At 41.5% G+C, this 143706-nt stretch overlaps 9 protein-coding genes and 1 non-coding gene across 16 annotated transcripts in view; 3 read left to right on the forward strand and 7 right to left on the reverse strand.

The window, feature by feature from the left end:
* Nucleotides 1–844: 844 nt before the first annotated feature.
* Nucleotides 845–29338, forward strand: LOC112571989 (nuclear protein MDM1-like). 5 transcript variants are annotated; one of them, XM_025251454.1, is made up of 19 exons: nt 845–1649; nt 5711–5825; nt 6502–6592; nt 8502–8776; nt 9799–10062; nt 10371–10502; nt 11708–11860; nt 12469–12493; nt 13742–13859; nt 16142–16247; nt 16953–17075; nt 19354–19499; nt 20084–20148; nt 21330–21489; nt 21803–21996; nt 23850–23893; nt 26612–26759; nt 27223–27321; nt 27417–29338. In XM_025251454.1, the coding sequence occupies exons 3-19, from the start codon at nt 6517–6519 to the stop codon at nt 27575–27577; spliced, it is 2289 nt and encodes a 762-aa protein (XP_025107239.1). In that variant the 5' UTR covers nt 845–1649; nt 5711–5825; nt 6502–6516; the 3' UTR covers nt 27578–29338. The 5 variants fall into 5 exon arrangements, with proteins under 5 accessions (XP_025107239.1, XP_025107238.1, XP_025107236.1 ...); XM_025251453.1 differs by lacking the exons at nt 845–1649; nt 5711–5825 and adding an exon at nt 2863–3007; XM_025251451.1 differs by lacking the exons at nt 845–1649; nt 6502–6592 and adding an exon at nt 2869–3007.
* Nucleotides 920–1020, forward strand: LOC112573024. The gene has a single exon (XR_003101133.1). It is a non-coding gene; the product is annotated as a U6 spliceosomal RNA (small nuclear RNA).
* A 1123-nt stretch (nt 29339–30461) lies between the features above and the next one.
* On the reverse strand, nt 30462–38382 carry LOC112572766 (mitochondrial tRNA-specific 2-thiouridylase 1-like). The gene is given in 11 exon segments (XM_025252636.1): nt 30462–30736; nt 31599–31762; nt 32131–32231; nt 33491–33557; nt 33851–33904; nt 34451–34541; nt 34543–34621; nt 36331–36515; nt 36870–37035; nt 37486–37609; nt 37831–38382. Coding segments are annotated over 10 exon segments (1170 nt in total). The 5' UTR covers nt 37568–37609; nt 37831–38382; the 3' UTR covers nt 30462–30555.
* A 1171-nt stretch (nt 38383–39553) lies between these two features.
* On the reverse strand, nt 39554–42774 carry LOC112572648 (galaxin-like). Its single transcript, XM_025252413.1, has 2 exons — nt 42619–42774; nt 39554–40543 (listed from the first exon to the last, which is right to left on the reverse strand). The coding sequence occupies exons 1-2, from the start codon at nt 42695–42697 to the stop codon at nt 39978–39980; spliced, it is 645 nt and encodes a 214-aa protein (XP_025108198.1). The 5' UTR covers nt 42698–42774; the 3' UTR covers nt 39554–39977.
* Nucleotides 42775–46282: 3508 nt separating this feature from the next.
* Nucleotides 46283–53620, reverse strand: LOC112572016 (adhesion G-protein coupled receptor G6-like). Its single transcript, XM_025251503.1, has 12 exons — nt 53516–53620; nt 52761–52971; nt 52164–52310; nt 51445–51539; nt 50915–51195; nt 50451–50638; nt 49779–49931; nt 49127–49254; nt 48551–48813; nt 47847–47916; nt 47250–47449; nt 46283–46859 (listed from the first exon to the last, which is right to left on the reverse strand). The coding sequence occupies exons 5-12, from the start codon at nt 51159–51161 to the stop codon at nt 46546–46548; spliced, it is 1563 nt and encodes a 520-aa protein (XP_025107288.1). The 5' UTR covers nt 51162–51195; nt 51445–51539; nt 52164–52310; nt 52761–52971; nt 53516–53620; the 3' UTR covers nt 46283–46545.
* LOC112572207 lies at nt 51411–56381 on the reverse strand. Its single transcript, XM_025251779.1, has 9 exons — nt 56241–56381; nt 55516–55722; nt 54873–55037; nt 54539–54740; nt 53775–53969; nt 53516–53646; nt 52871–52971; nt 52164–52310; nt 51411–51539 (listed from the first exon to the last, which is right to left on the reverse strand). The coding sequence occupies exons 2-9, from the start codon at nt 55715–55717 to the stop codon at nt 51411–51413; spliced, it is 1272 nt and encodes a 423-aa protein (XP_025107564.1). The 5' UTR covers nt 55718–55722; nt 56241–56381.
* Nucleotides 56382–57818: 1437 nt separating this feature from the next.
* LOC112572208 (cell wall protein RBR3-like) lies at nt 57819–63556 on the reverse strand. The gene is made up of 7 exons (XM_025251780.1): nt 63483–63556; nt 62645–62720; nt 61849–61955; nt 60790–60982; nt 60180–60270; nt 58139–59938; nt 57819–57822 (listed from the first exon to the last, which is right to left on the reverse strand). The coding sequence occupies exons 2-7, from the start codon at nt 62679–62681 to the stop codon at nt 57819–57821; spliced, it is 2232 nt and encodes a 743-aa protein (XP_025107565.1). The 5' UTR covers nt 62682–62720; nt 63483–63556.
* A 740-nt stretch (nt 63557–64296) lies between these two features.
* Nucleotides 64297–68236, reverse strand: LOC112572774 (EF-hand calcium-binding domain-containing protein 10-like). The gene is made up of 4 exons (XM_025252643.1): nt 68100–68236; nt 66628–66792; nt 65492–65582; nt 64297–65176 (listed from the first exon to the last, which is right to left on the reverse strand). The coding sequence occupies exons 1-4, from the start codon at nt 68221–68223 to the stop codon at nt 65122–65124; spliced, it is 435 nt and encodes a 144-aa protein (XP_025108428.1). The 5' UTR covers nt 68224–68236; the 3' UTR covers nt 64297–65121.
* A 7960-nt stretch (nt 68237–76196) lies between these two features.
* The window catches only part of LOC112571575 (neuromedin-U receptor 1-like), a 71153-nt gene continuing 3643 nt past the window's right edge, over nt 76197–143706 (reverse strand). The window contains exons 1-5 of one of the 3 annotated variants that reach the window (XM_025250653.1): nt 137651–138159; nt 107665–108007; nt 79604–80088; nt 79100–79422; nt 76197–78979 (exon numbers count right to left, since the gene is read on the reverse strand). In XM_025250653.1, coding sequence (XP_025106438.1) covers nt 78466–78979; nt 79100–79422; nt 79604–79915 — 1149 coding nt within the window. In that variant the 5' untranslated portion in view covers nt 79916–80088; nt 107665–108007; nt 137651–138159 and the 3' untranslated portion in view covers nt 76197–78465. Of the gene's footprint in view, nt 78980–79099; nt 79423–79603; nt 80089–107664; nt 108008–137650; nt 138160–143706 lie in introns of those variants that run through there. The other 2 variants (XM_025250654.1, XM_025250655.1) reach the window with 2 other exon arrangements.
* LOC112571574 (aminoacylase-1-like) lies at nt 126230–135529 on the forward strand. The gene is made up of 16 exons (XM_025250652.1): nt 126230–126827; nt 128608–128672; nt 129054–129158; nt 129507–129578; nt 129778–129800; nt 130068–130144; nt 130522–130611; nt 131293–131349; nt 131830–131903; nt 132121–132170; nt 132645–132708; nt 133113–133155; nt 133402–133508; nt 133847–133926; nt 134645–134705; nt 135323–135529. The coding sequence occupies exons 1-16, from the start codon at nt 126668–126670 to the stop codon at nt 135479–135481; spliced, it is 1287 nt and encodes a 428-aa protein (XP_025106437.1). The 5' UTR covers nt 126230–126667; the 3' UTR covers nt 135482–135529.

A 143706-nucleotide genomic window follows, 5' to 3' on the forward strand; every position in this document is an offset into this window, starting at 1 on the left:
GACAGCAGTTGGGCCTACAGGACCAGAAAGACACGAGGAGGCACACTGAAGTTCCAGACCGAACAATGCTTCATCATCAGCAGCTGTCTGGTCGCAGACAGTAGAGATCGAGGCTGGTAGATGAGCGTTGGTCCTTGTTAGGCACTGTTAAGCTCTAGACAGCAGTCGGGCCTGCAGGACCAGAAAGACATGAGGAGGCATGCTGTAGTAGTGCCAGACCGCATAATGCTTCATCATCAGCAGCTGTCTGGTCCCAGACAGCAGAGCTCGAGGCTGGTAGATGAGCGTTGGTCCTTGTTAGGCGCTGTTAAGCTCTAGACAGCAGTTGGGCCTACAGGACCAGAAAGACACGAGGAGGCACACTGAAGTTCCAGACCGAACAATGCTTCATCATCAGCAGCTGTCTGGTCGCAGACAGCAGAGCTCGAGGCTGGTAGATGAGTGTTGGTCCTTGTTAGGCGCTGTTAAGCTCTAGACAGCAGTCGGGCCTGCAGGACCAGAAAGACATGAGGAGGCACGCGGTAGTGCCAGACCGTATAATGCTTCATCATCAGCAGCTGTCTGGTCCCAGACAGCAGAGCTCGAGGCTGGTAGATGAGCGTTGGTCCTTGTTAGGCGCTGTTAAGCTCTAGACAGCAGTCGGGTCTACAGGACCAGAAAGACATGAGGAGGCACGCGGTTGTGCCAGACCGTATAATGCTTCATCATCAGCAGCTGTCTGGTCGCAGACAGCAGAGCTCGAGGCTGGTAGATGAGAGTTGTTCCTTGTTAGGGGCTGTTAAACTCTAGACAGCAGTCGGGCCTACAGGACCAGAAAGACACGAGGAGGCACACTGCAGTGCCAGACCGCATAATGTTTCATCAGCAGCAGCTGTCTGGTCGCAGTTTGTTAGGTGCTCTTAAACTTGAGACGTATACTGTTCATGTGGAACATATACTTAAATTGGAACGTTACAGATCAGATTAACATGGTTTCTCCACAAGGATGACATGCAAATTGGTGAAGCTTTCCTTATTTTTCTTAACTCCGCCTGGAAAACACCTTGGTAACCTGCTGGTCCCAAGCCCAGATGAAGGAGGAGGGTTTGGGGTGGGGCTAGTAACTCCACCCTGTGAAGAAACAAAAAGCTACAGAAACCGCAAACACAACTTTAGCCAGGACGGGAAGAGCCCTCTTCAGAAGGGCCTATGACTCATCCTGGCGAAAGCCCTCAGGAAACTAGCTCCCCGACCCATCTTCTCACGGCCAAGGCAAAAACCAGGATAGGGACCTGGAACATCAGAACCCTGTACGAGAGAGGTAAATCAGCTCAGGTAGAACTATAACATCAAGCTCCTCGGCATGTGGGAGACCAGGTGTAATGGCAACGGTCAGGGAAGACACAAAGAGACTATACAAAATAACAAGAATTCTGTCAGGAAGAAAAAACACCAATGTGTGCAGGCCAATAAAGAATAAGAATGGCAGCGTCATCACTGGGATGCAGAACAAAGATCTTGCTGAGTGGAACATTCTGAAGAAATACTTAACTGACCACCACCAACAACCACTTTGGACATTGCCCCAGCTGCCGAACAACTCCAAGTAAACATCAACCCACCAACCAAGTCAGAAATCATCAAAGCCGTCAAGTCCTTGAAAGGGAAAGGTAGGCAAAATCCAAGAATTGTCATCACAGCATGAAAGCAAATGTAAGTGTAATACATCTTTTCTTAAAGGCAAACACTCAACTTCAGGCTGTTTGCTAATTTGCTGGAAGATCAGGGCACCAACGTTTATATGGCCCAGCTTTCAGATATCAATTGTAGGATCAGTAGCAGCTAGTGTTCAATTTTGTGTTTCCATTGTTATACTAGTGATTTTGCTTTGTTATATATAAATCTGTATGACAGTGCCTCCAGCCACTGATTTTACATACTTGTACTTCACCTGCCAATAAAAAACTTAGACTTCCTTGTAATGTTATGTGAATCATGAGATGAAGGGGAAAGGTTTTGAAACTGCAAACAAATGAATTTCAGTTGCAAAATGTGGGGGTCATTAAGATTATGAAAACTCTAGGCTGAAGTGTAACCGTCAGTCATTAAACTGTTTCGATCATGCAGATTTTCCCCATGCTGCTGCTACTGCTTCTTGATCCTTGTCCCCAGCCCCCAGTTGAGCATAGGGCCGCAACTACACCCCGGTTCTGGGACCATGTTATGCCAGCTGAATTAGTCTGAGCAAGTAAAGCATGGTCTTTTGTAGACTCCAAGGTCGGCCGAGTGCGGGTGCGTAGTGGATAGGAATAAAAAAAAAAAACAACACAACGCGTGGTAAAGATTAGACGACGCACCCGACGAACGAGAGCTATTCTCCTTGGGAACTTCCGTCCTCTTCCCTGGAACATCAAAGAGGAACGGACTGATTTGGCGCGGTGTTGGCCTTTAGGGAGAGTCAGTCCGGCTAAAATATGTTACTGAATGAAATGTTGATATTGACAATAGAATTGTAAGCATATATTATTATATACTGGGAAATAATTTACGATTACATTAAGGGGCCCGTAGAGATCGTCTCGGTGGCCCTTAAAGTGGCGCACACATACACGCGCTCGCCAAGTAGACTACAACATTAAGACTAAATAATTATATTTTGCGGTAGAATCAACGCACGGAATCGACTTGTGCGGTGGTTGAATCGGCAAAAAGCCATGCAGAAACATGTATACAAATCCATGATCGACCCGATACACAGAAAGTTCGTCTTTGCGTTTTTTTTCTACGAAATTTTTCATTAACTTTATTAACAACCATCAATGCACCTATCCGGAAGAGCAAGGATAAGGTTTGGGCCTACTCAGGATGTAGTTCTTGCCGCCACTCTCTGCGCATGCTCGTTGCGGGAGACGCCAATTCATATACATCCGGAAAGCACCAGCTGTCACCACGAACTTGTTTAAACCGCGCATTTAAACTTTTCATTAAGTGTGCGTGAAGCACTTTCACAATGCCTGTCCAATTTAAGGTTGGTATTTAGAGATAAACGTAAATAAATAGTTTTTAGATTAAGAATAAGTTGTTTTTCTGTTGGTTAGTTCTGTACTTTATAACGGCAGTGGATTCTCATTTGACAAGTTTGTACATGTTATATACTGTACAAAATAAATTGTTCCATTGTTTCATGCTGTATAGAATTTTTAATAATAATGAATTTGTTATAATTTATTAACTTTACCCTTTCTGCTTTATTGTGATACTGTTACTTGCCTCTATATGGACAAATTATTTGCTGTTCACCAACTGTGACCTGCTCTTGGATGACAGCCTACACTCATGCATGTAGCCTGGTCCCAGTAGGTTTTAATTCATGAAAAACAAGATCCGCTTTTTAAGAAACATCATTTATAAGGAGGCAGAATCTTCTGTTCACTTTTTCAGTTTCTCTTCTTCATTTGATCTTTGTTCAAGTTTGCTATGTTGTCATGCATTTATTGAGGCTTGTGTGTTTGTTTTGTTTTGTTTTTACTGTTGTAAAGTTGACTGTGAATTCTTTTGTAAATAGCACATTAAACTTGTTTTCGCACAGTTACATCATGGTTTTACCCCTGGACGTGTATTAATATATGATATTCATGGATATTAGTTCTTGGTTTTACCATTGATGCACCAGTGTCACTAGAGAACCACAATATATGATACAAATCAGAATGTAAAAATTTAATACTCTTTTTAGAGCTTTTTCCAGAATTCACCATATAAATCTTTTATTAGCAGTTTTTTTCCACCAAAACACTTATGTCTGCATTTGTGCTGTCCTGGCTGGGCTATTCCAACTCCTCTTTTTTTTTTTGAGCTTCCCAACAGCCTGAAAAAGCTTCAAAGAGTCCAAAACTCTGCTGCCTGCAGGTGTCGGACATAAGTGAAAATCCAGTCATGTAACCTCACTCCTCTGTGAGCTGCCCTGTCTCACTCTGCTACTGTTTTCTTAATGGCCTTGCTTCAGGATATTGGAGTTATTAACACCTTTTCAGCCTGCAATCAGTTTCTTCAATCTGCTGATGCCAACCTGCATGTGCCACACATCAGATAGGTTGACTGTGGCAGCTGCTATTTCTCTTTCTCTGGCCCCAGTATCTGAAAAGCTTTGCACAAGTACCACCTTTGAAACTTTCAAGGCTGGGCTCAAGACCTACCTTTTCCAGGATCTCTATTGAAGGTCTCTCCTCTTTTCTCTTTTTTTAACATACTTTCCACTCCCATATGCTTGTGTGTGTTTTTTTAAAAATTATTTATTCATTTATAGACACCCTTTTAATTGTGTGTGCATGTATGTGTGAAACAGATATTATTAAGCCACTTGTTTATATTTATGTCATAGAGCATTGAGTATGTTGCTGGTAGTAAATGTGCTATAGAAATGCATCATCATCATTATTATTATCATCATCATCTACACATTTAATTATTATTATTTTAATACGCATAGGCTCATCTTTTACTTTTTTTGTAAATCCTAGAATAATCGGTTCACAATCATGCAACATTTGATTTGCTGTTATAAAACCATTGAAAAACATTTAACCTACAAATCAACAGCAGCATAAGGAACAAAAGGTAGCTGTGCCTGTTGTAGGTTCCCATACAGTCAACTGTCTGCTTTGATCACTCTTACCATGGGTAGACATATGTAGGTTTTAGATTTTGGAGAGTATAGAGGTGTGTGGGGTTAGGTTAAATCCCATAGATAAGCAAACACACTAAAAGTGTAGTGATGGCTATCATGGCAATAAGTCTGTGAACATGGTATCCTCTTAAAAACATGGTAGCAGTTTGGCCATATTTGGTGAATATTTTAATCAAAACACTGGGAAAATAGCTAACAGGTACTCTGTACATCATTAAACAGCACATCACTACTCCAGGTTTAAGACTTTGGACTTGTTTAAGTGATGAGTTTTGTTGACTGTTTTTAAAAAGAAGAGAGTATCAACATATAAAACAAGAAATAAATAGCTGTACAAAAGTGAACACTTTGTTTATTAGAAAACACATACAGCATTGCACTACATCAATAATGCATCAGTATGTCATTTAACAAATCATACACTGAAAAATAGCCACTGATGTTGGGTTTTAGGGGAGAATTATAGAGGCTTTTGACTGTAGTTTTAAAAAAGAATGGGAAGAAAATTATTTTCAAATGCTTTTATACAGCTACTCCTCATGTCACATTCTACATGATGCAAAAGGACAGACTATGGGCTGAATTGTGTTTGGCCAACATGTGCAAATAAGTAAGCTATAAAAGAGAAAAAACCCCCAAAACTTACACCTACACAAAAACATGATTTCATTAAGACATACTTCCCATACCATGAGTAGGTTGCTACAAACACACTAATCTGCACTAGCATTTTGGTTTTTTGTAATAGATTTTTAACCTCTTTTTTGAGTGACAGTAAAAATGTCCTTTTCGTTGGCATGCTTATAAAAAGAATCAAATTGTTCAGTTGGATTTAGAATTTTGGATTTCATGTAGCGAACAAAACTCAGCCACCAAAAAATATTTTGCATTGAAAAAGTAGTCTGACAATATAGAAGTTCATGTTTGTCATGCTTTATGAAGTTTTATTATTGTTGGTTTGTCGTATCTATAAAAAAGAAACCAGTAATAACTGTTCACTTTCATTTGAGATGATACAGGTACTTTGCATCTCATATCTTTCAGGGAAGATCAGACTACAAGATAAACTATAAATGGGTAGACTCTTTTCGCAGTAGACATTTCAGACCTTCACCTGAGCAGCGTGCGGCATCTGCAGGAAAAAATTCTTTATCACTGGGTACAAAACTTGCTGTTATGATTGTATAGTTTGGGCACTGCAAAGTATCAAAGACAATAGTGCTTTTTGTGTGCATTTTAGCTTTTGTCATTTTCTTAGCTTTATTAATCACCACCTGTATGAGCAACATTGATGCAGTATCCTTCCAGTCAGCCATTACTTTATTGTTAATGTAATGATGTAACTGCTAGGTGTTTGCTGATTATTTGTTACTTCTGGAAAGTTTGCTGATTTTAGCCTTAATAATAGATGTCATGCAAAATACTAAGTAAAGTTGCTGAATGCTTTACCCTAAAGAGCATGGAATTCTCCAGGCCCTCAATTATTGTGTTATTTTTGTTTCCTCTTTGATGTGTGCTTGCTACACTGGCATGACCGATAATCTCAGATTAGTTGTACAAATGCTAATTTAATTGTCTTTTGCCTATGGGCTAATGTGTAGTTTTAAACTGTTATAACTTTTTTTGGAATGAATTATAAGAAAAAGGTGACTCATAGTCATAGAAGCAGCTAGTTGTTGGCTAATCATTATAAAAAAGTTATAGTTCACAACTAAAACTTTAAAATGTCTCAGAAGTTTCACTATTGAGATATGAGCTACAAGGAGAAACATAACCCTTCATTCACCTGGAAGAATATACCAAAATTTATAAGTCTCTGTCATCATACATTGCAGAATGAGTCGGAGTCCATGGTTCCCACCAAAAGCTCTACTGGCAAATGGTATCAGCCTGCCCAGTGGGCTGGAAACCACTCCAGTGAGCTAGGTACTCTGCATGTTGAACAGATTAATTTACAAGACAAAGAAAACAGAAAGAACACGGATATGTTCTTAACTCGCACGATTAGTTGTGTCTCCTTGTACTTTATATGAATGAATTTCTCTCGTGAGACAATAAAGTTGTATTTATTTCATTTTTAGCTTATTTCAAACAATAGAGACACACAAATGTAGGCACATCTAACTACAGATGATTGTAGATGAATTTTCATTAAACAAAAGATGAAGGAACATGTTATGGAAAGTTCAAGTAAGTACTGAATTAGAAAGAAGCCAAGATTTTCTTATCAGAAAGCTACATCCAGTCAATGTGCTGATAGCACTTGGGTTGGTTCCAGAGCTATTCAATAAATCGAAACAAAGTCTTTAGTTGTTGTCTATGCATTCCTCATAAATGAGAGCAAACAGCAAGATGGGTTAAACTTAACAAGTTCCCTGTGCTTGCTAGCTACATAAAAATGTGTGTACTGCATATGCTTGTGTGGGCATAAGTGCACTTAAATGTATACCATATATGACATAAATTATTTGTTTTTTTTTTTTGCTTGAGCTACTCATATCGTTTGACGATTTTAAGTCAGTGTACCCAGATTCATGGCTAATTGGAAGAAGATGTAAAGAATTTTATTGTGCTAAATATCAAATCTCAAAGTATTACAGGCTTTTTAAAAATTACTTCCAATAAATGCATATTCAATTGCTCATTTTTGTAGAAATTTGTTTTGCATATAAAAAGGGAGACTGTAACAATAGTCACATTATATGTTGTTGATATTGAGTATTAATGAATTAGCCATTAAGTTACCAAAAGTAATTTTACTAAATTATTTTTTAATGGCTAGAACTATCTTGTACTATAAATTACAAAAAAATGCCATTTCTGAGGTATTGTTATAAGTTAAGAACAAATCATTGTTATATTTAATGTATGTTATCGATTCAGACTTATTCTTTCTACAAATCGAAAGATGTCAGACATCCAGACTTGTTTGCAGATTTAGATTTTTGTTAAATGTTAAGATTTTAATAATGTAACACAACTTTTGAAACTGGACAAATCCTTTTGTTGTTTGAATAATTTGCTTGAATTAGTTTGAATAATTATATAATTTTTTTTCAAATTTAAAGATATGTAATATTTGATATTGGCAATATTTTGGGTTCAATATAACATTAAACATTTAACAACCAACAGTAATGCAAAACATTCGGATCTTATTGCATTTGCATAAATCTTGCAACAACACAAATATCAAAAGAAAGCTTTGCCTTAAGACATAAAAAGCATACCTTAGAAATATCTTTGTCCAAGAAACTCTTACTTAAAATGAGACAAATTTCAATAAGAATAATATGTACTTCTACATTTTTAATGATTTGGTACATTAAGGAGAAACTTTTCAGCATGTTGTTACTTGCAATACAGTTTAGAATGTACAGTTAGTAGTATTTTCTTTTAATAATTGTAATGTACTGATAATTTAGTTCAGTTGTAATTATTGATATGGCATAAATTACAATTGTTTCCTTAGTTATATTTCTTTCTTAACAAGCTGAATACCAAACACTCCATGTAAAAAATTGCTTACAAGGGAAATTTTGTATTTGATGCTTTTTCATGGCTATAACCATTTTTAAATGGCATATGCCTTTAATTTCCTTTAATGTGAGTTTATTAACTGGTATTTGCTATTTACCCAATAGACATAATACATTGCATGTATAATAAATACTATACTTTGTCATATTGAATACATCATACATGCATATACAAGGAGAGAGGGAGAGAGACTAGTTTTGAGTACATCTGGGTTCATTTACATTATAAATCTTTAAAATGTTAGTAGAATTACTTGTACAGCTAAAAGATATGTTTGCTGTCTACTGTGCTGTAGGAATCAGCTGTGAACCAGCCTTGCAGCACAAAAAACGTGTTGAGGGGCCTCCTACTTCCTTGTCTGCTAACTTGCATGAAACATCTGGGGTTAAGAGAAGAGAATATGCTTTGCTTGGCCAGCAAGAAAAGTTTGCACAGAATGTGCAGTATCTTCTTAAAGGACCATCATCTTCAGACCTATCCATCAACTTGAAGGAGAATCAAAATACTAATAAAAGAGTAGATGATAAAGATGTATCTCCATCCAAACAGATGAAGATTGATGCAGAAAAGGTGTGTGTGTGTGTGAGTGGTATATGCTGGCTATTAACATTGTTTCCAGCAGTAGAGGGTAGACATTGTTTATTGCCATAGAACATAAGTGTACGGTGAACTAAAGTTAACTGATGTTTGTCCTTTGTCTTCATCAACATTTACATTTACAGACTTACCATCCATTTAAGCATCCTGTCATCTTAATACCAGATGTTTACATTAAATGTCATTGACTTGGCTGCCTACTCAAATAAGTATCGACAGTTGCATCATTCTATCTGGTCTCATCTAGTTCTTTACATCTTGTTGTAATATAGTAACCTACCACACAGCACACACTTACTCATACTTTGTGAAGATAACACAGTGCATAGCTGAAGGTTGTAGATACTTTTATTATGGCGACCAATGGCTAGCTGCCTGCATCTACCTGTGTGAATACCACCAAACTTGACACAAAATTTCTGCCTTAGAGGCTGTCATCAACTTTGTCGCTAGGAGATGGCGATAACTTCTGCTGACAGTACTGTGACCTGTCTTGCTCTCTCCAAGCTTCTCTTTTGCCAGCTTCCCACACAGCACTTCTCCCTCCCTTTTAAATCCAATGGGATTGCTATTGTATTATGGGTGCCCAGCCATATTAGAATATTTCACTGACTTTGCTGTAGGGGTCTGCCTAGCATTTGGTTGGCCCCTTCATCTCCTCTAGACCAATACAAACTTGCACACCAATCAGCGCTGTTGACAGGGGACAACCTTGAAGCCAGCGTCTACCATCTCGTTAAACACTTTTCTATATATATATACATGTGTGTGTCTAAGAGAGAGTGAACATTTTGAAATACACGTACATTTGAATGTGCAGTGAAACATAGTCTCATATATAATAATTGTATCTTTATCTCAGATTTGAAAGCTTATTTTAAATAACATTAGTACTTTTAACAGATTTGAAAGCTTATTCGATATATCAGCTATTAGAATATCTGCATTATATTTATATTGGAAATATTGACTAATAAGAGCAGGATGAATTAAAGGGTTTCAGTAAACTAAAGGCAACTCCAGCAGCAACTGAGAACAAGATGGAAACCCCTGCGAGTCCTCCACCCACTGATCATAAGCCATCAAATATTTCTGATGCCTTGAAATCAAATATGCCAAACAAAAATTTGAGTGATATTCTACAAAAGGAAACAGCAGGAAAGAATAAGGCACAGGTGGAGCGTAATAAGCAGGAGCATGAGACCAGAGATGAGAGTGTTTTACTGAAAAACAAAGCCACGTATGGTCAAGAAAATCAGGTTAGTACCAAGAAAAGTTTGAAAATTATTTATAAATCTGAGGTTGTAAATGTATGTGAATGCTACTTTTGTGGCATGTTCTTTATTCACATTGTAGATTTTGGAAGAATCTTAGTTTTAGCAAACTTTAAGACACATCGGAGTGCACTATTTGTTTAAATGGGGAAATCTTCTCTTTGGACATCTAAAATATTTTCTTTTATGTCAGCTTCTTGGTATTCCCATTAGCATTCATAGTAAATATGTACTATTGCATACAGTGTATATTTTCTGTATCACTAATTCTATTTTAAATTTATATCATGCAGGCCAATCATGCATTAAAGTACAAAGCTGGGATAGCTCCTCAACGTAAAAGCAAAATTAAGCTTTCAGAGTACCAAAAAGAATTTAACTGGAAACAAGGCAAACCAGCATCACCACTTTTAACAGCAGAACAGGTTAGTAGAAATTATAGTGGGCTCTGGGTGCATAAATTGAAGGTCTGCATGAGCACACTGGTATTAAGAGCAAAAAGGAAAAGGTTGGTAGGACATCTGTAAATGATAAATTTAAATGGTAGAAGTCCCTTAGCATAGTTAAGTTTATGAGATTTGCACTAGGTCCCATGAAGACGGTTCAAGGTGCCAGAGAGTGTTTAAAAGACATTTTAATGAGGTGAGCTTTAAGTTTTTGCTTAAAACCACTTAAAGAGGCACCCTGGTAGGGCTAGAAGGGAACAAGCAGAAGGAGTAGTTATGTAAAAGCCTGCTGACCAGCAGAGCAGAGTATAGAATAGGTGATGTGGAGTGCATCATCTGCTAGATGAAGTGGGCAGGATGAAGTTTTAAGAGAGAGGCAGAGTATAGAGCAGAGAATGTGATGAAGTGGGTAGGATGGACTAATAAGGGGAGGCATTCCTAGAGGAAAGGTAATCAAGAGCAAATATTTGTTTCATGTTTAGTCCTTGAAACTCCTCGAGGAGCTTAGGACTTAAATTTCTTTCATGTAAATACTGTAAATATTTTAAAGCACTCTGCCATATGTAGTATTTGACTATATGAGCACTGCATAAAGGTGTAAGTATTGTAAAGACCAGCTAATAACTGAAGACAGTGAGTGAAGTTTGTTTTTTTATTATTGCTCTCTCAAGTAAACATATTATGTTGCCTATGCCTGTGTGCATCATTCTGTATAAAACACCATGAGCTTGCTCATTGGGCCTGAATATGGCGCTAAAGCTAACTTTATTTATAAATAGTGTATTGTTCTGAGAACAATAATGTCTTGAGATTGTGATGGTATGTTGTATTCTGCTGTATGTTTGTGTTAATGTAGGTAGGTAGATGAGACTGCAAAGTAAAATGAAAAATTTAACACCAGCTGTAATCTATCCCGAAGAACCAAAATAATTGGTTGAATAAATAACAATAGCCTAATGTATGCAGCGCCTGTATATCACAGCAAACATTTTTGAAAGTATTGCACTTGGCCGAAAAAATTTGGCTTGTATCAATATTTTATCAGATGGTAACTATCAGCATTATATGCATGTTGACTTTTAGGTTTTAACTTTTTTATTTTTATACAGTTGAATCATTTGATAAATTGAATAATGCTGTACCAAAAAACTTACACAGGGTTACAATGCTCTTTTTAATTACAGATGTTGTACAGCGAAAAATTAAAACCTGTTCCATTCAAAGTAAGTGCAGCAACTCAATCTGAATATCAGAGACAGTTCAAAGACTGGTGTCTGCTAGGTCCTATTTCACCCGAGCCAAAAGTCTTCCAAGATGCTCCGGAGTTTCAGAGAAAGGTGGGGTGTCTTGCATTACATTACTTTTATCAATTTGTAGATAAAAAAATGGTTTGTTTGAGATGATGGCGATGTATTTCTGCAAAAACAGACTTGACTGGTGACAACTGTGTCGGTGACAGTGCTATGGGCTAACGAAGTTGAGATGAACTTGGGGGCAGCGGCAATGCAGGTCTTCAAAAAGTTGATAAGAAAGGAGAGGAGTAGTGATTAGGGTAGAAAAGGCCACAGTTAGCATGTAAGGATCACCTTGAACCTCAATTGCCAACCGAAGAATGTAGGCCACCATACAAATGGAACTATAAGAAAACAATATGGGAAGAATTCTCCCTGTTGACATATCAGTTGACATATCAGTATACTGCACACATGAAAATATGCAGGAAAGACACCAACAGGATGATAAAACATTTCATCCATATGCATGGGGCAATTCCTAGAGGAGTAATCAAACATTTATTTTAATTTATTTAAAACATCCTTTTTTTTTAAGTGTCGACTATTGCAACATTTGGATTTGGATTATTAGTTGTCCTGCTGTCATGCAATCTTTTTATTGGTATGTGTTGCTATAGCATCTTAAAGCATTGCAACTGCTTTGGTTTCAGGTCAAGAGAAGCAAGAGTGTTGGTGGTGAGTAACTGTGTGTCTCTACAATACTCCACATGCTTGTGCACCACTTGTGAAGATAATCCTAAATGCATAGCCATATGGTTTTAAAACTTTACTGTGATGACTTTTTGCATATCACCTGTTTGATCACCCAGAAAATCAGACTTTCACAATAAACTTTAACTTAGCATCTTACAGACCATGCCAGTGCACATGAAACGGAGACGAGCTTTGACAAGAGCAAAGTCATGGTTAACACCAGCGACTGTGTCAAAGCAGAAATTTACACAAATAGAGTACAGGTACAAATAGAGTATCCATAGTATGAAGCTGGGATGGAATTTCGATGGTGAGGCAAGAAGAAAGGTAATCAGGAGCTCAATGATAAATACATTTACAGCAAAGGCAGTGCATGTTTAATTGATACAGCTGTTGATAAGCAGCCAGTGAGATTATATATAAAACTTAAAGGGTGTTGATCCCATGGAAACAATTTAAGAAAGTAAGTGAAGCAGAAGAATGACATGATTGGTCTCATGCACACGGATCTCCATACAGGTGGCATTCTCAGCATGTTAAAGGGTAGTGGAGTATGGCAATAAGGAGGCCAGCAGAGAGGTTGTTGCAGTAGTACAGGCATGAGAGAAGAAGGTAGACAACTAGCTTGACAGCAACATCAGTAATCAGCCTTGGATGATGCAGAGGCATAAAAACAAGTAGCTGGAGTTGTTGACAAATGGAACATCCTTGACTGTGATATAATAATAGTACAGTATTGACAAAGTCTTCATCAGTCTGATGGTGATTGTTACTTGAGCCAGGACTTGACTGAAAGGAAAAAAAGTTGAAATTACATGACTGAATAAGCTGTAAAAAATCTGCTGTTGCATAATGTAACATAATGCCAATTGAATATCTGTAGTAATACAAATGCAGCAAACCTAATAGACTTAGCCATTTCTACAGACATGCTTGCATGTGCACACGCTACCATACACATGCGTCCATACATATACGAGACAAATCAACCACTCAGGAATACTGGGATATATTTTTATGGATAAAGTTAATAACAAGAATGATGCAGGCTTCATAAGCTTCCCAGGATAGATAATTCCAAAATAATGGGCCATTGTGAGTGAAGCAAACAAAAATAGCAAACTCTAAATGAAAATTAATGGATTTGAGAATACGGTGTCAAGGTATTAGAGCATTGCAGTCTTTTCTTTTTTTTTTTTTTAAAGAAACTGATTTTTTTTTTTAATTCAGATAATTTGCAAACTGCTGGATCCAGTTTGGCGACATCACCTAAAGATCTCAGCCAACTCAGAGAAACTGAAGATAATGTCAAGAAAAGTAAACCACCCATTGACTATGGAAAGCTTAGGTAGGTTCTCATATTTCCACGAGTGATTATTGTAAATCATGAATTTCATTGTCATGCCACACGGTAAGATGTGTTTATAATTTAGCCTTCATGTGTTTCTTTTGTTTAAATTAATACAAAAACTATCGTGTTTTACCATACAATCTGGTGAGCACACAAAATTGGTATCAATATTAAATGAATTAGCTCATTTGCTACTGATACATGTAGAGGATTTAGAAATATCTCAGGGTTTTTTTGTCCACAAAGCATCTCTCAACTGGACAGTTTCTGGTCTAATACAGAACACAGAAGTCTCTGAAGTCTTGCACAGATGTAATGGTAAGGTAGACAGACCCTTAAGTTACCATGTATTGATCCTCCTTCTCCTTGAGAGGAGTTATTGATTGCTCTGACTTTACTGGGGTGTCCCAGGCAGACATCAGGTCAGAGTTAGCACCTCAGGGTGCCATGACATTTCAGAGTGAAGCTGCGGGGTGTACTCCATGCTCTGGAATACTTGCATGGCATAGCAAAGGTGTCATACATAGGATTGTGAAGGCTAGTCATGTTTTAATATCAGCTAGCGGACAGGTGTGTCTCACTGGCCTCCACAACTCTCTCTCCACAGTCGTAGGAGGCCAGCGCTTGTGAACAGTCTATGACTACCCCAGCATGCTGATGGTTGCCTTCAACATTTCAGTCCAGAAATTCTTGAACAGAATCTGGCTATTTCTCAGTGATTGTGACACTAACACGATGATCTTACTACTAGAATTCGGCTATTTTTCAGTGATTGCTTTTGAGACCAGCATCCCTTATTATTATATTTGTGTGTTTTTCTTTGTAGTAAAGCTCTTTGAGCCCACATTTAATGGTGGGGAAAAGCACTATATAAATAAACATATTAATAATATTATTAACGGTGGTAGGATTTTCCCAATAAACCCTCTTTTCTTTCTTCCTGAAATACCTGAATCTGTCACTGTTGCACAAGTAGCCATGCTGCAGAGGATTGTGCCTCAAATACTCACTGTACAAACTGCTCACACGCATGTTTGTTAAAAGACTGCCCAAAGTGAAAGAAGAAGCAGCCACATGTGAAATCTCATGTTGCATCATGATTGTCAGTGTCACTGCAACCCCAGACCACACATCTGGTCTTGCTATGGTTTCTTCAGCATCTGTATGAACTTTCAATCCTTTTGTCTCCCATGGCAAGCAGGAGATATACCTGAATGAGTGAAGTTTCTTTTTGACTTTTCCATCCTGTCATCACATACCTTCTCTTAGTCTTAATCTTCTAACAGGTAATCGTGTCAGGTGTCCTTCGGTGAACTTATCAAGGAATCTTAGGAAACTTCAAATAACCCCACTGTCTCAGTGCATTTCTTTCCTGCTCTCCTCGCTTTGTGGGAAACTCTTCTTCTACCTTCGACCTCTTTTTCCTTGAAAGGCTTTCAGATTTTATGTTAGGATTCTCAGATGGATTTTCACCAGGTCAGTTTACTCTTGGTCTTTGCTTCCACTCTGGGCAGGACTATCACTATCTGCTGTGTCTATGCTCCACCTTCTGCTTGGATCTCCCAACAAGATCTGGAGGGTCTTCTGACCTAGCTTTCTCCTCTCATCATTTTTGGGGACTTCAGTGTGCATCTGTGGAATTGTGAGTAGTACCAGGGAGAGTTGCTGGGATTTTTGCCTATTGATGGCTCATACATTTTGCTTGCCATATGGCAGCACTGTTCAGCCATCAACTTGTTGGTCATCAGTCTCACAGCATTGCTTGATTTTTATTTGGACTGTTCATGATTATTTCTGTGGCAGTGATAATTTTCTAATAATTACCTTGGAGTTTGGCAATATTTTAGTGGAGGGTGGGGGAACACTGTGTCAGAGTGGCCAGCCTTTCAGACCCTCCTGAACCTGTCCTCAGGCTTTAATTACTGATGCTGATATTATTATCCTCTGGAGGATCTTTCTGTGTGAATTCTTTCATCCCTTTTAACTTATATTGGTTTAGCAGCCTCTCTAGACAAGGGATACTAAATCACAAGACATTTCATGGTTTACCGAAGAGTGCTACACACACACTCATACACCACCTACAAACAGTGCTTCTGTTGGGCTTACAGACACCATACACATTAGGACCAAGGATATTCATCAGAAGAGTGCTTAGCCAGTCAGAGCATACTTCAAGCCTCATGAGGTTTGCTTTATTTCCTTGATGCTGGCATTCTTATACTATACATTATTGTGCTGTTGATTCCATGGTATTAATGTGTGTCTGTTTCATGCAGACAAATCATTACAGAATACAGGGCAAACTACAAAGCGCCAACAAGTTACAGTTATGATCAGGGAGCTTGGAAAGGAGCACATCCTCCTCATTTCTTCCAGCAAAAGGTTTGACAAGAGAACTGCTTTCTTCTTATTTGTAATACATATCAACTGCATCCTGATGTTCTCTTGCAGCATACAGATCTTGCACAAACCTCAAATGATCTCAGCTCATGCATACTTAAAATTACTTGCATGCTTACTAGATAAATGGTGATGAAAATAAAAACAGTCCCTCTATGAGATGTCTTTTGAGCTTAGTGATGTCTTTTAATATTGGAACAGTCTGCTTAGATTATCAATTCATGATATAAGGCAAACATAGCATGCTTCAGCTGAAGTCTTGAACAGCTGTACTTTGACTCTAACAGAATAAAGATGAAACAGTTAATTTCACTTAATGAACTTGGTTTTCACAAATATTCTTCTTGAAAATGTAAATAAGCTGATCACACTGACGATACTACCATGCAGAAAACACTCTTACCTACAACACGTTTAATCCCTTTATGATGCAGTATATCATTTACATCCCTGTACTTGTTGACACCATTTGAATTTTGGCATTTCATAATGTGAGCTCGCCATTTTTCACCTATGCACCTAAGGGGTGGTCATATGATATAAAACATACGAGAGTAAACAGGCAGACATGGTCTGTAGCAGTGTGTTTCCAAAGTCTTGCTAATATAGTGAATCAGAGAAGCTGTAGTGCCAGAAACAGGCATGGGCTAAGGTTGATCCTGTACAAGAATTAAAATTTGTATCCAGACCCAAGTAAACCAGGTCGCAGAACAGAAAGCAGAAGAGGAAGGGAAAGTTCCAGTGTCCACCTGGTTTGCTGAGGTACTGGAGTTGAGACAACGTGCCCAGGAATACAAACGCCGAGCACAGGTAAGCTTGTAGTCTGCTTAACGAAAGATCATAGTATGTATGATTTTAACAAATGAGAAAATGATTGTATGTTGATATATGTGTGTTGTGCTTGTTTGTACTTGATTGTGACGCCTACATCACAAGACCTCTTTCTCCACTGCCCATGGTTTCTTCTGGAGCATATCAAGCTTGTCTCTGTGTGGGGAAATTCGCTATACAAATCCTATTATTTTTCTTTAAAAACTACCACATGAGCTTAGAATGTTAGCTTATTCTGAAAGCAGTGCATGGAGGTGTACATTTTATTTTCCTTTTGCAGTCCATATGTTACTAGTTGATATGATTTTCATTATTGTTTGAATAGACTGTGTTGGAAAGAAGACAGATGATAAGAAAAAGTTTTTAGGTCTGCTACAGCACTTTGACAGTCCAGATAATGGAATGACTTACCCTTCAGAAGAAGCAACTGTATCACAGTAATGAAACACTTCCAATTGAATGAATGCATTGACAAATCATGAAAGTTCCCAAAAGAAGACATTGGAAGGGACCACAAAATATTGAAGATGACCTTCACCTCCATTTAAGTAAGATGAGAAGCCAAAACACAGCTCACAATCAGCCTCAAGTGATTAAAGAATCACAAAATAGTGGAAGACTTACAGGTAACAATAACACTAAAAAAGAATATCAACCAGTGAAAAGCTTCATAAACAAGGGCGAGTGCCTACCACTTAGACAAATAAGGCAACTATCTCCTGGAAGAACATGACATCTTGAACTGTTGGACTGAATAATAGTGGTCATTGTTGTACAATCAGGAAACCACAGGAGACCCAGAAGTTTCAGAACATTTCCTTCCTTCATAAAAGAAGTAGAAGCAGTAATTAAATCACAAAAATCAAGAAAGCGAGGGAAATAACCAGGAAATAACATCTCAGCACAAGAAATCTAGGATGGTAGAGAGGCAGTGTTCATGCTGCACCATGGACAGAGTCTTATCATCATCTTCAGGAAGTCACAGTATACCTAATTAACATATGCTCACCTCTTCTATTGGCTGAGGTCTTCAGTGTAAACACATGCCCTTTCATGTCTGTGGTGTTGACCTTTTTCTGTTCATGGTCATGTTTCTTGGTGTGAAGGGGAGAAAGTACCTTGAATGAGCTTTATTGTGAACTTTATAGCCAAATCATTAGAAATAAATTTTGCTCGGCCTACTCCTTGAAACTGACCTTCATGTTGCTAATTAATGGTCAAGGGAAGGGAGAGTACTTTAGTAGAACTATAAATAAATTGATGGTAAATGTAGTTTTTCCCTTCATAAGCTTCTTGTATAAACTATCAGAATAGAGTCAGTGTAGTCACTGCATGTCAGGGAAAACACACTATGGAGTGGCAAAAGACAGGCAAAAAATTAACTTCATTGTGTTTCATTTCTTTGCACAACAAATCTTTTGGGATGGCTTGAATGAATTTTATGGCGAATATTTATTCTAAATTGCAAAATTAAATTGAAAGTTATGATTTAGGCAATTTGTAGAGCACTCCGATCTCATAAAATAGGTCAAGGTAATTGGAAGGTTGAAAGTCATTTAATGGAAGTGAGTCTTCAGTTGCCTTTTGTAAAGAGACATCCTGGTGGAGCTGCGTGGGAAGAGTGTTGTAAGCAAATAAAGGCTTTCTGGCCAGCAAAGCAGAGTATGATGCAGGGAAGTCAGATGCTGAACAATGTGCAGGAGGGAGTCTAGATGGTGAGGCAGAAGGACAGTGAAGACATTTCTATCAAAGTTTGTCAGTGATATGGTCAATAATTCATAGCCAGTAAAGTAAGCAAAGCATGAGGGTCTTATGCACCCTGAGAACTAGAGGGACAGCAGCGTTTTGAACAATTTCTGTTAGTGGAAAGCTGAAGAAATTATAAAAAGAGAAATCAGGCAATGAAGTATATTTAAAAATAAAAAAAGTCTTTCATACATTCATGCTATCAATTCATTTAGTAGGAGTTGTATGAAGAAAGCCGAGATGGTATTCAGAAAGCAGAGATGGCATAAAGAAAGCACCTGGCCCTGGTCGTTCAAATAAGAGCACTCATTAAATGGTCTCCAATTCAGATATTAAATTAGTAGTGGGCCAAAGAAAAGGACACACAATAAGTGGAATGGAAGTTAAAAGAAAAATTTGTTAACTGCAGAAAACCTATTTATTAAAAAAAGGGGGACATATGAATGTTAGGACATAAAATGGGAAGGAAGGGACCATTCACAAAGCATTTTATGCTGGATATTTCTTCTAGGGCACTCATTTCTCACGGGAGCATTTGGCCCAGCTACTTGCCCAACAAACAGGCTCTAGGAAAACACTCAATAATGACTCTGTTGTATCACTGGATGCGCTTGCCCTTGAGCCAGGGCCTGCTGCACTCAAATTGTTACCAAACAAGTAAGTCATCTGATGCATGTTTATATTTGTTGAATAAGATATGGATTTGAATGAAGCAAGCAGCAGGTTAATTCATTTTCTTGCATACAGACATTTCCTTCCTTTTTTTAACCAAAATGCAGATGTTCATACACTTGAGCAATTTTCATTTCAATATGTGCATGTATTGATGTAGGGTTTTCCAGAACAAGGGTTACCTGGAATTATTTTGTATATTATGATGTTAATGTTGAAGATTTTTGAAGAACATGACTAAAGCATAATGTGAAGTATATTAAATAAGTCAGTGAATGTGTGGGTCATTAACTACAGTTTGGGTCTTCTCATTTCTTTTGTCTTATCTCCTCTTTTGTGTCTCTCCTGTCTTGCATCTTGGCACTTTGCCTCTCTTACTGCCTGGCTCTCTTCTCTTGGCTCTCATCTCTTTCATGTCTCTTCACCTATTTCTCCTAGCTCCCATTTTGCTCTGGCTCTACATTCTTATCTCCTGGCTGTCCTCTTTCTTGTCTCTTCTCCTTTCTTTTGGTTCCTGGATTCCTTTATTGTGTATCAAGAGCTGTTGTTGCTGATTCTCTATCTACCAGTGTCATAAAAAGCAAATCCAAGCTGCCACTTGAGGAGGAAGGAAGAAACAAACAGACACAGAAAGGTGATAATTTCATACAACTCCTTGCAGACACGATCAAATATTTCTTCTCTGTCTTAATTTTTTTTTTACAGTTCCGAGTTCATTGCTTATCCACAGAGAAAATGTGTTTCTCAGCTATCTGTGTTCAGCTGAACTGGAAAGCTGTATAATCTGATCATTGCTGATCTCAGTTTTATCTCTGACTTGAGAGAAGCCTTCTTCAGACTCCAATTCAAACATAGGTCACAAATTAAGACCAAGGTGCAAAAAAGTTCTCCAGATGTGCTCTGCAGCTGATTGGCTGAGTTTCTTTGCTGAGAGATGAAGGAAGTATTTTAAATAAATAATAGTAACAGCAGTACTGGAGCCACAGTGGGACTTTCCAGGTGTTAAAAGGGTGACAGAATAGTTGTTTAGTGAGAGCAGTAGTTGTTTAGTAAGTACAGAATAGTTGTTTATCAGTACAGAACACTTATGTTAAAGGATATCAGTGTAAAGTAACAAGCAAATATTACATGTGTAAATAGTAATATGAAGTAGGAGAAGCAGCTAAAAAAGAAAAAAACCCTATGTAATGAAAGCACCTGAATGAGTTTGTGGAAAGCCCCATTCATGCTTCTGCTTTTCACTGCTGTTCTATTTTCTCACAAGAGTAAGAAGAAAGGTAGCTAGTACCAAGTCATATGCACATGGAAGCTGCATCCATTGTCAATGTCACCAATCAATATCATGCCTGTGTTTGACCTGTTCTTAATAATAATGAGCCTTTGGCTTCCTGCAGCATGTTCAGACTGGGAAGGACCAGTTAATGAAAACACTGCTTAAAGAGTTTAACATAATCTCAGGCTGTTACAGATCATTTGGAGTATGTGAGTGGGTGTCCTATATAGATATGATTTACCACATAATGACACATTTACCCTTTTCATGTTTTAGCATAGATGGTGTGCTGACACACACTTCTTTTAACAAAAAAAATAATTATCTGAATCAAATCTTCTAGATGCCATTTGAAATTGCATCATAAATCTGCTACACAGACATGCATGCAGCCCTACTTTACTGAGCATGGAATTTATTTCTTGAATTTTCATGCAGTAGTAGACTAGTAGCTAATGGCTCATCTAGAAAGCTAAGGTATTTTATTTTACAAATGCACTGTAGATTAGATAAGAGAAAAATAATTTACAGTTTGTATTTAGCAGTTGATGGTAAAGTTTCAAAGGCTGCATGGGAGGAAAATGTGGCAAAGGATGTCGAAAACATGGAGACAGCAGCTGACATGGTTCCTGATGGCATGCTGGGTGAGGAAGATCAACAGAAAAAGCATAAGACAGGACCTCAAAATGATCTTCAACTTAGGTATGGTCTTTGCATTGATCAAACTTTAATTGCTACTGTGTGGATTAAAATGATGCAGTCTTTTAAGACAAAGTCCCATTGTTATTTCAGTAATGTATTGGCAGTGTTGAATAATCAGCAGCTTTTAATATTCTGATTAAGAGTGTGCAGTCAGTTGTACTGATAGTAATGAACTGATTTGCCATTTTTAGTAAATCATAATCTATGCTTGGGCAATTTGTGATGGTTTTTATTATCAGGAAGTCAGTATGATCTTAATGGATAAATCAAGTATCACTATTTACAGAATACTAGATTCTGTTTTTCTTTGTAGGATGAATGAAGTAACAAGAAAAGCTGAAGATGATATTGAGGTGGAGGGTCGCATACCTACACCTGTTCTTAGAAACCTAACTACAGGTGAAGTCCTGCCAAGAGCATCTCGACACCATCTTGACCTTACAACACCGTGTATTGGAGGTGTCTTGCTGTCATCCTCCGATAACCAAGTTTTTACCCCCAAATCAAGCAAGTAGTCAGTTTCTTTCTAAAGGGTAGGTTTTCTAGTCTATTTAATAAGAAACTCCGGAGATCAGTTCACAGAGAGGTGGAGACAGGTGGCATGACATGATCCCAACTGGAAAGGGACGCCCAGGACCGGGTCCGATGGTGGGTGTGGTTGCAGTCCCTATGCTCCACTGGGGGCAAATAGGACCAAGAAGATTTAATAAGAAACAGGGCATTCTGGCTTCTGTTTTGTGCTTTATGTTAGAAAAAATTCTGTTTTTGGGGTATAAGGTGATGTGTAGTTGTAGTTAACTTCATTGCAGTGTCACCAGATCTGCCTACTTTCTGGTTCCACACAGTAGTCTGTTCAACAGGTTAGACCAATAAATATTGTTCAATAAAATGTTCAAATTTTTATTTTGTTTTTTTCTAAACAGTTGTTTTACTAAAGAAGTCATATCTGTTGCCAAAATAATTTATTGAGAAACAGAATGCTAAGAAAGAATGCAGAGAAAGTAGCCTTTTATTTCTATTTTGAGCATTTGTTTAATTTGACCTATTTGATTGCTGAGAAAATGATCTAGAGACTGAGGTCATTTTTAGGGTATTAATTGTTGATGTAACTGTAACGTGTTTTAAGAAAATTCTCATTCTTCAAGACATGACAATAAGGAGTTACCATGCTTGAAGTGCTTTTCAAGGCTTTTACTCCCTTTTGCATTGTAAGAGCCTGGCCTCTAGGAAAATTTTATTGACTTTTATATAGTCAGGCACAGCATCCTCAGATGAATGGGATCCTGTAATGGCTGGAGATTAAGCGATAATAATAATTAGAATTCTTCTCAAAGTTCAACAGCTATTTGTAAAGCAGAAGGGGGCACTGATCTGCGCTGCTAGAGCTGATGATGCTGATGAAAGAGGCAGGCTGTCCAGATAGACTGAGATGGATCTTTACTGGCATTTGTTACTCCTAGGCTAAATTTACCAGCTGTTCATGCCCATTGTTTGTAAGCATCAGAGCAATTTTTTTGCTTTCCAATCACCAAGCACTTCTACGATGTCTGGAAGGAGGCAAGGCATCCTAAAATCCACCTCTAGTATGGGATACTCACTATGGGGTGCCTGCCATGTTGGAAATGAGAGGTTTGCATGAAGCAGTTCTCCACTTAACATCTGATGACTGGAGATGCTTTACCTGTCACTAGGAGCAGACTTGAGAGGAAGAAGACAAAGCAGGGGCCTATGGATAATCAGAAGAAGTGTCTCAGAATAGCTTTCTGAGGGGTGGAATCTTTCTTGATTGTGAAAGAAATATTTGACTTCTGGAGGAAGATCCTGTGACAGTAGCCCCATTGCAGCCCTATTACAGTTTGTTTCTCTAAACCTGTGTCCTTTGAACCTTCCTGCCATTTCACCTGGCCTTGATGACAATTAGTGCATTAAATACATAATAAACATTAATTTTCCTGTGATTTGGCTTGACCCAAAGCTTATCACAAATCCAGAGGCTTGCATATGTAAAGCAGAACAAAGAGAAGAGGCCTTGTAAAAGCCAGTCCATGCAGAACAGGTGAGCAATGTGAGTAGCAGTGTGAAATGCCAAGTGCTTTGTGTGAAATGCCTAGTTTCTCTATCATCCATATAAAAAGACTTGCAGCTATATGGTGGCTGGGGTCTTAATTCCTACGGTTAGAAAGCACAGCCAGTGGTCATGGGTGGCAACACTCTTAACAGGGGAGATAATTCACATGACAGAAGAGCAGTTATGGCATACTAACTCCTAAGAGTCATGTCATTTGATATTGGAGAAAACTTGTTTATATATAGATATATAGATTTATAAATAGATTCTAACCATCATAGTTTTCTTACAGATGACAGCTGTCCATCCAAATCTAAGGAGCATTTTTACTCTAAAGTAAGTTTTGTTATGCAAACAGCAATTAATCCTCATAAAAAATAGTGATTCTTTCAGCTTTTTTGTTTCTCTGTAATATTTCAACTGTACAATATTTTGCAGCAGGGCTAGGGCTAACAGGAAAACTGCTTTTTCTGTGATTGTGTCAGTGACAGAAACTCATAGGTCTCGGAGTGTTTAAGAATGTCAGATCCCTGTGCAAAAGAGGGAACAAATGGCAGGCCGTTCTTGAGAGAGATTAGCCAGCAAGTCTGAAATGTCACATTGCAAACTGACATCCCAAAGGTCCAGTTGTTGGAAAATAGATGACAGCATTCCTTTGAAGCCTTTTATGATGATGTGAAAAAGTTTCTTTTCATGGAACTGCCACAGAAAGAAGTCTTGCAGAATAGGAGTAGTTATATCTTCCTAGGACAGACGATAGGCATGTCTCTAGCTGGAGAAAACTTACCATTTGCCCTCAAGCACACTTATGAAGGGCTTGCAAGTGGTTGAGATACTTTCAACATCTCACTAGAAAATTTCTTTCTGGCAGTGTCTGCTTTGACAATAACTAGATGTGAAGGTTCAGCTTATCTAGTGCTTAGTGAAAAAATGGAAGAATGTGTTGCTTGAGCAACCAAGGAAGGGTAGGAAGAGTTTAAGGCACTATGAGGGCCAAGTCTGCCAAGGAAGGGGAGGAAGAATCTAACGTACTATGAAGGCCAAGATCTGATATCCTGGCGTTTTCCTACTTCACAGGAGCGATGAGAAGCAGCTTGACCGTCGTGTCCTGGAACTTAGTCAGAATTGAGGCAGAAGGATCTTTGGAGGGAAGGCATGTGCCAACATCCTATCCTAGGGAGGGGAGAGGATATCAACTGCCCACGCTTGAGGATCTATCACTGGAGATACAAAATTGGGCAACTTTGCATTTCACCAAGTTGCAAACAGGTCGATGTTGTCAGAAAAAAGGTCAGACAGGTCTGCTGAAAAACTGAGGGAACCCAAGACTATCCCATTGGAGAGCCCTTTGCATTGGCCAGGACCTTCAAGCAGCCAGGAATGTGGCAGACTTTGAATTGAATTCTATGCTCCCTGGAGAAGAAATTTCCACACTCAAAGACAGAGAGATGGGCTCAGTTGTCTGACAGGTAAGACACTACCATGGAGTTGTCTGACAAAAGAACTTGGTGTTGAAGAAGCAGGTGGGCCTATCGAAGGCAAGGCTTGATTTCATGGCTCCTAGAAGCCCATCTGCATCCAGGTCAGATCAGTCCAGCATTGCAACTGGTGTGTGGCCTGTTGAGTGACCAGGACTAGATCCTCTTGACGACCACTTGTCTGTTTACAAAATTTTAGCAGACACATTTAGGGGAGAAGAATCACTACTTCGTTCAGATGTCCCTAAAGACACAACCACTTACAGGCCATTTTGTATGTGGGTAAAAAGTGGCCCTCCATCTGGATTGTCATTGCTCAGGCCAGGGGCAGACAGACCCTGCTGCTGAGGGTAAGAAAATGTATCTTCGGTGGAAGAAATCCTGCGATCGGCAGAAATCGGACTTCTGAACATTGATCAACCAGCCTAAAATTGCAAGGATGCAGAGACAAGTATCTCTCTTGATGCAGAGAAAGGCTTGGCTTTGTCTATGTAATACCAAGTAGTCCAAGTAGTATGATGCTTAGGCAGTCATGACTGGCTTTATTGTAGCATTCATCATTTGAGTGAAAGCCCACAGAGTAATGGGTATGCCCGCAAACTGAAAGACCCTCCCTGCATGGGCAAACCAAAAGTATGGTTGAAATGCTCACTTCATTGGGATGTCACACTGACCTGGCTGAATTGTGAAGCAGAAAGGTGCTTGGTTAGGGTTCTGAAATCAAGAATGGGGCACTATTTCTGCCTGGGTTGGGGACCAGGAATAGATGTGAGTAGAACCCCAGTGACACTGACCATGTCACCTCCTGAAAAACACCTTGGGACAGCAGTGCTTCTATAACATCCCACAGAGCAAGAACTTCTGTATTACACACTGGAGTTGTCCAGTAGGAGGTCCCACCAGAGGAAGCTTGTTGATAATGTTGAGAACCCATGAGAGACTCCAAATCAGAAGGTGAAGCTGTCCGGGATCCCCTAATAGGAGAGGAACTGGCCTGGTGGAGGCGCTTAGAGAGTTGTGGCATCACCCATTCTCTGATGACACCCTTTGGGGAGAGGGACATCCAGTTTGGAGATAGTGAAGTATTGTTTTCTATTGTAGTGTAATGACAGATGACAATAATAAATACCTTTGTTGTCTTGAAGGTCGTCTGCCTACAACTGCTCCCTAGGATCTGGTCCAGCAAAAATTATGGACTTTTTCAAGAAACAGTTCATTTTGGTTTCCCTTATTTAACAACCCATGAGCATGCACTATTTGCATGTGCTGTATGTCAATTTTATGTGTTGATGTGTGAATTTGCAAACAAGTAATTTTGTCTTAAAACTGAATTTTTATTGTTTCAAATTGAGTGAGAAAGTGATGCGTTCAGATTCTCAAGTCTTGTAGTCTTCATTCTTCTATGAAGTTTTACATATTTTGAATTGCTAGTTTAGTGAAAGACTTTTAAAGCATGTTATAAAAATTAAAATCATGCAGACAACCTATTGAATTTTGAGAATCTGGATGTGTTTTTATTTGCTGGTCTGAATGTTATATTGAGATTCTCTTCAAAAAGATTATGTTACCATTGCAGCAATTTACTGCAGAAAAGACCTCACCATTATATGGTAAGCCAACTCTAGATACCCATGCCTTAAGGGATGATGACTCTTTAAGTGACAGAGCATTAGAACTGCAGTATGTGTCCAACCCCTCTTCAGCAGACATTTCCCCTCTTAAAGGTAAGGATTGGTTTTCCAAGTATGGACAAAATTTTTTAAATTGGCTGTGTAATCTTGATTATGAGCCTGGGAATGTGACATGACTGTGATGTTTTCATGCATTTTGCACACAAAAGCAAACAGGCATTCTTCTTCAAAAGCTTAGAAATAATTCTTTCTCTTTTTGGGAATTTACTCAAGTTTCACATTATTTTTCTTTATACTATTTCAGAATTCATGGTTAGACCATTGCTGAAATTTTTGTAGTAAAATGAAACAAATGTTAGCAAACCATTTGATCTTCCCATGTAGATTTATCATTCTGAGTTTGCCAGCCATAAGTCTCTTGAAGTGTTAATGTTCACTAATCTCACAAAATTAATTTATTATTTCCCTGATGATATATGATGATAAAGTTACTTTTCAACAGTTTTTTGATTTGATTATTTTTGTGATCAACTATCTTTAAAATCTTTTCCTCCAGTGAAAAGGTCCAACTTCCAGAAATCACTTCATATACCCAAGACAATTGACGAGAAAATGGGGGAAACTTATAAAGTTCCACAACCAGATTTTAAGATGGGTATGTGAAATATTACTTTCATCTTCAGTTTCTTGGCATAGTGTGTGCTCAAGGTGCGCTTATGACTTATTTATACAAATGGTTTCATTGTGCAGGTGACAAAGATAAAACAAACAACGAAGATGATGACATTTTGTCTGTGTCTGCAATGTCCATTGCATCTAGCAGTTCTCTTGCTTGTGAAGTCTATGAACGGGCTAAAAAGCGGCGTGATCATTTCTGGAGTCACCAGAAACATGGACGTGCAACAAACTGAAGAAAGTTTTCTTGTTTTGTTATTGGGATTTTTACCCAGAACTAGGAATTGTGGATTTTTAAAATGTTTTTAGAATTTTAGAACTGCTGCAATGATATCATTACAGTAGCGGTGATTGTTTGAAATGATGTGCCTGTACAAATGTGAAATTGTGACTTTTATTCAGGAATCCTGGAAGACTATTTAAAAGATACTTCCTAATGAGGAAAATAATGGCACGAAAAATAAGTCATTTTATGCAGCATTTCTTACATGCATGTAAATCGAGAAGATAACTGCAACAACACTGGCTAAAGAAAACATAATGGGGTACAAATGATTTTGTATGATTAATCAGTTTGACTTGACACATCCATTATGAATAGTTTGACTACAGTTTATTTATTTCTGTTATTGGCATTGCCCATGAGTACTGTGTCACAATTTACCAAGTTCTTGTGTTTTAGAGTTTTTGTTTTAGTGATTTAGCATTTAAGATAATCATTATTTATGTGTAGGATATCCTTGTTTATTCCACACTTTAATAAGATTTATAGAAACCTAGGTCTGAGTCACATGTTTTTAAGAGTATCATCATCATTTCATCCACTCTTGTTTCTTGTCTATTCTGTTGGGATAAGACAACATAAAAGCATTAGGAAATGTAAAATAATATTTCACACATGTGGACAACTTTTATTCACCAAATTTACACTGCTGTGTTGTCTGTTGGAAATTGATGAAGACCACTCTCTTCAGGAGTTAGTTTGTGGGGCTGTGGATTAAGGAAGTGGCTGATGTTAACAATGTCAGTCCAAATGGCCCTTCCACAGGGAATTGTATGAGGATGGGTGCTCAGGCTGTGCACGTTGCATGTTACACTCAGCTGTCATAATGTATCTGACCTCAACTACCCTGGCTGCTTTGATGAGATTTCTGTGCCATGAAGAGCATCTCAGGGCAAGGGCCTCCCAGTTTGCTGATGCCCAGGATTTGAAGGGTTGCCTTTACAATGTTGTTGCATTGAATGCCTTTCCTGGTACACTTTTGTGTTAGCAACTGTTTTGGCAGGAGACTCATGCATGCAGGCTTCATAAAGGAGGAAGTGGGGACTGGCAATGGCAGTATGCAAGTGAACCAGCTCACTCAGACTGTCGATTTCATGGTCAGCAACTGTCACTGGTGTAAGCTGATTGAAAGTCTACGATTATGTCTCACATTCAGTCTCAGTACCAGTGGGGCATTCTTGGCAAAAATAAGTTTAATCCCATTCCCCCTGCCTTTCTGACTGCCCCCTTCTTTGCTGTCCTGCATGGCGGGGATTTGGTCACACCTGTGCCATGCATTCTATGCCTTTTTAGAGGCTAACCCCTTCAGTTTGTCTTTGTGCCAGGGGAAGTTTACTGTTACATATCACATTCCCCAGTAGTTTTTTTCTGTTAGCTTTTTTTTCATTAACATAGATTTACTGGCAGTTATTTTCCCATTCCTGGCTCTACCACAAGGTGGATTAGGCTGTTGCTTAGGACACAAGCACTGAGGAAGGCAGAGAGAATGTGTATGTGTAGATATTTAGCTGGGGAAAAGAGAATTTTGTATTATCAGGGATGGTGTTTATGCTTGCTAGTACTATCGAGAGATATTTTGGCATTATAAATGATAATCCTGGACAATTTATTGTTTTTATTTTGAGGATAGAGGGTAGAAGACAAGAAGATACTTTGTGAAATAAATGTAAGTTGTTTATTTGAAAATAAAAATATTTTGCTGTTTGAAAGGTGAGCTACATGTTTGTTTTGCACAGGATGTCTGACACTACCTTTGGACAGTAAGTTTGACTAGGCATTACAAGGTTGAGGTGCAATTGAAGGTCAGCTTGGACAAATCTGAACAGCATAAAAGAAACAATGTTTGTGGTCACAGGCACAGAACTCTGTAGGAAATAATAATAATCCCAAGATTTGTATAGTGCATATTCCCACTTTTAAAGAACATGCTTGTAGTGCTTAAGAACAAAATGAGACCTGGACAACATACGAGGGACAGAAGAACAACATATGAACGATGGAAAGATAAATAACAGTTCTGATTATGAATAAAAGACAAATACAGAAAAGGCAAAGAGGAACCAAGTAACAAGGACTGAGAGTATCATGATTTTAAAAAAGGAAGTTGAGTAGGGAAGTAGCAATAAGCGGAAAAGGGTGTGAAAAAGGACTAGCACTCTGTGGACTGTTGTTAAGAGTAATGCTTAAGGAATAGATGCATTTTCAGTGCACATTTAAAAGATGGGTAACAGATATGGAAAGAGAGATAGTTCCACTGTTTTGCTGCACAGTAACTAAAAAGCCTACGACCATATATTTTTGTTCTAGTGACAGGAATAGTTAGCAGGGCAGGAGCCAGCAAATAAATTAAAACAAAGCACGGCAAATTTGTATTAGATGCGAGAGCTGATGGGCAACCAATGCAGTTAAGATTAAGATTTGTCAAAAGTCAGAATTTTTTTCTTTCTTTGTTATTTATGCATTGGTCTCTTCAGCCACACTTGCAGCTGTCACAGCTAACTAGCCAAACAGTTATGCTAAGATGCACCATACGTGGTCAACCTCTGATCAAAGGCGGCCATAATATCATGTCATCATCAGAGGAAGGTCAGACCAACAATAAGAACTACACATACAGCCCGTAAAAAATTATCTTTCCAAGTTTGCAAGTTTGTAAGTTTGTATAAAACATCTTGTATCTGCCAAAGCTTTCTTTAGATCTGATTTTGAAGGTACTGCGAGTTGGATTTTGCACATAAAACTGATGCACAACAACTGTTCGTTCATCAATCCCACGCCATTCAATTGGTACTTACTATATAATCATTCACAAGTAAAACAGATATCAACAGCTGAAACCAATTTTTCTTTGTTTATTATTTCACATGCCTCACATCATTCCATGCAAACCGATAGTTGTTTGAAGAAAAAATATGCAATACAATAATACAATTAATGGAACGCTGCTGGAATATTTACTCTCCCTATATGCTTTAAGGCATGAAGGGAAGGTCCTGTCCAAATGATTCTACTGCTACCCAAGCACTCATCACCTTGATAGAAGACTGCATACTGTCCTGGGGTTATTGAACGTAATGGAGAAGGCAAAGTCACTTCCAAGCCATTCCCCTCACTGCAGAAACAAACACATTATTCTTTTAGGTTGAATATTATAAAGGGAGTATAATGCATCAAAAAATCTACAGTATTTCTTAGAGTAATGCACAATGATAATAACAAATAGGATATTTAAACACTGCTTAAAAGTCAATAGTTTATACCATGACATTATAATTTCTGTATGATGCTGTTCATCGTTAATCTCAACTATCTACAGTCAACACTAGAATATCTAAGAAGAATACATTTCTGATTTTGATTTTAGATGTGTATAAATCTACTGTACAAGCTTACTTGGTTACTCACAGTCCTAAAGATCATGAACTGTTCTTCTCACGAACTGTGACAGTCTCCCTCATATTGTGCATCACTTAATGCTTATGATGTTTGTTCTTGGACTAACAGCTATGTAACAGTGGGTCAATTTGTGTGTATGAATCCTGTCATTATGGAGAACACACATACACAATAGTAATAATGGGTATACCATATTTCTAATGCACAGCAGCACGACCAAGATAGATCGCACTCGCTGTGCAGACTAGTAATGATAAATGAACAGCTAGTGGACGGTGATGTGTACAAGGTAATTACACACGAAAAGTAAGGAGAGTTTGGCTGAAAAGTAATGCCTTAAATACACCAATTTTTAAGCTTTCCATACAATTTCAGTGATGTTATTTTTTTTTTATTAAGTTGTTGCTACGGTCAACATCTGCCTATCTCTTCTATGCTTACCTGTAACTCTTATCTAGCTCCACCATTATACTACTCAAATGCTAACTCCTAACCTCAACCTCTATTTAGCTCCTTGTTTCCCTCTATTCATAGGCGTGAATGCACACACACAAACACACACCTGTAGCAATTCTTACCTCTTGCAAACAGTGCATGGCAATAAAGGATGTTTATGCTGAAAGCGGAAGTCAACCTGAACACTTTGTCCCTGCATTAGATGAGGTGGTGGACCATGTATCCAATATGGAGATTCTGTGACAAACATCTGGACAAAGAGTGCTGGATGGTCTGTTCCTTGAGCCTGAAAAATGATACACATATCTGTTATGTATAACATACAAACACCATAATTACATCATAATAATAAATACAAAATTTGTAAACAAAGAATAAAACCAAATACATAAAACACAATGAAGAACCAAATAACAAGAACAAGAGCTGAGAGTAACATGATATTGCAAAATGAAGTGTGTGAAAAAGGACTAGCATAATGGGAAAGGTTGTTAGGAGTAATGTTTACGGAAGAGGTGCGTTTTCAGTGCACGTTTAAAGGATTCAATAGTGGGTAGGTGGCGGATATGGAAAGGGAAAGAATTCCGCTGTTTCAAAATCGTAATTAAATCAGGTCCCCTTTAAGGTATTACATAGACATGGAAAAGAACTCACCACCAGAATGTCTCTGGTTGACGCATCCTTGTTGACAATGAAATAGGCATCTTTTTGTCCTGGAATTAAAGCCCTTTGACCAAGTGTCCAATAGTGAACCCCTATGAGCAAATAATGTTGAAAACATTTATCTAAAACTGAACACAAATTAGTGGTAGATGGACAGTGTATTGAAAGCAAAAAGCATGACCAAAATTATGAGCATCACAGATTTACTGACAGATATACATCGGGAATTTAGAACCCAGGAGAAGCTGCCTGCATGACCACCTCTCAATTTGTCTCATGCAGGTTTTTTATGGCAAATTTAAAAAGCATAAACCTGATTCTCTCTGTAAATGGATAATTAGACTTTGTGGCTGGATGACTGGTTAGATGTGGCTGCTAAAAGCCCTAGTGCCAATAAGTCTGTTCCTCTTTATTGTTCCAAGGATGAGCATGGAAGTTTCCAAGGAATTTTCCACTAAAATTCTCGCTTTTACTTGTCAAGTGTGGTGTCTAGTCTGATACCTTCCACCTCCTACACACCCATACCTGTAATCCTCAAAAGACCTGGATTTTTCCAAAATACAAGTTGTCTTTGATGCGTTGTTCAGCTCTGGATCAGATGGCTTTTTGCTCTCATTATGCGTGCTTCATGTTCCATAACTGCTTTCATTTGTGATTTTATCACGCATGAAATGACACAAGTTTCTTTTGCTCTACAAATATTTATTTCATCTATCCTATTCTAAGTATACCTAACATCTGCCTCTTCTAATGCCTAATGCTACCTAAGTTACAAAGTTACTGATGACTGAGGAGAGAGAAAAGGGACTTCAATATATGTGAGCCACTTGACAGCAGACCAGAACACCTATTGTGCTTTTCTCATACTTGAAATAAGGAAAACCAGATAGGTGAGATTTTGAGATATGTGAGCTGCTTTACAGCAAACCAGAAAACTTAAAGCAATGGTACTTCTCCCATGCTCAAAATAAGGGAAATTAAGGGGAAAGAATGACCCCTCATACTGCAGTGAACTGCAGGGTGCAGGCAATGCATTCTACCCACTGTTTATACATGAAACTCAGGTGCTACATCATCTCTATGGTTACTCCCCTAGCTCTGGTGGTGACTGTGGGGCTGGCCAAGGGAAGGGAGAAGGGGTGCACTGTGCATGGTATCACTACCAATGATGGTCACATGCTCTACACTGATTAATGATAATAAAATGATATGAAAACACTGGATAATAAATAAATACATACTGACACCAAACACATTTATGCATTGAGTCACATGTGGAAGAATACACATGTATTTAAAAAAAACATAGTACTTTTAAAAAACATAGTAACAACTACCTTTTATACATTACCTTTGTGTGTTCCTACAATTTTCTGTGTGTCAATATCAATAAAGTTTCCAGGTCTTGGTTCTACATACTGTGAAAAAAAGAACACATTTCTTATATAAAGTACAAAACTGGAGCTATTTCACCCTGATGTTTTTATAAATTTCAAGGTGACTTATGTAAGATAAGTCTTTAATAATTGCCATTTGCCTATTTTCAGGTTCCACAAGTTTTTGTTAAAACTTTATTCTTCCTTTGAAATAAAGTATCATTGCATAATACTAACACATACTGTATTCAAATTATTTCATGGACCTATTAGAAAACTTATTCAAATCATTTTATAGAAAATCAGAGAATGCTTTTAAGAGTGTGAATGGTTACCTCTTCTATAAATTTGTGAAAACGTCTGGATCCTATGAAACAGATACCCATACTCTGAAAACAAAGTTTGCAAAATTTAAAAACAAGTGCTCTCTAACAAAACAAGTAAGATTTGTCTCTTGTTATTTATGTACATGCATAAAACACTTAAGTGTATAAAATACAACCAGAGCAGGCTGGTTGGAAGACTTCTCTGTTAGCTGGTTAGAATTTCACAGGCCTCATTAAAACATGTCATGCATCTATATACAATATGAATTATTTTGACCAAAGCAGACTTGGAAAAGAACAGTAGAGAGCAAGGCAAAGGACATCCGAACCACATGGGCCCAACTGAGGGGAGCTGCCCAAAACCGGGTCCCCTGGTGAGGTGTTGTTGTGGGCACATGTTCCCCGAGGAGTAACAAGGAACAAACTAACAAAACTAACATGAATTATTTAAAGGATCTAGAGATCAACGCCTGAACGAAAACACAACAAATTTATTTCACTCCTAACAGTTAGCAGCTCCTGTGCAAGAACAGGTAACAGAACAAGGAAAAAAAAAATTATGAACTAAGAAAGTTCGTTAGTGTACACAGAAATACTGACAATTCTAACCTCCTTCTTCATCACAATCTTCTCAAGCCCTGCCTCCATAGCAAGTTGTTTTACCACAGTTTTTGTCAAATCTCCTAGTGGAAAGAGGGTGTTGCAATGCCCTCTGAGGAATCTGGGATAGGAAAAATGTCTGGTCTTTTACAGCATCTTTGGCCTTCAACAGTTTAATACCTACACAAAACAATCAGAAAATAATTAAAAACATTTACTTAATTTCAATAGGTTGTAAAATCCAGCTCACAACTACTTCTTAATAATCCAGGCAATACAAATATTTGCTTTTACTTCTATTCTTTACTACAACTGACAACAGATAAGAGATTCCAAGGCACATTTCTAAAAGTATCTACAGTTATGTATGAATAAAAGACATGCAAGTAAGAAAAAAAAGGATATTTTATTCATGAGTATCTCCCCCCCCAAAAAAAAAATGTATCATTTAATATCAAAGTGCTAAGAATAGGCCTATAGGTGTACCAGAATGCAATTCTCTTTCAAATAACTATGAGTCGAGTATAAGATATTAATTTTAAGTGCTGAGTGAATAATCTCCAACCATTCTACATAAACAAGCCTATAAACATCATGATGTGCAGAAAGAGGTAAAAGCATGATGTCATAAAATGAATTTTGGTCTCAGCTCTTCTGCTGGCTCTAACCTTGATGATGTAAGCACATTCCTGTGAATTTATGAAAAGGGTTATCCATCCATAAAATGCAACAAATTTTCACATCCCTATTTCAACTGTTAGGGGTTTTTTTCCAGACCTTTAGTTAAAATTGTTTGGGTTTCTAGCTCCCTCCCTCAAGAAAAATATTGGAGGTATAATCAAAACAAGTACACAATAATGTCCATTTCTCCATAAAAGTATGTCACTGATTTCTGATGAAAACAAGCACAAATTATTACCTTTCATGTCTAGTTTATGTAAAAATCTCTACATGATAAGACCTAAAACCTGCACTTTTTTAAAAACTGAACTTATCTCTTCCACCACCACCCAACTTGCTGCAAACGTTTCCACTCCCATCAAGATCTCCTCTCTACCACTGCAAGGCTCCTTCCCTTTGTGTTTCTACACAGCACACTTCTCTTTTAAACTCCCACCAGCAATTATAATACTAAATGTGGATTAAGAGGATACCTTGACACCTGGAAGCACTCACCCACAGCATACTCAATGACCAGTCAACATATCTTTAGCCCATGAGCACATATAAAAACGATGAAGGCAACAAAGATTGGCATGTGCAGGTCAACCAATGTCAATAAAGAAAACAAAGTCCAAATTCATTTCATGGTTGAATCATGGCGATGACGTCAGGTGTTGCTACTGTCAGGGAAAAAAGGCCTTGATCTTTCCCCGTGAACAGGGTAAAAATGGCCTGAAATATGACGTTAAATGTCGTCTGCTGTAAGCTGTCTTTCTATTACCAGTGCATCTCAAGTGCTGAGAGAAACCCAGGTACAGAAAAATGTCTGACATGTGACACAGTGGTCAAATTGACTTTGTAGTGCAGCTGAATGGACTATGGACTGCAGTCGAATCAATTGTGCATTGGTTGAACCAGCAAATGGTTGAACTGACCAGCCACCCCTACTCCTTAATGCATGATCAACTATTTTTTATCACTACTTTGCATTGCAGAAATTTGTTATAGTATTTAGGCTATTATCTGTTGAAATCTCTATTTTAGCATCACCTGTTCTGATTATCACCTGTTCTGGAAAATCATATATACAAGATAGTAGGGATCATTTTCTGATTACAGTGGTATGGTTATCATAAATATAAAAGTGTGGGGACATTTTGCAGGTTACAGTGAATGCAATGTCTGCTATGAATGTAGCAGTCAAAACATCACAGCCTGGCACTTACTTTCAGTAGGTTTAGTCATGTGCCCAGAAAACTTCATGGTGGAGCGAGCATAATGACCAGTTGCTATTAAATGGCCCTCTAGTTGTTCCAGAGCATGTTTCATGAAAGCATCAAATTTAATGTACTTGTTGCAGAGAATATCAGGATTTGGGGTGATTCCCTGTTGGTAGTCTTTCAACATCTCACTAACAACAAAGAAAGCAAAATCAGCCAATCATTAAAAGCATAAAAATATCAAATAAAAGATCAGAGATAGGAAGGTAGTTACATTTTAAAATGATTTATATCCAACGCTGGGTAGAGACTATGCCGTCTCAGTGTCAAGGTGACAGTCCCCAAACCAGCATGTCTTTATGTGGCAAATAGGATGCTGGCCATCAGACACTGGAAGTTAACTGTGAAATAAATTGAGCTTGCCTGGACAAAGAAGCAGCCACAGGTCAACTGGCAGTATTCCTAACAAGATGGGGTGAAGTTCAATTGTATATGCTTTTAAACCTAAGTTCCAGACTTTTAGTAATAATGGTATGTGCATATACCTGAAGACATGATTCCAATATTCTTTGACAAAGCTGACTTCATGCAGTGGAATGTTAAGATGTTCACAGACATGGACAGCATCCTCAAAATCTCCATCTGCACAGCACTGGCCGGTTTCATCAGGAATGTCCCAGTTTCTCATAAACAAGCCCACAACATCATAACCTAGACACAAAACATTGATTTCCTGATAATATATCAATATAGCGTACATGCATATCTTTCATGATAAGTATTTTGCATTTCAAGTTTTTCTGACAAAACAATCCAAATCACAGCATATGGAGAGAATACTTCTGTGATCCTGCCAGTCATACAGAAGCCAAGATGTGCACTGCCCCCGATGGAGCATAGAGCCACAACTACACAACGCCATCGGATCTGGTTCTGGGCGTCCCTTTCCAGTCGGGACCATGTCATGCCAGCTGCCTCCACCTCGCTGTGGACCGATCTCCTCCATGTCTGAGAGAGGGACTATTTTCTCTAAATTTTCCTTCCTTCTAGGTAAAGTTGCAAACCTTTCATCGACATCCCCAACGACTCTCGCTTACTAATAATAATAATAATAATAATAATAAAATTACAATAATGAAAATATAGAAAATGTATTTTAACCTTTCCTCTTCAGCAGCAAAGCAGCAACGGCGCTGTCGACTCCTCCTGATATTCCACATACCACTCTTAAAAGTTTGCTCATGATGCTACAATTATAACAAGGTCTTATTTCCACTCATATGATCTGAAAAGAAAAACATTCAGTGAAGGAATTATCTTAATACACACTCTGTTTGGTGCACTCAGTTCTGAAATGTTTTCTTAAGCATCATAACAAAGTCTAACTATAGGTTACATGTCAATGCGTTAGATCACTGTGTTAAATGCCCGAACCTGTCAGCCCGGCAGGTATATTACAAGCAACACATAAATAAAATTATAATTATCACTGATTTTCTTATTTACCTTATTCTGTAAAATGAGTAGAGATGCAAGATTGAATCCTCTCTAATGTATTGACTAGCACTGTTCTGTTGCACAACTTACTTACATCACACTTTTTCATGTTTACATGCTTACAACCCCAGTGAAACCATGATAAAGTATAGTTAGCATGTGGAGTGTCAGTGAATTATTCAAGGTAAATACTGACAACAGTTTTCAAAAGCTAAAATGTCAGTGGATGACACTGTGTCTGCAGTCTAGTCACATGCGCTTTGACTTGTGTGTGCACGTACAGTAAATATGAAGGTAAGGTGGAGGGGAAGGCCAACCTATATGTGGCTTTAATGTGTAAACTTTAGAACACAGCAAACTATCTTTACGACCGGAGCGGCAGAGATCACGAGCTTGTGTTAGATCGTCGAACACCTTTCATTTAAAGAACGAAGTTAAGTGACGTGTTATGGGGTAACGGAAAGAGCGGCTGTCGGGCGCACGTTTTGATGACGTCACACCTTAACACAGTGTAACCATGGTCGTGTATTTATGGACTGATGTCTTTACGCAAAGACTCACTCTTGGCCTCTTGCAAAGGATCCGCTTTTAGTCTCGGCGAGCCGTAACAAAGAATGTGAATAAACCGGAAGCTTACTGGTATGGAGCCTCGTTCTAGCAGTTAAGTGAACAAAATCGTCTGCCAGCTGTAACCACGAAATAATAATCCTTTTGGTTTTTATTTTATATCTTTAGATGGTTAATTTAAGTAAGATGTACTGTACTACAGCTACGGTGAGCGCACTTTGTGTGTGTGATGCCATTAAGCTTTTATTATTATCATTATTAAATACTTGTAGCCTGGCTCACATCGTGCTTGCTTAGTTTGGGCACACTGTGGAACTAGATGATTTCTCTCCGAAAGAAGTGCTCAGGACAGACCGCAAGCTTCCTCAATCTGCAGAGGATGCATGCGTTGTGTGTGCTTTAGCTACACTAGCAACAAGGACTGTTCATAAATCAGAAGTAACTTACATATTATATTGCTTTTTCGGTTATCTTTCACGCACCTAATAAAAAAAAAAAAAAAAAAAAAAACAAACAAAAAAAAACAAACAAACAAAAAAAAAAAACAACGGCCTATACAGGTATATATATATTGCAACTAAATGGGATGCGGCCCACCGAAAAAAGGCAAACACGATAATCAGCATTGTCAACAGGAAATGTCACACCTTTAATAGTAACACCAAAGTGCACTGTGTAAGAAGCACCATACACAGATTAAGTTCAAGTCTTGCCTCATCCACTATAGCTTCATTTTCTTTCGCTTCACTGACAAATGCTTTCCAGAAGTTTTAGAGACTGACGTTTTAAACAAATGGAATAAATACACTTATTGGCAAGACCGGTATTTATTCTGATTAAATTGTTTAATCTGTGGATAGACAATTTAAGTGCTTTCAATGTACGTGGAGATTAAAAACCATGTAAAAGTTCACGATGACTAAGTAATATTCGGATATGAAAGCGAAATAACCAATTAAAGCACCTTGAATAAATGTGTATATCTTCCTCCTTAGACGCACGCGGGTGTGCACATACACTCTCTCTCTCTCATACACACATATATATAAAATTTTCATATCACTCAGCTAAAGTGCGTTCCCATGTTATCCAACCGTACCATTCCATTTCTTCATTTATGAATGCTGTTATCTAAACAACGAATAAAGAATGAAAGCATCCTGAATTGTAGTTTAGACAATTTATTGATATCCTTTCTCCTGTTACAGAATCAATAATACTATAAACGATAAACAGTGAAAGAATTTTTGTATTACTTATAAGTTCATCTGTACACCAAGACTTGTGGTATTAACATTTGAGCTGTTCAGCACCAATGAAGACTGAAATTACGAAATGAATATTTGGGCTAAATATATCAATGTCAAACAAAGATTTTAAGCAAAATTAATTTTTAAACAGTTTGTTTTATCTTTATCTTTGTCCGTCACTATTGCTGAACTTGAGTAACTATTAGCATAAGTAAAAGCTGGAATATAAATCTTGTTAGATAATTAGATATTCTTAATGGGACAGATGGTTTTGGACGATGGCATCAGCATATAGATGAACCAGTGATGCGAATTCAGGCGTAAAGCGCACATCAGCGACTAAGGGTGAGGACGATGAGCAGGATCATATCTGCCCCCGGGTGGTGGCGGACCGGGATTCATTCCTTGAGCCTCCTGACCCCTCTGTGAGTTGTCTGGGGGTGTTTGCTGGTTTGCTGAAGGACACATCAGATTGTATTTGGCGAGTTCTCTCGGCATGATGTCCTTTTGACAACACTCATGCGTTTCGGCATTATAAGCATGTTTTTCGCAGCATTGAGTAAATTGAGGATGAATTTTGGGCAAAATCTCGCCATCACAGCAAACTTGGTCCGCCATGCTGTACGGTCGCTTGTCGCAGCACTTGAAGCCCGGCATTTTGGGGAAAACGTCGTTGCTGCAGCAGAGACTGGTCTGCCTGCTGGCTGGGTGCTTCCCACAGCATGTGTCCATCTGAGGGGATATCGGGAACAGGTTGCCTCTGCAGCAAAGCATTTTAGTAGATGGGTCAAATGTGCTTATTCCGAAGCATGCTCCAGCAGCTGCACCAAAGTAGCCCCCGTAACCAGCACCTGGCGGAGCACCAGGCGCTCCTCCATATCCGCCTCCTGCACCCATTCCTTGCCCTGTACATGCAAACAAATCATTAATATCTTTTGTGTATGAGCGATACAGCAGGCTTCTTAAGTCATCAATGATTTCTGGCTAATTTATTTAAAACCCGAAGACCTTTTGAGACCATGCTGTAGAAAGAACTCTTGGATGAATATGACGAAGTGTACTGCTGGAAATCAGTGTAACAGACAGGAAATACTTGTCTTTATCATTCCTAAATTACTACTACAGGGCATATGAGGTATTTGAGTATGTACACCTCTCCAGAATAACTCCTTGTAATAATCATATGATGTACAAGGCCTAAATGGTTTTGTACTTATGTGAAAACACCAAATTCATCTGAATGGATAGGTGGTGGCTATATATTTTTATCTATTTTCAACTAACTTCATCTTTATCTCATTAAAGGTACTAACCACTAGTAAATGCATTTCGGATACAAGTAAATGAAAACTAAGTACTAGTATTTAGTATCTTTGATTGGACGCGGCAGGGCAAGGAGACAACGATCTATTTACAACACCTAAGTTATAGGCGGCAACGAAAAATATCCCCATTTCTGCAATAACAGTAAAAGAAAACTTCAACAGCAACAAGAACAAAGGTAAAAAGCTTAGGGAAAGAAAGGAATGGGGAAATAAAGAGTGAATTAGTTCAAATCACAAAATTCAGTATATTTCAATAGTACGTCTGAAAACTATGAAATAACGATATGCAACAGCAGAATTAAGGAATGGAGCCTTTTAGTCCTTGGAAGTTAGATAACTCTGTAATCAGTAACAACCGAAAGTTTACACAGTGATCTCCCCTCCCGATGAGGCCAGGGTGGTGTGTGTCATGGTCACAAGCGAAGCGCAAAGGATTTGTTCGTAAGCCGTGTTTATCATGTCCGCAAAGAGGTGAACAAAATCGACTAGTCATAGAACCAACTCCAGCAAAATGACGGGTATATCAACGGAAATTTTCATAGAAGACGTTAAATAGTCGAAGAGCTTGTCTGTAAAGATGTTTGAAGGAAAAAAAAACAAACACGTTATTAAGAAAAGTGTGTACACTCTATGAGTATGATGATTACAACTTCCACAAGCTTGTAATAAACGAATTGATTCAATACCCTGAGACATTATGAGAGGAATATCACAGAAGGACTGGCAGCACCGTTATGGTTGCTATTTATCTACACCATGAGAGGATAAAGTAACTAAGAAAGAGATTTCATTGGAATTCGCCGCTGCTGTAGGAGATGTCACCTTTTGCCTACTAATCACAAATTTTGGCCAGGTTTCGCATGTCCCACCGAGAGTGTAAAAGCAATGTCCTGTCAAGCATCTTAAGATATAAGAGAGCACATAAAATCCGTACAACCAGAAATTGCTAATACAAATGCTAAAAAAGGAATCTAACCCATGTGAAGTATTCTTGGACACTGAGAAGGCTGACAATGTTTTATGGTATGGTGGTCTGATCTTTACCAGACAGGTATTTCAATTAAAATCTTTCATTTATAATTTGCTTTTTATCCTGTATGAAAAATACAGGAAAACAGGTAAATATATGTATAAGTCAAGGTTGCTTTGGACAACGGAATTTTCATCCCCTTAATGTTTAACACAAAGTTGGCAGAACTCGTGTCAAAAGTATCAAATGTGTTAAACTTAAAAATATTTTGCAGATTCTATTGCTTTGCTTAGAAACGTAGATGCGAAGCTCTATAATCTATAGCTATATATTTGACTATAATTGACTATAATAACTATTGATGTGAGACAAGTGATCTCCAAAATGACCTATCACTTTGTAGACACGGTATAAATATTGACATTATTAATATTTTCTTCTGCAGATAACAATTAAAACGTCATCAACAACAACAACAACAACAACAACAACAACAACAACAACAACAACAACAACAACAACAACAACAATTATTTCGGAAGGTGTTTCCGTTTGTATGCATGCGCCTTTTTGCATGAAAGATTATTTGTCGTTATAGATATAAATAAACGGAACGAGACAGACATATATAGCTTGTGAAATAAAACTGATATAAATTATATATATTTAAAAAGTCAGTACTTACATGCCTGAGACAAGACAGTGAAGGGAAGTGTGGAGCACACACAGATGGCCAGCAAGAGATTCATACTTGATGTTGACATGATGCGCCCTCTGTGCGCTCCTGTTCCCCTGTTGGAGGTGACAGGATCGTTCTTTGCTGCAACTCAAGTTTTATACGCTACACCCCCTACATCACGGCCGTGACAGCCTCACCTGCGGGGTAGTTATACTGGGCTAGAGAAGAAGTGTACACGCACGAGGCAGTACTGAAACAACTGCTTATGCTGCTGGAAACAGTTCTATCATACTTACCTTGCAAATGAATGATATAGACAAAACTTTGATTATGAAAAATTCTTCAGGTTTCATAATAAGAAAAAAGCGATTATGAATCTAAAAACTGTTGATGTAGTGAAGTACCAGCCAGACGATGATGCATTTATTTTTCTGCTCAGTATAATAATTCTACCATGTCTGTTACTACATTGAGTTTCTGCTATTTCTCGAGGCGGTTTTCATAAAAAAATATCTACAAAGAGACTTTACTTCAGTCAGATCCTGAGCCATTCATCTACCATGTTCCATAAACATGTCGCGATATTCAGAAAGCAGTCGATCATAGGATGAACAAGACGGAGTTGGCAGGACCATCGAGCCTTCGTCACCACAACACAACGATTCCTCCAGAAGGCTGATCAGATGTAAAAGTTTATATTGTACCCAGTGTACAGGAGGTTAAGGTAAAAGATCCTAAGCAAGGAGCAAATATTAAAGCCTCAGACTAATGGTTATCAAAAGTAAAACAACTTGCGAGAAATGTCATAAAACCTTGGCCAACCTGTTTAGGAGACGCCGAGGTAGAAGCAGACATCAGCCTGGTGTGCTTCCAGTCACCTGCACCACGATGTCGCATGGTGAACCAAAGGGTGTCTGACAAAAGAGCGCCAGATGCACGAGCCTGGGGAACATTGCGGTCCTATCGCTTGATGCAAATGACTTTATTATTATTTTCAGTTGTTTTCATAAACTAATGTGTACGTCTCTCATATCAGAAGAATCATCGGAAAAACTGTTTTTTAACGATTTAAAAAAGCTACAATTTATTCTAAATTTATATTACTTTTATTACTTTATTACGTTTATTACTTTTTAGTGACAACACATTAATTACTGAAGTGTCACATTTCACTTTTTTAAATTCACATGTAATTTTGTAAACTGAGTTGGTTACAAAAACGACAAATCGGGACTTCATGTATACAATCAGTTTTTTTCTCATGTAGTTTTAAATGTATTGACAAAGTCCATCTCCTTGTCAATTGTCATGAATGACATTTTTGGGACTTGGTGTACGATTCCAACAGAAATTAAATCCCTTTGGTCTTGCATTAAGTTCTCAGAAATGTTCATCGCACCAAGCAATAAATTCCAAGGCTACACCATGGGTATCTAACGGCCCCTAAGAAGAGATTGCAGTGCAGTGCAGTGCAGTGAAGTGCTATCAAAGAATTCGACGAGATGTCGACCATCGAGGTTATACTGTGACAGCTGTCGGTATACAGAATAAACAAAAGCGGGGATAAAACACAACCTTGGGATAAGTCGGAGCACGTTATGATGAAGTCAGAAAAAAATCGCCATTGATGGGTACGTGTTTTTTTGTAATATATACAACTGCTAAAGACAACTTTCTTGTGCTTTTTAACGAGATATTTTTGTTTACTTAATCCCATTCCAAGATATCGTTGCGAAGATCATGGCTGGCTGGTTGATTTATTTATATAGGAAAGTGCCTTCACCAGGCGCTGTGGGAAGGACTTATGAAGGATGAATGTGTGAGGTTGTTAAGATACTTATGGTGCTAGATGGTTCTTGCGATCTCTCTTTCTCTCTCTATATATATAGGAATAGTAGGAATATTACACTTCGAGTGTCTCTTAAATATGTCGCACTACATATTTCCTTTGTCTCTATTCTTTACAGAAAACACATTTATCAGTGACACGATAAAAACGTGCCTTTAAATGTGACTTTCAAACGTGAGCAGTTTTTAATGTGACACATGCACACACTAGGGAGGAAGGAAGATAAAAGCACTTTGTGAAGCCTTGACAAGGAAGCATTGCCCGCCTGTCACGCCGCCATACAAATAACGTCCTCCTGGACGTCCTACAAAAAAGAACTCACATCCCTCGGTCACGAACAGTTTTATAGGCTCCTACTGCAATCAAATGGACAACATCAGAGACCAGTTCCCCTGTTCTGTATACAGCTGCACTGTTACGATTGCTGGAGTTGCTCATTGGACACCTCTTTATTCTTGCTACTTCTAACTCCTGCTTTTTCTCTCCCAATTTAGTCCGGTGGATCTGGAAAGAAGCACTAACACCCGAAACTCATTGAAATATAATCTAATTTTTTCTTAAATCCTCAAACAGCTTCTTTTGTACACTAGAAAAAAAAATAGAAGTCATGGGTCATTTGAAATACTGAATAATTTTGATTTGAATACGACCCATCGTGAGCTGACATTAGACGAACTTGAATTTTTACCTGAATACATCGTGAGTGTTTGTAGCCACAACCAAATTATTATAACAACAAGAAAAGGACTGTTCAGTTAGTGGAAAGTCTATTGTTTCACACACTACATGTCTGCATTAAAGGTGACAGAGATGGAGAGAAAGGCAGACACCAAACAGTGGAGAAACTCGTGTTGTCCATTTATTTCGCTGTTCTTCAGCTTGAGGTAAGCAGTCAGGTGGTCTCGCTTGAATGCAGACAGAATGAAGGGAGCAGGAAACAGTCCATCGTTTGTCGGGCTGACAACTGACAGTGTTAACGGATGACGTTTCGTTTCATGGAGAAATATAAATGTCATGCAAGTTTTTTTCAGAAATCTTTTATTAGCTCAGGAATGTCACAGAGTGCTTACCAAGTTCTCAAAAATAAAAAAAGTTCACGCAGCAAGGTTAATTATAGACGATGATGTTGAAATTCAAGACCTTCATTCTCCGGAGTTCACGACAGGATGATGTAGAAATGAAGAACCCACCGATGAATACCATGAGAATTAATTTATGGAAGCGATTATCCTCTAAATTTGCACGTGGTGCCTGGTGCGAGCAGCGCCCCCGTGTGGGTGGTCCACGTGGCGACAAATGTTTGGACTGAAGATGGCTGGGCTTTCCTCTATGTGTAGCCTCTTGGACAGGGCTAGGTACGCTATGTGATGCTGTACCGCATTTTGCTAGTGGACATCACAAAAGGACAAGAAGATGGTGCGCGTGTGTGGCATGTCAGTGCAAGTAAAGAGGTTGTGACCACGTGCACTGAAGTGCTAGTAATAAGCTACAGCCCCGCAGTCAACTACTAGTATTTCATAACAATTGTAGCTACTTCATGTTCAAATCCAGCTGGTGCTCCAAGAAACATTTGGATGTTTGAAGTCTGAACCTGTCTGTGTCTAGAGATTTCAGTTATGCTTTCGATCTATATGTGTATTTAATGGAACTGAACAGATGGTCTGTTGCTGTGGACCCTGGAACTACTTTAATCACTGTCTACTAGTTTGGTCGTGTGCGTGACTGGAAATGTTTATTCAGAGTCTAATGGATTTGTTGTAGAATTAAAATGAGGATGCGTTGTTAAAAAATACCATGCCAGTGATTATATACACGCCTGTGTCTAGGATATCACTTTATTAAAAAGATAACTGACAAAATATGGGTATAAAGCCACGACTGTTTGTAGCTGCAGTACATCTGGTAGTACATTTGAAAAGTCAACAACACAGATCTCGGATATGTCTGATAATTTACACCATACACTGACTTTCTGGAGCAATAAAGATGCACATAGTATGTAATACACTAAAATAAATGTATGAACGACACAGATGTCTATCCTGGCTTTATTATTATTCACGAAGAAGCAGATGGATGGCGCACTAAGATGGTGGACTGGACTTGTCGGCTGTCGAGTAGCTGCGGATGCTGAAGGTCTTCCTGTTAGTTGCGAGGGAGCTTCCAGAGAAGCTGGAAGACAAAGAGCTCGAACGAGTTGCAGAAACCTTTTCCTTTCGGTTTATTGGACTCATCAAGCGACAACACAGCAGCTTCCAGTGCTCTCGGACTTGGCGCCGGCGAGCGATGAGTAGCACAAAAATAAACACACCCTGAAGTGAATTCAAGGTGGTAAACAAGTACTGGAATGGCAGGCGGGCGTCCTCGATAGCCAGGTAGCCAAAGATCCAGGTCAAACCTGCAGAAATGTACCAGGTAAATACGAGGAAATGTACAGATAAATGTTCGCGATGATGTATGTCATACATTTATTTTTTCTTGACGATAATACCTAAATATTAAATTTAATGCAAAATTTTGCACCCCAGGTCTCTTCCAGAATATTAAACCAGTGTAACTCGTGTAACTCAGTTGGAGAACACAAAATTTTATTTCAGAAAGAACGGTGCTTGTTTGGATAGACCGATATTAACACTAAAGGGTACTTTGTCAGTTTTTCAGTGTTTCTTTACTTAAATGCTGTTTTCCTGTACTTTCTTCCCTGACAAGCACAAACACTAGATTACAATAGAAACTGTACAAATAATAGGTCGCTCAAACGGGTGACAACGAGTTCTAAAAGTCTCACCGAGAAGAACGAAAATGGTGAAGGCTGCCTTAATGTTGGTCTCTGCCACTGAATGTTTGTTCTTTGTGTTCCGTAAACCCGCCATGGGACGGCGCATGAGGCTGGACATGATGACAGTGAACAGGGCAAAGTTGAACACCATGATCACACCCACGGGCAGGGCAAAGGCGTAGTAGAAGGCCTCGAGTTCCATCCAACAACTGAAACGAGATGGTGAGGAATTATCGTTAAACTAAGATATGAACATTCCATTCCTGAATAATAACAATAACAACAACAATGCGAATTTATATAGCGCTTTAGCCCATCATCACAGGTTAGCTCAAAGTGTTTTACAAAAAATATAAACAGACATAATAATAATGGTCTTATAATGGTCTCAAAGCAGAGTTCATTGTGTTCCCAATATAAATGCTACAAGGGATGCAGGCCTGCATAAATGTATCTTGCAGCCAGAAATGATCAGCTCCTGATGATGCAAGTATTTTGCCAGCCCCTTGTTTCTATCGTTGTGACTGAAATAATTATGTCTCGGTATGTCAGTACATACATAACGAGTGTTATGGACATTTCTAAAGTGTAATACCAAACACCTACTAGTCTCGTCGCCCGCGATACTGCCTGTAGTCAATGCAAAGAACTGTCACCACAGGAATGACGGGTACACCTGCACGAATGAAAACAATCCACAATTTCCTCACGAGCTCAACAATATTTTTCTAACCATATCGCACATGAAAAATGTCCTTATCTCCTAAGCAATATTTTTGCAACAATATTGATATATTTCCAGCTTGAAACTTTAAGGAACCTCTTTGTCATCTCAAGCATAGTGCAAAGTGTTACACCATGCAACAGTCCTTCTACTTTTTAGGGACTTATTCTAACCTGGGGTTAGTTAAGGGCTCCAGCTTGCTCTTCTGCTTTAACATTATTTTATTTTTCATCTTTCTTACTAGGCGACTTTGATTACTGTTGTCCTCTATCTTTTTCTAGGCTACATCGGCGCGTGGAAACTTCGCCTGGAAACCCCGGTCAAAAGCCCGGATGAAGGAGGAGGGTTGAGCGTGGGGCTAGCAACCCCACCCTGTAAAACAACCCCTGCTACAGAAATACAAATACAACACATTGGTGCGTGGACATTTCTAGGTGTGTTATGCATACCTTTGATAGAGACTATTTATTTATTTACCTCACTTTGCTGCTAGGACAGATGACATCCCAGTGGATAATATTCTAATTGTTTATGTGACCCTTTCTCATAAAATATTATAAAAAATATTACATAAAAGATGTCTTACCCCAGGCTGACACCATGGTCTTGAGTGTGTACCTAGAGATGTAGGTGCCAAGTATTTTGACGAATATAAGATACTGTAATACAGCTTCGACCATCATCCACATGAAGGAGGCCATTATAAAATAGTGCAGAAGGACCGCCACAACCAGGCAAACTCCATAATGAGTCGTCTGCTTCAGTCCAATGAGCAAGATGGCCTGGGAGCACAGCAAAGCCAGCGACAGGTTGAACAGGGTCTGCTGGGCTCGACCTTTCCGGAGTTTTCTGAACACACAGATATTATTAAACATGTATATTATCTCCCTCTTACACACACACCATCACTATGTTTAGGTACACACCACTCGTCAATGTGTATGAACACCCAATCAGATGTATGTGTCAGAGAAAGAGAGTGAGTGAGAAAATATAGTAGATGAAGAAGAATATTTTTGTAAATATAAAGCGTTGCAAGTGTTTCACTGACATATTCAGTGTTACTTCCTCACAAACATCATACACAAAATGTTTAGTTTCATCCTTTAGGAGTCCAGTGACCCTTTCCATCACTCTGACCTGTTGTGTAATATTTTCTTACTTGAAAATGATGAATGTGAAGATGGTGCAAGTCAGGCTCAGCATGGACAAAGTGACTCCAACTATAGTGATCATGCTCAAAGCATTGTTATCTTTCTCTCCAAAAGATTTTGTATCTCCATAGAAATCCTGCAAACACGTTAAAACATGTTTCAGAAACAACAATAAGTATCACAGCAAAAAGCATTATGTACATTTGAAATGGTTAAAATTCATCCTGAGACTTTTAGAATTGTTTCTCAAGGGACCTATCATGCATCACTTCGAATCGTAGAAGAATTTACTCTAATTACAGGCAATGGGCATAGTTTTATTACATTACATAATTACATTAATTTACTGCTTTTTATCCAGGTCTCTATAAGAGTTTATGAGGATGATTATTGGCATGTAGCATATACATGGATGTCACACCGAAAACATGAGGTAGAGCTTCTTGGTTGGTTGGCTGGTTGTGTTTTACACCGTGCCAGCAACAAAAGCTATCTCATGGCGAGAGCGGGTCAAATTCTATTGAAACAGTAAAAACAAGACTACTGGATGATATAGTAATACAACAACTAAGTAAACAATATGAACTAAAAAAATTAACAGTAACGATTTAAGTTTAAATATCACATTCAGAGAAAAACCATTGTGTCTGAGTCACTCACCAAAAGCACGGCGAAGTTTGTGAGATGATCACACAGACAGATGTGGCGACCGCGGACTGTGCCATTGAATGTGCACCCGGAGGACGACCACCCACCGCCGCCAGACCTTCCAAAGTCCCAGAACACGCACCTTGTGGCACCTCTGTCACTCATCTGTGTTGATATTATACCATTTAGATGATATTATGCCATTCTACATTAGTTAAATAGAGTTGTATTTTGTATTTGACTGTATATGTGGACTTACATTAAAAGACATCCACAAAACGTTCTGTAAATACCAATCGTGTTTGGGTTGTCTGCTTTTATACCCGATAACAATCTTACTTTGACAAGACAGCTGACAAGTTATTTCCATAAAACACTAAAGTGAAGAAATACGTACATATTTATAAGGATTTATAAGGAGTGACGTGTGGGCACGTGCAGGATGCATGTTGAATGTGTGTGCGCGCACGATAACACGCAGACGGTAGATTGTTTTAGTGGGGATATTATATACATTCGTGATTATACTTATGTTATTATTCTTGTGTCAGTATCGTTACACCTGCATGCTATAATATTCTGCACCTAATGTTTCAGTACTCATCTGTAAAACCGTAGCTTGACGAGTGCACACCAGTGCGTGTGTTTGGTCTTGTGTGGCCAATGGATCATTTAGTACCTTACCTTTTCTGGTTTGAAGACCAGCTTCACCTTCTGCTCTAGGTTTTTGATTTTTCTACCGTCAACAGCAGCAGAAATAACAGGACTGTTAACATGAGGGCTGCGAGGGACGGACGTTTCCACCTGCTCAGATGACAGGAACAGTCCTGGCTTGCGAAATATAGTCATAGAAAGTCGCATTCCCACAGTCTCTGGAATCCAGAAATATAGAATCATAAACAATGTAAAATAATTTCTATAAAAACTATCAAAATACGAGTTTTAAAGTTTCTAGATACTGATCTGTTCAAGGTTTTTCCGGTGCGAAAAATGACAAAAGACATGGAGACATTAAAGGATTGCCTTATTTTGTATGCTGTATAGTTACTTAGTCCATCTTTTATCTAAGACATGTTTATAGAAACAAATTGCTACAGTGGCACAGCTCATCAATAGGAATGGCGTCTAAGAACACAGAAGATGAGTACCTGTTGAGGGATCCATGACCACTTGGTCTGGTAGCTCAATGGCAACATCAAAGTTTTCAAGATGAAGCTCTGCCCACGTTCTGTTTTTAATCGTCAGTATTCTTGATTCCGATAAAATACTGGTTCCATTTAAATCAGTTGTGGCACCAAAGCCAATGACTGTTTCCCTAGTTTTCCCCAAATTCCACAACTCCATTGCAATATTGGGTGTAACATAACGCACGTGCGGCGTCTGTGCAAAATCCATCTTCCCAGAAAAGTAGTCCAAATCGCTCAAAATTCTGAAAGAGTAAACAGTTGGACAATGAAAACAAACCACGCCAGGAACGACGACTACCCTCCCATCGCCATGGATACCGAGTGGTGTGGGAACAAAATTAACAACAAACTTTTAAATGGCGCCTTCAGATGTCTAATCGTCTAGTTAAAGAATGTGTTCGTCTAGAAGTTCTTTCAGTAGTGAAGAAACTAGAAATTAATGATAAAAAACTTAGGGTTAAGAAAACGAGTAGAACTGGAGTGACACTAACCTCGTGGTAGCATTGGACTGCTCCTGTGCTCTCCTGAGAACTTCAGGTGGACTGTCTAACACTCGGCTTACTATCTGTAGTAAATGCTGGCCAACCTGAAACACATGTACAAGCCACACACACAGGCTCATGATAAAACTCCATATGGGTACAAGAATAGACAGGTAACCATCACAAGTATGCATTCAGCAATCAAAGTTGAAGTGAACACCTATGAATAACATGGTGTGTATTCTCAAATACTGAGTACACCACAAGTATACATCCCTTCAGTAGCAGGAGAAGACACCTCTCACAACTACAGCTATAAACGCATAGAATGACAGATAAAATCATAAGCAAAAACAAGGCATTGAAACAATAACTAAAGAAAATATTTAAAGGTTAAAATTGAACATATACTTTCCACAAAAAACGATGTGAAATGGAGTTAAAACATGTAAATCACTCCTGTCTAGTCAGGAAGTCCAGAATAAACCAAAACGCAAAGCTCACGTGATAAATTAACATCAGATGGCGATTTATTATTTAGGTATCCCAGATTTACTAGATATATTCAGTAGAATGCGCCTTCAGCTTCAAGCCCCATCCAAGCCCCGAGGACCAGTGAGAGGAAAGTCGTCAGAAGATGCACTGGTCTGTGTCAACAGGTTAAAACACAAGATAGGTGTGGATCACTGCATTTCCAAAATCCAGCCAATAAGTCCCCAAACACTTACATCAACGGGCAGGACAGGCACGACGGTGATGCGACTGATGACGCCGGCCACAGCCTCCACATCCACTTCGGTCAGCTGATCCGTTGAAGTCAGAATACGTTCCAGACGGTTTGTGACGTCAGCAACATTCTCGGGCTCAATGTGGACCTGACAAAAGGTAAGGTTAATAAAAAATTTTAAAATTACCATATAATCTTCACGATGACAAATTTATCCTGATTATTTCACTGCTATATGATGAAGAACTAACGAGCAGGTGAAACACATCAATGTAAGACTCCATGAGGATGAGGTCAGTTACTGTATCAGTGGAGGAGCAGGGATGAGAGAGGGAGGAAGGAAGAAGAAAGTTTTTTGTTCAGTCAGCTGTTTCCTGCCCCTGACACTGGCATAACAGTTGATAAAACAGATAACAGTCTCCGGAGAGCAGCCAGTTGCATGAATGTTTCATTTTTCACTATTTTCTCTTGTTCAACGACTTAACTCGACACTGACGAACGCACGCAGACGCGTGTGTGTGTGATTGCATGCAAATACACACACACACGTTCTCTCTCTCTCTCTGTTTCTCTCTCATACCTTATGCACACTACTTACCTCATCAAGTACGAGTAAATCAGGTTTAGGTTTTTGTGGCAGTGAACTGCTCTTTTCATCCACGTGAACACGATCGAGAGGTTTGCTAGGTTCAGGCTCCCTCTGGTCACGTGACCAGTGCTGTTACAGGAATGCTCAATCTGCCTGTGGCCCCATGAAGACCCAGTCCGTAGGTTCCCAGAGCACATGGCATAGCCAACAAAATCTCCGTCTAACAAAGTGTACATTCAATATATTTATATTTTAATAGTACAAATAATTTTTCACTTTTTATTGGTATACAAAATGGTAAATATATATTTCACACTGACATATAACACACTTCCATAAACTATATTTATGCCTATATTTTATTGACTGCAAAATATTTGATGGTGAGCCCACCTGTAGAAATTGTTGCAACCCTAACATACAGGTAGGTCTCCTTGCTCTTTAAGAGCTGAGGCCTGGGCAATGCTAGAAATATCGAAATGTTTATCCTTTTGTGGGTCTTATTTTATTAATAAAAATTCCTTACCTTGCCACATTTTCTGTCCTTTTAACCAGCAGTTAGGTCAAATGCTAAAAACACATTTTGTCGCCAGTTTCTCTGATTGCTAGGGGATTTTCTGCTTTATTTCTTCCTCGTTTTTATTTTCTCTCAGTCTTACTTGTTTTTTTTTAACAATAACACAGAGCTTGGTATTTCCATAGCAAGGAAAGCTTAACATGACAAAAGATCAAAAGATTCAAAGCAGAGGCAACACGATTCTTACCGCAGAACTCCTTGCTCATGGCAAGATGGTTGACAGGAGTACTAGGAAACGTGGCCTCGTGACCCGTGGACTTGTCCAGCAACTTGGCCTGAGGACACATCTCTGCGACAGAGAGAAATGTCAGTGGTGAACTGAATCAGTCCTTAATGATGCACTGTGTGACTCACTAATCGACACAACACGAGATATGCTTACATTTTCATGTCTGATTCTAGAAAAAGCTAGTTTTCGGGACAAACTCACTGTTACCAAGGGTTACCTGTCACTGAGAAGCGCAGGGCCTTGTCTGGCGACAGGCTGACATTCCAGCCTTGCAGGTACTCCTGGCTGGCAAGCAGCTGCAGGTGAACAGAGTTGTAAATACTCTTCCACTAACAGTCCCTTGACTGGCACAGGTAGATTGTTGACAGAGAGACACAGGTATGTCCGCATTTCTGTCTCCGACGTGTCTGCACTGGTTGGAAGAAACAGGGAACGAGTGATTTGGAGACAGGAAGAAAGTAAAAACACAACTAAACAGAAAAAAATGATAACACAGTTCGCAGTTTGCTAACTCTGACCTTTTCGGATTACACAAATAATAAAAAATGTCAACTTGACTGTTGTGAACTGTGGGTATGTTAAGTAAGAACTTTTAGTTTTCTGTTGGTGCTGTCTCATCATAATCGTCGTCTGCAAAGTGAAAGTTGCACATCATCAATCTCCCAACGACTGAAATGGTCGTGGCATATAGTCAACAACTAGAGCGCCATCTGTACAGTAGGAAGGGATCCTATAAGCGATTTGTATCATTGTATGACAGCAAACCTCATGGTAGTGCAGCAGCAAATACTGCCAATGGCTGCAAACGCTACCGTTACACAGTTACACGGTTACGGTTAAAGAAAAACAGAAGGTAGCAAAATACATGCTGTCAAGTCATCTGTCAAATATGAAATGCGAATGAAATACATACAAACCTAAATGTGTGAATACATTCATGCAGGCGGTTATATCTGATGAGCTCACTACAACTAAACTCACTCGACACGGGTGACGGTGGACATGATGTCCTGAAGATAAGGTTGTCTGTCTCTCACATCTCTCAGCGCCTCCTCGTTTATTCTCTCCATGTCACGTGAGATGATGCCTGGCAGACTGTTCATGTTTTTCATTTTGTTGAAAAATGTTTCTGTTTCCGGTGATATGCCCGTGCTTTTGACAAATCCTTGGAGTGTTATTACATCTGAAAATAACACCATTTGCTGAGTAAATAGAATGACAACCTGAGCTTGCTCCTTGCTTCCAAGCTAAACAAATACTTGTCCCTGAATGTTCAGGAAGAACTGTAGTAGGACCTCAAGCACTGAAGACTCACCTGTAAAGCGGACAAAGATTTTGTATGACGACAAGGAGGTCAAGGGGTGAGGGCGCCACACCTTGCACCAGTACAGGCCTTGAAGCATGGCCGGCTGGCGGAACCGTTTGCTGTACCCCAGTCTCCTCAGAAGGTCTGTGGTTAAGTGGAGGATACCAGGACTCCCTGTAGACACAATGAATTAAAATCGCAAACTGAATGTGAAAAGTTATTGTAAGATGTGTGTGCGTGTTTCGTGCTTTGATCCTTAGGTTAAGGTAGGAACCTTTTTAATGCTATCGCTATTATATTGTTAATATTGTATAAGCTCACGTGACCTCACCAGTTTATCCCCGTGGACTAATGACTGCCTCTTTATTCCATATAAACTTTGTTCTTTGTATCAGTGTTTGGCTACAAGAAACGGATAAGCTTACACCAATTCAGACTACAGAATGGTAGCTTTGCTTGGTTTCTAGCATATACAGAACATATTAAGAATATAGTCAGAACTAGATTTCATCTAGAAACAGAAAGTATAAGTGAAGTAAATAAAACGAATGTTAATTGAAGTTAAGAGAATGTTGAGGAGAATATAAACAATGTGTACATATAACAATGACTTTCCTGATGGTCTGTCTTCACAGTTCAGCTCTATACATACGACTGATTGTGGATGTCCATTGGTTTTGGTTTCCAGACTCTGGTGGAATTGGTGAGCCATCTTTGTACCAGATGACCAAGTCATCATGAGAGGTGGTTTGTACCGGACACCAAAGTGGTTGTGGGGTAGCAGATGTCATATTCTCAACTACGATGTCGTCTTTCATTTGATGAACAGAGCTTCTGTCACCTTCCATGGTCATTTGCCCTGGTGTATTCAATAAAGCAAAAATAATGTCCTTCATTACCCACCAGTTATGTTCTGTAAAATTATATTCATATTCAGAATGCTCTCTCTAAACACCTACTCAAGGAGCAAAATTTAAAAAAAAAGTAAAGCCAAACAAAAATGTAAAAGTTTCATAGACTAATTGCTATAGTTTTCCAGACAATGGCACGAACAAAGATCTTCTCAAGGGAAAGCAAAACAAAGAAGGAACCTACCGAATTTTAATAACTAAATAGCTTTTAGACAGAGATAAAAGTTTTCTGTGAATAGTACTCAGAGTAAGACGACTTTTTTCTTCTAAAGAAAATTACTAAAAACTATAAACATTATGAATAATATCTAGACTACTAATATAAACTATTAACCCATGCCTGAGATGTTGCATGTGATTACAACAGAAAAATCCAGAAGTGCCTGTAAATCTGAGGAAACATTTCAGGTTGTTGTTTACTCGAGCAAGTGCGAGCGTGCGTTTGTGTGCGTGTGTGTGTCCTCACCCACAGTTCTAGATGACTTTTGGCAAATAAATGGTAAACTTTTGGTACATGGCTGCTGTTCGAGCTTTCCATCCCGAATAGCATCACATATTCTGTCCAACTGTTTGTTACTGGTCACTGTCCCGTTGACCCAGACGCTTCCACTCGCTGTTTGAAAAGAAACAGCAATCACTAGTCAAGAATGAACACAGAATTTCTATATATACACACACACACACACACACATATATCATATATAAATACGGTCGCGGGATGTGGTATGGTAGGTTTATCCATCTCGTATTAAGAACAAAACTTACGAAATCCATGCAGATGCCGCATGGTCCAGATGAGCAACTCTGTGATATTTCTATAGAAGGTGTTCTCCACACTAATGAGGGCAGCTCCCTCCAGTGAACACTGCCTCCAGGCCACGGGGTAGGTAGCAGGCGTGCCCACAGGCTTGTAACACTGGGGTAGGAGTGAGTGGCCGAGCCAGCCTCGCTCACAATGGCCGACTACAAACATAATGACATCCACATTCGTTGTTGGCAGGAGATAACACTTTGAAACATTAGCGACAAGTCCACGAACAATGCAAGTAATTAACTAATAATATGCAATGTACAAATCAACAAGCTTTCTATAACAGCAAAATATGAAAGTAAAGCTGACTCAATTAATTATTTAAAACATTTAAGGTCTTTGGAGTCAGGTGCCCATTCCTAACAGATGGGTTGCCTGGGGCAAGTGAGCTGCGCTACACGGGTATCGAACCGGCGGCCTCTAATCACTCGGTTATCCGCTTCCCCAAGAGAGAGAGAGAAGGTGTGTGCAGTGTATGTGTGCAGTGTTGGTGGCAGTGGTGAAGACTACAAAAGTAACACCTGTCGTCCTCACCTGCTCTTAGTCCACCAATAGACTTCGATGCACATACAAAGCGGTTCTTCTGCTGACAGTTCCTCAGACTCATCTTTGCTTTCCTGCCAGTCCCTACCACGTGACTGCCATCAGCGTGGATTGTGTTCACGCCATCCTGTCTCAGAGTCGGGTAACTAACTGTTGTGCCTCCAGGGGTCTCTTCTGTGTCTGTTGTAGAAGACATTTCGCTCCATTGCTTTTCGGTGGTAGTCGTGGGCGGTGTTACATTCCGTGTATTGTCTGTTGTATCGACTGGCGGTGTTACACTCTGTGTATTGTCTGTTGTGTGGGCTGTTACCTCTACTGGAGGTGTTACACTCTGTGTATTGTCTGTTGTGTGGGCTGTTACCTCTACTGGAGGTGTTACACTCTGTGTATTGTCTGTTGTGTGGGCTGTTACCTCTACTGGAGGTGTTACACTCTGTGTATTGTCTGTTGTGTGGGCTGTTACCTCTACTGGAGGTGTTACACTCCATATATTGTCTGTTGCGTTGACTGTTACCTGTAATGGCGGTGTTACACTCTGTGTATTGTCTGTTACATCGACTGGCGGTGTTACACTCTGTGTATTGTGTGTTACCTCTACTGGCGGTGTGACACTCCGTGTATTGTCTATTGTATTGGCTGTTATCTCTACTGGCGGTGTTACACTCCCTATATTGTCTGTTGCGTTGGCTGCTACCTGTAATAACGGTGTTACACTCTGTGTATTGTCTGTTGTGTTGGTTGTTACCTCTACTGGCGGTGTTACACTCTGTGTATTGTCTATTGTGTTGGCTGTTACCTCTGCTGGCGGTGTTACACTCCGTGTATTGTCTATTGTGTTGGTTGTTACCTCTACTGGCGGTGTTACACTCCGTGTATTGTCTATTGTGTTGGCTGTTGCCTCTACTGGCGGTGTTACACTCCGTGTATTGTCTATTGTGTTGGTTGTTACCTCTACTGGCGGTGTTACACTCCGTGTATTGTCTGTTGTGTGGGCTGTTACTTCTACTGACGGTGTTACACTCATTACATTGTCTATTGTGTTGGCTGTTACATCTACTGGCGGTGTTACACTCTGTGTATTGTCTATTGTGTTGGTTGTTACCTCTACTGGCGGTGTTACACTCCATATATTGTCCGTTGTGTTGGCTGTTACCTCTACTGGCGGTGTTACACTCCGTGTATTGTCTATTGTGTTGGTTGTTACCTCTACTGGCGGTGTTACACTCCGTGTATTGTCTATTGTGTTGGCTGTTGCCTCTACTGGCGGTGTTACACTCCGTGTATTGTCTATTGTGTTGGCTGTTGCCTCTACTGGCGGTGTTACACTCCCTATATTGTCCGTTGTGTTGGCTGTTACCTCTGCTGGCGGTGTTACACTCTGTGTATTGTCTATTGTGTTGGTTGTTACCTCTACTGGCGGTGTTACACTCCATATATTGTCCGTTGTGTTGGCTGTTACCTCTACTGGCGGTGTTACACTCCGTGTATTGTCTATTGTGTTGGTTGTTACCTCTACTGGCGGTGTTACACTCCGTGTATTGTCTATTGTGTTGGCTGTTGCCTCTACTGGCGGTGTTACACTCCGTGTATTGTCTATTGTGTTGGCTGTTGCCTCTACTGGCGGTGTTACACTCTGTGTATTGTCCATTGTGTTGGCTGTTGCCTCGACTGGCTGTGTTACACTCTGTGTATTGTCCGTTGTGTTGGCTGTTGCCTCGATTGGCGGTGTTACACTCTTTGTTGTTGTATCGTCAGTGCCTTCATTTTTTTCGCCAAGTAGACCTACCTGAACCTGTTCTCTAGTGGCGACAGGTCCAGTAGAATCAGTGACAGTTTTAGGTGTAACATCGAACGTTTGGAAGGACTTCTGCTCAGCCAGAGAAATGTCAACTGGCAGATTGGAACTCTTGCTGCTGACAGGCACCGAGATAGTTGTCACACCAACCTTTGTCGAAGTATTTGAATGCTCCATAAATAAATTATGATCACTTATCAAAGTAACATTTTCAACTCCATCTCCAAAACTCTCAACTTCTGTTTGAACGACCGCAGACAACGAAGGCGGCAATGATTCCTTGCTCAGAAAGTTTTGCACATTGCCTGTGAAGGTGCTGGAGTTTTTACTGAATATATTAAAGGCATCTTCGATGTCATCTACCTTAGATTTTAAGTCACTTTCAACAGCAGTTGTTGTCTCATCGTGTTGAATCCAAGAGAATTCAGTAAGTCCACTAGAATTAGTGCTGTTGTCCACTGAGCTGGACACAGTGTGAAGCTGGGACTGAGACGTCGGCAAGAAAGTCAACGGCGTCGTCTGACCGTTGGAGACACCATTCTCAGTGGACGATGGAGAGGAACTTGGAGTGGTTGTCATCTCCGGCTGCACTTTTGTTGAACGCTTCTTTAACTCATTCTGCAATTCGTCATCTTCAGAGGAAACAGGGTCAACGGTCGTATTGTCTGGTTTCCTGCTGGAGCTGCTTGCTTCCTCAGTCTTCTGAGTAGAAGTGTTGCCTGCTGCTTTGTCGTCTTGTCTTGTAATATCTTGATCGTAAAAAATGTTTGTAGCTGGCTCTAACTTCTGTTCTCTCTTTTCCCTGTTGTGATTTGACTCGATGTCTTCCTCTAGACCAGTATTGACATCACTTCCTACACTTAGTTTCACTAGGTCGAGCTGTCTACGATTTCGTCCGTGACTCAATGGTGGTTCTGAATTCAACTGCAAAAGCCCACACGTCGAGTTTTTGTCGAAGAAAGAAGAAGAATTCCATGACCAGCCACCATTCGACTCTGCAGGTGAGCCGTCATACCTGCAATGAAAGAAAGACTTGTCAGGCGTGTCCTAAAACTTCATCATTGTAGTTTGGATATGGACTAATATTTTCAATGATGTACTTAAATTTACTCAACGAAGTAGGCTGCAGAAAGAATATGCATATACCCTTATTGTCAACTTCAGGACTACAAGAGCCTTAAGCGTGAGCTCTTTGTTACAATAAAGCTTTGTACCCTGACAAGTTACAAAATTGTATTGTAATAAAACCACCGTACCCTGCCAAGTTACGAACTTCCCCATGTGCTGGATCATCCCATAAAAGTCTTTCCTCTTCTTCGTGGAGGCCAGTCCAAACTGAAAATGCATCTGAAATATTACAAAAGTAGTTTTACAATGCCATCCGCTTGCAGCTCACGACAGGCAAGCGGACATTACCCAGCAGTCGGAGGCAGGAATCGGATTCTTTAAATGATCTGAGTTTATTTTGCTCCAGAGGCAAAAAATAATATTAAGTTCTGAAAAGTCTTCAAATATTAAACCATAAATGTTTAAACAGTATATACATGCATATATATGAAGAACAGCAAGTCATACAGGCTGGTGAGACAAATGCAGGATATATGCACACACTGTTCAACACACACACACACGGGACAATAAAAATTACACAGGTTGGATACACAAATGTAGGAAGTACAAAGTACATACACCACTCCAATACACGAATTACTGACTGGAAGGTAGTATTTTTGTGAAAGTTAGTCATGTCTTTGTATATCCAAGTTCCATGAAATCTTTACAAAAGATTATTACAAGTTCTAGGATGTGACGGGACTTTTAGAAAACATTCTGAATAATCATGATTGTTACAGAAATAAAACTTGCATCTTTCTTCCAGACTGTCCAGGAATGATTTATCTCCAACTCTAATGAAGGCATCTAAGCTGACAAGAAAGCTGTTACTCTCTCGGCACGTGCGCTGCGCTTCAAACCATGACACAGCCTCCGTGCTGAAGAAAAGACATTCTTCCCCAGCCTGTCTTTGCTCAAACTCTTCTCTTTCTCTTGTTGCATGGATCTGTACACAAGAAAGGAAATTCCTGCTGGTGTGTGAAATAAAAAGTAATTGTTTCCAATAAAAATAAGACTTTTTAATTGTTAACTTTTGTCTAAGGCGATGATAAGGATCCCTGCAAGAATCAGAGGTAGACAAAGGACAAGAAATTGCACAATATAATGCAGCAGAACACAATCATCAAGGTGGCCTTTCATACAAGGCGATAGCTGACATCTTGAGTCACGGAATATACTGATACTTTCAATTTTCTTCTTTGCTGGCCTTCCTGACTCTGCCACCAATATCTTCCAGCTTGTCCAGCAATGCTGTCCGTCTCATTTTCCTTGCTATACTCCACCGGTTTCCAGTTTCTAAACTTATTTACTATAAAGTCAATGTTTTCTGTTATGTCTCAACGGCTCTGCCCCCACATACCTATCTAACTTATTTCATATCGTTCTCTCCGCACCTAGTCTGGTTCCCTCAGGCTTTGCATTCCTCGGACCAGACTTTGTACATCTAGTATTAGTCCACCTTCCTTTCTGTCACTGGTCCACTCAGCCGGCCGCTCCTTACTCACCGCAAACCTACTTCTTTCTAAACCTCACATTTCTTCTCCTGCCACAGTGTGTGTGTGTGTGTGAGAGAGAGAAGTTATTTGAATAACAGTGAATTAATTTGTAAGATGCATTCGATACATACTGATAAATATGAGCTCGTTCGAATTCCTGTAGCGTGAGCTCAAAGTCTACCTTGTGTTCGCATGTGTACATGCGTTCTCTTATATGCGCCGTAATTATAATTATCATTATAATTAAAAATGCATGTTCTTAAACTAAAATTAGGGTAAGCAGGTCCTAAACTTAAATAACAGATTGTGTACTTACCCAGCCCTGAGGACAGATGTTCCAGGTAACACGAGAATCCTCATTTTTCTCCAACGCTTGTGACTGACTGACGCCACGGACGGATGGTAAAGTGTATTCCAGCAAACCTGTGTGAGTACATGCGACCATTGCATCTAGAATTCGGAATATCTTCATAAAACTGAATTGAGTTCTTCTGAGAATTTACGTGATACTTCTTTATACATTTTTAGAAATTCGTCTTACACCGAGGATTGTGGGTAGCAGATGATATTTCCCAAGGGTTTTACTTTAGCAAGGGGATATGTCATGATTTGGGGCTAATTAATGTTGCTCCAGTGTGTTCATGTCGATGTCGTCATTTTTTTTTTTTACTTTCGGTGTGCATGGACGTTGGGAAAAAAGATGACAGAAGACAGGACGAGAAAAGGTAGGACAGAGAAGCTGGACAGAGATCTTTGTGGTGTTTCACGATGGGCGTGGACTGCAATAGAAAAGGAACAATTCACCGATGTGTACAATGATGGTTTCAACAACTTTAAGTTACTATGAATTTTTGTTTTTGTCATCTGTCAAAGCACTTATTTGCATACACACTTGTATGCATGCGCAACTGTACACTTGTACATTATTACACAACTGTACTGTACAACGCACTAATACATCAGGTATATGAATATTTCCCTCACACCTTGCTTGGATGGGTGAGCTGATTCAAGATGTAAACAAAACAGCTTGTTAAACCGGTTATACAAAATAATAGTTATGATAACCCGACATTGCAAGAGCTAAGATTATTGACGACACAGAGACATACCCAACAAGATCACGATGAATCCAGAACAAAGTTTCATATCAGTGCCGTAGCCGTTCAGACGAAAATAATTATTTTCCTGTAACAAAATGCATCTTAGGTTACTCACAGCTGATTATTCAAGAATCGTTTCTTCTTTCCATACTGTTTCTCTTAATTTGTTTGCAGCAGCTTTCGGCTGTGTTTTTGGTGCCCGTCATCGAAATCCACGTTTTTATCAGTTTTCCAGATATTACATTTAATTCTAGAGTTCAACCACTAGACATAAGCTCGAAGAAGATGTGTGTAACATGAGCAGTCATCTGCTTTCGGATAACAATGGGAGCAGCTGTCTGGTGCCCATGGGAAGCAGTGTGTACAACAATAACAAAGGCTGCAGGTTCACACTTTCAGTAGGTGTACAAATGTCAGCACAGCTACAAAACACATCAGAGAGACTATTTGTCTGTTTTGTCAGTTTTGCTACTTTGCTGACAGCGGTCTCCACACATGGTGTCACGCACTTAATCAAACTTAAAATAAACTAGCTGTACACGAAACTTTAACATTAATTCTTATCTTCAAAATTAAGTAGATATGTCACTAATCTACAAATAAATACACGAAATACTGAAATGGAATGTTCTTAATGCATAACAGTAAATTAAGTTATCTCATTACAAAGACATTTTAATTATTTTTACGGTGGTTACCCCACCATCTAGTGTGTATTGTTGACACAGTGCCTTGCGATTGCAACTTTAATTGCTTTCAATTCCCTCATCTGCACGGAAATTCAGTTTCTACTAGCTAACAGACATTATATTTTCATTATTATTCTATCAACATTGGATGTACTTACATTTCTGAGCACTTTTTTCAGCAAGTTAAGTACACAGAAGAGTCAGCAGAGAATATTCGTGTCTTTGCCTCCCACACATCTGTCTTGGTAGTATTTCATAAAGTGTCATCACAGACAGGTGATTATTCACATGCCCCGCCGTTCAGTATATGAGTAACGCAGGGCTAAATATCAGTGTTCACATCAAAATGTTTTGATTTATTGTGGCAGCTAATGAGTGTATATATTTAGTGTTGAGTGTATATATTTAGTGTGATAGCTGCACAGACAGGTGTATAGAGAGGTTTGACATTCATCTTCAGGTACATGCACAGCTGCAGTCGCGCCCAACTATTTTATGCCAACAAAAGTTGATAACTAATAAAATAAATAACATGGTGATGAACCCGCCCTCGTGACGTGTTACAATGTTTAAAATTTAGTTTGTACACAGAGCTATAGGCTCAGGGCTGCAGTGAATGCGGGAAGTAGCTTCCTCCTGTGGCGGTGTTTCGTGCCGTGCATGTCTCTACAGACACGTGACACATTCCCTCTCCAACACACAGACACGTACGTGCACACACACACACGTGCACACATTCCTTCTCCACCAACACACGCACAGACACGTGCACACACACACATGCACATATTACTCGTCAGTTCGACAGCATGAGCTCGTTAATTTGAGTTTTGCTCCAGAGTTGGTAGATTTTTCAGCCTGCCCTAGAGTGCATTCCAGGCTGTCAGGACTGCATAACGTTAACATTACTTTTCAACTGTATGTGATTTTCAGGTTTTTGATCAGTTTCATTCATTTTGATGATTACGTGAATATCATCTGTCCACATTTAATAGCTATGATTTTCTGATAATCTACCAAATACAAGTGAAAAGCTATTCAATTTATGATCATCTATCAACACACATGTACACACACAAGGGCATGGAAATTTATTGACTTCCTGCAGCCAAAGAAAGAAAATGTAAATGTTGTTTTTCTTCTTCTGTCTTCCATATTACCATCAGTCACTGTCAGTCTGGAAGCTGAAATAAAGGTTGCAATCATCCTCAGCAAAGTCTGATCTGCTGGCCCTAACAATTCTCTTATCTCCACTGCATCTTGCTACTGTAAAGCATGTCACAGGTCATCAAATCTTGAGCATATCTACAGCAGAGGCATTCGCTAGTAATACTAATACTAGGAGGCTTGCACAACACACTGATCCCGTGAAACAGTCCAAGGCACTGATGCAAGTTGTTTACAAATACTCAAGTCTTAAAATAGATGAGTTTAATGATGCCTTTGGAAACAGTCCAAGCAGCACAGCCTGGTGGAGGGGCAAAACACAGGTGAAGGTGCACTGGCCGGCAGAGCAGACTGAGCTTGGTGTGGAGAATAATATGGAGCCAAAGGGTATCAGATAATGAGTGAAACAAGTTGAAGGAAGTCTGATTAGTGAGGCAGGTAAAAAGGTAATCAGATGAAAAGTGACTGAGACATTTGTAGCAAAGTAATTAATACAGTCAGTGTGGAGGTACACAAAGGTAAAAGTTTTGTACAACATTTATTAGCAAGTAACACAGGTGAAAGCAATTCACTTCAGTCAATATCTGGCCTCATGTTGAATATTTTTATCCTTCTTTAATATGAAATGTTTCATAAACTTTCTTCGTTTTGGAATGTAGCTGATGCTCTAGCAAGACCTTTCTTCCTGTAAAATAATTAAAAAAAAATGCACAAATGAATTTGACTGCACTGGCTATCAATCATAATCATTATTTGACCTATACATGGTCATGGTAACTGATGCAAAGAGCTAGTATTAAGTAGTAAATATCACAGATGCACTCAATAAACTCCTTACAGTTTGGTTAAACTAGCTTTGTCCAAAAACCAAGTTTACTAGCTGTATGAGTGAAAAATTCCAAACTTTAACAAGTTAAGCAACTGGATCAGATGACAATTAAAACTGATAGTTACAGAAAAAAATCCTAATACATTTTAAAAATAGAAAGAGCTCACGTACGCCTCTTCAACAAAGACATCCATGCTGATTTTGTTGGAATCATGACCTTTCGGCTCTTGATTAATATCTTTCACTCCCAGAGTGATTAGTGCTGCAACAAAAACAAACTTTATTTGATGGAGCTATAATTGTTTTAATATTTTTATTTTTGTGCAGCATAAAGCTAACTTATTTGTGCATATTTTTTATCCATATTTTATTTTAACTCGTAAAATACAGCACAACAGAAAAAAGTGTACAACAATGTAGAGATCTCATACATTTTTCACAAAACTAGGGAAAGCAACAATTTTTTATATTCTGAATGAGACAATTTAACAGTTAAGGATAAGATTTTCATTTTGCCATAATTTCATTTAATTATAATGACTGATTATTATTTCCATTTTGTAGAGTTAAGTGTGTATGCTATATTGATAATCTATCATATTCTGTCAACAATTCTACTCTAAAATCATTGGAACTTGATATCTTGTGTGCAGTATATTTTGCTGAGCACCATTCTTCATTCTATTTGATAGTGCAGTTTGCTTTTCAAATATTATTTTGGCATTCTGTTGTGTTAAAAAACTTCAATAATACTTAAAATCTTTAGACGTAGAGCAAATAATCCCTAAAGATTTTACAGTTTCCTGAGCTAGATTGTTCTATTAAAATATTTGCTGGTTGAACATCAGTAGTTTCAAATTTCAACTTAAAACTTTTTTTTTGATATGGCTTTTCCTTAAGAGATCTGCTATTTGCTTGTTTTATAGGGTATATATTGATAACTTTTCTTGCTGTAATGTTTTCTGTGTGGAGTTCCTTCTTGTGTTTATATTTGCATACTTGTGTGTGTGTTATAAAGCATGTTGAGCCTAAATGGAAATTGTGCTTTATAAGAGTGTTTTTATTATTATTATTATTATTACAATTAACCAAATACAATTATTCTTTTTCCTACTTTCAACTATCAACTATCATACATCCTCAGAGAAAAAAAAGCACAAAATGGAATTTAAAGAGAAAGGAGAACAAGTTTTACTGCCACTGTCTGCCTAGAATAGGCTCCTGCCTCTATCCAACTATAAAAAAGAAACAACTCTGTCATGAATACAGTGTGATATTACAACTCATCAATACAGCTTTCTTCATACCTTCATGGTACTGTTTTAAATTGATGAAACCAGATCCAGTTGGGTCAAGCATGCCAAACACAGATACAATGTTGCTCTCATCAAAGATACAGGGAAGGTCTAAATGACTAGACCTGGATCTCTGAATTCTTTCCAGTATGTCTGTGATAAACTTTTTTGGCTCATCTGAAACAACAACATTTGTTTACAGTTATTATGAGTTTGGAAACAGAAAGAATATGCACATTTTATTTGTGCACATATATTTACATGCATTTACAGTTGCTTAAGTATGTGGATTTTCCTTCTAGCATGTATAACATATTTCTCAAATTGTATCCTTATGCTTGCTTTTGGACTCATCATACAGGCAAATATGACTCCACATCTGTGTAAGTGTGATTTGTGTTACCACTTTAAGGCTGCTGGAAAGATCATTGGTTTGACACAAATGCATTTGTGTGACCAGTTGGGTGGGGTAATTAGTGTTTTACACAGAGCCAGCAATTAAGGCTGACCATATAAACAGATGCCACATGTGGAGAGATAACAGCGTGCCTGAGACAAAAGCTATACCCAGGACAGCCAACCTTCACTGTATTGGTAAATGGTGTTAGAAGCATGCCTGGCTTTCTTGATGTGGCTTTTAATGTCATCGTCCGCTCCACTGTGCTTGTTGACAATGCTCCCCAGATACATGAAGTGGTCTGTTTCCAGGATGTTCTCTCCTTGAAGTTGGATTGGGAGTTCCTGCTTGTTGTTGATTCTTATCACTTTCGGTCTTCTTTCTGTTGACCTTTAAGCTAGTCTTCTCTACTTCCTCTGCTAGCTAGCTTACTTAGTTTGGTTTGTGCATGTAAATGAGATAGGTCATTCATGACAGGGATATGTTATTCAGTTCTGTCATCATCTTAAATTGTTCAGATTTGATTGTTGAATAGTAGAATGGCTGCTCACCCCCAAGCGATCAGGACATTTCTCCTCTGGATATCCTGTTCTGGAACCATCCCAGACCCTGACCCCTGTTTGTTGGTGTCAAACATCTTGGGGTGAGGTACGTGGGCCATTTTCACCCCATTGAGCACACTTTCATTTGTGAATTGGAAAGTTTGGTGATCGCGCAGTTACATTTTTCTGTTTATTTCCACAATTTTCATGTTTTAAAGCATTATGTGACAAAATCAAATGGGTCATGTTTCTCATGCATTTAATTATCTTTAAAAAAAGTATTTTCAAATAGTAGCTATAGGCAATAGTGTTATAGATATAACTAAGCAAATGATTTAAACATTAAATATTGCGAATTAAAGTTAATAGTAAAAGAATATATCAATTGTAAAGTAGAAGAATGCAGAGGAAATGCATAAAAAATGAATAACTTCGATAATCCTAATCCCCTCCCCCATTTCTACTTCTCCATGGCGTCCACAGCAACCTATGTCATGACATTTAAGCGCTCCTTAGTAAGGTAAGGTTGATACCCATATACACACCTGGCCTCGAGTATATGAGCTGAGATGTTATATTGTTGAACAGATCCACAATTTGATGCTTCTGAAGATACGTTCTAGCATCTTCAACCTGGGATGGCGAAACAGTCACAGACTCGGCTGCCATGTTAAGCTGGTAGCTATGGTTATGGGGAACACATTTCAAATCAAATGAATATAGTTTAGGTGTTTTACAGTAAATAGATTGTTTTAATGTTAGTTACTGAGTATTCAAGCAATAATGTTCTAAAATTTAATAATTTTATTTTGTTTGTGCACCTTAGCGTATCACGTGATACGCAAGTTTGTGATCGCAGACACTCTTGTGCATAGGAGGATGTTTGTTGCTTTGTCAGAAGTGGCTACTCAATATACTTAGTTAAACTAACACGTAATGTCTTTTAGTCAGACAAATCGCAAATGACAACGATAAATAAATAGATATTTGGCTAGTTCACCGAACTACTCGAGCACCGATACGAAACATCTCGATCTAACCAAGAGTGGTCCGCCTACCGCCTGTCAGTGACTACAGAGAAGGTTGGCTGTCTAGGATTCAACTCTCGTCTCGGGCACGCTGTTCTCCCTTCGCATGTGGCATCTGTTTACAGGGCTGGTTGCCTTACTGTGATAAAGCCTTAGTTGCTGGCTCGGCGTAAAACACAAATTCCCCCTCACTGACCAACCAACCAACCAAAGACTGCAACTACAACACCACTCGATCGCTTCGTGGAAGCAACTTGACCACTGACGACAGACGCTACTGTAAGTCGTATCAACCTTTGCCAAAGCCAGGCATTGCTCGGGCACTGTACAAGACGAACATTGTTTTGAAGGTGAATTTGTTACAAAAATTTCGCGAGAGCATTCAAAGTCTGGGTGCACACAGCTAATTAAGATGGCTTGCGCTACTTAATTTTTTTGAGTCACGAAAATAACATGAATTACAAACATCTAAATTAAGATAGACTGTTCTGTATAAACTTTTAAAGAAGCTCAGAAAGTGGATGAAAGGTTTTCCAAAAATGGGAAAGGTAATACTTCGTCAGTGACAGAAAGTATAATTAAGGGGTGATTATTATAACTTTTGTAGATCTTTCGTGCAGATAATAATTTATACAAATATTGATAAATTTATACATCATGATAACCATTCCAGAAAAGTTATAATTTCTGTTTTGACGCAAGAACACATACCTGTGTTCTCCAAGTGGATATCAAATGAAGTTTAATTTATTTACCAATAGTTCAGGTACTGTTTACAATTTCCTTTTTTGGAAGGGATATGACTAGCTACTGTGTCCATTTTTTGGGCCACTTCTTGTGTTGCCAGACTAGTTGGCACAGAGTGGTCAAGGTGTTTGATGTTTATCTTCACCCTGGTTGAGCAGCTCAGCTGCGATGTAAATGCCAGCTGAATTCCCTTCAGACTGCTCTTTTAGTGCAACTAAAAGGTTTCCAGGTTCACTAGATTGTTTAGTTGTTTGAATAATGTTAGCATCTGTTTTCAGCTAGAAACTGTACACATCTTTGCAATATTCAGTCCATCGGTCGAGTACAGTCATACTTTCAGTGAGGAGGTGGCCATTGCTGTCCAGGTTAAGGTCTTTAGTAGTTCGTAGGGTCTTTTTTTGTTTGTTGTTACCCCATGCCATTTCTTTTCCTGTGGTCCAACACTGACCCTCTGTATAGGTCTGCCTAGCTGCTTTCATCCCTTTTATGGTGGCACAGTTCACTTCTTTGTACCTTGAAGCTGCTTTGGAATGGCTTTTCCTTTCTCAGTTCCTTTGGTCACTGAGATCTAGGATGTGGTTTGTGACCCAGGCTTGTTTCTGTTTCCCATATGCCCTAGCACTTCCTGGGCTGTTGACAGTAGCACAGTCCACCAAGTTCAGTGCAGGGAATTTACCTTGTTCTGGTGTTGTGGTATGCAGCTTGCATCAGGAATATTTCAATGGTTTGAAAATATGGTTTGTGCTGTCAGTGCCAGCAACTTGAGAAAACAACGGTACATTTAGATGCATAGCACAGTCAAAACAAATATCACGTACAGGGGCCTTTAATAGTAAGAAGGCTCAACACGATCAAGTTAAGAAATTGTCGTCATAAAAGTGCAGTATACTTACTGAAAGCATGCATTAAGTACTCCTATGATTCAGCATATATATATATAGTACTGTGTCAATCTACTTCCAGTTTGCTCAATCCTCCACTGATTACCTTCTTTAAACAGGCTCTCTACGGTCCTGTAATACTTAGCGGAAGCTCTTATCTGATCATGCTGGGAAAGATGAACCTGCTGTATTCTGCAAATAACTTAATCAGACTTTCTTTTCACTCAGCAAAATGTCGACAATGTGCAGACCTCGCAATGCAAAAATGTACACTCAACAAAATAAACAGTTTCATGCCATTTGTGATCAACGTAAACAGAACGCGAACACAGCGGCGAATTTTTTGAAAATTATTATTATTCGTTGCACCACAGGCATGCTTGCCAGAATCAGTGGAAGAGAAATAAACTGCACCATCTTTGTTTAACAGGCCTGTGGCGTCTTGTTGTGCCGTTACACGTGCACACCCTCGTCCATCTTCATCTGCATTGTCTAATTCTACGACTTCATGCGATCACGCGCCTGAGGTCAAACAGAAGAGGCCGAGACAAATAATAATAAAGTATTTTTCCCTCCTTTGCTTTAAATTTCACTTCTCTCATACTGTAAAAACTATTTTTCTTCTTCTCACAGCTATCGTATTTCTTGTACAAACTATTGTTCTACTTTTGTGTCCTTGACGACATGCAGCTGACATCCGTTGAAGTGTAAAGGAAATGGAGGATCAGAGTATAAATCAATCAAGAAATTAAATAATTGTAAAGACTTGGACAGGCCGCAGGTAAAACGATATCCCAGGTCTTAGGTTTTGGGTTACCACCTTTATTCTGCTGACAATGCTCCACTGTTTCCGTGATGTGGTCGGAACTTCTTCCGACTGTGGCACTGAATGTTTATTCAACAACGACAGGCGATGCGTCACGTGCTGAGGCTGCGTGATCAGTGACATTGTTGTGCACGTGCAGGCACTCAGCTGCTGCAAACACCACATGATGCATGGAGGCTCTCCGCAACCACATACCTCCCTTCTTCTTTCCAGAAATAAGGAATCATATTTTAATAACTTTGTAGAGGTTTGCGTTTATAAATATTTATTGAAGCAGTTACAAAAGTATGCAAAATAAAGCTGCGCCTCAGTTACAGGTCAGGACATTTTACATAATCCACAATATTCACGGCCATTAATGATCGTCTGTGTTTTCCGTCTCCTTCTCATCCGGTGGTGCAACGGTTAGCACGTCACCAATACAAAGGTTGGCTGTCCTGGGTTCAACTCTCGTCTCTGTTCTTTCTTTGCATGTGACATCTGTTACAGGGCTGGCTGCCTGGTCGTGATATAGTCTTAGTTACTGGCTCGGCGTATCCTCCCCCCTACACACACCTTATCTGTGTTGATCGACTTGAATGTCGGCTGTATTTCTTCTCTTTCCTGACTCTGCAACCATGCAGTCACACAATGACTGATAAGTGTAGATAAAAACGAAGAGAAGCTGGTAGGACTTGCCTTAGGCTGCAAGAAGTTGACAACCTCCAAAACAGTTTAATTTCCAGACTAGAAGACATCTTGGAATTCACAATGTAATTCCTGATTACTGCTGCAACGATGAAGATGGTGATGATGACGATGCGGCTGGTCTAGGTGGTACATGCAGCTTACACAGAATTAGATTGTATTTGAGTGTACCTGTTAGCGAAGGAGAGCGCACTAATGAAAATGTAAGCATGTGAATAGATATATCTACAGTGCATTTACAAGTAGATATATGTACATATGTTCAGCCATGTACTGTTTTCTGTCAAACTTGAAAGAAGTCGATATTTCTCTACGGGGCAACACAAGACATACACACATTCTTGTCCTCTGCACAAGACAGCTGAAACCTTTATCTCCTGTTGTGGACAACATAGACATATTTATTGATCATCCACATTATCAGATTATCACAGCACAGCTGCCAATTAATCAGGTGTTCTATCAAAGATAAGCCATAATTGTTATTCGCTAATTAGAATAATGACTGAGCTTAATATTCTTCTCATCTGTCACCCATTGCGACTGGTCTGATTGCTTCAGTTCTTAAAAAACTCAGCCACACAGACCCGTCCCCACCCACGTTTTCTATTTCTATTTTGAGGTGACCTATACCCGCCAAAACCCAGACAGCTTTATCACCAGAGGGCTAAACACCAGCCAGATGGCGCACTAATACTTAATTTCGGTTTTCAAATCATACTTTAGCCAGTTAAACCACAGACCAGGAGTCATTGAGCCTCTAACACTAAAGTGAAGACGGCCGGCTGCTTTGAGACCAAAGGGATTCTTCATACGATGAAATATTCTGTCAGGATGAGACTTGTTGTCAAAATGAACATTAACATCTCCTAGAAGCACTGCGGGTCCACTGAGTGCATTTAGTCCAACAGACCATGAAATTCTGAGAAAAGGTAGAGGCTTTGAGTTTGTTCTTAGTACTCCGAGGGGGTCTATAGAGGCAGAACAGATGTATCAAGCAATATTGAGTTGTAAAAGAGACTTGTACACATTCAGAAAATGTATGAGTGGTAAAAGATGAGTAGTAAGCAGCAGTATTAACGATAGATACTTTTCAAGTGATGATTTGTAGATAATAGCAATGCCGCCTCCACGTGTAGGACGGGGGAATGATTTCAAAGGAAGAGAGTATAAGCCCAACATCTATAGAGTGAGCAATGAACTGTGTAGGTGTACTTGCATTCAAACATCCCTGTAGTTCATTTTGTTTCTTTACAATACCGTAGTTGGTTTGCTGTCAGATTTAGAAATTTCTCTCTCTCTCTCTCTGATGCACGGATCAACAAGAAAACGCAAAACAAACATTTTACAAGTTTTATTTCGCAGCCTTGACAATATTTTCTTTTTATGCATCAGAACACCAAAAAGACAATATACTTTTTGAAAAAAATCTTTGAGATTAATATATAAGTTTTTAATAGCAATGATTCAAATTCTACAAACGTTTTAGGATGGTGGGGTTCTCGGCAACAAGATGCTGCACTGATGCTGGGAAAGTCTGGGGCCGGGGGTGTATATTCGAGGGAAGAACTTCTGGCAAATGAAGCGATGGTTCACTGGTCAGCTCGTCGTGTAAAGTAATATCAGTAATCTTGTCAGCAACAAGCTAGAGCATTAATCTAGTGTCACCAACAACCTCCCCACCCCCAATAAAACAAAAACAAACTCATTGGAGTGATATCACGATGACTTCAAGAAACATTTTAAACAGAAAGTCGAGTTTATCTTTCTCTCTAAACACACACAAACCATGTCCGCCTGACATTACATTTAGTAGAATATATTCCCTACAGACGGAGGTTGGTGACACTGGGAGAAAGCCGAAGCATGTACAATGGTGGAGAATGTCGCGGGTATCAGGTGACCTCAGTATCGACAGGCCTGATGTCACAAATCAAGTGTGACGTCACCAATACCTATTCACCTGATACCAACGGGCAGATGAACACGGACACAGTGCGGGGCTGGAATGGTCAAGTCTCCTGACACACTTAGCATACGAGCTCACCGAGGCTTACACACGTGCATACTCACGGACAGACAGACAGACAGATTCACTTACAACTGTTTCCTGAGGTAAAGTTAAGTCTTTATCCTCCTCCTCCTCCTCCTCCTCCTCCTCCTCCTCCTCCTCATCATCATCATCATCATCATCATCATCATCATCATCATCATCATCATCATCACAATACAGTAATCTTGACGGTAATAATATTGTAACACTGTGTAATATTGCACATAACGCATGCTAAAAGTGACCAAAACACACACAACACAAAAAAATCCTTCATCGCAGAAACCACGATGGTCAGCAGACGAGACAACACAGAACATGTAATACATGTACACACAATTGTTAGTGCAAACATCGGCTACACTACTACAGCAGCGACCGGCCTGGGTGTCGTTTGTGCTGGTGTATGAAAATATAGTGTGTGTCATGTCGTGTGTGTGTGTGTGTGTGTGTGTGTTGTGTGTATGTCATATGTGTGTGTTTGTGTGTGTGTGTGCAGGCCTAGAATTCACAATCGTTGCAAGGTGATCACTTATCACTCACATCGTACATCACTAGTGTACGCATGTTATCGCATTGAGGACGACGAGATTTCAGTTTCAAGATACCGACCGTTTCACACCGTCACTCTCCGCAGCCTGGACTGTTTACAATGGGCCGAGACACGTGGGCCATGTGACATCCACTGCCTGGACTGTTTACAAGGTCCGAAACCACAGCTCCTTGTCGCCAAAGTGTGAACATGTGCCGACCGGTGTTTAAAACCCCAGAGTTCTTTAAAAAACCATCTTTCATTATCTCAGCATGCAACCTGCTCGGGCCAACAGGTGTCCAGTGATTGTCCTGTCCGGTGTTATCTTAAAACACATTCCCTTTCTTGTTCTTCAAACAAGATGCTACTGAAACTATCCATGCGACACCTGACGGTTTCCAGGGGGGAGCCGTGAAAAGAAAGTCTTGAGAGAAGGTGAAGTAAAACTATATAGACTGTGGTCACCTGAGAGCTGCAGCCACCATCTGTACAAGACTGTATTGTCGCTGTCTTGTCTAAGTACGACTTTCTCACAACTGCAGTAAGAGCGACACAGTTTCGACTCCGGAATGTCGAGTTATGAATGAGACGAAATGGGAGCCTCTGAATCAGCTACAAACGACAACATGCACAACGAATATCAATGAAAGGGAAAAGAAAATCACAGTCAGGTGACATGTTGTGGGCTGTGGCACTATGACAAACACCATCACCAACAAGATTCAGACATTCGTCAACAGATGTCTGCGCCACATCCTCAACATCAGATGCCCGAGAAGATCAGTACAGACCTGTGGAAGAGGACCAACAACCTGGCAGCCAAGACATCAAGAAGCAGAAGTGGGGCTGGATGGTCACACCTGGCGAAAGCCGGCTGACAATTTAACAAGACAAGCTCTGGACTGGAACCCACAGGGGAGGCGCAGGGTTGGGAGACCCAGACAGACATGGAGATCAGTCCACAGAGATGTGGAGGCAACTGGCACGACATGGTCTCAACTGGAGAGGGACGCCCAGAACCGGGTGCGATGGCGGGGTGTGGTTGTGACCCTATGCTCCACTGGCGGCGACTAGGAACAAGAAGAACTCAATCGTTGTGATCTTGGCTGAGCCTTCATGTTGTCTTGGCTCAAACATTGTGTGTTTTCATGCCTAGTAGCATCGACGCCTCAGCTATTAAAAATATTCTTTGGTATCGCGGGTAGATCACAAACTAGAAACACGCACATCTATTTATGCCACGTAAAATACATGTCATTCAACATTTATTATTATAATCTCATGTATTAGTAGTCATGTTTATATTCACATATAACACACATAATTTAAACACTGGTAGTGGGATCACCCGCCATTAAAACGCCTGCCTGACACAAGTTCAGCATGTCACTATCATAGGCAGGTGGCAGGCGTATGAAGTGTCATGACAATAGGCGGCTGGCAGTGATATGACAAATGTAGTGTTGAAGGTGTGTTTTGTGAGCACCGTACATACAGTAAGGCATGTTTGCGTGTACCTTATGAAACGTAAGATGCAGGTGTACCATGCAGTCGGGTGGGTGGGTAAACCTACCCTTGTGGTTGGTTGTGCAGCAGGACGCGACACCGGGCTTGACAGACTGACTTCCAGCGATGACGACTCCTACTACAGACACCAGGAGATCACTTTGTCAGAGTTGGATGTAAGCAAAACGAAAGGAATGATTGCAAATTTTAGGAAAGACGTGGTTGTTTTAGATGAAATATTTATCAAATGAGAAGCAGTAAGAAGAGTGGGTAATTAAAAATATTTCGGTATAATTGTTGAAGATAAACTTACTTGTCATGTAAAGAAATTAAGAAAATCTGCTTAGCGGTCTGTACTGCCAGAGAAAACTGAAGTTTTTTTAAGGTGCTATTAGAACTTTTGCAAACATTTCACACTTTGTTATATGCAGCACCATGACTTGTGCCGGGGTGGGAACATTGCAAAGCAGGACAGACGATGGGGCACACCATCAGGAGGGCACACCATCAGGCGGGGGCACACCATCAGGCAGAGGGCACAGCAGAGTTTGGTTTGCGAGGCGCTCAGCTCAAGGAGGTCCAGGGACGGCGACTGCATGTCGCGAGACATGAGACCCTAACGAAGACGGTCCTCCAGAGATACATGGAGGGAGGTCGCCGTCGGGATGAACAGAGAAAAAAAAAAAAAAGGCTGGTGACTGTGAAAAAATCCCCCCCTCCCAATGAGAGACCTGGTAAACACAGCACAGACCGACTTCAATGTCCAGCGAAAGGTACCAGCGTCCGGCTGATGCCAGTAAAGGGACTGATGATGAGGACCTTTTAGTAATGTCCACTTGGAGATGTCCAGCAAGCTGAAGGCTCAGTCAGGATCTTGCAATGTTCCAGTCAGTCTGGAGGCTCATTGAAATGTCCCAGTCAGTCTGAAGGCTCAACGAGCGGTCAGCAGACGCCCACGAAGAAAACGCGACACCAACGTCTTTCGTCCTGCTGATCCCCGTGTCCAGTCAGCGCAGGTGAACACGTGACCGTCACGGGTATCACTCTCTGCAACCACAGGCTTGTCAAGCACGTGACGTGGACAAGAGAAAGGTCAAGTGTTGCCAGACTTTGACAGCTGTCTCTGTAAAAAGGTCACATCAAGCGTGACCTACATCTTGGCCAGTGACGACAGCTTCTACAAAAGATTGTGGCACAAGGAAGATTGAGTTTTTTATTATCAACCTCAGACACTTTATACCGAGAATGTGGACTCCGAAGGCCAGTTACGGCGCTTGAAAACTTACCAACCTCTATCCGTTGCCATCGTACCCCAACCACCCATCGCTGAAGACGTCTAGTGGCCCACTCGTGATTGTGAAACAACTTGGGGTGTGTCACGTGATGTTTTCAGTGTGGTGTAGTGTTCACGACTCGGAGGTTTTATTCCGGTCACTTGTGCAAACCAATGTCCCGCGAACTGTTTGGTTCTTGTGTTATGGCAAACAAAACACTGCACACTTCGGATAACGATCGCGGTGGCACATCCACCCTTATTTAATCCACTGGTACAGGGGTCAAAGACCCGGGGAAACATCGGAAAATAACGGTAAACGTTATTTCTGTCTGATGACAAGCATGCTTCACATACCATTAGGACGAGGATGTGAATAACATTGACTCTGATAATATTGTCTATGTTAAAAATAATATCATGCTGCTGGATTTAATTACCTCCTTGATTACATGTGACCTGCTGCATTTCGTAGAGTATTCTTAAGTAATTCCACGATGGTTTCTAATAATTTACGTATATGCGATAAAATAATCGAATCAAACATATACAACATTCTAATGATAACTTCGAAAAATGATGTGTAAAATGTTAAGGCTAATGTGAGTAGTTTGAATATCAACAAATTACGATGATTAATTAAAGGTCAACACGTGGTAGTCTACTTATACAATGAAAACAAAGTTTTCAAAGAACAGTTACAAAGTATATTGTTAAACACATGATTCAAGAAATGTTTGAAGAGATTCCAGACCAGTGTAAATGTATGTCACGTGGGTCCTGTGGGGTCATGCATGTATTTAGCAGGTCACCTCCGCCATGTGGTGTTTTCACAACAGTGCTGACCATGTCGAGGTATCTGTACAACAGTGCTGACCATGGTTGAGGTATTTGTACAGCAGTGCAAGCCACGGGGCAAAATGAATTAGTCGCACGATGTACACTTGAAGACAGAAGCAGTTTACAAATACCCGTGTAGACTTTTTGTTTGTTTGTTTGTTCAGCGGGTGAGTACTGTAGCTATAGGCTATAGGTCCATCGTCTCATGAAGACAACCCTAGGTGGCGACGAGAGGTTGAGATTGACCTCCATTCACCACTCTTTCGACTATAATTCATGCACGAAATCCATCTAGTCCTTAAGTTCAGTGACTGTTGTCACACTCTTGTCCAAACTTCTGTCACAGACACGGGAGAGGTCCTCTGCCTCTCATTGGCCCACCCATGTCGAGGAGAGTTCCAACACCCCAGTTATTTTGTTGCCAGACTGCAAGTTGTTGAACAGGTGAGACTGTGTCATGCCGAGGTGATGCCAGGTGTCATGAGGGTAGGAAGGTCTGTGCAGATCGCGATACACGAGGGTATCGCCGTCCTAATGTTCAGGCGTGTATATACTCCTTCTTGGTGCTACGGTCCGAGTCGGCCTTCTGTGGCGGGTGTCTGTGACGTCGGTCGCAGCAGAACACTTTCTCCACGGCCTTGCGCGCCTGGCGCCGGAAGTTGATGTTGAGGAAGCTGTAGATGATGGGGTTGATGGCGTTGTTGATGAAGTTGAACTTGGAGAAGATCTTGGTGGCCACCAGGCTGCCCATGCTCTGCTTCTCGTCGAAGTCCTTGACGACGGTGCGGACGACCATGACGCCGAGGGCGGGCAGGAAGCTGAGGACGAAGGCGACGGTGACGGCGAAGAGCACGACGGTGGTGCGGCTGGCGTGCAGGCGTGACGCGTAGCTGGCCAGACTGCTGAAGCGCGACCGCTTCGACGTCGACGACGACATGGTGGCCGTGAGGGAGGAGTTGTTGGCGCCGGTGTTGATGCAGTTGAGGGTCAGGTTGGTGGCCGAGTTGGCCCTCGACCCGCCAGACTCTTCGTCGCTCATGCTAGAAGCGTACCTGGGGACATCAGGTACAGGAATTACGTCACGCATGACCTTTCACACACTCTTAATTTTCTTAATCTGACCACTCAATGTATTCTCAATCCAAGATCTGCCAGACACGTGGGTCACTGACCTGACACGGAACCTCTTGACCTCCGCCAACTCGTCGTCACGTGGTTTGGTCAGCTGGTCGCCGATGACCATGCGCCGTCGCTGGCGGAGCTCCAACCAGATGCGCACGTACAGCAGTGTCAGGATGATGAGAGTGAGGATGAAGACGACGGCGAGAAAGACGTAGTAGGCCATCTGGAAGGCCGTGTTCTTGTACGCATGCGCGATGGAGCAGTCGAAGCCGCAAACGCCCCGGATGGGTGTCTGGGTGCGCTTGATGCCGTTCAGCAAGAAGGAGGGCGTGGAGAAGAGCAGGGCCAGCACCGCCGCCACCATACACAACGCCTGTAACCATAGCAACTGTTCTTAGGTCACATGACTTCTTACTGTAAGTAATAATACGTTAATACTCATGGCTATCGAGGCTGTAGAATCACATGCACGCGGCTGTAGAGCTTGTTACATGGTTTTACCTGTAAATTTTATACAGACTGTGTACATGGCTTTAATGTGAGTGACCCCTGACCTTTATCTTGAAGAGGCTGACGACCATGAGCGGGCGGCAGATCTTGAAGTAACGGTCGAAGGCGATCTCGACGAGCACAACGACGGAGCCGTAGATGGTAAATATCTCGGTGGAGCGGAAGATCTTACACCCGACATCGCTGTAGAAGGTGAAGGGCTTGAGCAGGTCGTAGATCTCGGTGGGCATGCCCACGCCGCACGCCACCAGGTCGAAGATGGCCATGGTCAAGATGAAGTAGTTAGACGACGTGCGCTTGAAGCGACGACGATACACGTAGATGACCAGCGTGTTGCCCAGGACGCCCACCACCATCAGAGTCAGCACCCACAGCACGGCGGGGATGAAGTACACAGCGCGCTCGTCGTTCAGACGCTCCAGTTCGCCCACACGCTCTCAGAGTCGTTGTAGACCACGATGCTGGTGTCGTTGCTCGATGTGGTGATGTCAGTTGTGGTCTCAGAAGTCCCACCATCTCTGGATGATAACTGAAATTTAAAAAAGTTTTATGTATAATTTAAAGAAATTTTGTGCATAATTTAAAGAAGTGTTATGTATAATGAAACAGGAAATACGCATGGATTATAAAGGTCGTCCCATGACCTTTTTAGGTCGTTAGCGAGTGAGGTGTTAGAGATCTCACTTTTCTCGTTGTCTGCTTAGCTTCCCCAACTCTCTCTGAAGTCAGGTACCTATTCCCGCCAGCTGGGTCGACTAAGAGAAGTGAGCCGATCTACATGGGTATTCGAACCGACGTGCTTCTCAGTTCGGACGCCAGCGCTCTAACCATTATTCATTCAGTAGACTATTCAGTACTGGGAAAGAAATAATAGACAAAGTCAAATGCTGTTTAAACGGAATTCTCTCTTTTTTTTCAAATTATTTATTTATTTGCTTGTACACCCACCCTGTCCTGACTGCGGTACCAGCACCACCCAATAACCAGCGATCCCTCCACTCGCCACAGTGGAGACAAGAACGAAGGGACGTAACGCAGGAACCAAGCCTTTGCCGATTTCTCTTCTCTCCCTTCCCTCCTTCCTTGTCTGATATGACTTGGGGAGGCAGGTGCCAGTAAAAGTAGGAGCTTGTTTTAGGTTAAAGGATGGTGTCCGTGTCTGGCACGCTCACTAGAATAGCCTTTACACACACACACACACACACACACTTACACACCACACACAAACGCACACACACCTCACACACACAAACACCCACACAACCACACATGCACACACACCTCACACAAACCACACACACACGCACATACACACACATGCGTTCAGCGTGAAGCGTCAGGAGCCGCGGGCGGTAATCCCGAGCGAGCAGCTGCATTGCTTCCCTTGCTTCATTAGTGTTTTATGTTTTGTTCACGAAAGCTCGTGACGTCTCCCCTACTGGCTACAATAAAAGTGAACGTCCGTTACCACACTCACAAATCTTGCTAATTGAAGGATGTTCACATGCAGTCACGTGTAACATGCCAAACGGGTCGGCGAAAACTCAGAAAGTATACCGAACCCACGTGAAGTGAGACGTACCGACGGAAGTGTGCACTACGTGAGCTGCTGCTAGACCAACAGAGGAGACGAAGTCACGTTACACTATTTAATCCAAGTGAAGACGTGACGTAGCGGGGACAAACACCAAATAGACTACAATATCGTTCTTAAAACAGTAGTCCACAAGGGTAAGACTTGCATGTGGTCAGAGACGAGACTTGTGTACGTGGTCACAGACTGTGAACGTCACTGATAACGCCCATCACACATTTCCACTGAGTAACTCGCTAAACAGTGTGTCCAACCACTTTCTTAACTACCTTTACTAGAAGGGTTTTTCCTTAATTATCGCTTTAACATTTTCACTCCATTGCTTTCTAACTCAGGTTGTCATCCGATTCCGTGCTGGACTATGTTGACTCACGTGACTCAGTGACGATGCTCCACTTGCCTGCTTTCCCTCATATTGTGATGACACTGCCTCTCTACTGGTGTAGATGTCTAGACTGTCTGTGGAGACAGGAACAGAGAATATGACCGTTCTGTAGACGCCGGTGCCGCAGACTGAGACTGTAAACACCTGCGGCGGGCATTTCAATGGCCTCGTAAAAAGTCTTTCAGCGCGAGAGTCTTTCAGGTGAACTGTGACGAGTTCTTTGAAGTACGTTACCTTCATCAGACACAGAACCTCAGTCATACCAACTCAGACAGCCGAGTCTTAAAGTTGTTTTTTGTGGAAATAGCAATCTGAGAAATGCAAACAAAACTTCATAACATTTTTCCAAGAAATTGAAATGCTGTAAAGAAGGACTGAAAGAATTTAACTGTTAAATAACTTATCAAAAGCAGGCAGTAAAAACTAGAGTGCTGAGACTAGAGAAGGAATTCTGTCAGATAAAAATGTTCTACGCAGATTAACTAAAATAATTCATGGAATAGTGTGTCAAGTAGTAGAGTTCCTCTTGATGTCTACAGTTTTGTGAACGGGCGCAGATTGTAGTCCTCCCTTCCTGTCCACGTATAGACGATGGGCTGACATTTGACCCCGACCTGTCATAGTTTCAACACTTTTGCTTACATTAATCACGGTCGTAAGCTTGTGCCTGGATTTCTAGTCACATACAAATATTTGCTTACTAACAGCAGATTATATTTGTGTTAAAGTGATGTTAGTAATTACAAACTATTACACTCTATATTGATGCCGTTAATAACGCATATCAACATAGTTTATAAGTTAATGTCGTTTGTTTTATTCAAGTGTGTCGGTCCCAAGAGAACATCACAACCATTGGGCTGCTGTCACTGGGGCAGTGGGGGACATTTCAGAGATGACTGGTGTGTCACTGCATAATTTAATTAAGATTTTGTTATGTAAATGATGTCCTACATTATTCGTAATGTGTCCGCGTATCTGATACATTAATTACGACGTGTCGAGCGCAAATCAAGTGACTAATGAAGTTTGACATGTCTTTGCTCGCCCCATGAATAAATGTGGCAGTGCCGTGCGCAGGTTACCGTAGGTTGTTATTTGTTTTTGTATACCACATGCAATACGAGGTTTACGTGCCTCACGCACTTCTCGCCTTATGTACCTCGACATCTACCTTTCACAACACATCACTGAAGCCCTCCTGCAACATTGCATCCACTTTTCATCTGATGAAAGCGGGGAAAGTTTACTGTTTATGATTATTATTATTATGATGATTATGATTATTATTTTTTTTTTTTTGAGGAGAAGCATTATGTGTCGAGCGATCACCGAGCACTCAATCTTTTTGAGGACGTACGGAGGGATGTGAACATGTGCCTCACTCCCTTTTGACGTATTTATTCCTTCTCCTGTCTTGCCTATAATATATTCAGCCTTTCTCGAACTGTATGAAGCACTGTCTCTGTCTCTCTTACTCTTTGTATAACTCTGTCTCTCGACCTCTGTATAACCCGAAGTATTTTCGTTTGACCCTTAAGGGAAATCAGATTCATGCTGTAGAAGTCAGAATGTAAATAAAACATGTCGCCTTTCTAACAACTGTCATCGTCGTCGTCGTTATCTGTCATTGTTCTCCTAGCTATGTTTAACTCATCTACCTTTCTTTTTTTTTTTCCCCTACCTCCATCATTACCGACTTGAAGCTATTTGTGGATGATGGCTAGTTTCTGTCAACATGCTGCTTCACTAACATCGATTACGCCCCCTACAAAGACAACGTTCAGATCCCGGACCACGTGACTGGGTCGTAACGTGCAAGCTCCGTGTGGTCTCGCTGATTGGCTGTAACATAGATCACGGAAACGATCATCCTCTTCTTCTTCCCTCCTGGCACAGACGATAACTCCTGTAGGCGAGTGGTCGCCCTTGATTCCCGATCAGTGATGAATGCGCCGCCTGGCGAGCTGTCAGCTTCGATAAGAAGTGTTGGCTGCTGATGGAAACCCGACCTTTTGCCCATCGTTTTTGGCAAAAACCCGTCTAACCCATTAACCCTGCCAGTTCCACCCACAGACCGACTTCTCCCTCGATGGCTTTTGTCCCTGACTGAGGCTCAGCACTTGGTCAAAGTAAGTACCACAGTGAAAATAAGTAAAACAAGTCTTACACTGAAAATAAGTAAATAAAATGTTAAAATAAGTAAATAAGTAAAATAGGCTTCGCATGCAGGTTGCTTCGCCATTTGTACCTCACTAGAACCAATGACATGGACTCTAAAGGTCAAAGAGTACTCACGAAGTGCAAGGACCATCTGCTAATGGATGCGAGGCAGTCTGCCAGATAGCTCTTGGACTGGCACAGGGAGTGGGTGAACACGCTTATTAACACCAGACAACATGGGATCGCCAATTACACAAGGGACCCGCGGTATGCCCCATGGCCATGTGACATGATCCATGGACGTCCCGATAGTCTTGTGACAGGATCCACGTATGGCCCGATGGCCATGTAACCAGATCCATGTACGTCCTGATAGTCATGTGACAGGATCCACGTATGGTCCGATGGTCTGACCGACATCACTATGACGTAGTAATTGCTACTGATACTGGCAGTTACCATGTGTTCGTCAGTGCGTACAAGCAAGACCTCAAGACCTTCAGTGCTAGAGCCAATTAATTCACGCTCGAATTGTTCCCAGTGGACTGTGTCACCGTTTCCAAGGCAGGAACTGTACAACGAAACAAAAGTCACCCGCATCTACTTTAAGGTTACCACTCTCACTACTTTTTCTTCCCCAAATTTTCTTCCCATGAAGATGTTTTATGCTTTCGCCAAATGACCACAAAAAAGCCGACAAGCGGTGTTTACCTATCTGGCCAGGTACTTACCGTTAATTACATAAGAGATCGCAATCTAAACCAGTTCTTTAGGTGCGTCCGACATGAAAATAAACACGCGGAGGAAGACACACACCTGGAGTAGTTGCAGGTAGATGTTTATTGTTGCGTTTCGACCCAGTCTGGCAGGGTGGCGCTGTCGTACACACAACTTCCCCAGAGACCGTGGGGAGGGGGAGATCTTTCTTCTCCCCTTCTTCTGTCTTGGATCTTGGCTGCCAGCACCACGCCAGGCCGCTGTCACGGAGGGCAAGGTGGTGAAGCAGCTTGGCTCCCTCATTGCCAGGTAAAAATAACAAACCTCCTACACAAGCGGTAGAGAGAGGAGCTGCCTGGGATCAAGGAATAAGTCACCCTTGACTCAAAGTTCAATTTTTCACAAACAACTCAAGTGTGCAGCGACGTCTGGGTGGAAAGAGGTCGACAGGTGTAGCCGAGCATCGTCGGCCGAGTTTCTGTTGTAATACCGGTCTCTCCGGGTGTCAGACGGTACAGGATGGGGTAAGTTTAAATATTGTTGTGCTGCAATACCACTCTCACTGTCATTGAGTGCAGGCGAGGGTGAGGGATCTGAGGTCGGGCAGGGTCACAGAAAGAATTTCTATTGCATCCATGGCCTTGCGATGGCGGTGCACCTTGTTGGGGGCGGGGTGAGTGTGTGCGGGGGCGGATGCTCTCACTTACGGCAGAGGGTCATGACCCCATCCAAAGACATCTCTCGTGATTACAATGCCACACTGTTTGTGTAGATGATGGTTTGGTGGTTGTTCGAGCTAACAAGGTGAAATATCTTTATTGTACATGTAGGTTGTGTCTGTATTGCGTGTCGAGGCCAATCGGAGCAGAAAGTGTGGAGAGTGTGTGGAAAGTGTGTGGAGACTGTCAGGACAGTGTGGAGAGTATGAGGAGTGTGTGAGGAGAGTGTGCTGAGACTGAGAAGTGTGGGAGTGCGAGAAGAGTGTCTGAAGAGTGTGAGGATCTTGTGAGGACAGGTGTGTTTTTAGTGCACATTTAAAAGATTCAATGACTGGTAGGTAGCGGATATGGAAGGAGAGAGAACTCCACTGTTTTGCTGCGGTAACTTAAAAAAAAAAAAACGACGAAAAAGGGCGTTTAGTGTAAATTAATTCCAGCTGTCACCTTCATGATATTTTATTACAGTTTGGTATTTGGACACCCTGACAGTAGACAGCAATATGTGAAGTTTTTTTATTGTCGTCCGTCTTACTTTCCGACAGTAGATGACGATGGTGAAATTCTGTGACTAAGATTTCTGTTTGTCTTTTTAAATTTGTTTTTAGCTGCTGGCTTCAACGGGTACAATCAAATGTGACTTAGGGGTGGATTACATCGCAAATCTTGTTTCTATTTGTTTCAGTGTGGGTTGCTGTAGTTGTAGTCAGACTATGACGCACATACCTCGCGAGGTTTCCAAACCTCTGTGTATAAACTAAAGTACATAAAGTAGGATATGTGTTTGTTTGTTTGCTGCTCAGTGAAACTGATTCAAACACTTTTCCATTTGAGCAAGGCTTGTAAAATGTGGCACCGTGTCAGCAGTTGATAGCAATTTAGTGCTGAGGTATTGTTCGGTTTGGTCTCTGATAACTTTTGAATATTTTGATACTTTGTTGGGTTTTTTTTGTCAACTTGTTTGTAACTTATTTGCATGGTAGGTTTGTTGCTTATGACTGCATAAGACGAGCTTTAGCATCTCTTGAATGACATGATGCTCAGTGTAAAATGCTGGAGACACATTTTTTGAGGGAAAAAATATTTGTACTTCCAGAAGACTAAACTGATCAGTTGTGAGATGTTAAACTCAGTGCTCTATTGTGTGTAAAGGTCCACAAGCGGACAGAGGTATTTCAGCAGTGGACCCAAGGGACATCACAGCATCTGTCAATTAGTGAAGACGTAGGCCATCAGCCTGTGACCCCAGTGCCACAGCCACCTCATCAACAGGTGTCCTGCATGGCCCACTTGGTACAACAGACTGGTATGAGCACACAAAGACTGTGAACACTGGGGTTCACTGCAGTGCAAAACAGTCGTTTGACAGGGACTTATCCTGTCTTACAAGCTACACTCATTAAGTGCAGGGTCACAATACCGACAGACCAAACCCCACATTTCAGGCTATACAAGAGTATCTATAAACGTTGACATTTTATACCGGGATCCAAAACAAGAGTTGCTTTATGGCACATTTCGGTGAACTTTCAAAAGAGGAATCACAATGAAAGCTGGAGAAGACAAAAAAGTCTTCGGTGCATTGAGGCTTTCCTGGCACTCGTACGCATTCACCTGGGTTTATTGCTACAGGACCTTGTAGACAGATTGTGTATCAGTGAAACTAATACCAACAGATGTTTTAAATGTCACACTAACATCAGACAGATGTTTTGGAGATGTCACACTAATATTAGATAGATGTGTCACATGTCACATAAATAGCCCACAGATGTGTGATGCCAGAAATATCATGCCGTTGGTATCCTCAAAGTGATAACACACACATACGCAAGGATAGCATTTCACACAAATGTCTCAGTCACTCGCGTGCGCACGAATACACACACATGCAAACATCCACATTACCTAACACACAGTCACTTTGAGAGAAAGGAAGGAAGAGATGCAACCACAAAACAAAAATAAAATTAAAAAGAGCAAGCCTCTCTCTATAGACCCCCTTGCTCCCCACGTCTGGTGCTGTGCAAGACTTGCTGATGACAGTGGAGTGGCTGCAGTCACCGGCCCATCCTACATCCTGGCGGGCGATGCGGGAAGCAGACTGCACCTCTCAGTAAGACAAAATGCTTCCAAAGTAGAGTCTGGGAACGCAAACGAATCCTAAATCAGTCTCGGTAATTACTGCAAACTGCGCGTTTGTAACGGCACAGGTAGGCGACGGCGTCAGCCCCACAGGTGATCACCTGTTGGCGTCCCCCACTCACCTGTTGCCAGGGACTGGAGAATGATCAGTCCTTGCTGGCCACTTCATCCCACCCTAGTGTGGTCAACGTTCAGAACAACAACAGTCCACCACGGACTAACAATCCTCATCCACACAGACCAGCTCTCTATACAGCGCCTCACGCTGCCTTGTTCCTTCCTTTCACCGTTTTTTTTCACTCCATAAAGGATATTGGAGAGAGAGAGGTGCGGTTGGGGGAGAGCGTGGGGAGAATAGAAGTAGTAAAGCACGTTTCTCTCGATACAGCGCGATGTTAATAAGACTTGCCTTCCTGCTAAGTACCTGAGAACTTTTGCATTCTGGCCCAAAACTTGCGGAAGTGGGGAAAAAACTGGGGATGAGTATGATAATGAGTTGTGACGCGCTACGTGCGGGGTAAAAACCTTCCGCAGCTCCTCATTTCCTTCTGCATCTCCCGTGACAGGATCAGCACCACGAGCATGCAAATCAGGCTTTGTAATGCTCGTGAAAGAAACCTAATTGATAATTCCAAATTTTAGACGTGTATTTTTTCCCCTGGATTTCTACTGTCATTCGAGGTGAGAGAGTGAGGGAGGGAGCTCGAGAGAAAGAGTTTGTGACATCTTCCTGTGGGTTTGTCAACGTAGCGCTCAGCAACCACCCAAACATGAACTGAGCAGACGAGCGATACACGGGTAGCTGTCAGGTCAGTTCTAAGGTCATCGGCAATAATTAAAAGACTTCGACACGAAAGAGCAAAATCCCGCTTTCCGCGCTCGTGTTTTAAAACTTTTTCTTTTTGTTATCGGCAGCGACGACTGTGAATCATATGATGACCTCAGAAAGGTCGGTCGAGTTTCTTGCCGTACGTTGATGCCCTCCCTACACTTACATAGTGGAGTCAGGTGAAAAGTGCAGGTAAGGCTCTGCTCCCAGACACTCAAACCCACCTGAGATCATCTCTCTCCCCCTACTACCCCCCGGAGTGTCTGTGCGCGTGCGCTTCTGGTTCCCTTCAGCATGACGGAAGATTGTGTCAGAAAAATGGAAGTCTTAAAAAAATTGACAGATCGCAGACATCATGTGCAGAACGGTGTGTGAGGAGAGGGGAAAAGAGAGAGTAAGAGAGAGAGGTAGTGTTGGCAATGTTTACATGTTTATAAGACATTAAGACCAGGATGTGGATGTCGTTGTGCTGTACATCGTGTGTTGGGAGATGTGGAGGCAAGGAAACATTGAGAGATTCTCTACTGACCTGCTTGTCTGGCTTCAGATGGAGCAAGTCCTAAACAGCCACATTCTTTAGAATCAGGTTCACAACTTTCTCGACTTTCAAACGGCTTCGTGTAGAATATTTTGAGTGAACTTTGTCAGCTGCCATGTCTCTCCGTGTGCTCCCCGAACAACCGGCACCAGTCTAGAGACGAATGGCTGACTGACTGTTCCTCGCTTACTTATCTGTATCAACTGATTGCTCGGTCACTGTGCCTTGCCACTGTGTCTTCTTGCTATTGCCATGACACAAAGTATTTTGATAAAGTATTTCACAAATATTTAAGGATATCTTCTGCATGTGTTATTCTTTTATAGCTCATATGTTATTTGTTTGTTTTCCTGTCTCTCGTATGCTGTCTATGTTTCGTTTTTGTTCCCAAGTGCTAAGAGAATTCTACTTAGGAGTGTGAGTGCGCTTACAAATTTTGTATTTTTATTATGATGTGTGTGTGTGAGGGGGTAAGGGGGTATTCGCATGACCGACTACACAGGCTCCAGCAGGTGACAGATTAGCTCGGTCACTATAGCAACCACTATCGTCGTTCTTTGAGCGTGATGGAGCCTCTGATTATGTCAGTTTAAGGTAGAGGCCGGCAGATGATGAGACACGTGTGGTAGCAAACCTCAGTGAGGCAGCAGCTCACAACAGTCCACAAAGTCTTTGGTTGGTTTGGTGTCGTGGGAACGAGAGAGCCGAGCTGAGATGGAGACTTTGCATGCAAATAAAAGTTAGCTTGTTTGGATCTTGACCGTTGCAGACCCCAATGACAAAGAACAATTGTTTGGCCGATAAACATGTCAACACGTGACATACCTCAAAGACATCTCAAATGTATACCTTGGCTCAAAATGACCCAGGTTTCTGACCACTTCAGACATGCTGGCGACACCATCCATCCATGACACCGTCGGATATAACAGACACTCGCTGCCTCCCTCAGTCTGTCCGTCATGGAGCTAACTTACATCCCTAACAACTGTCGGATATGACGACAGCTCTGACTCCCGTCAGAAATAAAGAGAACTGTAGTCATACCCGACATCTGTCGGACGCAGAGGCAGCAACGTCAGCGGGACCGTCTGGCGCCAGTCCAGCGCCGCAATCCGTGGAAGGTCCCGGATGATGCATGCACGTGCAGCAGGACCGCAGCGGGAGCCACGTGCTGCGATGTCTCGCTGCACACGAAAACTCAAACAATTCTGCGAGAAGACGTGGGTTCGCTGCAGGAGGTGGCGCAGTGTGGTGAAGGGAGACAACGATCTATCTCGCAGTGTTTATACACCGAGACAAACTCTGGACCGTCAGGGGGTGCGAGGAGGCTCCCTTGTTTACGATCAAACAACAACAAAAGGGTCTGACAGTCTTAACATCTTCCAGCATAAAATTTACGTGAAAATGTGCTTTCGGAAACAGTAGCTCAAGGTAATATAAACGGTAAGAATGAAGTGAAGGTCGAGTGGAGAAAGTCGGGTGACCTGCCAACGAGCCTTGCACTGGAAAATGTGTGAGTGAGTGTATAAGTGAGTGTGTGAGTGAGGTGTGTGTGTGTGAGTGAGTGCGTGAGTGAGTGAGAGAGTGAGTGAAATGAAAGCAACATTAAATATGTGTACAACTATGACGACACAGGCTCTAAAAGCATGCATGTTGAATCCCCGGATGCTTTGGAAAACAGTGTAACACTGCGAACCGGAAGGAGAGGTCAGAACATTGATTACAGCAACTATAAAGATTAAGTGGAAATAAAAGTTAAAGTGAAAAGATTTAGAGTTCGCCCACCTCGTGATGACTTGAGAAACATTAGGAAGGTATCCCCAGATGAGCTGCCATCTTTTTGCCACCGCCATCAAACCCAAGACTGATAAATCACAAATGTCAACATCCCAAATAGACTATTCCCTCAACACTTAAGGAAAGTAGTAAAAGATTGCAAAACTTCTCTCAGAAAACGTAGTAAAAGATTTGTTAAGCTGATGGAAAGAGCGAGGGATAAGTGTTCTGCACACGAACACAGAAACCAAACGAGAGTCAGCATGGTAGGGACGGGTGGGTACTCAGGGGTCGGGTGCGGATGGGTCTTCAGTCACCATGGAAGCTAGATGGGGGTCAGCGGGGTGGAAACCATCATCTCTTCCGCGAGAAGGACAAGCAGAAAAAAAGACAAAAGGCTAGTTTGCTAAAATAATCAGCTTACAATCAGCCTGGTAGAATCAAGACAGCAACTTGCATGGTTCTCCATTAAAGGCGACATCTGTCTTCTTGACATCTGATGTGGACGAGAACAGACCAGCAGGCAGGCATTGAAAAAAAGCGAGAAATCAGATGCGACCCTCTGCACTTCTTGAAGGAAAAGGTCACACATCCGGGCAAACTAACCGAGTCAGCAAGAATTGATACAAATGTTCTTACATCATGACCTTTCACACTCAGTAAATACTCGGTCGTGTCATCATCCTACGCTGATTCTCAAGGGCGGTAACAGGAGAATTTTCCCGAAAAGGACTTTGGGTGCAGAACGTTTGAAATCTGCGGACCAGAAGTCTCACTGCGCATGTCCACATTGCATCAATCACGCGCAAGGATGTGCGTAGTTCGCCAGCTCAGCAGCGCCGCCTGGCAGCGGCCATATTTCATCGGCAAGGGGAGTAACTCGAAATCCATGTCTACTTCTGCCCGATACCGTCCATTCACCATGTTCTTGTTTGCTCATAATTACCCCGCTTTGTTATCGATGGGTGGGTGGATACGGAGGGTGCGCAGTCAGCATGGCCATCGATCTCCTGTGGAAATATTCCTCACTTGTGGCGGGACACCCACAGCCTCTCAGGTGGAGGCTAGAAACTAACAAAGACCACAAGTGGACAGTACAGGGAGGAGATGGAGTATGGCCACAAACACTTGTCGTCTGTCTCCATGATCCAGCTCCTGTCTCACCGTCAGCTGCACTCCCCCAGCTGCGGCGTCAAACGCAAAACGACTCCATCGGCAGGAAGTGCAGCTGACAGGAACTGCGTCACAGAAGTTCAGAAAAGATGATCGAGATGCTTTAGTTGACTGAGAAGAAAGAAGATGGAAAAAAAAAAACAGCGAGAAAAAGAGAGAAAGAGAAAGAAAGAAGAAAAGAAATAATAGTAGTAAGTAGACATAGGATGGAAGGGGAGAAAAATGGAAAAGAAAAAAAAAATAAAGACAAATGTTCTGATCGCCATGACTGTTACCCTTGTCGGCAATATTCCATCAAGAAGGAATGGCTGCGCAGACTGTTGACAGTAACTAATAATTTTTTTTCAAACTTAATTAAATATTATTAATAATGACTACTTTCTTGGCAATGATGCATTTTGTTTCTCTCTGCTAGCATGCAGCTGCGGCTGCACGTCGTGTTGAAATGTCGACAATTATTAGATGTTGATGGTACAGGGTTTGGAGAGGAACATCAAAGAGTGGAACTACACATCATCTACCTGCACTTGTTTACGGTGTGTACTGAAGTGGTTCGCAGTGAAGAGAGCAAACCTGGCGCTGCCTGCAAACCATGGAGCACACCAGCGGCCACCAACATTTCTTTCAAACCTTTTAAACAGTCAACATCTCAACGACAACAGAAATTAGAACAGGACCAGCAAAGTGGGGAAGGCAGGCTTAGTCACCAGACATGGCATCAAGAAAACATGTCTTGCTTCTCGCTAAAAGCCGCAATGTTTCTTTTGCTCTTTTTTTGTCGACTTTTTTGATGTCAGTTGGAAGATGGACTAGTCTCTAGCTAGATGCTCTCTACCTGGAAATAATGAAGCATCAGTAGAGGAATGTGGGTTGTGGAGATGTCTAGAGCAAAGACTTGGTGCCAGTAATGGAGCCTGTCATATATCGCCGCCGGTACCTGTGATGTCTGATGTCTTCATCTTCATCATCGTTACCGAGTGTTTCAGCTCCACACAACGTCTCCAGACCAACGATAAAGCAACGCTGTAGTTAAAGTATATACTTGTTTTTCTCCACCAACTTTGTGTAAAATTTGTTTTAAAAAAATTATTTCAGCGCGTTAAATAACGCACACATATCGGCATGCATCCAAAACCAGGTGATTACCTGTTGTGTTTATGTCAAAGAGGGTTTTGTTGATAAGTTGAAGCTTACCTGTGTATGTAGGTTATCTGTGGTTGAGAGAATAATCAAATATTAAAAGAGGCTGACAACTGCAAGACCTCCACGATTTTTAGACCAAATGCAAATGTGCTAACTGATTTATAATGGGAACTGACATGGAAGCTCATTTCACAATTTCTGTTTGCTCATTTGAAATTTGCAAACAAAATGTCCAAGATCTGTTACAAGCAAAGCAAATTCTGAATTGCGGTAATGAAAAATAAGGGAGAAAGTCTTAACACACAAATAGAGAGCAGACAGATGCTGCGGTCCTCTCAAGCCTCTGTCATGATGCCATGATGTAGTAAGATGTAATTTAATGTATGAGAAAAACTCTTTAAGCATCGAATGATTTGTTGTGTTTATGAGATGATCTAAGTTTCTAGAATATTTAAGGTTTGATCTGCGGATAATTGCCCTTGCCTATAGTCACTCTCCGTCAATAGAAGAAAGGAGAAGCCGATACACAGGTCTTCGTGTTTTGTGGAATGAAAGAAGGCGTGTGAAGAGAGTGTGACTGTGACAGTTGGTCAGCCTCACTCTAGCATTGGAATGACGACCACCCGGCGCTGGTTGGCTATGGCTGGCTATGGCTACCCGACAGAATCAATGTCCGGGTGCATGTTCACGATTAGCGGTCGATTCCCAGGGCGCGTGGGCTGATGGTGTTGACATCACAAGGCCGCCATTAGCAACACACGAGCACACACGAGTAGTTGGCAGTCATTAAGGCCAAGGTTACGTGTTGGTCTCTGAATCTTCAAAGCTTGACCCCTGAATCTTTCCACTTTAATGACATAGAGCGGCGAAAATAAATCTTGGATGAGCAGGAGCATCGCTGTGGATGTTTATTGTCTTTGGCCATGACGCAGTTAAAGGAAAAGGCAAGTGACAGCAAGTTGAATTTAAAGGACAAATATATATATATTAATAATTAACCGACTGAACTGTTTCGCTCAAAAGTCCGGGTTTTCAACGAACTGTCTACTTACATTCGTATCTATAACACAGCCGAGGGCCATCATGTTTCTGTACTCTTTGTAGACAGAAAACAAACTGACCGACTGGTGACATAGGACCCTCGCGGTACCACGTGACAAGAACTCAGGTTTGGAACTACGTATGTATGAGTCCTGAGGCCATGATCCCAGCTTCTCCACTTCCGAGACTGAAAGTGAAGGCTGGAGCTGGATGCGCTCGTTGACCTCATTTGACATCAAAACTTTGTTTTAGACGAGATTGTAAGTAAACAATTCTGTCACACGCACGCACAGAGAAGGAGATATTGAGTTCAAAAGATTAATAAAAAAATTGCATTCAAAATAATTTTTGTGTGATTTACACACACAATTTGAACATATAAATTTGATCAGGTCGAAAGTCAGCGATAAATATATGCTAATTGCAGAAAAACCCCGATAGCCTGGGTGTAATATTAAAATCGAAGAAACCTAGACCCTTGAGAGGGAAAAAGAATTTAATTTTTGGAGGTAGGAATGGCTGTGTACTAAACTTTCATCTGGCAATCATTCTTCGCAGATCCCACGTTCCTCAAGAAATAACAAGTTTTCATTTTCAAGAAAACCTCGGCCACCAGTTCAGAACTTCTCTGATTAAACAAATAATAATTAAGATTTACATTTGGCGGTAAGTTTATGAGAGAAAAACCCACAAATTAATGTGGAATCAGATAATGCTGTGGTGGACTTGCTGTAAGTCTCTGTTGGTTATAAAAGTCCAGATGAGGGTGTAGTGGACTAGTTTCACAAGAAGCTGATATAAACCTCCGGATGATGTTGTTTGTTTACTACAGACACTCGGATGATGCTGTGGTGGACCATTGACAAAGTATCTGTTTGTTATAAACATTTGGATAACATTGTAGTGGACAAGTGCCACAAGTATCTGTTCATTATATTCTGTCTCGATTCCCTTATCTACTTCCCTCCTCGACATTCCTTTTTTTTCATAAAATAGGTGTGTGTGCGCGCGCTTACGTGTATGTATATCCCGCATACTCGTTTGCACGTGTGTATTCTAGGTCGATGTATGACAAGAAGCTTCGTACAGATTCTCTTTCGTAAACAATGTTTGTCATCCGCACCTCTACAATATGGCAAGTGGACTTCTACAAGCGCTCTGTCGTAAACAGGATCCGTCACCACCACACCGATACGTCACGTGCCTTCTCATTCTCATTACGGTAAAAGGAAGCCTAGTGATTGGATGTGTCCTGTCTGTAGGGACCGTTCAAATGATACATTTCACTAGGAACCAGAGATCTGCCATCAGAAACTTCAAATAAATCATGAGAGGTTGTGCGGAGTTCCGTCCCATTAATGTTGACAGGATGACGTAATCTGCACGTGCGTGGGAAACATGGTGACGTCAAGGGTGCCAGTCGATAGTACAGAGCTGTCGTCCAAACATGTCTCACCCACAATCGGCCTTCATATCATGGGTTAAGACATAACAATTGATGCGGAGCAAGCCTACTATCGTCGAACATGAAAACAGAAATCATGCGCCGACTGTGGATGCACCTCTCGCAGCCTCAGCCTCACGAGCAGCCATGTGACGTCAACAGCGGTGCACGTGCGCTCTGTCACGCCGCCTGCTTAATTACGACAGTGAGCCGTGAATTTGGGGAAAAACCTTTCGTGTTTAAATAAATGATGGCGCCATCGCATGCTTTAAAATTCGCTGTACCAGTTTTTAGCCATTTTTTAACCTCAAGGATCTCAGGTCACATTTGAGCCACTAGTTTGTGATGGACTGTGGACTGTGGACTGTGGACTGCTGACGACAGTTTTTGTTTTTTGTACACAGCAGTCTGTTGCGAGAGCTGGTCATTCCATTTTTCTGACTGCTCAAATCCCATGGACATGGAAGAAAAATCACATAAAAAAGTGAGACTTTGCAAACATGGTGCAAACAAGACTTTCAGACTTATACAGCAATCAAGTGTAAGTATGAATTAGAAAATAAAAGTGGATTCACAGCTTATAAGTATAAAATAGAAGTATTTCGCTGGCGACAGGAAATAAGCTAGCTCATCTAAATAAACACTGCAACTGCGGCGACGATTTCAATAGCATTTCAAGCTAGCTCCACTAACTTTGAAGCCAACTCCACTAACTACATGTCAAGCTAGCTCCACTAACTCCATGTCAAGCTAGCTCCGCTAACTCCATGTCAAGCTAGCTCTGATAAACACATTTCAATTTATGCATAACGAAATTGCTAGAGTGTGTCAACAAGCGCTGCTGTGCGATATACAAAAAAAAAAAAAAAAAAAAGGAAAAACATAAAAAGAATGGAAGCAGAATCAAGCCAGACAAGTTTAACATTATTAACGTCTGAGTGTCTATCAGCTCTATAATCATCTCTACTCCCTGTAGCCGCTACCCACCCCGTCAACAGGCCGGAGGGTGAGGCGGGTAAATGACGGGTTTCCACAAGGCTCGGCTTGAGGACCCTGCCTGTGGTAAGGCGAGGATTGACCGACTGCTTTCTCTGACAACCATAATGGCTGCTGCATGCATATGGAGCGAGAACTCTGGTGCCAAGTGATCATTTTTTATTGTTTACCCAGACAGCACGAGCGACCTTGGTGGGGACAGGAGTGAATGCGGTCAGAGAGTGTAAGTTGAGCGAGCAAAAAACAAAAAACAAAAAACAAAAAACAAAAAAACAAAAACAATAAAAAGAAAAAAAGTTGAATCTGGCTGACGTGTTTCAGATTTGTAGCCGACTTAACAAGCTCAGCTCCCGACCTCGTCCTCGCCATCTAATTGCACGAGCATGTCGTGCGTGGTGTATGCCGCCATCGCCCTCCTCCATCCTCCCAAAAGCTTACACGAGACCAACAATGGAGGATGTCCTTCGGCTTGACGTTAACTACCAGGTCGCTGAAACTTATTTTCCTCTGGAACTATTTTCAGTTTATTATACTTTCAGTCAGTTTATGTTAGCGAACCTCTTGATTATCAGCGGATACATCACAAACCTTGAGTTTGTACACAACTGCACTTTTGCTCTCACAAGAAAACAAAAAATTGTAATTGGACCTTCAGCTGTCATGAAGTCATTATCGTTGGCGGTTGTGAAGTCATTACCGTTTTAAACTGACATAAACTGTCATGAAGTCACTTTATTTTTTAACTGACTGTTGCAAGTTTGATGCTCGTTGCACGTGCACGTCACAGGACCAACGTCGGACCGACATGCGCCTTTAATCTTTCTTATCCAGCGGCGTGAGCACAACTCAGACACGTTTTCCATCTCTGCGCCCAAATGAGATCAGAAGAGCCATCTGTTTACCAGAAACAGTCCTAAACATCCTGTCCAACAGCAATGGCCGATGATCGTCTGGTTATTTGGGTTAACGAGCTGTGGGTTGGTTTTTTGTTGTTTTTTATTTTCACACCTCTTGGTAGATAATGTGATATTGTAGTTATCTAGAAAGCTGTAAACATGGCCACTGGAGGTCTAATCTCAGCAGTCGCTTGACGTTCATGGACAGGTTACAGCCCATCCATTCACTAGACAACTACTTCCTGTCAGTAACCAGAGTTGGTAGCGGGATGTGCCTGGCAGCCAGCCTCACCGGGGTGTGGTGTAGTGGACAGTCACTGTGGGGGGTAGTTGGTAGTCTACCCGAAATCCTGTAAACCTGCTTCATCCAACACAGACTTTACTCTGCAAATGTGCAGGCACTTCTCTCTCTCATCAATCACAGGGTGACTGTTTTGTTCACTATCACCACGACTGTGAGTGGCATCCCCATGATGAATATGTACACTACATCATGCTCATGTGCTCCTAGGGTCTGTGCATGTGCCTTAAAACAGGTTCTTACAATTTGTATTGTTTTGCTTGCAGTATGAGGCAACTTAGTTTTCCCCCTTAGAAATGATTTCACAATTTGCGCATTTTTGTTGCAGATCCAATTTTTCATCAAAGCAGTTCTGTCAGATAATACCAATGGGGACAAAACAAGTTATCTTGTTTACCTTCTGATATGACTAAACGGTGTCAGAGGCCAGCAAAATAATGTGAAACCAATCCCCACCCCTTACTGTTTATATTATTTATATTACGTAGAGAGAAACAGCTCTGTGAAGAGAGACACCTGCTGCCTGGACCAGAATCTTTCTTTGTATCAAGCCCTTGTCACCACGAGACCAACACAATCATCTATTGAGTACAAACTTATTTGAAGAGCCCAGCAGGAGCCCACATGAGGTAACTCATATCTTTAGAAATTAGTTGTTTCACGTTGACAACAAGCTGTCCCTGCACTCTGACAGAGACCTGTGCACCTCAGTGTGACACCAACCTGTCCCTGTCCTCTGACATCCATGTGCACCTCAGTGTGACGACAAGTGGATGTGGTCTGAGGACCGTCCAGTGCAATGTGCTTACCTGTGGACTAGGGGATGTTTCGCACTAACCAAAGGCCCAACAGGTTTAATAGATGTCTAGGAATTTGTCAACAAAATCTTATCTTGAATAAGATCAATCGCAGACCCCTTAAACAGTTTCAAAACGTACATACTGTACAAAGTATATGTTAAATAATGTTGTGTTGTTCACAATGAATACCCGATCAAAGGATAGTGTTGATGCGAGCAAGAGAAAAGGTTTTCACGCTGTTATATGTCGATTCTAGCGATTCATCAGCTGACATTATTGTTACTACTTGTTTGTTTAGAGCACTGTGTTGGTTAGATACCCGTGTGTCTGACTCTGCATTAGGGTATCTGAGCCTGTATAAAATAAGCTAGCAAAAACAGATTACAAGTATTAAAGAGATAAACTCTTGTGTCACGAGTAGCCTAGAAGACAACAAGTAAACACATATACAAACTTAATAATCACATTTCTATCTCACAGTCCCGTGGACAATACTGCTGTTCACGCAACGTTCATGAGAGTTTTAAATACCTTTAAAAACAAATAATGACAAGGCGAAGATTTTTAAAGTTCTAAATAACAAAGCTAACTAAATAAAAACTAGATGGCCATTTACAGAACTTAATAGTATATAAACTTCTCTCGAATACTACTGCATGCTGGGTAAACAGAATTACAATGTAGTTCGGACTATTCAGTATCACGAGAGCTACGACCCACAGCAACAGAGTGATTTTATGGCTGACATGTCTCATCTAACCCTAGTCACAGCGCATTGGGTAAGCTGTGTGAATGAATAAATGAGAGAGAGAGATTAACAGCGAGAAAAGTACCCCGGTCTCCTTCACTTCACTATGTCCGACAAGTCATTGACCTGTTGTCTGCGACATTTTACAGTATGTACATACATCATATGACTGATGTCATCTGTACAGTCGCTTGTCTCTCACTGTACACTGTCTCTGTCTCTCTCCCGTCTGTTCACCTGTCTGGCAAGCACAATGTGTTAGAGAGAGAGAAAGGGAGAGAAAGGGAAGAAGCAGAGAGAGAAGAGCTGCGCTACACACACAACCCACCCCAATATATTTTAAAATGCCGGGGTGGATTAGTTTGCCACAAGAAGTTGTAAAAACTACACCTGTGCCTGAAGTGAAAGCATTAGCTCCGGGCAGAAAGTATGCAGTCAACAGCAACACAAGGCAACCTGTGCTTTTTGTCCGCCTTCCTTATTTTCACTAAGCTGTCTAACGGGGTTTGTTTTCCAGATGGGGAGGTGGAGGAGGAGAAGGAGGAGGAGTGCAAGATTTCCCTTCACTACTGCGCATTGGTTTTCTGTAAATCTGACGAAAGCTACCCAAGACCGCGTGCTGTATTTTAATCGTCCAAATAGTGTTGTTTATTTATTGGTGGAAAAAGTTTGTTTGCAGTCGTGTTTCATGAGAACAAGACACGAAGGTGGGCCTTTCCCTGAGTTGTGTCTGTAAGAGTGTACAAGTCTGTTAGCTGTGTTGTAAGTCTGGTAAAAATTCCTTTTCCTTCTTTCTCTCTGCACATTCCTATTTCTTAGTCTTTCTTCCTTTGCTGTGAATCTATGGGCGTCAAAACCTCTTGAATGCAATTTTTTGGAATGCTTTCTACAGGAGGATTTCAAGTCTAAAGAAAGAAATCGGCAAAAAGTGGGAGACATGCATCTCGCAAATGTACCGTGGGCGGAGGAGTGGGTTTGCCCACTTTCCCAGATGAAAGAGCTTGTATTTCACATTAAAGTCCATATTCGATGGACGGACGGGTTATGGTCACAGAGGGACAGAGCTGGCCAGAGGAAAAAGCATCAGCGAGGTATGGATGGGAAGACAGAGAACATCACGGAGGTGCACACAGCATGCTGGGATCGCTGCCTGGAGACATCACCAAGACACCAGTTATCACAAGCAAATGGAGGTGTAGAGGACATTAAACGAGAAAATGGAGATACTTTCAGGACATGGCAGTCATCAGCCTCTGGGAATCGAGCCAGTGTCAAACATACAAGCTCCAGTCGTACAGCTGTATGTGACCTTTGAACCATGCAGCTGTATGCCTGCGTTTAAGTCACGCAGCTGCATTCTACGTTTAAGCCGTGCAGCTGTATATCTGTTTCAGACGTGCAGTTGTTTACTTCGGTGGCGTGCAGCTGTATATCTTTCTTTGAGACATGCAGTTGTTTACTTCGGTGCCATGCAGCTGTATATCTGTTTCAGACGTGCAGTTGTTTACTTTGGTGCCGTGCAGCTGCGCGTGTGTGTTTTGCACTGTGGGCTATCGACATGGTCCTGCTGTGTGTGGCGAGTCGCTGCCTCATCATTTCATCAACGATGACTTGAGGGATTACAGTCGGCTGTTATGCCTCATAATTTCCTCAACACCGACTTGAGGGATTACAGTCGGCTGTTATGCCTCATAATTTCCTCAACACCGACATCAGGGATTACAGCGGCTGATTTGCCTCATAAAGCAGCTTCACTCGCGCGCTGATGTCCGCGCTTCATCTTCTCTTGCAAATCTTTTTAAAATATCACCTGAGGTCGTCCCCGGATTTACACGGCCAATTCGGATGTGAACATCGTCGGTTAAGCCAATTCCCGTACATCGATCACGCTGTTAGCACTGTTTTGTTTTGGAGGGGAGTGTTTGCACTCCTAACAAGCTCCCTGACTCACGCCCGCCTCTTCAATAACCACCTTTAGTTATCGTCATAAAAATCTAATTAGCTCGCTAGCCTTAAATATCTGCTGTACCACGTGTCTGTTTTCGATAACTCCAAGGAAGGGCGGAAGACATAAAAAGAGATTGGTGGGAGGGATGCTAGAATGTGAGCGGTGTCTTTGGCAAGAGTCAGCAGCCGCCATGCAGGTGGTGTGAGCCCGAGGGGCTCTGGAGGCAGATGCGTAGGGAATATTTGTTTCTTTACAAAACTTGTACGAGTCCAGTCCACATCAGTGTTCTCATCAGACAGGAACAAGGGCACATCCCTACATCCCCCTAAACTCTCACCCCACTCACCCCACTCGTTAAGTGTTTACCTCGCAAGCTATTTAAGGTTCCCGCCATGCTTGCTTGTTAAAGTAGTTTATGAATGTGTTTATGAAGGCGGGAATTTTACGAGTTAGAAGATTCATCACATGCGCCAACAAATGAACATGAGCACAGCTCAAACTCTTTGACTCTCTCTCTTCTTTCTCTTTTTTTTTTTTCTTACGAACACACCTCGCCTATCTGTCTTTGTGTGAATGAAAGAAAAGGAGACTGTGTTTGAACCTGGCATTTGACCTTTGACACTAACACTGTGCGGATAACAGGTGATTAGACATAGGGTGGTGTGGCAGACAAAGTTGAAGATGGTGCTGTCTGCCGACCTCATCATAAGCCAACTTCAAGAGTGTGACGGAGAAATTAATTCGGTTGTTGTTGTCTGTTATCATCTGGCGAGGCGGACAACAAACAACACGAGCAGAGGGTTGATAAGACGTAATAAGTAGAACAAGTGACTAGTAACATCACCAGCACTAGTGAGTAGAACATTAAGTTGGTGTCTGTATAACAAGAGGCTAGAGAAGTGATAGCACTAGTGAGTAGAGCACCAGGCTATACCCAGGGTTAGTAAACAGAGAACAGGTTATTGACAGAACTAATTATTGGAACAAGAGGGTATAGACGGCACCACAGATGGCGAATCCTGCTCCCTCACTGGGAGGGTAATTAAGATCCCAGTCTATATATAAAGGAAATAAATGACTCAAGAGTCTGGACATGACTTTCGAGTCTGAGAGTCATTTCCGTGCTGAGAAGCGCAGGTGAGATGTACAAAGGTGCGCTACCGTCTGCTCCCCCCGTCTCGCCATCTCGCACGTGCCACACCAGCGACCAGGTGGGTGGAGGCGAGGTGTGGGTGTGTGAGGGAGACGGTGAATGTCGGGTGGCGCCGTGACGCACAACAAAACAACCGTTACAGCAAGACCCTGCACGACACACCGCTGTCCTGACGCTGTCGCATGCTTGCGTCAGAAACAACCCAACCAATCGTCGCCTAAATGCCCTGTGACGTCAAATGCCTGCATTAAGATAAAACAACTCCGAGCAATAACGTGTTGGTGACGTTACGTCACGTCATTGGCGAACCGTTTCTGTTTACGCAAACGTCTGGTTCCAGAATAGCACGTAAATACAGCGTTCTCCTTGTTTAACTGACATGGCGAGGGGAATATAGGATGGGTTCCGCAGGATGTTGAGATCTTTATTTGTTTTGTTTTGTTTTTCCCTCCTGCCTTGTGTGTTTCTTTTGCTTGGTTTATTATTTATCTGTTTATTAAAACTCATTTTTAGTCTTTAATACTCGGTTATTCTAAAGTTTTATATTTTTACAAATTTCCCGGCTTTTGATGTCGACATTTTAAAGCAGTTATTTGCGTTATCCTTTACAGGTGTATTATATAATTTTGTAGCAAACAGGGAAGTGTCAAATGACTGATGTGATCTGCTCGGCATTTTGCTGCACTCTCAGGGCGTCAAAAGCCTTTACTATGTCGCTGAGTTCGTGTCGTAAAAATGGTCAGGTAAGGCAGGCTTTCTGGATCAGCGTTCAATCAACCAAAAAATCGCTTTGAAATATTCCGTTCAGCTCGCAACACTAACACGCACGTCACCGGAACAAAGAGTAACACGAGTTTTGCGATCATCGCCGGTCTCTTTGATCTCGGCAGGAAGCAGCTTCCTTTCCAAATGACTGTTTCATGGCCTTCGGTTTATCACCGAAACGAAGCTTGCTTAATAGGGCTTGTATCCATTAACTCATTTGTTTATTGCTCATCCAATGTCGGCTAGACGGGGGTGGTGATCGAATCTTGATGAAGTAGACTTCTGTAAATGTCACCATGGTGGGGTCGTAGCAATTTATGAGTAGTTATTTGTAACAGTATTTATGGGGAAGATGATAAAAAAAACTAATAATGGAAATGATCTTCAGTTTCTTCTTTTACGTACAAAATCTCGGCCAATTTTCCATTAAAAAAATGAACAAGTCGTCTGTAATGTACTTTGAAGATGGTGAGCGACGTAAAAAGTATAGATGTGAAAACCATTCTTGTGTTTAGTTAGGGTGATCGCTCTTTTGTCTAACCTGTTCACAGGAAATGAATGTAAACATGAGAAATGCACGTGCAGTTGAAAAATGTGCGTAGTGATTACATAAAATATTACTTTGCTCACCTAAGTAATGATTGGTTATTGGTGAGATGCTCAGACTGTGAGCACTGCAGGCCCACCAATGACCACGTGACCAGACGGAGTGATGTGGATGAGAACGCGTGCAGCTGACTGCACAGCAGGATGCATGTAGATGCGCGTGCATGCATGTCAGTGTGAACGTGTGTTTGCCAGTCATTTGCAAACTGCGTGCCCAAGGAACGTCACAGAGAACTACGTCTCGGCACGCACCCGCCAGGAATGCTGTTAACATCCAGCTAAAATTTCCGCTAACATCCCAGCTAATAAATGCTGGAATAAATGTGTGCAGAAAAAAAAAATGAAGGTGGCTGACCATGAAGCAGGAAGCAGCGTCTAATACTCTGCTAATTCTCCCCGTTAATAAGGGCAGGACAGAAACGTGAGCGAGAAACAAAGTGTCTGCCCATAAAGAAGAGATTGTTTGACATTTCCTGTGGTCGGATAAATCTGTAAGTGGTGTGCAAGATACTACAAATGAAACCGAACGAAGCGCAGACCCCTTGCGTCTGATGCATTAGTCCCCAGCAAGGGAGGAGGAGGAGGAGGATGGGGATAAGCATGCAGGGTGCACGCATGCGCAGTCCGCAAGCAAGCGGCTTCCGGCGCCATGGAGAGGGTGAGGAACGGCGCAGAAGCTGGAACAAAAGCGTTGGGTCGGCACGGAGCCACACATGGCACTGAATAATGCATGGGTCCGCACTTGGGGCTGCACGTCACACAACGCTGACTACCATTACTTCACCGTGTGTGCTGCGGGCAGCCATTGATGGGCTTGATTAACGGAGGAACCCAGAATAGGTACATAATAATTTAATAATAACAACACAGTGGCGAAGAAGAATGTCACTAGAAAAAAAGACGGCAAAGAAGAGATATAATGTTTAGAAACGCATTGCTTCCTAGTGCACAAAGGTTAGACAGGTAATAGGATTTCTCTTGATAGATGATGCAACACTGAGCTACAGTCCTCGGTCTGATGAATTAAAGAGGATCTGTCCTGCCCAAGACTGTTGAACAAGAAATAAAACCAAAAACGAACTTTAATATAAAAAATCATGAACTATCTTTTCAAAGATAATTAAAATTAGAATATGTCTGTCATGTTTAGTTTCAAAATTTTAATTCCACAAATTTGTTAGATCGCAACGCGCTATCCTATCAAAGCTATAAACAAATAAAAGTTAGAAAAAACGCACTTTTCTGATGTGAAGAAAATGAACGGATTTTCATGTCCATAGACCAACCGAAAGAAAGGTGCGATGTTCATGAACGCTTGTCATTGCTAAGAGTGGCTAACTGGTGACATCTACATTGACAGTAGACTGAAGAGGCTGAAAGAGGAGGAGGAGGAGGAGGAGGAGGAGGAGGAAAGTTGAGAATTTCAGGCTTGTGCCACAGTCTTCTTTGATAGAAACTTATTATTAAAGTACTCATGTAAACTTATTAATAAGTAATCTTATAAAAGCATTCTTCTATTCACGTTGCACATATTTTCCTCATTACCAAAATATTCGTTCTCTTATTAACGTATTCTATTTTACATCATTACTGTATTTTTCTGTCTTTCAATACTAGCATCGAGGTTTTTCTTCTTACACTAAATGTAAACGCATATTTTCTGTTGATTAAAATTATGTTTATTTTACAATCTGTAAAATTATCTTAGTTTATCTTTTTAACACACATCAATAGTGTTTTTTTTTTCGCATGCTGACCTCACTAGAACTAAATGTTCGAGGACCTGACAGTAAGTTTTAAAATGTGACGACACTGTAATGGATAAACTTTTCCCAAGTTGTTCTCCGATCATTATTTGTGCTCACCATCCTTAGACTGTTGACAGTTGGAGGTTAGTCCACTGAGTCGATACATCGATCTCGGAACTCGTCATTAAGCTGACAACAGTTTGTTTGTTGTTTACCCCACTACAGCTCCTGCGAGGTCAGTCAAGCGACACCGTCTACGTCAAACCCAGTTTTCACCTGTTACATCTGACACTATTTGTGGCTACAGGTGAGAATACTACTCATCAACAGGTACTTGAGGCTGGAGATGAGAAGGTTACATGTTCTTAATGGCATTACTGCTACTCGGCAAAAGATTTGCTACTGTTATTATTAAAGTAATGGCAGTAGTATTCGTTTCACAACCAGCTCCTGTCGGTGCTGAGGTCATGGTATGGGAGGGTGCAGTCAGGCGTGGAGCACGTGCTCGCTACCTGGAGACCACTTCCTGTTCACCTGTCCAAGACGTTTACAGAGCGCGGTGCTTCAGACTCTGCGAACTCGGAGCTGCAATGGCTCGGTGAGAAATTCCGGACTCGATGAACACATACTAAGTAAACAAAGACCTTATGAACGCAGGGTGTAACACGTCAGTGAACACAGACCAGCAGTTAGGTGAATAAAGAGATCCTAGGTGAAGATGTGACTTACACGCACAGTGAATATACAAACGCTCGGTCGGCATGGGTTTAGCTGCGAAGTGAACAAAGACAAACTAAAAAAAATACATTGTCAGTGAACGAATACCAGCTCCGGGAACACCGGCTGTAAAGGGTCAGTGAACAAAGACCATTCCGGTGAACACGAGGCTGTGGACAGTCAGTGCCCTGTCCTGTCTAGCGAGCGGCACTTTAATGACTCCTTAAAAGAGATTTTTGAAGTGCGCCAGGTGCGTGCAAGCTCGCCACTGAAAGCTAAACACCGAGGGCGGTTGAGAACTCTTTGAATAATTGTTCCTCTCATCTTACCATCTTACCACCTTACTGAAAATACGAACCACATGCATTCGGCAACCTCAAGCGTAGTCTTACAAGCTTCAAGCGCAGATTTCTCTCTCACGAGAGCATTTGTACATATGGCTGTCTACCCGGATATGTTTTAAACAGAAAGAACTATAAAAAAAGAATAATAATAATAGAGTGGTTGGTTCCAGTGACGTCACTCAACAACACATCATGAAGGCTTCCCTGTACTGTCTGAGTACTATGAATACAACTTTATTGCGTCAACGAGTGTAGTTTTTTTCTGCCATGTGTTTACAAGAAAAAACATGCAAACTGTATTGCAGAAAGATGATGCTCGGATGTCGTTTACTAACCTGTAACCTCAACACGCTCACAAACATAGATCAACATAAATTAATGCCTATACTTTTCTTCACCAATCCCCGCACATCCGAGTCACCCTTGCTTGGTAGTGTTAAAAACAATGAAAGAACCTTCTTCTTCACTCTGTTAATTGACAATTCGGGCATCCTAACTCTTTGACCTGATGATAGTTGCTGGGAGGAATCGTCCCTGTCCTCACCTTACATTCATAATTTGCCCTACCCCACCCCCAGATTCAATCCTGTGACTTCTTAACAATGAGGGTTAGGGTTAGAATTCAGCACCTTGGTGAGAACATTTGTTCCTCTCACTTCCATGCCACCCCAGGAAGACAAATGTTATCACGTGTCACGCACACGCTGTCACATGATCTCAAAACTATCTCATGTACACTAAGTGACCTACGTTTCTGGAAACAATAAACTCTCGGATGACATTTTTATGGACAGACTCGGTGTTTAAATTAAACTTCAGTTTGCTTTTAATAACAGTTACACGATACCTGTATTCGGACACTTCGCATAACCTTTGTTATCATAAATTCCTTGTAAAACCAACGTCATTTCTTTAGGTTTTTTCCCCAAATATTAAATGAAATAATTACTTTTGCAAACTGCAAAGTTTTCGACCTCCTGAAAGGCTTTGAAAGATTCTGGAGAACAGTTTTCTCGAAATATTTAATGAAAGGCAAGTTATCAGATCCAGTGCCATAGTTTGTCACAGGAGAGAGAAGATATGTTGGAAGAGGAGAGATGAGATGATGGAAGAGGAGAGAGAAAGAAGACAGCACCTCTGAGAAGAGCCTGCAGAGGATACACGCGACTATGTGAAAGCTTGTTTTGCGACTCAAAATTCTGAGTACAAGCGCTCCAAACCGATGTTATTTAAGCCCAACACCATTTCACTTACTTTTCCCTTTACCTCAAGTTGTACAGACCGTTCAGCAAAGTCTACCAAACGTTAATATTAACAAACTTTTCGGAGACGACCGAGCGTGTAATTAGTAGCGTTACGTACTCTTTAGTGACGTTCCACCCTTAGCATGTTACAGATATTGTCTGTCACCCCTACCTGACGGAGGCGAAGATCTCGTGACACGCAGTATCCGTCGCCATCTGCAAGTTTGCTGAGAGTCGTTGAAGCGTGGCGCTGCCCCTCCCTGGGTGCTAGCACATCTCAGCACAGGTGGCGAGGCGAGCAGGCTCCGGATCCTCCCGGTAGGCGCGCGGTGCAGCAGGTGAGAGAGAGAGAAGAAAGGCTGGGCAGGCACGGCAGGCAGGTATGGCAGTCTGCTGGCGTTCTGCTGACGTTCTGCTGGCATTTACCACCGACTGCCAGGGGCTGCGGCACGTCAGTCGCACGAGTGGACACGGCGCAAGCCCCCTCACTTGCCGCGCGACGCCAGCAGCAGAAGCTGCAGCAACAGGAAATACGTCAGTCCTCCGCCACTCCCCGCCCCTTTCCTCATTCCACCCCCCATCCATCCCTACTCAGGACACAACATCACTTCATAGCTCACCCCCCCACCCCACTCTCGCGCACGTGCACACGTAGACAGCTGGACACAACGACTGTTGATGGGGCGGGGGAGGTAGGGGAGGCTCTTGGGACGATGAAGAGTTTGTAGAGTCAGTAGGTCTTCAAGACCACGGAGTAGCTGTTGGACGTAGGGTGCAGGCTAAAAGTGTCCTGTATACGGGTGGACGAATATAAACAATGTGCCTCGCCGTCGTCTATGGTGGCGGTGATACATTTTCAATTTAATAATTTTATTAGAGAAAAATACAAATGGATGTAAAATAAAGTCACAATATATTCTCACATGAAAAGAATTACTAAATAAAGTAATCTACTAATCTGTTCAGAAAATCAGACTACTTTGTACACATTACACAAGAAATGTAATACAACTTATTCCAGTGCGATCACGGGTAGATCAGAGTACTATAACAAAAGTCAGTATCGAGTACAATCACAAATCAAAAACTTCCTAACCCGCTGTCCAGATGACCCCAAGACGCATTAAGACTCCACACCTGTCATCTCCAGCTTCTGTCTTTATCTTTCCTTCATTCAATCTCTTCCACGAGTTAAGATAACGAAAAAACATCTGCATAAAGAGGGAAGTTTCAAAGCGGGACGAGAAATGCTTGAATCGAACTTCTTCGGTTGAGGTAGTAATTTCATATAATTTGTTCTATGGAATGTCGTGAATATAATCTGTTAATGTCTTCTGCTGTGGCATTCAAGCAAATCAACAATTCCAAGAAAACGTAGGAAAAATGAGAGGATAGAATAACAGTCACACGCCAGCTGGACGGCGAGGTCACGCGGCAGGTCACAGATGGTGAGAAAGTGGCGACGGAGGCAGGACCGGACATTACTTGTGTGGCTCCAGACAAGTGATGGTGTGTCTGAACGAAGGAAAGCCTCAATGGAGTAGCCAGGCGTTCCCATGGATGTTGACATCGCGCCGGAAACAGATACTTTCTCTCTGCCACAGCCACAAGAAGAACCAGTGTTCCGCGTGGCCAGGACGTGTCGACGAGCAGACCCTCCGCAAGGTTTCATACCCGGGGACCGAATTCATTCTTGAATTATTCACTCGGGAGAGCTTGAGGAATCAGGACAACGCGAGAATCCGCGATTCATCACAGTGCGTGAACGTGGACGCGCGTGCGTGCATATATGTGTGTGCGTGATATGTGTGTTGGTAACATGAGGCCCTGATATACTCTTCACACTCTTTTATTTTGTTACAATAAGTTCTGGTAATAATGACACGTCTTCATAGATATTTTTGTGATATTATACTCTTTCATTTTGTTACTCGAGTTTTGTTAACAATGACACGTCTTGATATATATTTCGTTATGCTATGATACCCTTTGATTTTGTTACTCGAGTTCTGGAACAATGACACGTCCTGATGCATCGTTTCTACTCAATCTCGTGATTGCACTGGGGAAAAGAAACTAAAGACCTCAGTGATGGTTATGTGTGTTACTGTGTGTCTTGATACTAATGTTCACTGCTGGAGATGAGTGATGTTCTTTGGCATTACTGGTGTGAGGAGGTTACCACAGTGTGTATACTCAGTCATCAGTAAGGAATGCGAACTACCGACCGTGATGTTGGGACACAAGCTGTGGCTTTACCACTGTCCTACATCCAGAACCTGGTGTGGTACAGCGACAGAGGAACTGCTGCGGGAGTGCACGTGAACTTGTTAGAATATTCTAGAATATTATAGTATTATACAATGCACATGTATTCGCTAGGTATGCATAAAGTCTCAGAAAACACAAACTCTGTGTGTATGCGTTCGTGCGCGTGTGCTGCTAGACTCGAACACATCCTCGGAGAATACAGACTACGTAGATATGTTTGTAGATCTGTTGGCACACATCCTCACAAAACACAAATATATTAGCAGATATATCACAGAAAAGGTCACCAAAACCACGTCTGTAAATTGAGACTAATATCATCAGCAACATCGACATCAGACAGACAGATGGAGGGACGGACGGACAGATGGAGGGACGGACGGACGGACCTCGACCGCAGACGAGCCATGCACTCAAGTGAATGACGTTATTAAGGATATCTGGATGGTACGTCCGCTGGGCCGGCCAGCCAGCCGATAGTCCGGCGCCAGGCTGCCACGACTGCGGGTAGGTGTCGTGTTAACACCGCGCACCCTCCGGACGCCGGCCAGAGCCCAGCACTGGGATGACCGCAGGTGTCGTGTTCCTGGCAGTTCATCCCGCAGGCGCGAGACATCGCGAGATTCCGGCGGACAGACCATCAGGCGAACACCGATGCCTCGCAACCTCATCCCAGCCCCAGCCCCACTCCAGCCTCTTGGTGGTTCCCACCCCTGGGACAGAGGACTTGTGGGTACACACGTAAGGGTACAGGCGCGCTGTGAACAACAACAACTAGCACTTTACTGTTGTAGTTGTAGTCGTCGTAATAACAGCAACAGCCAGAACATTCATTTCTACAGCGCATTTCCATACCACAACGCGAGCAAAGGACTGATAATTAATAGATAATTAAATCACAAAGAATTAATGAGCATGGTGTCGCTTGTCGCCGTTACGGTCAGACTTTCATGTTCGCGACTTTTACCTTCGCGCAGGACAGGTAAGGATCCACAGAAGATTAGAGTGGAAATAAAAATGCCCGTAAAATGCCGTAGGGTTGAAACAAGTGGTGCGTGACGTAACACACGCTACAAGTGTGACGCAATACACTCTACTGTGACGCAACACACTCTTCTCATGCTGTGCAAGTGTGACGTAACACGCACTACTTTCAAGAGAACGTGCGAACGACAAGCGCGTGCTCCCTTTACCCGTGCACAGCCTCGCTCTGAGAGAGAGAGAGAGGAAAGAAAAAAAGAAGTAGCCACACAAAGGATGACAGGAGCGAGGCCATAGACAGAAAACAGACCGCAAACTTCGCTGGCATCGGCAACGCTCGGCAAAACAAACACAAAGTGATGGGCATGCAAGAGCCGTAGAGAGAAAGCAAATCACTAAATTGTTGACGTGTGCAGGGCCTCACCTTACTACGTTACCCACACTGACGCTCCAATGGCGTGCCTCGTGACGTATTCACACAGAGTGAGTAGGGTGTGTGACGAGGCTGGGTACACGGGGACATACAAGGTCCCACGGTCATGGGGGAGTGAGCAGGAACCTTCAGAATGACCGGGTGGCTGTTGACAACACGTATGTCAGCGCGTGCACGCGGGTGGATGAGGATGCGAGTGTGAGAGCCTGGCAGTTGTCTGGCGCCTGGGAGCAACGCTGTGTGAGTGGGCGCATGCGCGAATTCAATCTGAGCACACCTGCTTTTCAAATAAGCTCAACTGGCAGCAAAATACAGAAACTGCAAACAATAAAACCTTGCGTAAGTTTTGTATCTGCCTATAAACCCAAATGCACCGATATCTTCTACATCGTGACCAAGAAAGAAAAAGAGAGTGAGTGAAGGAGAGAAAGAGATAAAAGAAATAAAACATAAAATACAAGACACGTGTGTGTTTTACTCAAAACAAAGCAACAGCTGGTTTTTAACCTATACTCCACTGTAGAGGCTTCCAAATCACTGCAGCGTTGCTAGATGAGACGAGTCAGGCGCATCGCCACAGATTTGCTGGAGACGTTGGACGTTGACGTGGTCATTACGGAATTCCCACAGGAGACAACGGAACTAAGGATTTCCTCCATTACACTAGTCACTCTTGTCTCCCACACTTTGTGACGAAGGTCATCACAGTTTCGTCAATCAGCACACCAGGTACATTGACGACAGAGTTTGTATTGCACTCCATTAACCTGCGTCTGGTGTGGGAGTCTGGTGAAATTATCACAGATGTAAACAACGCAAGGTCGTCCATCCAGTAAGAATTGTAACTGAGCGAGGACTGACTCTCCCCAGTTCCTGAAGTCTGACAGAAAAAACGAAAACGAAAACTCAGTTCCACGAAAGAACACTCACATGCAAACAATGCAGACGACAATCCCATCACGTTACTATTTCTAGAACCATGATTTCTCTCTCGCTCGCAGCAGATGACGCTCTCTTCCAATCTATGACGTCATTCACGACGTCATTCTTACTCGACGTCAGCCTGACCTCCAACCTCCTCCCCTCTGCCCTTTGTGAACTGAGGAGATAATAATAATGAAGGGTGTTTGTAATGCGCAGCATCACGACCAGAATAGACCGCACTCGCTGCGCAGACCAGCGATGATAAATGAACAGTGAACGGCGAGATGTGTACAGACACAACGTCAAGCGAGGGATGAAGGTATGAAGGATGCTGTAAACAGTTGGAGCCGTGCTTGATGGTCAACATGACAGACAGTATTACGAATGAGTTAATAATAATAATTCAGGGCCAGTACTTTGTGAACAGATATGTGTTCAGAGAGCGTGTGAATGCAGCCTTGGGGTCCGAGTGGCGAGTGTGATGTGGAAGAGAGTTTGTCATGATTACACTGTCAAAGAGGGAGGACGTCCGTTAGCTATCATTGACTATTTCTGTGAGGGAAGGGAGGGAAGGGAGGGAAGGGAGTAGGACGTCCGTCAGCTACCATTTACTATTTCTGTGAGGGGAGGGAGCAGGACGTCGACACAGTCTACCAGCAATGGGTGGAAGCTCGGTCCAGTTGACAACTTGTGGCGTTTTGACCGGAGGACCGCTTTCCCAGATCGGCTGAAAGGAAGAAAAGGAACACTTTGACCTTGCCAGGTCGTCGGCAGGGGTTTGTCAACTGTAATAAAGAAGCAAAGACAGAAAAAAAGTTTGTTTACTCTCTCGAAACGTCGCTCCTATGCCATTGAGCACAAGCGCACACAAACATCATGCTGATCGGAGCAAAACACTCGTTTCAGCAGTTTTATCTTAAATAAGAGTTCTATAATTGTCTCGTGCTGTTTCTATAGAATTGTTTATCTAAGAGATTTCAGTCCTAGAATTGTTTAAAATTAGTAATGTGTTGCGTCACTGGCCCCAGAGTGGGTTCTTCCCTCCCCTCCACTCTCCTCCCTTCCCCCATCTCCGTGTATCCTTTGTGCATGCGTGCGTGCGTTTTCTGTTTCGCTTTATTTATTTCTTTTAATGTGTCTGTAAGCCGAGCGTTGATCGGATTCAAGAGTTTATTTTCTATACTATAGTCTCTACAGGAGCAAACTGTGACGGCGTGTAGAAAAAAAATCACAAGCCCACTCGTACTGACATACAAACGCTTCCGCGCACAGCACGTGTATGCAGGTCTGCTCCATGCCGACATCTAAGACTAAGATGAGGAATTGTCATTCGGTTGAAGATGTTGGCTTGAAAACAATGATGGCCGCTCGCCGGATTGACGATGTCATCAGCTGTGACGTGTAATTGTATCCGTCCACACGACCAGGAGTGACGTGCGAGGAGAGAACTGATCGTCACCACAACATCTTGTTTGTGTCAGATCGAGGCTACAAACAGGGGCCGGGGGGAGGACGGTGATGGAGGTACGTCTCGGATGTTGACAAGGGTCGCCATTGGCGGCGTCAGAAAATCGTCAAGATCAGACAGCGCCACGTGACGGGGAAGGCACCAAGCACCGACACACAGATCACAGACGTCTGTGGCTCCAAGAGCGACCCTCCTCTCCCGTCCATCCTGTCCACCATGCCACTCAGCTTCCCACCACACGCCTCGCGCACAAATCTCGCCCACGATAGCTCTTCTGCGCATGCCTGAAAGCTTTTTATTTCCCGCCACTTCCGGCCGACAGCTGGGCGAGATTTTAAATTTTGAACACCAGCTCCACGCTCTCTCCACCTACTGCTCCTCCCCCGCCTCCTCCTCCAGGAAAACAATAGCTGAGGGTGCTTGAGAGTACTGACAGGTCACGTGATGCTCACACTTTACAGCAAAGTCAACGATCTCTTCCAATCTCAACAATCGACGTTTTGAGCAGTGTGTGTGTGTGGTGGGGGAGGTTGGTTAGATGGGAGGAAGGTAGGTACGTGCGTGCGTGTTTCTTCATGTTCATCACGAGCCTATGTCAGTTTAACAGTTGAGAGGCATGAACAATCGGCTGGAACCGCAAGAACAATCGGCTGGTTTGGAAACCTGAAAACCTTCTATAGAGCTGAAAACCTTCTATGTAACGGAAACCTGAAATCTTTCTAGACAGCTGCAACCTGAGATCCTTCGATATAGCTGATCAGGATCTTTTTCCCTCGTCTAAGGTATTAAAAATAGTCTGTGTTTACAGAACTCAAATAGGAAGCGTATGAACCATAAATCATAAAATGAAAATCGTGGTTCTGATCATTTCTATTCGAACTGAAATCTATATTACATATTTTTTCGCTACGAAAAGTAAATTTCCACAGGTATGACGCAGTGCAGAGCTGCAGATGTCGCACACCTGCCTTGCAACACCTTTTCTCAAACACTAATTGCAAAGCGTGTCTGCCAACTCTGACATAAGCACTTTCTGTTTGTCATTTTTTTATCTTTCAAGTTTCTTCTTCTCACAGTGAGGGTGAAATCCCCGACAAGAAGACTTACTTTAGATATCTTTACCATTTCACAAAGGTCTCTTCACGATGTTTTGCAGTCTACAGACATGTACATAAAATAAGCTGAGCTCGGATTTTCTTCCAGCCGACGACGGCGTTCGTGAGGTTGGTTGTTCGCCAGACCTGGAGTTGTTGGTTACTCACACCACTTGAGTGCTAATGAGCAGGTTTTTTACATCCTGCACTCTCTGCTTTCTCACAAGATCCTTCAAGTTCACCGAGGTAGATGGATGCTGACGAAGAGGGTTTTCCCCTTCTGTTGTCCTGATGAGAGGCTGAACTTTCCAGGGCAACATCACGTGACGTCATCCCGCCCAAACATGGCAATAAGCTGGTCAACCAGAATAACGTGTTTGTTGCTAAAATGAGCTGTGAACATATTTTAAAACAAATCTCAATTCATTTTTATCATATTTCCGTCACAAGAAGGCATCAGCCAATCAGAAAACAGGAAATGAAGTCTTGACCTTTTCAAACCTTTCCTAGGTGAGAACTGCAATGTTCAGAGACTAGTAACTGTCGAATGGAACAGTTTTTTCGATGAGATTTTGACCAAAGTTTCTTATAATAAATTTATTCCACTCACTTGAAATAAAATGGTAACTTTTACAGCTCGTTTCGCTATCTCCGTTACCCTAGCGTCTGGTTTTTCTGTGTTGAGAGGATGATGCTCAGTGATCATCGATGCCTCCTTTCTTTCACTTCCGTTTCACTCCGTGCTGCTCGTACTCTCTGGCACCAGAGACAGTTAGTTATGTTGGTTTTCTGAATGCAGCAGTTATTGACACCTTCTCTTCTAAAAGTGCTTTCATGGTCGCCGCTTGCGAGCCTTTGATTAACTTCGCAGACGCCAAAGCGACCTGGACTTTGACGTGCGGCGTCTAGTGTTTGTTTTTCTCTCCTGCAGCTACTTCAGGCACCGCTGTCTCTTATAAAAACATCTGCTGCAGAAAAGAAAAAAAAAAAAACCTGCAGTAGATGGTGAGAGCAGGACATTAACCTACCCGAAAGTTTTCTGGAAAATTTACAGTTTTCCATCGGTTTCTATTAAAAAGTACTTTGGCCTATCTTAACGCTGGTTGCGTTCAGAGCTTGAGTTTATTGTTTGTAAAGAACTAAATATAGTTTTTATGTACTTTGATTATAGTATTTAGAAAAACGTGTTAACGTTAGTCAGCACAATTCTGAAGTCGTTTTAGTGTAGAATATACAGAGTAGACAATTTCTCCTGATCTCAGTGGCTCTAAATTCTGTGAAACTGGTGGTTAGTGTTAGCAATGAGAGACAACCATATTTAAAAGCAAATTTATTCAAAAGACACACACAAGATAATTTGATGTATTTCAAATGTACAGCATTTTATTCCACCTTAGTTATAATTGTGTTGTCTTTGTAAAAACCAAAAAGCATGTTACCATACATGCAATGGCGCGAGTAACTGCAGCTTTCAAGACGCTTTTTCAAGTTTTTTTTTCAAATTTAAAATTATTTTTGAAATTGTGAAATTAACAGTTATATATTGCTAGGACTCGATCTGATCACAAAAATCATTTTGAAACTTGATGTTCTTGTGGATGATTGAGTAACAGGAACTACCCTGAACAGCAGTAGAACAAAGGATAGTTCCAGGTAGGCGCCTCCACAGTTTGGGTTTTCTCCAGTTTCAGGAACAAACATGCTGCACTCAACCTTCACAAGAACGAACTCCATGTCCTCCCCGAGTCAAACTCATGTCTGTCACAGACACACAATCGCATGGATATATGATGGGAAGACTCCTTGCCGTGATATACTTTTCGTATCTGCTGTCTGAGCGGGAAACGGAAATTCTACTTGCTTTTAATCTGTGACCATCTTGATCCTCCATCAATGGATGAAAATCTAAGTGAAATAAGAATATGATGTCGTGCATTTTGTGGGAGTTTAAAAAATAAGGGTCTTGCAGAATCGACTGGTCTGGTTCAAGTCCAGGTTGTGGTGCTCTAGTGGCCTCGATATGAGACGAGGTGACGTGTCTACAAAACACTGTTCCGGCTCGCTTGACATGAAAGAAGACTACAGATTGCCGATCCGCATCAACAATTTCCGTTGGTAGGTCATAGTATAGACTAGAGATCGCTGATACATACTAACGCAATCCCAGCTGGTAGGGCCGAACAAAAAGCTAAATAAAAATATGAATGTGAAACAGGGAAAAATGAATCTCATTGATTGAAGTGAACTTTTTTTACTTACAACCTAATTTGTACTTAACAACGTTGGTAAAGCTTCTACTCTAAGGCTGTTCTTAATCATTTCATCGTCATCCATCTTTTGCTTCAGCGATAGTTCAATCTCATGTTTGCGTTTGTCTTGTTCTTTCCACAGAACCATTTGTTCTCTTGTATCATGAGTCACGTCACTAGCTCATGTTCCAACTTGTATGTTGAGTCACGTCACTCCATGTCCCTATTCCTTCACATGCACACAGAAACTCCAACACGCACACGCACGCATGCATAAATCCAAACGGAGAACAAACGGTTCCTGAGTGACACCCGTCAGTTCGTTACAAATGCGTTACCGTCAACTCCATTGTTTGCTGACGTCATCACTGGTTTCAGTGGTGACAGCACAAGTCGAAGCTTGTCATACTGGGTTTCGCAACTCTCTGTAGTAATGCCTTCATCACTGTCGTCTAACAGCGCTTGCATCTGTCGGTGTCCGTCCAGTATTGTTCACTGCGCGATGCCAGAGTTAATCCTGACAGCAGCTGTGGCCATCATTCCTGCTGACTGCAACGTAACATTTGGAAGCGAGCAGAAGGCCCAGGGGATCGGGCAGCGAATGGAGGGACTGTAATTACAGTCTTCTGGACACAGATCATCCGATACAGTCCCCTCCTCCCTCCCTCCCACCATCAGCTAAGTCAACCGACCGTTGTTTGTTCTGTGTCCGTGACGTCACGACTAGCGGATGACAGCAAACACTGTCCCCGCTCTCTGGCTCCTGGGCAAGCGGCACGGTGAGGAGGTTTTCTGTGAAGAGCAGACGTGTCTGGGTGGTTTGATGGAAAACATTGATGTTTTTTATTATAGCGGTTAGCCCACCGCAAGCGGGTATTTAAAGTGACTGATTTACTGGTCATAAAGATAGGCTATGTCGGGCAGTGCGAGGCTGGCTATGTCTGGCTAGCCTGTAGTGGGACTGGTGGCGCCACCGCACGGCCCACGGCCCACGTCTTGGCCGGCAGTTGACTACGTCACCAGCCCAACACAAGGCTTTGGCTTGAGTACACAAACATGCCCGGCTTGAAAACACCATCTGGTGCTGGACCATGCCACGAGAGCAAGAAAATCCGGATGTCTCCATCGTTACGCAGGACAATGGATGCTCCACAAATCTCCTTCATGGAGTTTGCAATTTGTCATCATTACACTTTCAAACAACTTGTCAGGCAAAGCTCGTCACCATGCGCCCAAAACCGTCATCATAACATGTAATCTTCTCGTTGTTACATGCGAGTTCGTCATCGTCACATGTAACATCATCACATTCGTGGAATTTGTCGTGATGAGCCCAGCTGCCTCAATAGTCAATGATATTTGTTTTTCTGGCCTGCAAACCATTGTCAATATTACCGAAAAAAAAGCGCGACCTTTAGTCGATTGACTGCTCAGAGAGAAGATTTCTTTTTTATATATCAAAACTAAACCAGCAAAAAATAGTCTTCTAAGCGCCATTACACAAATGTCAATGTTTCAAATGGTTTTGTTGCACCTGTCACTTTCATTTTTAAAACGTTCAACGTTGAACTTTAAAATTTGTATTTGTCATCGTTTTGCCAGATTGATCAGTGCAGAATAATCAAAAATACGATTTAAAAAAAACTAACATAGCGATCTTTATTAATAACAGCTGTATGCGACCTTTTCAATCCAAGAAGTGAGGTTGGTATAATTACACAAAAGCATCGGCCTCCTACACGCTGAGCACCGCTCACGCAGTTGGCAAGATGAGTAGACTCCACTCGCTGCACTGCACTTGCAATGTTTCCCCAAGCTCTGCTGCTTGCTTGCTGCTTGCTTGCTGACCATGTGACGCACAGCGCCGTTGACCAAAGACGCAGGCCGGCATCCTCTGCAAGCTTGGACACGCCATTCCAGCACATTTCCAGACTTAGAAACACGGAGATCCCTTAACAACCTCACGCTTGACAACCACCCAAAAAACTGCATTGATCGGGTTATTTTGGACACGTGATCGAGTCCCCAGATTCTGGAAGCCTTTCTTGTCACGGGGGGCACAACTGCCTCGTCCCGGTCTGCACCTGAATGGCGGCATTTATCAGGTGATCGGGAAATCTCTGTCGAAATGCTCAAAATGCAAAAAGAGTGGCTTGCATTGGTCATGTTAAACGATCTTTTTGTAACGGTCCCCACGTGTGACGCGAAATCGATGGGCAAATGTACAGCACCACACCGGCTCTCCCCCACTTCACCTCCACAATTACGACATTTCCAGGATCAGTCCTGCCAGTCCAAGACAGCGCGCATGTCCACATCAGTGTCACTCTCTTGTACTCTGTCACGTGACCTTAGTGATGAGAGGAACATGTCATTGTCGATGACCGGGCTTGTTTATGGTGTTAACGATGAACTATTGACATCTTGAAAACACCTGCGATTGGACTACGACAAAAAGCACTAATTGATGATTCTTTAGACAAATCATCAGAGAGAGAGAGAGAGGAGGAAGAAACAGAAGGAAGACTCTCAGAGTGTAAAATACTTTCATCTCAAACAACTGCACCCTTACCCAAGGGGCAAGAACTGTCCTGCTACCTTCGATCCCTTTAGCGGGTAGTTAGTGGCAAGGTACGTGTACGCGCAAGCGTGTGTTTTAATAAAATGGCGTGATATGTTAAGGACCGAGGTTTGATGACAGTGAGACACTCAGCACTCAATTACTGTGACATAATTAAGGTAGAGTCCTGCTTGATTAGCATGCACATGCCATACAAATTCACATCACTTGAGACACAACAGAGAGGGTATTCGAGGTGGCCGTGCTGGACATTCGGGGTGGATTGTCGCCGCGTCGTAGAACGTGACATCCAGGCTCTTCTACCCTCACTGCCTCAAGATGGAAGACAACAGAGTCGCGATCAGGACACAGAGCTAGACACTCTCGATCTGGCACAAGACATTATAACAGCGTGTGTAAAATATGTTATGACACAAGACAGGACACAGGACACATGAAAGTGCAACAGGGTAGATGGTAAATTCTCTCGCTTTCTAGAGAGGTCGTCCGAATGTCCACCTCATCCGGCATCCGGGTACCTGCTGTGTAGCATACAACATCCTGTACAGCATCATAATAACATCTTCCAACGAATGGCAGTCAGCATGACAGTCAGAGATAAGAACAGACAAGAGGGATCCCATCTGGTATCGGGTATTTGTTGTCACCATTTGATATTCTCTCTTTTGTTTGACGAAGCACAAGCAAAATGAAGCAAAACAGCCGAATGATCTGAAAGCCATTAAACAGTTTGAATGGCTCAGAACAAAAATAAATGTCTGATATGTAAAGTGAGTATGGATGGCGTCACACTGCTAGGTGTGTTAGCTGCGCGCCGATGAATACCTGCCGCATGCCAGAACGCGACCAGGTGTTGCGTCACCCGCCACTCGATCAGGTAAACACAACTCACAAACACCACTCGCCTCCGTGGTGCCCGCACCTCGACATTTGCTTCCAGCGTTCTCAGGTATGTTCTTTGAAGATTTCTGGCTGTGCGGCCTTGGGTCAGCCGGCGAAAATTAAACAAGCCTCTCGTCGCCTTTCTGTTTACAGAAACAGTTATGAAACCTTGTGGTGACGTGTGCAGAATTATTACCACAGATAACACGTCCAATTTTTTTTTAAAACCTGCCTTTTATTAAAGCAAGGGAGTAATATGAAATAATCGTTGCTGTTGTTACATCACTTAGTCTAAAGAAAGAAAATAATATTTTGAAGTCAAGTACCCAAAGTAGCGCGTTACCCTCCTGCACGTGGGATTTGTGTGTGTGTGTGAGAGAGAGAGAGACGTGGTGAGGGGAGGAGGAAGAGTTGGAGACAACATTACGTCCCTGACTCCCGATATCAGCAAGTGATAAGTGTCTCTTGTTGATGCTCCGTGCATTTCGTCGTCTGTATGGCCGGGGATCCTCTGCTGCAGTTTCCTGAAACGCGGCGTCAATTTGGTCCGTTACATTAGCGGCGACAGGGGTGCCATACCCCGGCATCCTCCTCCCGACTGCCTCCACCCGGTGTCTGGTGAGGGGCTGGTAGTACGGAGACTGGGGACTGGTAACACGGAGGCTGGGGTCTGGGAGCTGGTAGCACGGAGGCTGGGGTCTGGGGGCTGGTAGCACGAAGGCTGGGGTCTGAGGGCTGGTAGCACGAAGGCTGGGGTCTGGGAGCTGGTAGCAGGGAGGCTGGGGTCTGGGAACTGGTAGCAGGGAGGCTGGGGTCTGGGAACTGGTAGCAGGGAGGCTGGGAGCTGGGGGCTGGTAGCATGGAGGCTGGTGGCCAGTGCGTGTTGGGCGCGCGATGCACGTGCACCGTGGCCTCCGGTGACATTTGCACAAGCAGTCGCGCGGTGATGGTTCGGGCGGAGGAATCAAAGAATATTGCCATTACCACCCTTGAGAGTGCAAACAAGGAGGACACATGGACGACTAAAAACATTAGCAGCCCTCGGGGCAGACTTTCAATCAGGCTGGCTGACCGCGTCCGGGGAATGCGAGGAGAGATAATTCGCGGCCTTTCTATGACCTCTACTGCGATGTACCCTCGGAATCATGTGACTGCTGCTCCAGCAAACTAAACTAGTCTCACAGCGTCCAGCCTGGACAAAAGTATAATGTTCAGTAACAACCCTCATCTGTCTTTTTGTTGTTGTTTGTTTTTTGTCTTCCTTCCATTGACAAAGTCGGCAGGTTGTTCACAGCAGACGAAAGAGTTTTGAAGGATCTTGCCTTCGTCCAGACTAGTTACAATATATGATGTATGTGAACGTTTGAATCTCGCGTGTGTTTCAAATTTCTGCATTGTAAAAGCGATAAAACTGAATTCCTATTTATATGTATATGTTTCAGTACACAATAATCTTTGCCTTTTTGCTTCCAGTTGTTGGCTTTGGGCAAGTCTCTCCCAATACAGAATTGTGTCATTGTTATTGCGTTATTGTAACTTAAACACTAGAATTGTTGTTGTTATTGTACTATGTTCAACCACACACTAGTGATGTCTGTCGTGTATTGTGATCCCTTCTGAAGCAAGAACGCGCACGAAAGACGTGACAGCCGACGACGATATCTACGTGACCCGTGAATCCAAACCTCCAAACACCACAACCCCTCAGTTTTCAGGACAGTTTACCGTTCCGGCCGAGAGGAAGGTGAGACTCCGTTTGTCAAGCCTTTATCAAATTGATTTCTGTTTGGAAGAGAACATTGACCGAGCGATATTCGCCATATTGGCCCATCAGCCAACGGGCCGCTGACACTGTTTGTGCCGGGGCCGGGTGCCGCCATCGCCACATCGCCACATCTCCATCAGGAACCGCGCTACGTGAGAAGCAATAATAATCGCTGCACCGACCGCTGCTTGGACGACAATGTGAGTGCATTAAGCGCCCCGTCCACCTGTCCCCCCGTACCTCCCCATCTGCCGGCTCACCACACCATTCCGCTATATATTAAGCCATTTCATTTCTTACAGACTTGTATTTGATCAATTCACGCTGAGCTTGCTGCGGTCTGAGGGGAGAAAGAAATCTTAATTATTTACGACTTGGGCAGAGTTATCTGATGAAACTGGAACCCATCTAAAAGCGAAGTCAGTGCTGCAGTCAGCATCCCTGTCTTTAAAAATTTCTTTTTAAAGTTATGACCCGCATAGCAAACATAAGCAACAAACATCGTCCAAACACGATGTGCGTGGAATAAAACATCTCTATGGCAGTAAATGGATCCGTGTCTCTGAAGGCCGATCAGACCTGTTGGCGTGAAACCCTATCCGTGATTACATGTTCATCGTTTTCGAAAAATACTGACCCTGGTAAACAAACCCGGTCGCGGCCATTAAGCGCAATGTGACTGAATGTTCCTCCACAGTTCAAAGGCACCGCCAAGTCTTATTTGTGTAAACACGCGACACCGACACTCGGCGGCACGCAATGCCATTGTAGGGCGCAGGACCATTGCGAAATTCCGTTTGTTTTCTCGCTTTATTTGGATTTAATTTCATCGTCAGTAACACGAAGAGAGTGGAGATTAGGACTGAGACAGGATAGGTTCTGTGGCTTTGTGTTCACCATGACGAACTGACGTGTTTAAACAAACGAGCGGACGACGATGATAATAACTCCTGTCTGTTTATGTCAGTTCCCGTTTTTATTAGTCCGCTATGCCAATAATAGAGGAAGCCATTCCTCTTTCTTCTATATTCATTAACTGAAAATATTGGAGATGTCAAAGGTTGCCTGGGATTCACAGCAGCTGGAGCTAGGATAAAGCCAATCGGGTCAGATTTCCCTCTCTCTCCATCTCTGACAAAGACAGAGAGAGAAGGAGGGGAGGAGGGATCCGGATGGGCGATGAGGAGGAAGGGGAGGAGAATGAAAGCTATTAACTGATGATTGAAGTTTCCGTCTAAAAAAAAAATAATACAAAAACCTAGCAACATGTCTCCATATATATATAACACTTGTTACACACAGGACACATCCTGACACTCACTGCGTACATTCAACGAATGCATGAGTGTGTATTTGTTTCTCTTTGTGTGTGCGTGTGTGTGAGAGCAGTCGGGGGCGTGGCCACAATCGTAACACCTGTGAACACACGATGTCGCAGTCCAGGTGTGGTGGGAGGATGCTCCAGCAGCTGAGGGACTGCAGCTTGCGGAGCGCGTCCGTCGCACATAGCGATAAGATGCCGACACGAGAGAGAGACTTATCACTCCTTAATGACTGCGACAGATGGCGACAAGTGCACATGGAGAGCAAAACTAATACTGAACCACTATCTTTGTGCGTTCGCACGCGGGTGTGTGTCTAAAAGGATAGAGGTCGTCCCCTGACCCTTGTCAGGTCTTTGAGGAATGAGGTGTCAGAGACCTCTTTTTTGTCGGGGCCAGCTGTACGTGAGGCCGATGCCCATCTCTCTCCCGCTGCCTTCCTCACCCCTCCATGGAGTTAGGTACCTGTTCCTGACAGGTGAGTCTACTGTGGAACACACACACATGTGCAACAAAGAAAAGACACGAGGAGAGGAACAAATGTATCGTTAGTTTGTGGTGTTTGAGAAATTAAGAAACATCAGTGGTTACTTAAAGCTAACAACAACAACAACAACAACAACAACAACAACAACAACAACAACAACAACAACAACAACAACAACAACAACGGTTTTTAATGCATCAATCAAGACAATATCATTGAAAGAAAGAAAACGAGGAGCGGATGAAGGAAGGAAGAAAGGAGGGTGTATAGCCTGCCGTGTTGGAAGGACCGACACGCCGACCTGTGCGAAGGTTGAGAAAAGAATATTAACTGGCGTGTCAGCTGTGACGTCGCCAACATCACTCTCTTCTCATACAGGGTGTAACATGCATCAAGCTTTCTAGATTAATAAAACGCAGCCTTCTTGAACTTTAGCAAAGAACAAACACAATGGGCGAGTAAATGACCTTTTGGGATACTTGCGTGTGACCTCAAGGGTTGAGGAAGGCTAGACTTACACTTTTACCTGAATAAAGTTGAAGATACTATAAAAACATACATTGGAGGTGAAGGTGTGAGGAAATTAAAGACTTGGACCACAGAGGAAGGATACCTCTTTACTTGGACATTATGTAAACACATAAGTACACGTATAAGCAATAAATTAGTAAAAACACATACAGTACAAACAGTACAATATGTTTCATTTGGGGCATTTCTTTGTGTTTATTTTTATTCTTGTGTTATGTTTGGTCTGATCTGCTGAGCTATACTTGCACGCAGACCATGTTCCCCGTACATGCATGTGCTGCAAGTAAACAAGATTAGTATTATCAATAAATCAACATTAGTGTTATAAATTAATACCTGTATCTTAGTATGCTTCTTTCCCGAAGTTAAACATTACAAATACGCATGAAAGTAAATATTACACATACAGATGGAATCTCAAAATCTTGAGAATTTGTTGATACACAAAGGGTTTCTTTAGCCTCATATTAGAGTGAAGTGTCGCTGTATTCAGGTCACCTGCTCGATCCCTGCCCAGTGCCCCTTCCTAATGCGCCCCTCCGATGCCTTTCAGCATGCAGCTAGCTGGCTCTTCATGATGCATGTTGCTGCAGCATTGACCTATGACCTTGCCGATGAATACAATTACTCGTGCTGAAAGCCTTTTCCCGTCTGCAGTACTGGGTCTGGAGCCAGTAAATGAGGCTGGACACCACGAGAAGTCAATAACAATGTGAAATATAATTTGATCAGCTTGTGTTTCACTCAGCTTTTGAGAACAAGGTTTTGTGCTATAGACTGAGTATCACATGATGACATAAACAAGAACTTATTGCATTAGGTCAAGTGGGAGAAGGGAGGGTGAAGGACATGCTACCTCACACGAGTGTCGAGTTGGGCAGAACGCGCAGCTGAGGGATGGCGTTGTTCAAACCACTTGTGACGATAACAAGATTTTGGAACAGCTCTGGGACAGAGGGAAAGGGGCTTTTACGTGTTCTTATCTTTATACATGATGTGCAAGTCTTTAAGTTCCCACACCCTCGCCTGAAATGTATGACGAATTTTTGTTCAACTGTATGGGGTGCACTTAAAACTTAAAGCTTAAAACGCGATTAGAAGAGTTTATCAGATAATACACAATAATGGCCGTCCAGAGGTACATGCATCTAGAAACATTCAACCAAAAATAAAATAATTGTGTGTGTTGTGTGGGGTGGGGGTCAAGTGGGCGTGAACGCTGTAGCTATTGTCAGAACCAACATCCGCTCTAGATTAAGAGCTGAGCCCTAACGAGAAAGCCTTTCCATGTAGGAGTTATTAGTATGCAGAGACCATTCCGTGTCCGCTCCGCATACTCTTTGCTTGTCCCAACCGGATCGCTCTTAGCACTGAGCATTAGGTGCGCTATTTTAGTACCGCATGAACCGGCGAATGCAACCAGCTGATCTGAAAATCAACCTTACTACCTCTCGCTCGATTCATTATACATTCTGCTCAATGTTCATATTTCACACACATTCTGCTCAATGTTCATATTTCTCTCTCTCTCTCACACACACACACATTCTGCTCAATGGTCATATTTCACACACATTCTGCTCAATGTTCATATTACATACACACACTTTGCTTAATGTTCATATTTCACTCAAAAGCACACACACACAAGCACCCACTGCAACATTTATGTTTGTAACTTCTGTATTTAGATATAGGTCCAGTGACTCCGCCTTTCACGTCACGTACAGTAGACAAAGTGGACCACTTACGGCAGGTAGACTGATAGTGTGGGACAATGACCGCTATCGTTTCATGTAACTACGTATATCTTAGATAATGGATATCGACAATTATAAGAAGCTATATCTATATATAGTAACATATAATCATAAAGTTGACATATACCACCACTAGGTATACGCTCATGGCGCCTTACAAAGAATGTCCACACCCACACTCCATTCATTTGAAAAATTGTAATCCAGGTTGCAACTGCTCCTGTGTACACCACAGTTCCAGTCACAGAGCGGAGCGAATACAGTTTTTTTTGGCATATGCTTATCAGGTAGCCTGCCTAATGCCTCTTTGAAAAACCACAATGAGTTCACAGGCCGTTAAAGTATGGCCTTGCGTGAAAGCACGCATTGTGAGACGTAGCAAACATGAAGTGTGTAGCGAGGAAGAGATAGATCACGGACTCGCACAATGACTACACACCGTGCAGCTCTCACCGTCAGCCATGACACGAGTGTAGTTACGTCCCCTGTCACTTCATGTGCCGCTATGGCAGACGACGAGCACCCTGCGGTCACCAACTTTCGCACCTATCTACAGATCAACACAGCTCAGCCTTGTCCAGACTATGGTGAGCATAGACAGAACTTGAGTTTATAGATCGTGCTTTTCATTCCTTGTTCACACAAGCTTCATCTGAATCTATTTTAACGTGAAGGGGGCGAAAACATGAACTGGGGCATCCCACCGCCTCCAGGTGCTGAAACAGCATCGTGTTAAAAAAAAAAGTGTTTTAAGCCTACGTGTGCCCCAGTGTGTTTGTTATATATAAATCATAGCAAGCTTTGTTATATACAAATCATAGCAAGCTTTGTTATATACAAATCATAGCAAGCTTTGTTATATACAAATCATAACAAGCTTTGTTATATACAAAACATTGCAAGCTGTGGAAAATACACAGTCATCATATTTAGACGCATACAGCTTATCTAACCTTCTGCTCATTAAACATTCGAGTGAAGAAATCACAAATAATTGAGTTCTACACGGTATTGCATCTAATCATTCTGACTTTTCACTTGTTGTCTCAGAACTCAGTTTTTGGCTGCATTTTGTTATGCACACCAAAGCACTTGACTCCCAGGTTGATTGCCACTGTCCAGATTAGTTATTCTGTCTTGTCATCCCTCAGAGATTGGTACCTGTATTGTAAGCTGGACTAATGTCAGTACACGTCCATGATTATGTTTGCTCATCCCTTTTCACTGGGTGCCCTTATAGTCTTTTCAGCAAACTTCAGAGACTTTACAATTTGGCTGCTCAGCTCATTCTGAGAAAAAAAACAAAACAACCATAACTCAGCTCTCTCGCTACTGAAGACATTGGTCTGGCTGCCTGTGCAAGTGCATGTTGCGTACAAACTGTCCTGGATCTATCACAATTTTTCCCCAAACTTTATTCCATGTCATATCTCTGATATTTTGATATATATGTGACCTGCCACCACAGAATGAGTCTTAAGTTGGGAATTAGAGATTTTGCAAGTTGCATATATTTGAAATGTGCAGGTATTGACCTTTCTTTTGTAGTTGTAAGACTGAGTGAGTTATAAAGGTTTGAAGTGTGCATGGGTTTTGTAAATGTTCTTCTTGTTACTTCTACCTAGTTAAAATTTGTTTTGTAAAGTGCAGTGAGCCTAGCTTTGGTTGGGTTACAGTTTTCTTAACAAATTGGCTAAACAAGTTTCCTCATTATTATTACTACTACTGTTATTGATTTTGATCAGTCACAGTAAAGTTTCAGTTATGCAGTGAAACTTAAAGGGATATTACATTGTTTGTTATGTACTGCTACAATATACAATGTGTTAGATTACTATAAGTATTACAATGGAAAATTCACATGACAGAAAATGATTCCCAAATACTGCACATTATAATTTATAGCTGCTACTGTTTTAGGTCAAGTGTTAAAGCAAGCTAATGATTTATATTTTTTCTTAAAATGAGTTGGTAATATTTAACTGTGTCTGAGCACAAGTGATAAAGATAAAACATGTACTTTTATCTCTATTATTTTATTATCTTTATTGTTCAGCCAGGAGAAGAGGCTATAAACATAGTTTATCCACATAAATGTCATGTACAGTTTTGTGTGCAGTGTGTGTGTTTTCTTGTTGTTGGCTTAGCAGAAAATGAGATTTGAATGTCACACATTCAGCAATACCTTTCTTTGTTTAGATAAATCATGCATGTTCCTCTCCCTTAGTTTAAGTTTTTCCCCTCTGACCTCCCCACAATGCTCTTCTTACCCTTGGCAATCACCTAGTTTTCCTAACGGTAGAACTATCACTGCCTAGAGCTCATTATTGTTTCATCAGTTAGTGACTTTTTTCTGTCCTTCTTCAGGGGAAGCTTTGATGTTTTTTGAGGCCATGGCAGCAGAGATTGGTCTAGAGTACAGAGTTGTTCATGTAAGTTCCAAGTTTATTGTGAACATATAAGATGTATTTATAGCTTTTCAAAAGAAAATGATCATAGTGTTCAAATGCTTAAGCATTGTTGTACAGTAGGCAAGCAAGAGTATAATTATGAAGTATCTCCATTAAACCAGAAGAAATGTTTTTATCATTCTTGCCAGTTTGGCAAGGCTTTATACAAAATTTACAAGCTTGCTGACAGTGGCTTAGCCATCAGCATCTATTGATGAAATAGAGCTTTGCATTTGCCTAGAAATTTATTTGTATAAATGTTCACTCAATTATCTGTTCAATTATACATTAAATCATAATATAGTTCATATTTATTTGTCAAATAGTAAAATAATTTTCATGATCAATTTTTAATGATTGCAGCTTGTGGCAGGCAAGTCTGTAGCAATACTGTCTTTGCCAGGACAGCAGCCAGACTTGCCCTCAATTATGCTGTATTCCCACATTGATGTTGTGCCTGTCTACCCAGTAAGTAATAGTCCTAGACAGAACTATTTCTTGACAATAAAAGGGAGGGTTCTAGGCTGATATTACAATACAATATAGAAAAAAGAAATTGCTTATAGATTTATTTTGAAATATACAGTATCAGTAATACACTGTTTTCATTGATATTGTTGTTCATGATGTATGAAATATAAAATTGTATACATTAATTTTTTACTAGGACCACTGTGCATAAATTATGTATCTTATAACTTTATGATTTCTATTTAATAATAATTGTAGCCATTTTCATATTTGTAATTAATTTTCAGAGATTGTACAAGCATTATGTACTATATTCAAATGTTGAGCTTGTGTCTGTGGATATAGGAGCACTGGAAGTATCCCCCCTTCAGTGCCTATAAGGATGAGAATGGTGACATCTATGCCAGAGGGTCTCAGGCAAGTAAATGCTATGTTACAGGCTCTAGAGACGGTGACTGCAAGAATAGGATATCTTTATAATTTAATGGAAATTATAGATGATACAAAAGTTGCTAATGCATACTTAATCAGTCCCTGATGTCCTATCCATTCTTTTAGTGTTGACGAATTCTTTATGTGTGTGTTTCATAAATTTGTACATACCTTATGTTCACAGGACATGAAATGCGTTGGAATTCAGTGAGTATATGTCATTTTATTGCAGTTAATAAATAACCAGATTTGTTGTTGCTTTTTCATTCCTTTTATTATTTCTTAATGTAAAGATTTGTCCAAACGCACTGCATTTCAGTTCTCATCTTCTACTCCAAGGTGATTATTAATATAATTACAAAATATTTGTTGATGATAGTGGTTTTTATACTACTTTCACTAGATGTTAGCAAACAGTTTTGTGACATACTTCATAGAACAGTTGAATAGGAAAACACTGTTGCCTATACACAGGTATCTGGAAGCTGTGAGAAGCCTAATGCAGCAAGGCATACAGCTTCAGAGGACTGTCCACATTGTGTTTGGTCCTGGTAGGGAATTAGTTTGTGTGGAAGTTTTTTAAAAGCATTCTAACACACTTTGAATAGATTTTTGAGACATTTTTGGGGGTGGGGGGAATTCCAATGTACAGAATGTTATTAAAGTTTCATTTATGATTGTAAATGTATACGATATATGCAGATGTGCTTAATATCAGGCTGCATGTTTGTTTTAGTAAAATTTGCATTTTTTTATCTAACTTGATGGAGGGATTTCAAAGGCATCTAGTTTCAGACCAAAGTGAGAGTAAAAATGAACTTGATATATGATATGCAAGATTTATTCTAGGAGAACAATTAAGCTTGTAGTCATATCCAATATGTCCTTATTCATGTCCCTTAGTCTTTTCTTTTAATTTTTGCTGCAGATGAAGAGATTGGTGCTAAGGAAGGTATGGAGTTGTTTGTTGAACATGAAGAATTCAAAAAACTCAACACTGGTTTTGCACTTGACGAAGGTGTGGAAGAATTCTGTATTGAAACTATACCTTATACCTTTTCTATTTTTATCATTAAGGCTTATGGTTTGTTGCAAGGTCCTATGCAAAAATAATTATATATTTCATATGACAATGTTACGTAAAGTTTTATTTTTGTCAAATTAGTCCACATTGTAGTGCCATATTAATCTTAATTTGAAAAAAATTAATTTCAGATTATGACAGATTTTTAAATGCTTCTGACTCACCTCTTTAAAAATCTTCGAAGGCTTCTTATTCACTCATTTTTGTTTTCATTAATTTCTATCTTATCAAATGTGCAAAAGAGGTAATCTCTCTTGCTGCTTTGCTGTTTAATTTTAAACACTTTTCAAAAACATTATCAAATCATTTATATTCAGCTGCAATGTATATTTGTGAAGCAACAGTCATTTAAACACTCAACTCAAATGACCTTTCATCAAATGATTGCTGCAATTTCAATAAAGTGAATCTTGTAAACAAAAAAACAAAAAAGAAATCCCAAGCTTGGAAACTTCAACTGAACAGTTTTATGTAATATGCTTATAATTTTTTCATAGAAGGCTGTATAAATTTGTTGTTATAGTTCATCTACTGTTGACAAAATAGGTTGTCATTGTTTGCTAAAGAGTGTTTTATCATTATGCTCCATGTTGAAATTTATTTGAAATATTACAGGTCTGGCAAGTCCCACAGATGTTTTTAGAGTTTTCTACTCTCAGCGTTGTGTATGGTGTAAGATTTTTTTTTTTTTCTTCTTAGCTTCATTAAAATGATGTTATTAACAGGCTGCCTTCCAGGAAATTAAATATTAATGTCTCATAAAGTTTATCACTGTTAATTCCATAACATTTATAAATAAATAAAATAGCTTGATGGTTAGCTTAATTTTCTGGTCAGAATATCATAAAACAAGATGTGAAAAACTTAGATCAATAATGGTAATGTGAGTGAAACAAGAGTTTTCAGACCAAAATAACTACTAATGGGTCCATCCATTAAAAGAGAAATAAAGAGCAAACTCAGCAAACGCATTAAAAGAAAATGCTCTGCCTTTAACATGTATGTTTCTGATCTGATATTACAGACAATTTGTTTTTTAGAGCTAATAGAATTTAAAATTGATCTTTAGCGGAAACATGCGAGCATACATCTTATCAACTCTAAGTGAAAGCTGGAGTTAATGACTTAATAGCCCTTCTGAAATTTTTTCAGGGTTCAGTGTAACCTTCACAGGTCAGCCTGGACATGGGTCAGCCTTCATCGAAGACACGGCTGTATCAAAACTGGTATGTATGTGTGCACGCATGTGTACAACCACCTGCATGCATGTTTGCTTACATATGATTGGCTGCAATTATGCATGTAAAGAGCTATGTAGTGCATGTTTATGTGTGTGGAAATGTGTTCAAGAATTACTAAGATTGGCTAATATTTTTAAATGATTACATTGGTTATCTTCTATGCTTATCAACAACCTTGGGTTGATTTGTTGTTTGATTCCAGAACAAGTTGATGAATAGGACACTTAAGTTTCGTGCTGAACAGGAGGCTAAGTAAGATTTTTATATCGTCATACCTTGGTAATTAGAGCTTAATTCTTTCCATAGATTATACTTCTTTTTTGACATCTTCTCTACATAGGTAGCCTTTCACAGTGCTACTTTAATCAGATTATCAGAATCAAAGCCATTATTTTATTTTCAAAATCCTGCTTAATGTTACCAGCAACCGAAAGCATACTGCTGGAAAAGTATCAACCCTAGAACTCCAGACGTTCTTTCTATCCATTAATGTTTCCCTTTTCATTTGACAAGAAATTTTTTTTATTTTAAATTAGAAAATATTGAATAAATTGTGAATTGTATAGTATTGCACAAACTCTGACGCTTTGTAGATGTGTTCTTTATTGAAATCCCCACGTGAACATTTTTTATGAGTGTGTAAGTCAATAGAAGCTTTTATGATGTAAACAATAAAGTGTTTTTTTGCATTAGCATCAGGAAGAAAATAATTCTGAACATTTGCAGGTTGAAGGCAGACCCTTCACTGACACTTGGTGATGTGACCACTCTAAACATCAACATATTAAAGGTTAGCTGATATTGCTCTCTTCATCATCTTGAAACATGCATTCAATTCTAGAGATTGTGCTGACTGTTCAGTAACATTCTTGTGTATGGAAAGTGATAAAAAGAAAAATATGAAACCTGAAGTAGCTTAGTTTTAAAAAAAATGCAGGAAAAACACTATTTACCTAAAAATATCTGTTGTATGTTATTGTAACAAAGTTTGTTTTATGTGATTGTTTGGACCTTATTTTACTGATGCTATTGTAATAATTATGTTACTGTAGTTTTCTAGCCAAGATTTAGGGATTAAATGCTGTAGGAAACTTTAACTTTGTTTTCTTTATAGCAACAGATAAATGAAATATTTGCATCAAAATTTGTTTTGGTTTAGACACCTAATATCTAATGTAAAGTTAATTTTTCTAGGGTGGTGTGCAGTACAACGTAGTTCCTGCTGAAATGACTGCAGGTGAGATATAATTCTATTTTTACTTGCAATTTGGAGATCACAACAAAATTTGGTTTGATGTGAAGATTGTTTCAACCAAATATTTAACAAATCTGAAACAAATTTTCAATACTTTTTTTTTAGATGTAGATTTTTTTTGAGTAGCTCACCCCAGGATCTAAAGTATAATTTTAAATGATGTTGACTGCATTTCTTCATTCGATTTTTTTATTTTTCTTTAGATTGTATGTATGTGTGTGTGCATAGGGTTTGATATGAGGGTCCCCCCTACAGCAAACTTGGAGCAGCTTGAAGCCGAGATTAAAAGCTGGTGTCAAGAGGCAGGCGCAGAGTATACCTTGGAATGGACCCAGGTTTGTGGAGTCTAGTTTAATAGATATACAGTTTACCACTGATTGGGTCCAGGGTTATGTAGTCTAGCTTCGCAGAGTTAAGTTTACTATTGTGTGCGCTCAGTTTGGGGAAATCTAGCTTAACAGGCTGTAGGGGCTGGTTTTCTGGGGACCATCAATCTATTGGCTTTAAGCCATGGGTTGAGTGTTCATTTCTGTCTCCTCTGCCATGCAAGATTTGATATGGGACACATTGAACCAAGACCAACTTGAACTTTACCAAAAGAAAGCATCTTGTGCATAAATCATTTCTCTAAGCCTTCGACAACTTGTTTTGAAAGAGTTCAAATCTTTTTCAGCAAGGCGAGGATCAGGACATGACATCAACAGAAGACTCCAACGTCTGGTGGTCAGCCTTCAGTAAGGCGTGTCAGGCCTTGTGAGTTGTGAAGCGACTTGTGTACAGTCAGTTCCCTCGTCGTCCGCTTCATGCTGTTTCTCTGCCCTCACACCGTTCTTGCTCTCAGATACTTTCATTATATATTGAGTGTTCATAATTGTTCATTGTGTGTTCATCTCATGCCGATGCATATTTCATGCCATCAAGCGTTCCAGACAGAAGCTGATGACTAGTAAACTACTTACAGGCATATGTACTCTAGCATCTGTTATAAGAGGTGAGAGTCCTGTAGAATTCAGATGTCAAAACTACACCAGACTTGTAACCTAACCCCGAAAATCAAGTTCAGTGAAGAGAATATATAAAAATAAGAAATGAAGATGCCAGAAGCAGATGTTGAAGCTTGCCGCCACATCTGTTATCGGCACCATACAGCGGATAGCGAGTGTTTCTGGACTAGCACAATAACAGAGCACAGAAGTCTCAGCTAAAACTGAGCTAAGACGATCTACATTAGAATATGCATCGCTTGAAATTCATTAACCTTCAGTAAACAAAACTTGGATACACGTAAGAAGAATTGGCTGTGTACTTTTTCAAATGTCCATACCCTCGCGCATGCGTTCGTGAACCTAGTCCAACTTGAACTTTAACCAAAAAAAAGTACATAAACCTTCTCTTTCTTTCTCTCTCTCTCTCTTTCGTCCGTGTGTGTGCGCGCGCTCCCATTCATGCGTATGTTTAACAATGCTGACAGGAACCTGAAGATAAAGAAGGAGATTTTCCCGGCAGGATCGGACGGCCGATATTTAAGAAAGGTAAGATGACTCCCGAGAGCAGTTGGCGCGGTCGAGTCAGTTGTCACTGGCGACACTGTCACCAATTGTCGCCCACATAGTCCTGGACTTTTTCTTTTTTCTAGATACCCGTGTCTCCTTAAACGTTAGTGAAAATGGTTAGTGCAAAAAGCTTCATTTGCAGTCCCATAATTTTATTGAGATATATCATTAAAGTGCCTGAACATTTGTGGAAAAATTCCCACTGTGACCGCACCGCATGCTGCTGTAGACTGTGGTCCTTGGTGCTGTTAGTTCCCACCCACCCACTCCGTTGCTAAAACAGGAGGTGCGACTTTCTGTCTGGCGACTCATAGTGGGGGAATGGTGGTAGAACTGTTGTGATACAACGGAATGGCCGACGTATGAGCAAGGGTCATACCACACGCCTGAACACGTTAAAACCTCCATTAACAGCCCCCTTACAGAGTAGCAGGCAGTTTTAACGATTCATACATTTTGAAGAAAGTGTTATCATGTCCAAGTACCTTGAGCATTTCGTATACTTTCTATCAAGCGCGTAATTCTTTTTTCTTCTTCTTCTGTTGTCTTCTCTAGTGAGCCCGGTAAACATTATTTTGTTGTTGTTTTGTTTACAGCTGGGCATACCTGTCTTGGGCTTTTCACCGATGATCAACACACCAGTCCTGCTTCATGATCACAATGAATACCTTAATGAGCAAGTGTTCTTAAATGGTATCAGGGTGTACGAAAAAATAATTTCCTCTCTAGCCAATGTAATTGAGGTCGAGAACTAGCAACTGGCTTGTCCTCGATCATAGTAGAGAGAAACATCAGGTAAAAAACCAAACAAACCATAAAGCAAGACCTCGACTAACATTTTTTTGAATCAGACCGCGTGGTTGTGAAGTACTTTAATCAGAAATTTGATATTGAGGTGGATGGTTTGATCATTGCTAGTTAGTTCCCTTAGCGTGCAGCCTATGTTATGGATGAAGTCGCTATTGGGTTCAGTATTAAAGACTTTCTTTTTTATCTACCCCACCCCTTTATTCATACTATATTGCTGGGCTTACAGCTTTTATAAGTGTTATGATGTGCTTTGTGTGAGACGGCGACATCGGTCATTGGATGGCCATGCTTCATATACATGTTTATATTTTTTGAGTTTACTATTTTAAAAAATAGTTTATGCTTCGCTATTATATGTGGTATATTGATATTACTTATACTGAAAAAACTACTTAGTTTCACTGAGTGAATTATATGAAAAGAAGGGGTTTGAAATCCAAGACAGATATCATGCTAGTCACATGCTGCTATCTCGTATTTTGTGCCGTTTTTTGTCACTGCCGCAGTGGAACTGTGCTACAGTTGACGTTGTCAATTTGAAATCCTTACCTCGCTTTAAAATTAAATACTTTGAATTTTTACTGGGTTTATTGTCATTTGCATAAAATCCACGTTTAAGTTGTGTCTCAACCTGTTTGTTTACAGTGGTGACAATTTTCGGCAGTTGTGTAGAGTGTAACCATTTAGGAATGACGTTCTGATAATTTCATTAATTCAGAATCCCCGTGTTTTATCCACATTTTAATATGGACCTCATCTCCAGAGCCCTGTGTGTGTGTGTGTGCTTGCACGGACGTACGGTCAAGGCTTTGAACACTTGTACTAATGGTAGTCAAGGGCCTAGGAATGGAGGTACACGTGTGGCGGCCTACTCCTCGCGACGTCGCAGGTGACGCCGTTAACCTTTGTGTACCCGACACTCCACACCTCGGCTCGCGGCAGATCTCACCCTGACGTCGTCCAGACCTGCTTTCGATCGATCACCCTTACCTATTTTAAAAAATCAGTCACCGATCGGCCACGGGAGCAGTTCGATACAGGCGATTACATTTGACAGCGGTGGGTGTGAGCCTGTTCCTAGGAAAACAGCGAGTCCACTTCGTTCTAACAAGCATGCCTTACAACCTATCCCCCCTAGCTGATACCATAGACCTTTCCTAAATATGTGTTAACTGAGTGGTGCTAGCTCATTTTTGTCGTTCAGAGGGCCTAGGCTTGCTGTCTTACCTAGTGATGAATGGGACTACTTTTGTTGTAGCAACAGCCACCGCAAGCGTGGTCATGCTCATGTTTTCAATTGGAACTGTCCCAGACACTTTTTTCTATTACAAATACTGTCGATCACCAGTGTGCACACAACTCCGAGCAGCTTTTGTGGGGTTTGTGTCATTTATTTTAAACCCATGAGCAGTAACCGAGTCGACAAATCAGAGAGAGATAGGTTAGTGTCGGCGTCGATGAAAGGTTAGGCCAAGTCCCACTTTGTTTGGCCGACATGTGACGACAGTGTTGGTCTGCCCAGTCACTTCTCTGTCGTGAACAGTGCGGCCGCTGCGTCACAGAAGACTGCAGGCTACTGCCGTGCCACAAGCAGCGTGCGACAGGTGACCCATGACGCAGGCCACGACAATGCTGTCACCTTCCAGACACACCCGCTAATCTTGTGCATGGTTTCCTCGGGCGGTTATCTCTAATCTCATTATCGGAATTTCTGGACCCACATTTCGCCGAGAGCAATATATGGTGTGGCACTCTGTACATGCTGCTCACCTGTATACTGTTAAAATATACAGTAACTGCCCGCAGTTATTTAAATTAACTCGTCAAATTCATACCACGGACTGCGAGTTGTGTCTCATAAATACCTAATGGGACCTTAGGTCCTTGATTTTAGTACCAGTTAAATAAACAGGCGTCTCTGTCTCTTCTGTTTTGTCTCCAGTGAAATATATACACGCATCTCTTTCAGTTTCTCTGTCGTTCTCTCTCTCCCCTCATTTCTATGTCTCTTTTCCACGTCCCCTGCCTCTACGTTCACACTTAAACATTGATCGTAATAATTAAACATGGTTAAACTATGTGACTAACAACGACTTAAATTTTTGTGATCTTACCTGCGAGGTGAAAAGCGGGCGTTCGCTTGCAGGCAGAGGGCGCTTTCCTCCATGGTTATGTGAGAACTTTTATCCCTTCTTATAAACCACCTCCATCTGCTGGGCAACTACCCAGTTGTCGTCACACCGCAGTGAGCAGACATGAAGCTGCTGGCAAGTTCCAGGTATGGTCATCACAGCACATTAAACACACGAGAAGCACTGTTCGGCAACACGTCACAAGGACTTAGTTCTAACGGACATGAAACACGTCCAAGTGTCGAACAGCACAGTTTACAAGGGTGTGATGAAGGATGGGTGCATCCCATGGACAGCTAGCCATTCTAGACTATTTGGAGCCAGCCCGCGACTCACTGCCAAGCTACCCTAGGGTATTGTCACTGTCCTCTGCGTTTCTAGAAACAGTCATAAATGTTTTGATCGTACTTTTTGTTTCTACACACCGTCTCTTGCCAATGAGATCAATGACACAAGTATGCCCGAGCTTGCGCAACACTCGAACATGTTCCCCCACTGGGGATCGCGGCTTCGACTTTTACACACTCATACACGCACAGAGAAAAAGAGAAATATGGAAGAGAGGGTGGCGATGAAAGCATGTCTTTTGTTTGCTTGCAAAACACACGTGTGCAGCAGACCGTGCACTCCAGGAGCGCCTGCAGCGGACAGGCCGAGGAGCTGTGGCCGGGACCAGCATGCCAATGATAGATTGAAAGTACGATTTCCCCTATTTAGTTCCCCTCACTCCGAGTGACGCACCCTAGCACTGAGTGACGCATGCGACTTGGGAACGCTCGCTTCTGACTCTCATGAATGAAATTACCTGTGGAAGGGCTCTGTGAACGTTTAGCGACGTAGTGTGTGTGAAGAGAAGCTGTTCTTGGCACCATAATCACTGTGATGCCAGAACAAGGTTCAAGGCTGACGAGGTGGAGGGAAAACTATCTTAGTACAGCGTGAGTAGTTTACGTGGGCTGAGGGGAGAGGAGTGCGTACCACTCGATCCTGTGACGTGCACGTAGGTACAGCAACACACCAGGCCTCTCGATGACGTCCATACTGACTCAAAAGTTCCCACTCGAGCTCTTCAACCCTCGAATGTGTATAAGTGGACTGATGACTGTTTCCCAAGACCAGCGCTTAGCCTCTTTCGAAGTTTCCGCTTTCAGTCTCGGCGTGCTTAAACCATGAATATGATTAAACCGGAAGCTTTGTGCACACCAGCCTCGTTCTAGTAGTTAGCTGGAAGAATTGTCTGCAAGCAGTCTATTAATACAAGTTCGTAGTTCAGCCGTAATACTTGTTGGCGAGAAACCCAACTGGCGTAGCTAAGGGAGTCAATGACTGCTTTCTCACCTTTGTAAGTCGCACCCGAAAGGTTAGTGAAAGCTATCTAAACAAAAATGAAGAAGGAAATAGGAGCGTGACTGCCAGGTAGAGGTTGGCTGAAGAAAGAAATTCGCGCTCGGTGACCCCAACATTAGTGAATGGCGCGCAGGCGCAGTGAGATCGAGGCACTTGTAACCACACGGTGTAGTGCCATCTGCGGGTTGACCTGACTGTGTGACCTCCCTGACTGGTGCCTTGCCAGCAGCGCGGTCTTCACAAGTCATGGTGAGGAACTATTTTACGCCCACCTTCACATCCGGGCAACTCCATGAGTGTGGCGCATTGGTACATTGTATACTGTTCACGATATTCAGCAGACATCGATACTCACAATCACACGCACATTAACTTTTTATGAAAGAATTCTCCTCCTAAACGTATCTTTATTATCGCTGTTAGCAGGCCTGACGAGAGAAAGGGATACATGATATACCTGCACCCTGGGGTGTGAAGGGGGCTCGGCCTTAGTGGATTTTTCCCCTTATTTTTGATGTAGATCCTAGTGCACTTGTCCTAATGTTTGCAGTCTATATTAAGTTACTGAATGAAATGCATATAATGGCAATCGAATTATAAGTATATTATTATATACTGGGAAAATAATTTACGATTACAAGGGGCCCAGACAGGTCGTCTACCCCGGGACCCGTGGTGGCTCTCGGCGGTCTTGATTGTTAGACACGCCGTTCACGAAGCTCAACAGACAAGAGGGTATGGAGAAAATGCCGGACGCTTCTCGCACCAGTCACCCACAAGATTACTTCTCTCTCTCCTTCTCTCACACAAACAAAACACTTACACGTCACGCATGCTCATTCGCTCACTCAGCGATCCATCCTTTGATATTAGTTTTGTTCCGATAAACCAGAATCTCTGTTGACCCACCCATTTGGACTGATGCTGTGGTGTCAGCAAGAAGCCCATGTGACATGGTCACGTGTATCAAAGCACAAAGAGGGCATGCCGGTCGTGACGACATTTTATCATGACGTGGGTGGGCCACATCACTCTTGTCGTCACCCGTTGTCACTGAACCTTTGGTGTAAAAATAGCCGCACTACGCAGACGGCAAAAGTCGTAGAAGCAAAATATCAGCAGTCAGAAAAGTTTTGTTTCGGTAGTGGAGAGGGGATGATTTTGACAATGTCCGGGCTGAAGTATTGTGCCGAGAAGAGCCGAACTCCAGCCGCAAGGACCACACAAGCGTGGCCGTGAGACGGTGGAGCTGACGACAGCTGTGGACAGCTGTGGACAAGCAGTCCGCCATGAACAAAAGCACCAACCGAGACTGGAAATCCCACTCCAGGACCAGGTCCTATGGGTACCCCCTCATGTCCATCGTGGATGAAGATGAAAGCACGACGGTGATAACCCCGGATGGTAAAAGTCAGCAGTGGGACCAGTGGCTCAAGAAGAGGAAGCAGACGCACTTCAGGGATGAAGGCAAGTAATCTCAGGGGCCGGTGGTAAGTCGCTTTGCTGGGGAAAACTGGGGAACTCAAGGAAAAGCATCTTGTTTCCAAAGTTATCATGCTGTGACACTACTTCGTTTCTTTATCCACGATTGTCACCGATTTGTAACTACGACTACACATCTACAGGGTCTGCTTCATAACTTTGGAAACAAGACATTTATCCTTGAGTTCTCCACGTTGCCTCAGGACAACGACTTACCCTCGCTTCCTATCGCCCCAGGTGTAAAACGCGTGGTCTCCAGATGTGAATGCAGGTAATCCCGAAGTGTGACGGCGATGAGAGAGAGAGAGGTTGCACTCACTCACCCCGCCCAAATCTATTCCAGTGATCAACTGTTGTATCATTCACAATGATAGCTGAAAGTTTGCCCTAAAGCATTCATTTAATTTGCACAACAGGTTGTTCATGTGGTTGTTTGTTTGGGGTTTTTTTTCATTATCCTGCTGGAAGGAACAAGATGGGATCAAGTCTTTTACACCACGATTTCCTTCACTTTCCACACAAACTTTTGTTTCTAGGTAGTTGTACAAACGATCAGCTTCGTTGATGGGGACCGGTGGATTCTACGCACGAGTCCAGCCAAGGACGATCAAATCCATGACCATCACAAAAGCGACTTTTTGAGAATCTAAAGCCTTACAAAATAATGATCAGAGGTTACAGAGCACTATAATTTATCTGAGCTAACCAGACCCCTCCCCAGCATACACACACACACCACATGCCTACCTAACTTGTGCAGAGCAACAATTGTTTGGAAGAATTGATGAGTGAGTGAGTGAGAGAGAAAGAGACAGGTGCGAAGATCAACCAAACAACTCAATTGAAACCGAAATAGCAGCTACCTGAATCTGCACACAGACATCACGGTTGTTGTTGTTGTTGTTGTTGTTGTTGTTGTTGTTGTTGTTGTTGTTTTAAGTAGTGTCTTTAGTGTGAAACACGAGAAAGGAGACTACAAAGATCAGTTATTTTCGTTAGTTCTCTGCATAATGAATGACAGCTATGATCAAAGGACTCCCTGCAATGGCCACCTGTGTTACCTGTGGCTACCTGTGTTAGCAATGGTCTCATTCGACTCGTGCGCTGGTTACATTGACAGGTGACCTCGTTGACCTTTATTCCAGGTTATCGCTGTCGTGAGGTGTCGTTTAAGCCATCATGCCAGTCTTTCTCAATTCTCTCAAGTGATTACATTCTCCGTAATGTCCGCCCGTAACTAAGTTTGCTTCGTGCAGTTTTCCACTCACTGCATCTTCTCGCTTCTTTGCAGCTCCGAAACATCGTACAGCCATGGGGGAGTACATCGTCCCAGAAGGGGGAAAACCGTTATCCGGGCTAGGTGAGCGATGTGTCCTCGTCCTGCGGCGTGTTTGTTCATCCTGGTGTCTTCTGCATTAAAATACGTTTGTAACGAGAGCGAATTCACTGGAGCAATGCTTGCTTTTGGCACCAATAGGCAGCATGAAAACAAATGGACGCATTTTGAGCCGAGCCCCTGAAACCCCGGGCTGCAAGAGACGAGAACAACAAACAAACAAACAAACAAACAAACAAACAAACAAACAAACAAACAAACAAACAAACAACATTGTTATCTTGCTTGGCTGTCGTACGAACCTGTTTTGCGAGAATTGCGAGCATTGGGTGCATGAGGGCTCGCGTCTTTTTAGTCCATATTATCCATACTCGTGAGTGGAGGTCCATAAGATTGTATACCCATATACATGCTCCGTATTTTGTGTTGTGCTGCCTGTGAAGATTATTGGCAGTATTACACGACATGATCACTGATGCACGCTAGAAACATTTCACATGACAAGAGCGGTCCGTCTTATCTTTTTGACTGCATGCTGCCAACATCCAGGGACCAAGGAAAGGAATTCGTAACATAGACTCTAATGCAAGCACGCACGCAAAAATACAACGTACGTGTTTAGTTGCGCATGCAATCCAAGTATTTTCATTTCTATTCAAATAAACCCCCGAAGTCACGAGACCGTTGCTTGCTGTTGCATGATCTCACGATGCCGTTGTGTTGTGTGACGTCATGGACTGACTACGCTGGCGTGCTGTGTGACGTCGCGGTGCCGTTAAGCGGACGTAATGTGAGATGTCACTGGGGCCTTTTGCAGATTTCCAACTTCCAGGCCCTTTGGACTACAGTCCCGAGTACAAGCAGGTGCTCAGCTCTGCTCCGGAATGGTCCATGCCGGGCCGCGATGAGCGGGTTCAAAGTGAGTCCCTCGTTGTTTCTGTCGTCAGCGTTAGTGTCAAAGTTAGAAAGGGACTGAGTGATGTCTAGCTGGTTGGTTATTGCTAACTTCTCTTCTTGGTCTTGTGCGTTGTTTGGATACTTTTAGGTTGGACATGTATTAGGGTTTGGTGGAAAGAGTAAGAAATGTGGCTGGTGAAGTATCGCATTGTTTACCGCACATCTTTCTCCATGTCTTCTTCCTCCGCCGGCACACGTGTCGTGGTCAGGAAGCGTCACTCCGGGGCCAAACTCGTACGATACTTCGAGTCCTATGGAATGGAACCGCAGAAAAGTGGTATTGTCGAGCAGGCCTTCGCCGACCTCTCGAGGTAACTCTCTCTGTTTGTCAGTTGCGGCGAAGGTTAATGTTCCTTGTTTGTCTATTGTGGCACAAGTTCCATATTTCCCGTTTGTTTTAGACGCTTAACACCTGTATTATTAGTACCTGTAACAATTCATGTTCTTTGACATCTTGTAAGCGACTTTGTCCATCTCTAACCATTTGCTATACCACAGTCCCATGCATAGCAACGCTTTACGGCGCAGTTCTCTCTAACCATGTGAGATATCATAGTTTCGTGATGTGTCGGTGTATTTGTCATTACCTCTAACCACGTGTTACGCCAATGTTATCCAGCATGAACATGAACCGTTTTCCCTTAGCTAGGCCTTAGTGATCTGGTTAGAGCAAAGCACCTGAAGTCTTTAACAACGTTTCCCACACGGGTTTCATGTTGGCCACATCCACATCGCCACACACTTTCGTGAATATAGGAAGAGCGAGGAAGGAGAGGCAAGCATCACTAAGAGTAGTCTTATACAAGACCCAAATGTCTTCAAATGTGGAGCCACCTGCAACTGCGACCCTTCTTCCTCTCCTTGGTGCTCCGAGTGCATCAAGTGCAGCTACCGGCTTACTTGTCTGGTGTTTGAT

This window comes from Pomacea canaliculata, linkage group LG9 (genome assembly GCF_003073045.1).
Source record: "Pomacea canaliculata isolate SZHN2017 linkage group LG9, ASM307304v1, whole genome shotgun sequence".
Classification (NCBI taxonomy): Eukaryota; Metazoa; Mollusca; class Gastropoda; order Architaenioglossa; family Ampullariidae; genus Pomacea; species Pomacea canaliculata.

Excerpts from the sequence above, each read along its gene's own strand:
- LOC112571989 (XM_025251451.1), top strand. Across the intron at positions 5,826-8,501 it reads AAAAAATTCTTTATCACTGG|GAATCAGCTGTGAACCAGCC; the intron begins GTACAAAACTTG and ends ACTGTGCTGTAG. Across the intron at positions 13,860-16,141 it reads ATTGACTATGGAAAGCTTAG|ACAAATCATTACAGAATACA; the intron begins GTAGGTTCTCAT and ends TGTTTCATGCAG.
- LOC112572648 (XM_025252413.1), bottom strand. The coding sequence starts at position 42,697 with ATGTCAACATCAAGTATGAATCTCTTGCTGGCCATCTGTGTGTGCTCC. Across the intron at positions 40,544-42,618 it reads CACTGTCTTGTCTCAGGCAT|GGCAAGGAATGGGTGCAGGA; the intron begins GTAAGTACTGAC and ends TTGCATGTACAG.
- LOC112572016 (XM_025251503.1), bottom strand. The coding sequence starts at position 51,161 with ATGGATTTTGCACAGACGCCGCACGTGCGTTATGTTACACCCAATATT. Across the intron at positions 50,639-50,914 it reads GGTCATGGATCCCTCAACAG|AGACTGTGGGAATGCGACTT; the intron begins GTACTCATCTTC and ends TCTGGATTCCAG. Across the intron at positions 46,860-47,249 it reads CACCATTTTCGTTCTTCTCG|GTTTGACCTGGATCTTTGGC; the intron begins GTGAGACTTTTA and ends ACATTTCTGCAG.
- LOC112572207 (XM_025251779.1), bottom strand. The coding sequence starts at position 55,717 with ATGACCATGGAAGGTGACAGAAGCTCTGTTCATCAAATGAAAGACGAC. Across the intron at positions 55,038-55,515 it reads ATGGACATCCACAATCAGTC|GGAGTCCTGGTATCCTCCAC; the intron begins GTATGTATAGAG and ends TTGTGTCTACAG. Across the intron at positions 53,970-54,538 it reads TCCACCGTCACCCGTGTCGA|TGCAGACACGTCGGAGACAG; the intron begins GTGAGTTTAGTT and ends TCTTCCAACCAG.
- LOC112572208 (XM_025251780.1), bottom strand. The coding sequence starts at position 62,681 with ATGAAACTTTGTTCTGGATTCATCGTGATCTTGTTGG. Across the intron at positions 60,983-61,848 it reads ACATCTGTCCTCAGGGCTGG|ATCCATGCAACAAGAGAAAG; the intron begins GTAAGTACACAA and ends TCTTGTGTACAG. Across the intron at positions 60,271-60,789 it reads GGACAGTCTGGAAGAAAGAT|ATGCATTTTCAGTTTGGACT; the intron begins GCAAGTTTTATT and ends GTAATATTTCAG.
- LOC112572774 (XM_025252643.1), bottom strand. The coding sequence starts at position 68,223 with ATGGCAGCCGAGTCTGTGACTGTTTCGCCATCCCAGGTTGAAGATGCT. Across the intron at positions 66,793-68,099 it reads GCTCATATACTCGAGGCCAG|ATGAGCCAAAAAAGTTTATC; the intron begins GTGTGTATATGG and ends TTGTTGTTTCAG. Across the intron at positions 65,177-65,491 it reads GATGTCTTTGTTGAAGAGGC|GAAGAAAGGTCTTGCTAGAG; the intron begins GTACGTGAGCTC and ends ATTATTTTACAG.
- LOC112571574 (XM_025250652.1), top strand. The coding sequence starts at position 126,668 with ATGACTACACACCGTGCAGCTCTCACCGTCAGCCATGACACGAGTGTA. Across the intron at positions 128,673-129,053 it reads TAGAGTACAGAGTTGTTCAT|CTTGTGGCAGGCAAGTCTGT; the intron begins GTAAGTTCCAAG and ends TAATGATTGCAG. Across the intron at positions 132,171-132,644 it reads CGTGCTGAACAGGAGGCTAA|GTTGAAGGCAGACCCTTCAC; the intron begins GTAAGATTTTTA and ends GAACATTTGCAG.